General features: G+C 40.8%; 3 protein-coding genes across 9 annotated transcripts; 2 read left to right on the forward strand and 1 right to left on the reverse strand.

The window, feature by feature from the left end:
- Positions 1 to 3,393: 3,393 nt before the first annotated feature.
- Positions 3,394 to 59,163, forward strand: klhdc8a (kelch domain containing 8A). Of its 4 annotated transcripts, XM_084927473.1 has the most exons (10): positions 3,395 to 3,846; positions 8,730 to 8,780; positions 35,808 to 35,838; positions 35,934 to 36,132; positions 36,418 to 36,628; positions 40,691 to 40,855; positions 40,934 to 41,152; positions 53,822 to 53,923; positions 54,534 to 54,682; positions 57,935 to 59,163. In XM_084927473.1, the coding sequence occupies exons 1-10, from the start codon at positions 3,567 to 3,569 to the stop codon at positions 57,986 to 57,988; spliced, it is 1,461 nt and encodes a 486-aa protein (XP_084783599.1). In that variant the 5' UTR covers positions 3,395 to 3,566; the 3' UTR covers positions 57,989 to 59,163. The 4 variants fall into 4 exon arrangements, with proteins under 4 accessions (XP_084783600.1, XP_084783599.1, XP_084783604.1 ...); XM_084927474.1 differs by lacking the exon at positions 8,730 to 8,780 and having other exon boundaries at positions 3,394 to 3,846; XM_084927478.1 differs by lacking the exons at positions 3,395 to 3,846; positions 8,730 to 8,780 and adding an exon at positions 25,064 to 25,517.
- A 15,550-nt stretch (positions 59,164 to 74,713) lies between these two features.
- slc41a1 (solute carrier family 41 member 1) lies at positions 74,714 to 110,231 on the forward strand. Of its 3 annotated transcripts, XM_084927481.1 has the most exons (12): positions 74,714 to 75,056; positions 76,513 to 76,780; positions 76,871 to 77,643; positions 83,989 to 84,096; positions 95,955 to 96,026; positions 99,308 to 99,452; positions 101,339 to 101,485; positions 102,371 to 102,518; positions 103,090 to 103,169; positions 103,501 to 103,635; positions 105,195 to 105,343; positions 105,497 to 110,231. In XM_084927481.1, exons 3-12 carry the CDS (start codon positions 77,158 to 77,160, stop codon positions 105,680 to 105,682), a joined length of 1,656 nt encoding a protein of 551 aa, XP_084783607.1. In that variant the 5' UTR covers positions 74,714 to 75,056; positions 76,513 to 76,780; positions 76,871 to 77,157; the 3' UTR covers positions 105,683 to 110,231. The 3 variants fall into 3 exon arrangements, with proteins under 3 accessions (XP_084783607.1, XP_084783605.1, XP_084783606.1); XM_084927479.1 differs by lacking the exon at positions 74,714 to 75,056 and adding an exon at positions 75,250 to 75,527 and having other exon boundaries at positions 76,513 to 77,643; XM_084927480.1 differs by lacking the exon at positions 74,714 to 75,056 and adding an exon at positions 75,714 to 76,355 and having other exon boundaries at positions 76,513 to 77,643.
- A 156-nt stretch (positions 110,232 to 110,387) lies between these two features.
- On the reverse strand, positions 110,388 to 117,752 carry LOC146386432 (EF-hand and coiled-coil domain-containing protein 1). 2 transcript variants are annotated; one of them, XM_084927483.1, is made up of 9 exons: positions 116,865 to 117,752; positions 115,332 to 115,773; positions 115,094 to 115,228; positions 114,645 to 114,715; positions 114,206 to 114,347; positions 113,265 to 113,352; positions 112,702 to 112,815; positions 112,185 to 112,254; positions 110,388 to 112,071 (listed from the first exon to the last, which is right to left on the reverse strand). In XM_084927483.1, the coding sequence occupies exons 1-9, from the start codon at positions 117,469 to 117,471 to the stop codon at positions 112,055 to 112,057; spliced, it is 1,686 nt and encodes a 561-aa protein (XP_084783609.1). In that variant the 5' UTR covers positions 117,472 to 117,752; the 3' UTR covers positions 110,388 to 112,054. The 2 variants fall into 2 exon arrangements, with proteins under 2 accessions (XP_084783609.1, XP_084783608.1); XM_084927482.1 differs by having other exon boundaries at positions 110,388 to 112,254.
- Positions 117,753 to 144,179: the final 26,427 nt, after the last annotated feature.

Below are 144,179 nucleotides of genomic sequence, written 5' to 3' on the forward strand. Positions count from 1 at the left end.
ATCTCATTTTAAATTTGATTTCCTGTAACATACCTTAAAAAGGTATATTGTTGAGAATCACAAAAATTGGCTCATGTCTACAGGGAAATGAGTTTGGTCAGGGCTACTGTACATATTTGTACAACAGATAAAAACAACAACTTTAATATTTTATTTTCCTGGGAGCATCAGCAGGTATGTGTGCGCTGGCTCCAACTGTACAAACACACTCTCACAGAACAGACTGTATATAAAAGATGCATGTAGCATCCGGGTCCAGAGAGTGAAGCCACAAAACCTTAAACTTTCATTCTGTGTGATGACCAGTGTTGGTCAAGTTACTTGAAAAAAGTAATTAGTTACTAATTACTGATTAACTCTCAAAGAAAGTAATCCCATTACTTTACTGATTTCACTGACTTTAGTCTGACTGAAGGAGTCACTTGGATGAGTGACAAACGTTTCTCCCACAAAACGCTACGTCCAGATGAACAGAATCAACTTTTGGAGAATTAGTTACTTACTTTATTACGTTTTAAAACACGATACACAACCTGAATACATAATAAAGCAACAGACCTTTCAGCCCAACTCTATTTTTCTGCATAATCCATCATATGAAATTATTTTTATTAGTTTGAATCTTTTAACTTTATGCACATTGCATTAAGTAAAAATTTAATTTTATGCAACATTCTCTGACTTGAATAAATTGTTGAACATTGTTAAACTTATTTTCTGCATATTCCAGATTATAAACTAAAATTATGTTTTATGTGTACACTCACTCTTTCAAATAGATGCAAGTAAAATACAGCAAAAAATAAATAAAATCAAAGATTGAGCAGCACTAAGTCCTGTCTCTTAAATCTATTTTCACCTGTTTAGCAGGAGTGGGGCGGGTGGAGGTTTGCCCGGTGCCACAGCGGTCATGTCAGTGGGAGGATCCGGGGGCTTCTCAGTGAATGTCACATTCCCGTGGCAGCGTGCTCGGTACTTGCTCAGATTTGAAGTTAAATTTTTCGCTGTAGAAAAAAGTTTTCTTCCCACACAGAGTGAACAGCAGACGCTGATGTTTTTGTCACTTTTTACAGAGTCAAACTCAAAGTAATGTCAGTACTTCCAAGCTTTAAACGCTGCACGGTCGTACTCTGTCCTGCACTCCATATTATCCATTGTTGATCTGCACACGTCTGTTACCACGGACGTCGCACAAACAAAATTATGGTTTAGTAACACAGTAACGCAGCACGCTTACGGGAAAGTAACAGTAATCTAATTACTTGTTTTGCAATAGTAATACCTCATTTTACTCGTTACTTGAAAAAAGTAATCAGATTACACCAGCAACACATGACTTCTTCATTTTATAAAAGACCTGCGGGTGTACAGAAATTTATGAGAACATGACCCTCGACACCCTGGATAGTTAATCTGAAGAAACACTTTTCTTACGGATTTCAGTCAGTAGTTTTAAGTCTTATTAAGCACAATATGATGTTCTTTTATATAAAATCTTGTTTATAGTCAAGGAGAAGGCTAAATCAGGGTATGGTGACTGGAGAGTCACTGTTTTTAATTTAAAACAATTACAAACTCATTTTTGCACTCTCTCAGATTCCTCCATCATCTGATGAAAAGGTTTTGTCTGTAGCTCTAAGTGAAATCTGTGGATAGCTAACTGATGCTGACCAACCCCTGCACCACATCCTGGACATCCAGCTAAACACGTCACCTGTAATATCCATTTGACCAAGATGCAAGGCAACAGTGAAAACTCTCAGCTCAAGGCTTCTCAACAGGGCTTCACTAGTTCCTGTGACACTAGAGTAAAAATAGGATGGTAACCTGTTTGTGACTAGGAAAAATTGGTGGTTGCCTGGTGACTGCTTTCATTTTTTTCACTAATTACAAGCATTTACAGAGACCAGATGTTGAGCATGCAACACTGTCAACCCTCTGGTGGGAGGCAACCATAGACAGTATTAAATTCTCCGGATGTGCTGTCCCCATCTTAGTAGCAGATAACACAGACGTGACGATGAGGAGTGGGTCTAACTGTGAAACTGCATATTTATTGACTAATGACTTGTGATTGGCAAGTCATCAGCCACAGAGCATGTGGTTTCATGCCACAGACAATTCTCAGACAATTCTTGAAACATAATATGACCAAGATTTAAACATTTATTTATTTATTTTTTATTCAACTTGACCCAAAACAAATTACAGAGCCCATAAATTCATCAGGAAAGTGTTTTTATAGAGATAGAGACAGAAACCGTTTTTTCTATTCGACTACAGGGAAAAAAAAAGCTTTTGCAACCACAGTGTTTGTCACAGCATCAGGTCTTTGACTGTACTGTTTGTAAAAAGGAATTTATATTTCAGATCTCTGAGGTTCTGGCTGGACTCTGAATGTAAGCAGTTAACGTGAATGTCTGTGTAACAGATTTGTGATTTTGGTATATTTATCAGTTAATTACTGTAATATCACAAACAGATTTAATGTAACTGCCAACTTGACCCCATTCAATCACAAACTGATCGCAGACCGAAAGGCGACTGAGTCATTCGTATTGCTGTTCTTTCGCCATCTCGATGCAGCAAGGTTACTTTGAAGTTGGCAACTGATTCAAACAGTTGCAGACCTCAACCTCCCATATGCTGTGCATGCTTTGTATTCTGGGATGCAGCAAGGTACTATATACATGAAAAGATCTGTTGGGCTAGCAAAAAGCCATGAAATGAACTTAAACTCTCCATGTTCTCTGATAGTTCTGAACACAACACCTTTTTCCTGTTTTCACTTTTACTCCTCCTGCCCCAGACACATCTGTCCCAAAAACCAGACTGAATCTCTAATGTAGTTTTAAGTGATGCATTTTGGTTTGCTTGGATTGCTCGCTGTGAAAAGAAACCAAATCACAGTTAAAACCGAATCAGACCAGACTAAACGAACTATAGGTGTGAAAATGCCTCAAGTACTGACACTAACTCAGTATGAGCTAAGTACTAGTGTGATAAATGTCAATACATTTGGCGCAATAAGATATTGTGACCTAACCTACAATCTTGTGTTGCATTTCTTTTATTATAACATCAATAGCAGCACAAAAGTGTAGCGCGTTGCTTCTAAGCCTATAGTTGAGCAGAAGCCCAGCACACCTAAACAGAATGCAGCCATCATTCATTATTTTGATTCCAGCTCTGCATTTCCTGCTTTGATGTAAAATATCATAAGAAAAAAGATCAGCTAATGTTAGTCCGTCTGTGCAGGGCTATGTCTGCTCTAGAAAATAAGATCTAAGTATGCTTTAAGGAGATCAAATAGATATCAGTGAAACTGGAAACTGCATTACCTAATTCATAACAGCGCCACGTCCATAAAGTATTCAGACCATCTCCTCATCTCAGCTCAAAGACCAGTAATCTTCTGCTCCTGTCTATAAGAGACGCAATCTCTATCTCTTCCACTTCAAACACTTCAAGTGTGTCAGTGGGCTCTACTGTACCAAATATAGGTTAACACACATGCCCCCCCTTTCGGATTATACCGTCACACGGAATGAATATGAACTTGTGCGATGAAAACTGGAGATGAATGCTTCATCTCTGACCCACATAATGGCGATATATCAGGCTGGGTAAACGGATCTGAGCCGTGTTACCGCCTGCTCCTCCGCTGTGAGCTCCCGGTGCGGTGGGAGCTTTTAGCGGCGCGCCTCGTCTCTCATCTTCCTCCGCCTGGACCTGACTCTCCTCTTCCATCCTCTCTCCCTCTTTCCATCTCGGTACCAGAGGGAGGAGAGGAGGGAAAAACTGAGGCTACACACGCCGGGAAAAGGGGCGACGGAAACGGGAAAAGTAAGTAGCTCCGGAGGGGGAAATGAATGGAAGCGTTATCGCTCTCCCTGATAGACGTGACTCCCGGCTCAGTTGGGAAGTAATGCTGGTACTTTAGCTAGCGCCGTTTCAGGACTCGTTCCATTATTCAGGCGACACGATGGAAACCTCGAGAAAGTTACCTGCTCTTAACTTCAGCTAGTGGCTGTGACTTGGGTATAAGTAGGCTAGCGGCTCCATAGTGTGCGGTAGGCTAACATAAAAACTATTTTAAGAGAACCTCACACATTCATTGTCCCTTGAGAGTAACTGTTGTGTTAACTGAAGTGTTTTTATGTCTTATACCAAACTTATTACTTCTTCCAAACCCTGATTTTACACATTGAAATATAGTTTCTTGTACATCCTTAAGCTAAAAAACAGCACTTGTCTAATGGTTGTTCAGAGATTTGAAGAAAGGGGAGATATTGGTGATATAGCACTAAAGAATAGCACAGAGTAACAGTGAATTAGAGTCCAATATTATTTAAAAAGTAATGTAGTGAAGCCATGGGCAGCAGAGTGGAAACCTGTGCTGTAAGGTGCACATTCATAAAACAATATGCCCCAAGTTGCCAATTTATTGGATAAACTTGGGTAGAACTGATGCAGGCTAAAGAAGAAGCGGTGGTTCAGAGGTGGTGGTGCTTGGTTCCTTTAGCATTTATGAACAGCCTGTTTACTTGTTGTCAAATGGGGCCAGTGTAAAAAATATGTGGTACAAGCAGTCTGTGGGCTATTGTTGCTTGTGCTGCTGTTGGCCCATCAGCCAGTCGGAGAGAAGAGCAAAGTTATAACCTACAAAGGGGTGAAAAGAAACAAAGTGTTAAAAACAATGAAAAGTGTCCAGTGCAGTCACAGTGTGTTCGAACTGTATTTTTTAAATATTTGATGTGTTGTTTTGTGTGCTTCTCCCATTCCTGGTGAACTCTGCTGTTCCCTTCCCTGTTGTGGCCCACTTGTCAACCAGTCAGTGTTCGACAGCTGCACAGCATCATCCATGTTTAGCAAAGTGCAAAAATCAGAAAGTCCTTACTGTCCCTGTATTTAGGAATACAATGAAATTTGAACTTCTGCTCCTATTTGCTGCAGTAAAATAAATAAACACATGTAAACATAACAAACAGTTCTCATATGACACATAATAATATGCATAATGCATGAAGTAGCATCAAGTGCAAGATAAACATGCTAGATAAAAAACTGGGAGTTATTTGGGGATTTTGAAGAACTGTACAGGAGCAGGTTTGCATCATTTGAAAACCCCTCTCCATAGACAAATACCTACTCAGACAGAGTTGCCGTACACACACAGGCCTGCCAAGCTAAAGGTTATGAGGGTATGGACTGGGGATTCTTATAGATGGCTATAACTAGTGGATGAAATGTTACTATACTAGTAGTACACTTCTCTTGCACTTCTCTAACTAGTTTTAACCTAAAGCTGTACACTCAAACCTCCATCAAGGTATGGTTAATGTTGAGGTATTATTAGGTTCCCATAAAGTTGTGACTGACTTGGACTGTTTACCTGTTTTTTCAAAGTTCACTAGTTCTCTTTTCCAAAACTTTTTCCACAGTCTGTGAAATAATGATTGATGATGATGGATCCATTGTTACAGTCCTCATGACAGTGATGACAGTGAATATAACGACCTTCCAGGCCTTATCTCAAAAGGTCACTTACTCAATATTCACCACGCTTGTCTGTCTTCAGTCTGTCTAGGTTCAGGCTCAGCACAGATGTAAAGGAGGAAGAATGACATTTCTTTCTCTTCCCTTCTCCCCCAGGGAGATTGTCACTCTTCTGCTTTCACTCTTTGCTCCAAAGTTGGAAATTCTCAGCTCAGCTTACACTTACATAAAATATGTTGAAAAACCCCAGGAGAAACATTGGTCCCTTTGCTCAGTGTTAACTACTGTTTCAAGTCTAACAACTACCATGTCAATTGGTAGAAGACAATTTATTTAAAGAGTGATCACCCCTTGGTGGCCATTGAAGAGACTGCAAGTTTAGGCTTTGTCACGCAGGTCACATGGGCCCAGAGACTAGCTGACGAACCCTGCCAACCCAGACACTAGGGAAAAATGTGTGTTCCTCGACTGGTTGGGAAGTAGTTGCTGGAGGTTACTGGTTGCTGCCAGGTAAAATCTGTTGCAAGAAAGGTGCTGCACCAAAGACCGTCTTGTAATTGCTTTGGTTGCGAGCAGATTACAGTGGTTGCCCATAGTTTGCGTAGAAGATGCCAACTTGTCTGCAAACACTCAAAAACTAACCACAGAGGAGTAGTGAATCTTGTATTGTGTATTGTATTGCAAACCTGAAACAGAGACGGTTCCTCGTCAAAGTACAAATATGCCTTACTAAAGAAATCAGCACATTTCAACTTACAACTTTTAGTTTGAAGGGAAGCATTCTCAGTTTCCGGTTTGCGCAACCACTCCAGTCAATGACCAAAGCAATTGCAAGGTGGTTTTTGTTGCAGGACCTTATACCTTTTCGTGACCAATTTCAGCTATCAACTGCCAGCAACATCCTGCAACCACTTGCCAACCAGTTGCCCTTCACTTAGCTACAGCTTATTAAAGGTTAGGCCATTATTTTGTTACAACACCATTTTCAATCCCACAGTAAGACTTTGACCCCATCCTGTAACAAGAGAAACTATAGTAAAGAGATAATTTCTTCCAAAATTAACATAATTTTCAACTAATTTTTCCAATTATAAGTTAGATTTTAAAAAATAAGAAAGAAAATAGAACATTTCATTACACATCCTTAAGGTAAAATATATTTTAGAATCTACTAATAAACTAAGAGTATAGCAAACAACACAATACATTTAATTATTCTAGAAGAACCCCAAAAGGTTGATTCTGTTCATCTGGATGTAGCGTTTTCAGTGGGAGAAACGTTTCATCATTCATCCAAGTGACTTCTACAGTCTCAGCTGACTGCTGGTTTCATCAACCTTATAAACAGTTTGGGGAAACCTGATTTCCCCATGGACATGATCAGTGATCTTTGATCAGTGTTTGTTAGTCAGTGGTCATGACAACCCATTGTTCAATTCAATTCAATTCAATTTTATTTATATAGCGCCAAATCACAACAAAAGTCGCCTCAAGGCGCTTCATAGATACAGAAAAAAACCCAACAATCATATGACCCCCTATGAGCAAGCACTTTGGCGACAGTGGGAAGGAAAAACTCCCTTTTAACAGGAAGAAACCTCCGGCAGAACCAGGCTCAGGGAGGGGCGGCCATCTGCTGCGACCGGTTGGGGTGAGAGAAGGAAGACAGGATAAAGACATGCTGTGGAAGAGAGACAGAGGTTAATAACAGATATGATTCAATGCAGAGAGGTCTATTAATACATAGTGAGTGAGAAAGGTGACTGGAAAGGAAAAACTCAATGCATCATGGGAATCCCCCGGCAGCCTACGTCTATTGCAGCATAACTAAGGGAGGATTCAGGGTCACCTGGTCCAGCCCTAACTATATGCTTTAGCAAAAAGGAAAGTTTTAAGCCTAATCTTAAAAGTAGAGATAGTGTCTGTCTCCCGAATCCAAACTGGAAGCTGGTTCCACAGAAGAGGGGCCTGAAAACTGAAGGCTCTGCCTCCCATTCTACTTTTAAATACTCTATTGTTCATTCAGGGGGCTGGTTTTAGTCATTGTGCAAATGTACTGTTTATAAGGTTGGGGAAACCAGCAGTCAGCTGAGACTGAAGAAGTCACTTGGATGAGTGATGAAACGTTTCTCCCACTGAAAACGCTACGTCCAGATGAACAGAATCAACCTTTTGGGATTAACTCACCTGGATGATTGAGCATGCAGCAAAATACTGTCGAAGAAGAACATCATGGAAAAACTTGACTAAAATTGAGTTTTAGTTACACTAAAATAAACAAGTTTACTCCATTGTAAAACTGAAAATTTAAGGTTTATCATCTTATTAACATCTGCCTGCAGCCTCTTTCTTATCCACCTGTCATGCTTCTCCCTGAATCTGCAGCCCTTCACTTCCTCAGCTCTGCTCTTCAGGCCTGAAACCCATCTGATTTCTGCTCTGCATTTTACTCTTTATTTGCTCAGATCAATTCTCCACACTCAGCTATGTTTTCCTTGCTGCTCCACGGAGCCAGAACCACACCACACCGCAGATTAAAGACACACGTCCTTCGTGTGTCTTTAATCTGCTCTGTCACGGCTCAATGTTCCATCTGTGACCTGCAGTCCACTAGCTACTACGTTAGTGATAACTGATGGCTAATTTTGCTATCGGATAATTGCTAATAGTTAAAAAACTAACTTAAATGTGTGCATCAGCCAGGTTAACATTTCTGATTACTATTTAATACTTCAATGTTGTTGAAACCGGAGCTTTACTGACCTCTTTAAATTAATGCTACTGTGTTGTTCAGTGTTATGAATATTAACTACTCTGTGCCTGTCTGTGTGCAGCAGTGCTGTAAAGTTATGTGTCAGCTGGAGGAGGCAAAGATGGCACTGTTAGCATCAATATTGTTGCAAATGAAAATAGTAATTTGATATTAATTTTAGCATTGATTCACATTTGAGCATAGATTTTTTTTGACAACTCATCTGTAAGTGTCCATTGTAGCCAGCCAGGGGCCAGTGAACTTAGTCAATGGAAAGCCCATCACATGCCCAAATGGCCTGCAAATGGTCAGTCCACTTGCCTAACATGCTATTTTAATGGTCCCATGGTCCCGACTAAACAGACAAAAGAGTTTGAGTTGGTGCAATCTTTGAACAGGTCATGAAATCTGAGGATTCTACACATGTATAAGACAGTGAGGTGCAGAGTTTTAAAGTGCCATCTTCTTGACTTCACAGGTGAGGCTGAGAGATTACCCAGAGCTTCCTCTGTGGGATTCCAAACTGAAGGTAGTGCCATTAGTTTTCTTCTAGTTGGAAGGCCTCACCTCCAACACCTCTGCTTTTCTTTCACTGCACCTCTTCTTCCTGCTCGCATCTTTTCCTGTCTACACATGCATTGATTGGTTCCTTGTGTGCGCACACCCACATGCTCAGACACACACATAAATAGCATTTCAGCCAATTGTTGTGCATAGCTCGCAGTGGTGCATTATGTTAAATCAATGCCTGCCTCGCTGTAACACCAGCACACCCATTATTCGTAAGACAAACTAAGGACAGAGCTCCTTCCTATTGATGTTAGCAAGAAATTTACAAATGATAATACTGTGTGTGCACACATGTGTGCGTCAGTGTGTGTGTCAGTCAGTGAGTGCTGTTGGGATGAGCCATCATCCCAACAGCCTGACAAGGCAAATGGCACTTAAAAATATCAATCTGGCAGTAGGTCTCCAAAGTCACAGTTTTGTTTGACAGCTGGTAGCACATGCTTTGGGTGATATGGTTGTGTTACAAAACACACAGTAAACATGTATGTCTATGCAGAGTGAACTATTTTACATTGTTCACCAGTTGTATGAAGAAACTCACCAAATGAACAACAGATAATAACATTTTGCCTAAAATCAATGTAACAGTGAATAGTCACATTAGTTTAGTTTTTATGCACTTCAGCACAGAGTCAGTCTTTTTTGTCATTTTTGCTGTGAAGTAAACAAAAATTCATTTGCAGGTAACATTTCTTTAACTTGATAGTAACAGTAAGGACACTGTACACTGTAGAAAAAAAATCCTAAAAAAAACAGTAATATTCCGGCAGCTGGGGCGCCAAAATAATACCATAAAATAACAGAAAATAACTAAAATACGGTTATTTTCAGTAATGACAATACAGTTTGTTGCCGTAATTTTACATGGGATTTTGCCTTTTTCAAGTGCTTTTAAACATTAAATTAGGAACATTTTAATGTGATTAAACAATGAAATTACCTATAAACAAGGTCAATGAATGCGGCAATATGAATAATAATACTTAAATGTACAGAAATATACAGTTAACAGTTGGTTTAAATAATAATGGATTGCATTTATAGAGCGCTTTTCGAGACTCAAAGCGCTTTACAATTCCACTATTCATTCACGCTCACATACTGGTGGAGGCAGCTACAGTTGTAGCCACAGCTGCCCTGGGGCAGACTGACAGAGGCGAGGCTGCCATATCGCGCCATCGGCCCCTCTGGCCATCACCAGTAGGTGGTAGGTGAAGTGTCTTGCCCAAGGACACAACGACCGAGAGTGTCCGGCTCGGACACTCTCGGTCGTTGGAGCCCCGGCTCGGGGCTCCAACCGGCAACCTTCTGATTACAAGGCGAACTCCCAACTTTTGAGCCACGATCACCCTAAATAACGTTCTTTGATGTAAACAAAGTTTATAAGAATCATTTTATATATTTTTCCATAGCATTACATTTGAATTTAACAGTTCAATCTTTCAAATAACGGACAAATATTTGTGAAATTATGATACATTTGTGAATGTATTTTAACAATCTAAATATGCACATGTACAGACAAATATATTTAAAAAACAAGAAAATTATGTTTTATTACATTTACAGTGATTTTACGTTAATTTACATTTGAAATGTAAAATCACTGTCTATTTATGTAAATTTAATGATATTCTAGAAAAACACTACAAAACTGTAAAATGCACAATAAAATACTTTTATATTACAATTTTTTTACAGTATAGTCCCGTAGTGCCTTGAATGCCTCACAAACTGTGTCTGGGAGAAACATTTTCATGTCGTGTTCACTCATCTTGTGAATAATTTTCTGAAATATAAAGTGAAACTGCAGGATTCTTTCACATCTCTTTAGTAAATCAGAAAATAAGCAGGGGAAAAACTGCAGGGCTGCACATGTTTTAACAAAAGGTTCTTATCTTAACTAAACAGTCGAAGCATCGGGAGCAGGATTAGCAAACACTAGGTAATGAACTGTGTGTGTGTGTGTGTTTGCACAAAAGTCCCCAGGTTAGATCTTTCCTGCTGATGGCACAAATTGGTTGCTTTTTTGAGTTTTTGTTTTTTTTTCTTTTTGTAATATTGGCCTGTAGCCTCGTTCTGCTCTGTTATGTATGCAGTTTACTGAAACCAGAGTGTAGCCTGGCTTACATGACTCTGTTTTTCTGCTGTAGCCTCACATGCACATGCACCTGCGCTGCTTCTGTTTTTGGCTCATTGTTGCTGTCCTCATTATCTGTGCCCGAATACATTTCAAGCCGAACTGTATACCCGTCAGCCAGTATACAAGTCAGTATATCTGATTGCTGTACTCTCAGCACTGTCTTCATACTGAGTAGCATGGCAGCTGAGTTAGCTGTGATATGGAAACAAGTAGTGTCTCCACCTATGGTAGTTGTCTAGTTTGTTGAATACATGGCTGGAAACAGTATTGTATTCACTTAAAATAATGTCTTGGGGTCACAGTTGAGTCTATATTTCCCACAGTTAGGCTCTGTTGGTGGTTTTAGTTGTGGTGCACGTCCATGCGTGGAGTGTGGAGTGTGTGTGCCCAAAAAGAGGTCAAGGTTTTTTCTTTGTAGAGAAATAATTTTGCTTGCCAAAGGCATTTTAACCAGCACCAAAGAAAACTCACAAGCAGCAAAGTGATAACGTTTTAGAATGAAAAAAACAAACAAAAATCAAGCGGTGTGTGGATGTGTTTAATTACATCATTCAACAAGCAGCACATACTTGGTGTGTTGGTCTTCTTAGAGGCCAGCTCTTCTTTATCCCACAGCTGGTGGATCAGCAAGCACAGATGTAGTGATCTGGTTTTGACAGGGTCCCACTTTTACACTGATAGTGACCTGAGTGCTTCATTAGAAACACTAGAGCCCAGCTTCTCCCAGTGGGTTTAGCAGTATTATATTACAAGGTGGCCAACACTCACTCATGTCAAACTGTTTCAGCACCAGCGTAACATCGTAAATGTTGAACTGAAGACTAATGTAAACCAGACTCTAGTTTCACACCGTTTTCCATGCTTCTTTTTTTCACTGCTAAATCCTGATTTTATAACAAAAAGAGGTTCACTGACAAAATCTCCGGCCACACTTTAAAGTCTTGGTGATTCTGTGATTTCAGCAGTATTCACATGTTGAATCTTCACTCAGAGGCACAGTGTGAAGTCCTATCAGGATAAAACTTCTTGTTAGCGGCTGTACTGACGATTTGTAGTCAACAGTTCTTTAGGTTTCTACATCGGTCATGAACTGTCTGAGTAACAGTTTAAAATGGAGAGTTTCAGACAGAGGCTGAACGAAGGTCCTGCAGCAATATACAGTATAAAGACACAAGTGTGTCTAAAATGTAACTTTTCTAGTTATAAATACATTTTCACAGCTGTTTATTCGACTGACAGTGATGCTTTTTTATCGTTACCAAAGTTGTACCACAGCTTCCTGTGTTTGATGAGGTGCAGTTTGTGTATAATCTATTCAGTAATAGTCACAAATAGCAGAACGATGCAAATTTCTGTCTATTTACTCAACACAGACTCATTGCTGTTGGATTGTAATTCTGAGTGTTTCGGTGGTGACTGAGCATGGTAGTAAGCCAGAAATAACCCAGGAAGTACACAGCGTACTTTATTTAATGAATTATGAAGTAAAATAATAGATATTTAGATTACTTACAGAGCAATCAACAGTTGTGGACTGCAGCTGATGCCAGTAGTTCTGTGTAAGCTTGGTGTGCTCAGCTTGTGTTACTGCTTTCAAAAATTGATATTTATTCAACCACAGCAGTGGTAGTTACTTTACCACAGGTAACTTGTTAGAGTACTTTGTAGTGTAGTTTGTTCAGAGTCTTTTACCCTATAGCGTGAAACCCATACTCTCGCCGTGACAGCTCATTGAGAAAGGATTTAGTACTCTAAATGCAACACTTTGTACGGTGCCACACCCAACACACCTGATAAAGCGGTTACACACACACACACAGTCTCACGTTATTTTTATGTTGCTCACTTCTTTTCCGAGCATTTCAGTGGAGGGTGTTGCACTTAGTCGGTGGCTGATAAATCTTTTGCCGCTCAGCAGGTCTGTAATTACATCTGACCTGGTTCAGTCACAGCAACACGAAGTGGAAGAAATTTGAATTTCTTCAGGTCAGGTCAGAGACTTACTTTGGTGAGTAAAAATGGTCTGCTTGAACTCACAGTCCACAGCTTGCTAAATTACTGTGTGCAGCACTGGAACTAGCGATCCTCAGGGACCTGTAATGTTAGTCTAAGTCTTCTTCTGCCTAACAAGGTGAATGTTGCTGTACCACAGCAGGTGAGCAGCGTGTTACTGCGCATCTGTCTGTGGGACAGGGGGAAAAAACATGCCAGCCTGCTTGCTGGGTTAAAATTTTCAAGTACACTAACCTTACCTCCTGCTGATTTTATATCCATACGCCCAGAGGAGGGGTGTTACACAGTCCTGCACCCTTAAACGCAACTCCTACACCTAAACCGTTTCACTCTTTATAGAAGTGCAGCCTGAAAAAAAATGCCCTCAATATGCACAAATGCGCTCACTCTGAAAGTCACCCACTTAAATCTTTAAAGGCTAGAAGTGCAGCTAACACACGCGCACGGACACACACACACACACACACACACATATATTAAACCATGCTGCAGTAAAGGAACCGTTAGGGAGTTAATTCCAATTCTGCTGACAGTAGACAGGTTTTACCATTCTCTCTCACTATCACATAGTAATTACTTATAAGGCCACAGGGATTATGATGTCCCCAACTCCCCTCTGTAATAGAGCTCTTGCTCCATATAACCCTTTAGCTTTGCGTCCCAGTGTCTATCATCCCCCTAATTAAGCTGTCCCTCCCTCTCATTATCGCTGTATGTAATATCCTCCAACCATTAACTTAGCCCACTTCACCCACTCCTCACCATTACTAACCCCTCCCCCCTCTCGCTTCTCCTTCAGCTTTCCTGTCTTGTTTTTGTGCTTCTCCCTCCTGCTCTTTTCTTCACTCAAGCCTTCACACCACTGCCACACTGCATCAGCTTGGTCTAATTCTACTCCTACACAGCAGTGAAAGGAAGCAGAACCACAATGCCCTGAATATACCCGTGTTTGAGTTCGGGGAGTGGGGGTTCGGGGTGGGGGGTGCGTCTTCACTGACACAATACAGTACAGAGATAATTCAATATGCATTGGCCGTACGTAATCAGCCACGTTTTTCGGTGCAGGCACATCATGTCCAAGCATACATCGTGCTTCATTTTCTCAGCTCTGATCATGTTTGCTGTTTCCTAAGTGCCTGCGTCTATTTCCGTCTTGTCTCCATGGCTCCTGTCGCAGCCACATACAAAATGCAGTTGCATCTTCAGATGAGCTGATCCACAGCTTCAGCGTACTCCAACTCTCAGCTGAAAACACATTGAGACGTTTGTGCATCTGAGCATCAAGGCACGACTGTGTGTGATGAACGTCCCCTGGGATCTGTGTCCTGTTCTTTGTTGACTCCATAGTCCGCTGTTTCCTTATTGGTGGCTTTTGAACAGTTCCTTGTTGTATTTGAGTCTTGATAGCTCGGTTAAAAACAAACATCTTTATTAGTTGACCTATGAAGATAATGAAAAGTATTCTTTTCTAAGGACTGTGTAGCTGTATCTCTGTAACTGGAAAAAAAACACCCTAAAAATGGAAAAAGCAGGAAATGTGTACCGATTTCTAGGGTTGTGTTTGTTTTCATTTGTTTTTTTTTGTTTTCATTTGTTTTATGTACATTTTAATTATCCCTTCATTCTTTTCATTTGCTCTCTACTTTGCTTTGGCTGACATTTTCCTTGTCTGAATTTCTACTTCACTGCAACTTACTGGTATTCAGGAGTCTTTCACCCTCAATCATTTCATAAGCAGTTTCATTCTTTCACAGTTTTTAGACTGCATGACTCGGGGCATTATCATTCCCAACGCGTAACATGCCGACGATTTGTCACACCCGAGGCGTCTCATAGTAACGCAAAAGGTATCCGTCCACGTCCTTATAAAGCGCCCTGGGTTCTCACTATACTCCAATATAGCAGAGGCTCAAGCCGTCCATTCCAACACAAACACATGAAAGTATCACTGATAAATCAACAATAAAATAGCTTCATGTTGTGGCCGTTACAAAGTGTATTCCAAGCTGATTCAGGATCTGAAAGTGAACAGATTAAGGTAATAGTGCTTTGTTATTATTATTATTATTATTTCTCATGTATAGATTCATTCCCACCTAGAGCAGGGTGATATGACCAAAAATATTTATCACGATATACATTTGAAAATTTGCGATAACGATATAACTGACGATATAATTGACACTAGACAAAATACTTTACAACTCCACAACTTTATTAGTGCAAAAAAAAAAACCCCATCAATGTATTTTCACTTAAACAAGCAGCTGTTTTTTATGTGCATTAAAGTTATGTAAAAATTTAACAGTGCAAATGCAAATTCCTTGCTGACAGTTTAATCAAAAGGCATTTCCAGTGGAAATTGGCCGACATATCCTCAGCATAATCATGTATAATACCCACAAAACTTACAAAGAGGTTATACACACACAATATGGTAATATTATGTTGAAGCACAGTACGTATCACTCCGCGAGGCTCCTGCCTACGATAGTCGTAATGCTCCAACAATCCATCAAGCGGTGCGGGTTCGTAGCTTAGCAAAGTCGTACTAAAACATTTGACAGATTTTCGAGCGCCGTGTACCACATGAAATCGTTTCGAGGTCAGTAAACACAACCAGAATTCATACATAAGGCACACAGGATTATAAGCACGTGCGCATTCGCTGTCAAAATAAAAGACGCGCACCAGATAAGAAGTTGCAACGCGCGTTTGCGTACATATAAAAGGCACTGTTTTTGTCCGCTAGAGTGGGATTTTCACGGCATATTCTGCACCATATCTCTGTGCGTTCATCATTTTTTTGAAGCCAGCTCACCTCCTGCAACCACTTTTCCGAGAATACGCGCTTCTTTTGCGGTTCGGACTCCTTCTGACATTTCTGTGGAGGTGGAGGAACACCAAAGTAACTGCTTAAAGGAGCTTGCTTCTTCGACATCTTTAAGAGTTCTAAACAAATGTCTGTCCTCTACCAGAAAATCTTATTTACACAAACGCGCGTTGCAACTTCTTATCTGGTGCGCGTCTTTTATTTTGACAGCGAATGCGCACCTGCGGACCACTTATGTGCAGCCCTGATTATAAGGGGCACTGCCGATTTTCAGAAAAATCAAAGGATTGATTTTAAGTGCGCCGCATTTTCCAAAAAACACAGTAATAATGACGGCCCGCTAGCATGCTCTACCAAAAACAGTGCTTTGTTGTGTATCTGACGGACGAAAGCTAAACCAGTTCCACATCACTGAAGTTGCAACATTTTTACAAACCAATTCTGGTTCATCCGTTTCATTCAACGATCTGCTTTCGCCCTTCTCATTCTCCGTCGCCGCCATGCTTTTTCCGTCATGTGCGTATGAAAACAAAGGCACTGCTCATGTGCGTTTTACCCATATTCTATCGCGATATTTCATTTTCTTATCGTTGCGCAACATTATACCGATATTACCGTGAACGATATGATGTGGCCCAGCCCTATTCCCGCCTACTCTCATTCCCAATGTGTAAAATAGTGACGATTTGTCACAATCGTAGCTATTTTACGCGTTGGGATGAAAACCTGTTGCATCACTAGGTGCTTAATTTTATATAGCAATGAGACTGGAAACTGGAGACTATGTTCACAGTTTTGAACCAGCCACTGTCAGTCCAACAGTCCTTTTTTGTTTTAAATTGAACAAAAAGTGAGGGTAAAATATGCTAATAAGCACGGTTTCCAGTCTGTAATGTGTCAGTTTAAGTGATGGTATTGGTGTTGGTAAAGTGCTAGCAAACACAGTCAGCTAGCTAAGTTAGCTCAACCTTTTGTCCAACACAGGAATGTCCTTTTTCTGTGATACTAGATCTACATGACGCTACACTTGCTAGCCATACATGATGCTCTGTGTCAGCGCAGTGTCCAGATGGTTGTGTGCAGCTCTGACTGTTGCTCAACACAGCTTAACAGAAAATCCACCACCTTTTGGTGACCACCACCTAGCCAAATTCTTAAGGAAGCAGACCACAAAATAAGAAGAAATGACAAAACTCATGCAATCCTGTGCCTATACTGGCTATAACCAGCTGTTATACTATACTGGAAAATACTGTGAATGGCTGCATCCTGATATAAGAGCGTCTTGTCATGTTGTCGACCACACATAAGGATTTACGTCAGCTTTGACACTAAGGATTAGTTTTGTCGTTAAACAGGTTAAATTGGCAGGCAACCTGACGTTATGTGACTTCTCCCTTCATCACAATGGAGCAGCTTTTTCCTGCTTGATAGGTGGTCAGTGTGTTTGGGTTTTAATGGACCGGTGGAGTGTTGTGAAAGCCAGAGCAGGAGAAAGAAATAGGTGCTCTATTTTCTCCCCCTTAAAAGCGGCAGTGTTCTCACTTTTACTGCATCTGCCAGCTGAGCACACAGACACGCCCAAACACACTCAAATAAATGACACATAAAAACCATAAGGACAGCCAGAGGGAGGGAAACACAACGATCTGTTTGCCTTTTAAATACAGATAAGAGAGACGCCAACTGCTCCCCAACAGCCTCGGCCAACAATCAGCCACAATTGATTTAGTCTCTGCTCGCTCATTACAGGACCTGGACCCTGTGCTGGCAGATTTAGGTTGCCAGTTGACTTCATGGGTGCGAGCACAGACACAGGAACAGCTGGGCTGGAGCATTTTGTAATTTCAGTCTTGTGTAAAATATGTAAATGCTAATATAGCATAGCATGATGGCCAGCAGCAGCATAGTTTAAAGAAGCTCTGGTGACAGCAGCAAGATAATTACACCTCATTGTGATTTCCTACCACAGAGTCTCTGTCTGCTGAAAGCATTTTAATAATGATAGCTCATGGTGTGTTTGTTTGCATACAGCGGAGATAAGATTAGTGAAGAGAGCAGCCTTTGCATCTCTGGAGGCTGAGGGATGTAGTCTCTCCTCCTCCTGGCCTATTGATCTAGAGGTCAGCTCAGATTCACACAATAGAGTGCAACCCATAAGCCATCAGACATGTTCATTTTCCCTGCTTTGTGCAGAAGCACATTTGCCTGTTATTGTCTGGAGCACTAAATCAGATGGAGCTGGGCAGCCAGGAATGCCAGAGCCTCATCTAATCTTCAGGCTGATCAGTGGCAGGGTTTCGGCTGGGAACAACAAGGTGATTCAGCCGGCTGCGAGGAGCTGAGCTGTGGATCTGTCAGCCGGAGAGGCTGAATATAGTAAGACTGGAATTTGCCACATGTTCTCTTGAGAAGAGCTATTGCACCTCAAGCTATTACAGCTAAGAGGCTGTGTAAATGTCAGATAGAGTATACTGTGGCTGGCTTGAAGTAAAGCAGACAAAGGCCCTGCTGTCCGGAAACTCCTATCCAAAGGAAGTTCCTCTTTAACTTTCTTTAACTAACTCCTTCCAAAGTGCGCACCTCTCTTCATTATGGCAGTTTTGCATGGCTCTCCCCAGACATTACCTGACAGTGTGTTTCACACTTTATGTTAGCGTTTTCTTCATGTGAAGTCTGAGCTTCTTTAGCTTTCTCTGTCAGTGTCAGTTCAGCTATGGCAGCTCTTGCTGCCAGTCCTTCTAATCATCCCACAAGGAGCCACAAACATAAAACCCATTATCAGCTTCTGAAACCAGATCCTCAGAATATTACTTAAAGTGCTAAAAGAGGCTTTTAGGTAGTGTGCTGCTCAAGTTTAGCAGTTGAATATGGAACAGCACTGGTTTTATTAAAATGTCACAGTGAGAACTGTGTGTTGCTGCGCAGGGCTGTTCGATATAAGGATATATATCGGATGACGATATAAAAACGTCTATCGTTTCATTTTATACTATCGTTTGTTTCGTGGTGTCGCAAAATAAACTGTTTACGGCAATATTTTTTCACCGTTTTGATGGTCACTGTAGTGGCTATATTAATTTCTTAAAGTTTTCTCTTTCTCTTATATGTAATATAACCACACTACGGACGGACAAGCGCCTGTTTATATGCATTGTCATTAGCAACAATGACCGTAAAACCATCGCGTGTCCGCTTGTTTATTTTCCACATAAACCTTTCACAATAAAGCTCAAGATCCTGTTGAGACTTTTCAAAATAAACTGAATTACATGAAAGAGTATGCAGAGTGTTTACGGATGAGAAGCAAAAAAATGCCGCCAGGTGCCAAAAAATAAACCTTAGACTCAAATGCTAGAACAGGCTTTTCCCCGCAGCACACCGTGTAATAGATACAAAGAAAACGGCGGCCATTACAACTTATATCTAAAAATGTATAGTTTCATGCATCGGTTAAAACACTCGACTCCAGGTACACGACGCCCAGCTGGAAACACTTCACGCAAGTCGAGCTGCCCGAGATTCACAGAACTTTCAGAAAATGTAAGATTTTTGTGATTTATATCGTTATCAGGACGATAGATGTCTTATATCGGGATATGAGATTTTGGTCATATCGCACAGCCCTATTCCTGCGTTTAAATGTTCAGTTTCATCCAGTGAGCACACAGAGTGCTTTTGAGTTAGACGATAGGTGTAAGAAGACAGGAAGGATGTCACCAGCTGCATTATGAATGGATAGAAAGAGTTTGTTAACCATTATCAGGTACACTTCTTGCTTTTCAAACCCAATCACAGGTTAGTTATCCATCTTGTCACAGTTTATGCTACTTGCTTTGTAAAGGCAGCAGAGACTAACTACAATTTTAGTTGAACTCTTTATTATTCAGAATTTGTATATGAGATATTTGACTTTTACTTACTGATACAACTATTTTAGTGAAATTTTAAGGAAGGTGCTATTCATTTGTACAATGCAAGAAAAGAATGAATCTTATGTATAAACTACAGTAGCAAATGATTTATGCACAGATTATTCTTTAGGTGTGGTGAATAGTGCTTTCAACTGATACTCAAAATTCAATTGTAAAGTTGAATATTTTAAAAACTGTTCAGCTGTAATCAGCTGGATTCCCACCAGAAAAGTTGTAGTAGCCAGCACTGCTGTGAGGCTAACGTAGCACCATCCACCTGTATCCACCTGTGCAGCTCTTACTGCATGTAGAGAGGGAGAGTGGTGAATGATTAGCCTAGCATAATCAAGTAACAGTGAATGAATATTAGCTGGATATTGAAATTAAACATTGAATGTATTTATTTATTTTTAGTCTTTGTCAAGAAGTGTGTGAGAGCACAACCCTTATGTACATGAAGCCTTTTCTGATGAGTTAATGGTATCAATTGCAGGGCTTATTTAATACAGCACAATGTTTTTGATGGTCCCATTAGAGTCAAAAAGGAGGCTAAAGCAGGCTGTGCTTTGGGGTGACTCTATCTACTTGCTAGCATTTGAGTGTGCAGTGTCTGTGGGTTTATCAGACCTTGTCTGTTGATATCCAGTTTCAAAACACCAAGATGGATATGGCAAAATGCTCAGCTGTATTTACATCTTGGATACTGTGTATATCTGCAGACTCAATCAGCACTACAGGAAATAAGCACTGCCATTCTAGCCAGTGTGTGCCAACCTGGGCCATGACGACTGTCTCCCTTTTGTAGGCATTGGACTTAAAATTAAAGTATGGTTGAGGAAGTGTTTGGATCTTAATGATTCTACTCATTAGTGTGGGACTATGTCTTTGTACATACACAGCAGAATAAATAAGAAAGAACAGAAAAGTGAAGGAGAAAGATGTCCCAAAGCTCTGTGATCATTTACGCAATCATTTAGTCCGATTCACGGTGATGTTGCTCTCATAACATATTTTATCGTTTCGGTTGTCAGACGATAGACAAAAAATGGAAGTTTGATTGTTACTTATACCTGGCATGTTGATCAGCAGGCATACCAAGCTGCTGAGCTAAATGTGAAATAATAGTCATGACAACATCAGGTAAAAGAAACAGAGAGCAGCTGTGATGCTGACACTCACGGTGAGGGACGACAGTTTGAAGCTTAAAGCAATAAACTGATGGTATTTAAGTACAGTCAAAAAACATCTGTTACCAGGACATAAAGTGGAAGTTTGAAGTATTGAAGAGAACTTTTTTTTATTTGTGAAGTGCAATTTTGGCTGATGTTTGCATAAAGAATGAGGCGAGTAGAATTAATGACCTGAGCAATGGCTCAGTTGCATTAAGCGAGGTATTCCAGTGAGCCACTAAGTTCAGCAGCAGGACCTCCTAAAGCACTTTGACTGTGTTTTTTTCCCCTGCTCACAGACTTGCACCTACTCCACTACTTTCAACATGAACCTGTCATCTATAAAGAAGAAGGTGAATTACAAGAAACAGGTTGCAGCTCCTGCATGAGCCACTCAGGTTTGTGAAGGAGCTCCGACAGGTTCCGAGTGTACTCTCGACTTAGCAATGAGCAATTCAATAAACACTCTGCTGGTGAGAGTTGGACTGGGATTTGTCGGGATCGGTCAAATTTCTGAGAGGCAATTTCTCCAAAGAAACGTTCAGCAATTTGTCTGAGGTGGGTAATTTATGTAAAAATAAAATGTGAAAAGCGAACACTCCTGTTAAGTCTGTTTAGCATAAAGCAATGCATTTAGCATTAGGCGACTGAGAAGCTATTCATGAATTGAAATTGTTTACCAAGACTTTCTGGCTCTGTTTTAATAGCAGTTACACTTGTTTGTGATTTTATTTTTTTAATAGACCGAAATAAAATAGCCCATATAAAAACACTACTAAATGACTTTGGTTAGTAGGAGTCAGTTTCATTGATCCTATTAAGGTAATACTACTGGTGACTCCAGGTATAACAAAGTAACAATTTTCTAAGCTTTTAAACTTGAACTTGAATGATGTTGTTAGTCTGGTGACTCCTTCAACATGATTGGCTCCAGTTACGGGGTGGGCATCTCCACTGTGATATACATTATACCAGATGTCACCAAGGAGATATGGGAAAGCCTGGCTGTCATGGTCCCCGTGCCTCGCTGGCTGACTCTGTGATAGGCAACATGTTTTGTTTGTTTGTTTTGCTCTCTCTCTCTCTCCTCTGCCAGGGCGGTGCTCATTACGGGCTCCCGCCCCTGGCCCACGCACCTGTGCTCACCAGCACCTGCAGCCAATCCCAGCTGATTGGAGCACTATTTATGATGGCGGACCTGTGTCATTCTTCGCTGGATCGTTGAGCCATCAGCGTCAGTCTCTCTGAATCTGGTAAATCTGAATCTGTGAGTTTGAGATAGTTTCTAACCTGGACGTCTTTCTGTGTGTGTGTGTGTGTGTGTGTGTGTGTGTGTATAGATCTGCCCTGGACCCGAGAGAGCGTGTGTGTTTTTGGAATCTGCCGAGGAGAGGAGCTTGTATAAGATTAATCCCTGTTTCCCCTGGACCCTGGAGCCCCGGATCCCTTTCCCTGCCACACTGTATATATATTTGCACCTGGTGTCTCACTGTAAATAAACACACTCTCTTTTGCCAAGGATTTCTGGTCTGCGCCTGAGTCTGTTTTAAACATTGTGACACTGGCGGACGAATGTCTGCCTGTGCCAAAAGCTCCTGATTGAAAGGAGATTGCTCGGGGCTTTGAGAGAAGTGTAATCTCCCCAACTGTGATGGGGCAATAGATATGAAACATGCAGTGATCCAAGCACCACATAACCCAGGTTTCCCAGTATTTTAATTACAAGGCAATATACTCGATAGTGCTTCTGGCTGTAATGAATTCAAGCTACCTTTTCCTGGTGGTGGAATTTGGAACCACTGAATGATGCTGAATGTCTGGGGCCTTCTCGACATGTCTTTTTGCGGGATGAGACTTTTCCTCTGAGGTAAGTGTTAGAATTGGTTCTCAAACTTTTACTGTAAATAAGAATACTACTTTTTTTCCCTGTACCACATAAAAAATGCAAATATGTAATTTTTTTGTAATATTTTTCACAGCACTTTCACAAAACTTTTTCATTTCATTTACTATATTGTGTTATTGCAGTTTTAATCTGTATATGTCCTTTTTCTTATCATTTCATTACAACAAAGAACGTGCTTAGACCCGGTCGTGGCCTCACCCAGTGCCAGGAGAGATGCTGGGATGCTGTGAGCCAGCCCTGAACACGCTGATGCTGTTGTTCAGGCAGCAGTAGCTCTGCCCAACTTTCAGAGATGGAACTCTTCAGGAGAACCTCCTGAGGACAAACCACTGCTTCAGCATGCAAGTGGAGTGGGAACCAACAACTCCACTCAAGAGAACATTGCTGTGTGGGAGGCTTTGAAGAACTACTATATCTCCTTGCTGTCTTCTGCACCATGCTTCTTCTACCTTCTTTTTCCTTAATGTTGCTGCCCCTGAGATTTCCCATTGTCTTTTATGCTCATCCTCTAAATAAGTGTCTTTTGTAATAATAAAATGTTGTATGTTAAAATCATATTATTATAGCTGAAAAAAGTGTGTTCATTATAACATTGTAACATTTATATTATTTCAAATATCAACCAAAGTATTTAAGTGTCAGTTGTGTTCACAAACCTAAACTACACATACTAGCCTACGATACAACAAGCTACATCTCTGTTTAAACAAAACCCGCCCAATTTACTGGAAAATGTTTCGCCAGTACTGCTGTCCCTATAAGCATGTGAACTGGTGACATTAAGTTCACAGTATGTAGGAGTGCTCCCCAAAAGCGTGCTTGCACTGCATTGCGCTCAACGCTGCACTAAACTGTTATTGTGTGGCCCGAGTTATATAGAAGAATGGGTTTCAGAGCATAGCCACACTATTTCCCTGTTCTCAGTCTCACTGTGAGTGCAGTCCTCGTACTCAGCGGAGCTAACAAGAGAGATGAAATGAAATAATATTAATTGAGTTGACTGACAGCAAATTAAGGCACTATAAGTGTAATGAAAGTATTAGACTTAACATTAGCATGAGGGCATTCCAGAGGGCAGCGACTGAATCCACCCTTTTCAGCTGCATCATCTCACTTGAGTCCAGTTTGTGCATCCTTCAAAAAGTATTGAGCGGATAGAAGAAAAAGCTGTTTGTGCAGCGGGTGAAATACTTATAAACTACTGACTATTTGCTGTTAGCTTCCTCCATGTTAAGTTAGCTCTCCTGCTAATAGCTGGTACTCTCCTGAGAAGGTCTCTTTTTTCTTTGTCTTTTCTTTTCTTCTCTGAACTCAAACATGCATATCAATAGAGGATTTTACCAGATAAGGCTTGTTTGAGCCAAACCCTGATTGATTCAGACTGTGCTGGGAGAGCTGTTGGCCAATAAACAATGCCTTGCTTAAATGCCTACGTGCACCCACAGAGAGAGAGGGAGGGTACACACGGGGTCAGTTGTAGAGCAGAATAAACACACCATGTGTTTGATCTCACCTCTAAATAATGAAAAATAGGTTACTCCACTGAAAAACAACCTGGTGTAGGAGGTTACTGAAGCCTCTTCCCAGATTTAAGCCCAACCTCTAAGACAGACTTGAAAGGAGGATTAAAGCAGAAATCACATGATGTGTTTTTTCAGAACATTCAAAGATTGCTGCTGCATTTCACTTGTAATGTTGTTGGTGCAGTAGCCAAGATGACAGTCTCTTTCATTCTAAATGTACAACCTGTTTGTAATCTTCAGGACCATGATGGTGATGAATATAGATGTTTTAGTCTATTTGCGGGATTTCTCCCCAGCAGATTATCCTGTAAAAACAAGCTGAAGCAAACATATTGATGCAGATAAGGCACAGGAGCTGCTTGATGTTGGCATTTGTTTTGGCATCCAGTTGGCTTTTTCACATACATTTAACATGGTACTCCAGTAATTCAGCATGGCATTTATGTAACGTCAGGATCCACAAGATCCCTGACTTTTAGACACCAGATTGTTGCATCCTGTATTTCCTTCAATGCATTTCTTTAATTAGACCCTTTCTCCCTGGTAAACACAAACTCCCCAACACCAGTTTCTAATCTAATTTGCATGTCACACCCACATACATTTAGCTGTGAATGTACCATATGTGATTGCGCATGAACATAGTCTGATCAAGTGGTGGTGACGTAAAGGAGCTGCCGTGCCACATTACAGCGTGCGATCACGTCAGATTCAATTGTTCAGGCATCGTGTAACTATTTTCATTGGTTACTGTGGTAACAACCTAGATAGTATGTGTGCATGCTAACTGCTGTGATTTCCCAGCACAGCATGAAACAACATGCCGCTGTCTATAGTGATAATGTGTCCTGTCAGTCTGTCCTAGTGGCACCTTGTCACGGTGAAGGAGTGTCTCTGTGACAGACGTGTTTAGGCAGTTGTTATTCTGAGCTTATTGGATTCTGGATGCCAGCGTATCCATGGCTGTGTTTACAACCATTAGGTTCAGTTAAAATGTGTGGTTTGATTCTTGGGTGAAAGACATATGGTCGAACACGGGATTTTTTGATAACACGGATAAGCGATAAGGGAACTGCTTCTTTGGTACCAAGCTGATGACGAAGTTCTGAAAGTGTGGCAGCGCTTGTTTGTTTTTTTAACGGTACCACAGGTGCTGGAGATACGGACAATGGCAGCAACATGTGGAGAGTCAGAGGTAAGCTAACAAAGCTTCAATTAGCGGCTAACATTAATGTAGCTGTCCTTGACCATATGAAACAGGCTGATCACTCTTTTGATCAACTTGTCATTTGTTTTGATGTCAAATGACAGCTTACAGAAGCAACCCTCTCTCTTAGAGAATGTTTTGTTCATCAAGCGACCAAGCTGGAGTATTTAAATGATCTGATGTGGATTGTATCAGCTGGTGCCTGTGGTGGTGATTGAAAGGTTAAGCCTTTTACATGCAGATTTCAGGTTGTCACACCAAATCAGGTGAATGAGAAGTGAGACCGTCAAAGCTTGAAACTCATGTGGTTAGTTTAGCCTAAGAAAAAGACCAAGCACTAATATGTGTATGTGTGAAAGACTTTGTGTGTGGTCACCAGTATATGAACATAGACAGAGCTAGATCAGAAATCACCAACACCGTCCACCAAGACAGTATGTAAATATGTGGGCTGCAAACAAGCAGAGTGCGAATAATCGACAAACACAGACAGAGCTTGTTGCTTAATCTGGCAAACATCATACAGACTAAGGGTATTTTTGTTTTCCCACTCAGACGAAGAGGGCAGCCAAAAAGAACTGATATGTTCTGATACACGAGCAAAAACTTCAGTCAGAGACTGAGATGAAATTTTTATCCTACCTGTTTCCCGTCAGTGAGTGAGGGCAGCGTGGATGAATCCTGACAGCTAAGATGGAGCACAGGATTCATCCAAAGGAGGGCTGCTTTACTACGAGTAAGTCCACCATATAAATGTGAAGCCTGTGTCAAATGTGTAAAAGAACTTTGAACATTATTTTCCATCCTGACAAATACAACATTTATGTAGTTACTTCTGCTGTTCCACTGTCACTTTTCCTGCTTGCTGGATGCTGCTGCAAATATGTAGTCTAAAGAAGCTGACACACTACTCACCATAAGTAATAAGAGGAAATCAGTCCATCTAATGCAAAATCCTAAAAAAAACCTTTACTGATGCCTGAAACGTGTCATTGTAAGATTTAGACCCAGATGTTTTACATCTGCCTAAGTCATACTAATAGGTGTAATTTGACAGATAAGACAGTTTTTAAAAATGTTACGTAACAGATATGTGAGAGGAATAAAAAATTGAACTGAACCTTTAACATCTGCAGCAGTCAAATGCAGTACACATATTAATGCAGTAGTTACAGTAATCCAAAAACATAAAAGTAAAATTCCCCTAGGAAACATTTGCTGCTCAGTAGGCACTTTCATCTTTGAAACTTGACTGCTTTATTGCTACTTCTACAACTGACTACCTCCTCCATCACTAAGAGTTGTGCTTGTAACATATTTAAACCTTATTTTTTGACAGTCATTCATATACACTGTTCTTTCACTCCCTCTATCAGTTCTGCATTAACTACTGTCTTTACTGTGGAGATTCATGAGAAGTGAATATTAAAAGCTTTAAAGGAAAAATGGTTTGTGACGTGTAAGCTCTGAACAGTCTGTGTAAATGTTAAAATGAGAGCGTTACATAAGTAAGTAAGTAGGTACACTTCTATAAACTCCCAATGACTGTCCTGATGTATTGGCCCTAAAATAGCTGAAAACTGCAAGAGTTTAGAGAGAGAGAGCGATGGAGAGAGAGACAGGAAGAAACTGCTTGGTAGGGTCAGTGGTCAACTGTTACTATAGATACATATAGATACATATAGATACATACATATCTACTTGGCTAACACCCAAGGTTATTACAATTAACTGAAACCAAGTTGAAAACTAGAATTAAGAGTGATAAAACATTTTAATTAACTTCTACTAAAGTGTTTTAGGTAGAATTTAGATTTTAGTTAGTTTTTTTATTTAGTTTTGAAAATAATGAAAACAGCAAATCCTGTGTTTTCATCTCACCTTACTCCTAGAATCTTCATGGGTCGCAGCAACCCTCTACACCAGCGGTCCCCCAGCCTTTTTTGCGCCACATACCGGTTTAATGTCAGACAATATTTTCACAGACCAGCCTTTAGGGTGTTGTGGATAAATCCAACAAAATAAAATGATACGACCAAGACAAAAACTGTGCTATTTTGTAAATATAATAATAAAGGCGAATTCACTGTGTAATTGTGTAACTTTATTAGCAGTGTCCTCCGGAAATGCGCCAACAACATTGAGCATAACATCCTCCTCTCTGCCCCTTAATGCTCTCTGGTTGCTACGGTAACACGTAAATATTTATTTCAAAATAAGACACACAACTGCAACACGGGAAAAGACCGAGCTAATGATGAAAACCCTGAAAACAATACATTTCACACCCGAGCCTCAACTCTCGCGGCGCGGTGCCAAACGACTCATGGACCGGTACCGGTCTGTGGCCGGGGGGTTGGGGACCGCTGCCCTACACATCCCTTCCTTTATTACATATGTGAATCTTCTCTGTTGTCTTCCAAATCAGATTGCTATTCAGAGATGTAAAGGATCACATTAGTGTTGCACACCCCTGACAGTGGATAGCCTCCTGCTAAATCACCTTCTACATCAGACTTGGGCATTTTACAGCCCCATCTGGCCCCTTGACCCTTCCTGTCCAGCCTGCATTCAGTCACTCACGTGAGAACGTTCCTCTCTCCCACCTCACTATAACAAGAAGAATTGAGGACATTGCGGGAAACTTGAGCTGCACCAAAGTGGTCAACGTTTTTTTTCTTAGTTTTGGATGAGAGCTGTCACTGAGCTGTGACACTGCTCAGCTACTTATGTTTGTATGCATTTTGTATGTGACTTCAGAATTATGGGGGAAATCACAGGTTGTCCAAATGGGGAAAAATATTAACTTTTGAAGAAAATGTAGGATATAGTAATAAAATGGGTCCTGAACAGAAACTGGTATTCTTGCATTGTATTATACATCCGAAAGTGTGTAAGTCAGTGCAAAAAGTTAACCATGTTGTCAGACCTTAGTTTTTCTGTTGATGTGACTGGTCTAATGAATCAACTAAACTGCAGTGCAGGAGCCTTTTTGTGCTTGAAATGTACAGCTTGGTGAAGGTGAAGGAAGCCACACATTCAACCTTCTGACCACCTCCACAGGTTCTCATCCATCCTAGACACTCTGCACGGGGAATTTACAAGGCGTTTCAAGACATACTATACTGTGTTACCTTTCAGAGGAAGTTCATTTCTGCCACTTGTATTCCAGCAACTCCAAGCTGCCACTCTTGAATCAGAGGTGCTGATTCTCACTCCAGCCATTTCAAACTCAGCTGCAGTCTACCCCAGTGCAGGCTGGAGGTCAACATTTGATGAAGCTAACAGAACCACATCATCTGCAAATATCCTGAGACCACCAAAACGGACACCAGCTGTCCATAAAAGTTAAAACATCATCTGCCAAAAAGGGAAGCCCTGGATACTGAATGAATCTAACTTACTGCAATACAAACCAAGCTCTTGCTACAGTTTTACAGTGAAAAAAATAGCCTTCATGAACAGGCCTGATACCCCATATCCTGTGAATACCCCTCACAGGATAACTTTAACCCACAGGACATGAATGCTCTCTCCAAGTCTACAAAACACATGTGAACATGTTTGGGCAGGGTCCCACATAGCCTTGGATGTCCTCAGGAGAATAAAGAGCTCGCCCCAGTGTTCAATGACAGGACATAATTAAATCAATGATTTACATAATCTTTTAAAGCAAAAATGAAATAAATAAATAATGTGAAAATAAATGTGTAAGTAAAGTGAGTAGAGTCCCTGAGGAAAAGTAATGCTGGATTTCTTCCTTGCAAGTTTGATTAAGAAGGGATTAACTCACATGGCGGCACAGTTGGATCCAGTTTAGTCATCTCAAGTATTCTAATTTGTTGTATCAAATGTTATTAGCAGTTGGATCCATGCCTTGGCTTCAGGTTAGCTTTTGCAATCTCAGTATTTGCATATTCATTTTTCTGAGGTCTATGAGCAGAACGACCAGCGGAGAGACTTCAGATGTTTCTCCTTCATGACAACCTGTTTGCCACAAATTATGTTCATTGTCATTCAAACTTGGATGGATGGTTGATAAGACAATAATGACTCGTAGGACACAATTTTTCATTAAAATGCATTTCAGTATGTTTCATTTAACGAATGAAGGTTTCACTAGTTTTACATTCAGATTAGAGTCCCTGCACAGTGACAGCAGAGGGATAGTAGGAAGGCAACCTAATTAAAAGTTTCAAGTTGGAGGCATGCTGATTGTAAATTACTTCAGATGATGCTGGTAGGCTTACTGTTGATCTCAAGCTGTTCAAGCAGTTAATTAAAAAAAAAAAAAAAAAAACGATATGGCAAACCAAATTGGTTACAGATTGCAATTAATGCACTCTGTGAGCTGGGCTGGATGAAAACTACCCAGCCTTGTTAGCAAATCCCCCCGCCCCCCCGCTGGGGTCAGACTGTAGGAACACAACCGCTTTTATTTGTTTTTCATCCGTTTTCGAAAGCTATTATTAACAGCAAACCAAGCGATAAGCAATCACAGGCAAACGACGTTAAAAAAACAAACCCCAAAAAACAAAAGCAGCACCTCTTGAGAAAAGCCTAACTGTTGCTATGGCAACATATCCCTGCACAATTAAATGTGGGAGATTTTATTTTGAAGGATGGTCCTCTGTATTTTCACCCTTTGTCCTTTATCGTCTCTGTCTGTGAGGTGATCAAAGGTGTGACAGATAAAGCTTGCCAGTAAAATGGACAGAGAGGCGGAGAGTGTACCTTTCCAAGGTGAGGGGGCATGTTTTTAAAATGAGATGTAAAGCTTTAAAGGATAAACTGCTTAGAGAGTGTGTTTAATCACAGCTGGATAATTTAACAGTTGCCTTTGTGTGACCTCAAAACACCTGAGTTTGGGAGCAATAACCATCTGTGGTCTGTGAGAAAGAGTGCATTTAAGGTGATGTACTCTGTGATGTAGTCAAAATTAGCCTTGCAGTGCATCGTGGGCTTATTCTGGAAAGCTTCCTCCCACGTCTGTCACAGACTTCCTCCCTCTTTCCTCGCTGGAAACTGTGTGTAGGCAGGAGAAGTGGGTTACACGCAGGAAAGAGAAAGCTCCTGAGGGATGACATAGGAAAAAACAACAGCAGCGCCTGGCTTCACAACGACAAGGAAGGAAAGTTAAACATGAGAGATGCTGACTCACTTCAGTCCAGACTACAGCTGCTGCTCATCTGAGGATACCTGTAAGAGGTGGATATTTAAATTCACAGTTACACACGAGCAAAGTGACTTGTAGTCAGTTATCCCCGTTCTGCAAAAGTCTGTCACGGGAAGCAAGGTATTTTGTGTCATTGGCTTGTACATTATATGACAAGATGACTCAAGCAAGCAATTAATATTTTTTACTATGTAAGAAGATAAGAACAGGTGGATGGTTCTTTTTAATAAATACAACTTAAGATGAAAAGGGTGGAAAAGGGTAGTGGGCACTCTGGGTTAGGAACAAGTGGAGGAGTTTAAGTATCTTGGAGTCTTGTTCACGAGTGACAGGAGATTGATAGACGGATTGGCGCTGTGGCTGCAGTGAAGTGGATGCTGTACCGGTCCGTTGTGGTGAAGAAACAGCTGAGTGTAAAAGCGAAGCTCTCAATTTACATCCTTACCCACACCTATGGTCACAAGCTGTGTGTAGTGACCAAAAGAACGAGATCATGGATACAAGAGGCGGAAATAGGCTTCCTCCGAAGGCTGGCTTTTCCCTTAGATAGGGTGAGGAGTTCAGCTATCCGGGAGAGGCTCAGAGTATAGCTGCTGCTCCTTCAAATCAAAAGGAACCAGTTGAGGGTTTCAGGCATCTGACAAGGATTTCTCCTGGCCATAGCCAGCCCAATCCATCAAGTACTGAACCACCCGGCCCCGGCGACAAGAGTCCAGAATTCCACGGACAGTTTAACCCCAATTGATGATTCTGGATGGGTGGGGGCTGGAGACCGTAGTGCCAGCGGGGACGTAATGTGTTGTTTAAGCTGTGACAAGTGGGAAACAGGGTGGACCTTCATAAAAAATGGATCGCGGATAACGCGACCAGATGTACTGCCTTGTAGAATCAATTCACAAGGGTAAGGATAGTGTTGAGATTGTTAACAGACAGATAGAAGTGACAAAATCATTAACGTGGGACCACGGATGTCTGGGAACAGGGAGGTGCTGAAGGTCACCAGCAGAATGTTGGGTGGAGGATCTGACCCGGGTGCAGATGTCACAAGCAGAAACGAACTCACGGATGGCCCAACCCATAGAGATCCACCAGAAGGCATATCAAAGAAGTTGGAGGGTCGTGTTGGGTTCCAGATGGCCCAAAAGCAGGGAGGAGTGTGCCCAGACCATGCCCTCCTGACGACACTTGGAGGGAATGTAAAGCCAACCTGCAGAGGTGTGTGGAGGTGCTGGTTCGGCGGACAGGGCAGCACAAATGGATTCCACCAGGGGCCAGCGAAAGGGTGCTGAAAACCAATGGGGGCGCGTAGGAATAGTTCCTGGTCCAATGTGTGTCACGGTTTGCGGGGCAAGCCGTGTTGTGTTAGTGAAGGAGGACCCAAAATGCAGGCAAAGGCTGATGGTATGAGTGGCGAGGACAGAACTAAACATAGACCTAAACTGAGAAAACTAGTAACAAACAAAACCTGAAACCAAAACTCACAGAATGACACGCAGAGAAAAACACAAGGGGGCTACACAACGGATGATGAGCGAAGATGACACGGAGAATGAAGAGCAGAGAGACGTGGAGATTCACCGCTCCAGGGAGGAGCTCGATTGGCATGTTGTAGGAGCGATGTGGGGGTAGATTAGAGGGTCCCTTTTTACACCCGACCTCAGAGAGATTGTGGTAGAAAAATCAATGGACTCCGGAAGCGGGAGTTCTGTGGAATCCATTTTGCTGTAGACACTGAGTACCCCAACCCAGGATCTGACTCCTCCTGGTGGTCCATGGACATGCGAATCAGCTGGGTCTGGAACTGGATAGGGTAAGACTGGAGAAGGTGGCCGTCTACTGAAGTGGCCAGAATGAAATGGTCAACCAGACGTGAAGCGGCTGAGCTGTACCTCTCTGGAACTGGAAGAGTTCCAGAGAAGTACGAGGTCGTGATATAACTGGTTGGTCTATCTTCAAAGCTCATCAAGAGTCTTGGAAGCCTCATGTCCTGCCATCTTATCTCAGATGTCATCGGTCAAACTCTCCATAAATATTGAAAGGAGAGCAGCATTGCCCCAGTTTAACGTAGTGGCCAGAATATGGAACTCTGAGAAAAAGTGACACATGGATTGCTTACCCTGACATAAATGATATAGTTGCGACTCCACCTCCACTTCACTACAAGGGGGATCGAAGGTCTTCTTTAACTCCTCCGCAAACAGGGCATAATCATTGCAGGCTGGGGACTTGGCATTGTAAAGGGCCGCTGCCCATTCCTGGGCACAGGCAGACAAGAGGGAAGTTAGGCTAACTTCTGGTGCGCTGATCATGGCTTTGGAAGCGGTGGAACCAGGATGGAAGAATGAACAAAGCTGGATAACACTTATGGCACCTGAGGCGCGCGCTGGCTGACAGTAGCAAGGGTTCTAGAGCTCCTGACATGAGGGAACCAATGTCTGAGCAGAGAACAGGTGGGTCAGTCTCCCTTTTAAACGCAAACCCCGTGGTCACCTGACCACTACCTGACAATCTTTCAGTTTTTGACAGTTTCTCTGAGCATTCAGTGGTCTGACCTTAGGATGAATTTGTTGTGACATCGGCTCCAGGGCAGACTGGCAACTATTTGGAATGTTGTTTTCCTCAGATAATCCTTTTCACTATACAATCATGGACTTCAGATAGTTTGGTAATGGCCCTGTAACCCTTCCTAGAGTAATGAGCAGCAGCAATTGCTTCTCATTGTTAGTCCATAGCATTCAGGCCTGTGTGAGCACAGTGCCAAGAAGGAAATACATCAGCAAACTATTAAAACTTGTGCTTTTATATAGGCTCTCAGAGGTCATCATTAATTAATCAAGTTAAGTTGATTATCAACACCTTGTTATAGTGCATATGGAAGGTATTTACAGCTTGTTCCACATTGTGTCATGTTAAGCCTTGTTGCAAAATGGATTAAATTAATTTTTCAACTCAAAATTCTATTCACAATAGCCTATGATGAGCATATTATCAGCAAAGTGTGCTTTTTAGGTATTTATCATAACGTGTTTGGAAGCACTTGGAAGTGTCAGTGAAAACAGCAAAACCTTAAAAAGCATTAATAGGTTAAAAAAATAAAGTTAAATGAAGGTTCCTATTTGAATATTGACCACAACATTAAACGGAGGGATTCCCATAATTGACAAAACTATACATTATGTATCTCCAAAAAGTTGATTCTGTTCATCTGGACGTAGCGTTTTGTGGGAGAAACGTTTCGTCACTCATCCAAGTGACTTCTTCAGTCTCAGCTGACTGTAGGTTTCCCCAATCTTATAAACAGTACATTTGCATAATGACTGAAACCAGTCATATATACATATACATTATGTAGTCCAGCTGGCAGGGCAGTGGCATACCGCCTATATCCATTAGAATCCATCTAAGGTGAACCAAACTCTTCCACCTACTGCTGGGTCCATCTCAGTGGAAAGGATAATTGAAAGGCAAAAAGTACACTGAAACAAAAACAATCGGGTGCCAAACACATTAAAGTGACTCCAGGTCACAAATTCTGCTTCCCATCAACGGACTTTGTTTAGTGCAGGGGTGTTAAACTCCAGTCCTCGAGAGTCGGTGTCCTGAAACTTTTACGTGAGTCCCTGCTGCAACACAGCTGAATAAAATTATTAGGTCATTAGCAAGATTCAGCCATTTAATTCATGTTACAGCAGCTCATGAGTGAATGAACATGGTGCAATAAAAGTACATTTTTCAAACACTTACATTTATTTAAATGTACTTGAGCAGGGTTAGGGGTTGCCACCTCAGCATGCAGTCAAGTTCTGTAGAACTTTTATTCAGGTGTCTTGCAGCAGGGACACATGGAAAAGTTTCAGGACACCGGCCCTCAAGGACTTGAGTTTGACACCCCTGCTCTAAACTATGTCAGTTATTACGGCTTCAGACCTTAATGCAGGGTTTGCTATGTGTGTGCGCTTAGTCTTACAAGAGTTTCATGTGTGATGCAGGTGATGCATGGCTATTTAAATTCTTACTTTTAAGGCTGTGGCCCCATCTCCTCTCCTGCTGCAACTTTACTCTTCCCTGTGAAGGTGCTTGCACCGTCTCTACATGATAGCACGACTGTTTTGTTCTTCCTGATCTAATTATCTTAATTTGATTTTTGCACATATGTCACATGCAATACATTTGCCAATTTATCCATGGACTTCTTTGCACAAGTGATCCATTTTTCCTCACATCATATTTAAAGTTTAATAAATCTTCGTAAATCTTTATTCAGTTGGCAGTGTGACTTCGTTCTTTGTTGCAGCCTAAGTATAACACAGTACACACAAACCAAGGCGCAGAAGGAAGAATAAATCTATGAAAAATGTCAAAATTCTATTGCAAGAAATATCCCTGAATGAATTTAACTCATAACATTAGCTTAAATTGTGTGTCTTGACTTTAACTTCTTGTCACTAATCTAATGTAAACAACAATCTTTTTCTTTTTCCGTTCACTAAACTTTGTTTTATCAAATAAAAAAACTTTATGGCGTCGTTGTGACATCATATGACATCATAGGTTGTCATTTAAAAAAATATTAAGTGTGTTGTACATCTTTGTCAATACCCTTTCATATGATATATTACAAGATCAGATGCTTAGCCAACAGAGGTATTCATGTCCCCCAAGGTCTTGTGTATTGCTGTGAAGTTTGATGACGGTCCATAACGAACTGTGGGTAATATAAAGTTTTACTGATTTTCACAGTTGGTGTGACCTTGAACCTGACCCGTTTTTTAGCAAAATTAAATAAACTCAAGCTGTTATTGGCATCTATTTTCTCACAAAATTTAAAAATTTCATCTTGAAAACTGGACGACTGCACTGCTGACACTAACAGAGACAGAGAGACAAACAAACTGAATCGATTACATACTCCCCCACTGGGGTGAGAAAAATGAAAACACGATAAGTACAGTTCATCAATGACAACAGATCTGACTCTGATTGCATGAAAGCCTTAACTTATTTTAGATAAAATTAACATGTTGTTGTAAACATTCATTCTGGTAACTCAACTGAAAGCTACATGTACAAACCATTTTTGACTGATGCTGTCTCCGCTCCAGGGCCCAGTGTGAGGTGGAAGACCATCCAGAGGTGAGGAAACACACCTTTCATCTTCTCAGCGTTCCCTGCATAATCCTGCCCTTAACTCTTCTCTGGATCTGGGCCTCCGCCTACCTGTTCCCCAGCTCCCCAGAGAGTCTCCGACGGGGTGCCGATGTCATGGCGGTGCCCAGTGCCCAAGAGTTTCACTGGCAGAGCCTGGCTCGACTGCCCAGTGGCCGTGTCTATCACACTCTGTCTGAAGTGGGGGGGCAGATGTACATGCTGGGGGGCTGTGACGCTGCAGGAAGGCCATGTCCATCCCTGGAGCTCTACTCCCCAGAGGTAAACAACGTGGACAGCGGAGCTGATAGTTTACTGTTTTCTGAGCAGGAATTAATAAACATAAAAATCTTTCAGTCCGTTAGAGACACAAATACACTTTTTTAAGCTAGAAATGAAACAGATATGAATTTATAAGAAACACACAAGCATTGAATCGGTTTGATGTGTATGTACCCTGAACTAAAGGAGCCATGGGCTTTATCTGAACACAGAACTCTAATTTAAATAGTTAAATACAACCCAGTTCTTTGACAGCTGACATGTCTTCCTCCTCGCAATTTTCAGGGGGACCGGTGGATAAGCTTGCCCCCTATGCCCACTCCTCGTGCTGGGGCAGCTGTGGCAGTTATGGGAAAGCAGATCCTGGTGGTGGGAGGGGTGGGAGAGGACCAGAGCCCTCTGAAGGTGGTGGAGATGTATAACACAGAGGAGGGGAGGTGGAGGAAGAGAAGTGCTCTACGGGAGGCACTGATGGGTGTATCCATTACAGTGAAAGGTATGGATTATACATAAACTGTATGCACCACATACTGCGTCTGTTTCTGTTTCTATAGCAAGGGGACAATAATGAGACTAAAAATAGGCGACTGATCAAAACATTATTATTATTATACATTTTAAGCAAAAATACTTTGTAATGGTTACTGAAAATAATTAGAATATTCCTCCTTAATTGCCCCCTTACAAACAACTATTCATAGTTATGGTAGACTTGCAACATGCTAGCTTTTACTGCAGAGTTTGCACTTGGCCTCAGTTTCATATACTTTTAAGAGATTTTGACTTCTGTAAAGGTCTTTGGCTTTGCTTGTTTGTCATTTTGTGTTGTAGTACCCAACATGTTCTTCTGTGTATTCTGTTTAATGGTGGCTGGTAAACATCTCATAGCTACGTTGTGACTACATACTGGCAGTAGAGGTTGTATTATTGATCAGGACTGATTGTGAAATGAAATGAAATCAGCAGTTTTGAGGGAAAAACAACAAACAATTAAAAAAAATCAAGATTCATACGTCGGGATTGTACTGTTATATCTCTTTGTGAGAATATGTACAGTCCATGGAAATTGTTGATATTGTAGAACTGTAATAACACAATGATGCCATTTGAATACTAAACCATCCCACTCAGAAAATCTGTAAGTGTTGTTGATTTCAGCTGCAGAGCAGACATGTGAAGAATACCACCAAACACCATCCTGGAGTTAAACGTGTTCTGAACACAGAATTCAGAACACATTTAACACATTTAAATTTCCTCCAAGCTGCCAGGCCACACTGCGTTCTTGGAAAAATTTAGTTGTAACTTTTGCTGCACAAAGAGTCAAACCAAATACTGAAAGTAAAAACGTACATTATATTTTTGATTAGTTGCTGTTTTTCAAAGTGGCCACTGTTAGCTTTGATGACAGTTTAGCCCTAGCTGGCCTTATGTTTACCTGTTTCATCAGGTTATCACCTAATAGTTTTCAGTTAACAGGTAAGCTATCTTACGGATCTACCATTAGACAGATAAGCTAACAGTAACTCCTGGAAGTTTTGGCTTCTTAACGTTTCTGTGTTCATGTGTTGTGTTCTGCTTAGGTAGTGTTATTGTACAGCAAATAGCCCTTTACTGGTGACACATCTGGTGATTTATTCAGCATTCCAGGCAGCAATGTGGTTTAACATTACAATAACCAAAACTCATCACCAAAATACTCTCAGGGCCATTTGGACAGGTAGGATAGTGATGAACAGCAGCTTTAGCTCACCTGGCTGCCACAAACAAGTGTTCGAAACCCTAACGACACATTTCAGAATGAGTTTAATGAGTCCAGAGTGAAGGAAAAGCAACCAGTAAGTGCTCAGCATATGTAGAAAACTTGGAGACTGTTGGAAAGGCTCCACATGATGACCTCATGAGACTGAAGAGTGTGCAAAGATGTTTTCAAAGCAAAAGTCGGCTGCTTTGAAGAATCTGAAATATAATATAAAAGAGCTTTTAGGTTTGTTTACTCTTCTCTCTGCTTTCACTGTTCTGTATTCTCTTTTGATCTTCTTAGTATATCCCTTCACTGTAAAAGAAATAAAGAAAAAAACAAGTAGTGAGCATTCACAGTGAAGTAGGGAACATTAATAAGATCTGTTACAGACATAGACATACTCCTCATCCTTAGTTGGGGTATATAAGTGTGTGTGTGCCAAAGAGCCATTTAAAACTTTTTCTGACAGCTTGTATATAAACATACATTAATAGGTCAAATTGCTGATGGACCTCATTGATCAGCGGGCTGCTCATTTGTCTTGCTTTCAGCTGTGTTTGTTTAAGACATTTGTGATAGCTGGAGGGTTTCAGCCCAGCTAATCCCTGGGGACATGAGACTGTTCCTTCAGAGTGTACACAGGGGGAGACAGATAACCATTCACACTCACATTGACACCTCGAGAAACTCTGCAGACTACTCAAATCTGACTTCAGTAGCACGTGGGTACAGTTTTATTACCCACAGGCTGGACACCACAGTAATTAGAACTTTTGCTTAACAGCAAAGCCGGCTGGGGCTTCACAGTTTGCATGAGTTCTCTGCAGGTACTCTGGCTTCCTCGCACATGCATGTCCAAAGATATGCACGTTAGGTTAACTGGTAATTTTAAGTCGACTGCAGGTCTGAATGAATATCATCAGTGTTTGGATGATGGATGTCCAGAGGCTCAGCTCAGTACAAATACGCTCTCCCTGAAACATACAATGAAACACAAACCCGTGAGAAACATCACTCACATGTGGCTGTGTGATCACAGCTGTTTCACAGTCACAGAAAATATGAATGCATTAACATGTGGGCAAAAAATTAATCATGTTAAATAAAACAAAGAAAGATACAGTTATATTTTTGAAACAATGGCTAAAATAACCACTCAACGTTCCATTTAAGACAAATTTAACCCAATTTTAGCCTTTGTAATGTGCACTGGTCATCATCAGCCTCTAATCAAGGAAACATATCAAAGTTGCTAAGTGCATGAATGGGAATCAGTCACAGTTTGGTGAAGTTATCTTTTGAATAGGTTTTGGCTGGAGGTGATAGTTTTATGGCTGTATTTGGGTTATGTATGGTCTAAACTGATGTCTAATGTAGGCCGTTATTTATAGCGTTATTCAGACTAAACAACCCAGTTTTCAATGAGTAATTTGGGGTAAATAAAGGACAGAAAAACTATTTCCATCAATGTGTGGTGCTTGCTTGGTATTATTTCTGGTGTTGAGTGAGTCACACATATGCCAGGTCCATATGTATGATTGCCACCCTGAGCTCAGTTAAACGATAGCTACCTGTCACCTTGTTAATCTCCCAATTGTCACGTCATCAGTGGAGAATAACTTTAGTTAAAATTAAAACCATACATTTTTTGTGCCCATGTGTAGTTCAAACACTGAAATTTCATAGGATATAAAAGAGTTATGGCTAATTTTATGTGCCTAAAAATGAGAGCAATAACAACAAACAAGATGCATCCATCAAGAATTAACTGTGCAAAGTGTGAAGAAGATAATCAGAGTAGCTGCTCTCCACTGTGAACTTCAGATCAACACTTGGGTGCACTTTAATTTTTACCAAAAAGTCGACTCTGTTTTGCTGTCTGAAGTCATTGGAGCGATATTTGGGGGCTCTGATTTATTCCTACATTTTGCAGCTAGTATGAGCGGTCTTCTCAGGGAGCTTCTCTATGACTCGGGTGCATCTGTCAGTGTCCGAGGGAACGCAGATAGATGCTGTATACACATAGACTTATTGGCTGTGTATGGGCTCCATTGTGCTCCCTCCATCTCCCTGACCACTTTTCGATCCTCTGCCCTTTGCTTGCACTTTCATCCCCCAGCTCATCCCGAGCAGCTGAAAAAGAGACAGATCATCTGACAAAATAATCAATAATAGCAAATTAAAACAAATCTGGTATTTCTGAATGGAGCGTCAGCCACCACATTGACTAAATGATGCCATTTTTATTGACGTTTGTGGGATCGTTATTTTCTGGATATTTAATAATGAACTTGTGGTAATGAGACATTCTTTTCCCCAAATGAATATAAAGTGTTTTTGCAAACTTTCTTCCCCTCTTGTCACTAATGCAGATGCATTGAGGTTAGAATCTGAAGTCAAGTGGCTTTGTAAAGAAACACTTGACTAAAGTAAACACACAATAAAAATGCAGATTGCTTCCTTGCAGCTCTTTTCCTCTTCATTTTGACGATTAATGCTGCTTTTCTCACGCTTCGACACTCGCCTTCGCTTTCGATTCTTATGCTTGGGGTGTCATGCCAAAGTGCCAGACGTGGACTCTTGCATTTTTATTCTACTGCTGTACTTTCTGTCCTTCGTCTGTCAGATTTTCTTGCCTTGTCACAAGCTAACTTCTCATCCGTGTCTGCCTGTGGATGAGCAGATTTTTTAGCACTTCATGAAGTGCCCACAAGTTGTTTCCATCAGCTAGGATGCGGTGGAGAAGTGTAGCTCCACTTTTGTAATCATCGTGATATAATGTCTGAAATGTCCTGTCTCTGTGCATGTGTCTAGATGGCCGTGCTCTGGCTCTAGGGGGAATGTGTGCAGACCTGCTTCCCCGTAGTATCCTGCAGCAGTATGACCTTCGAAAGGACGTGTGGGCGCTACTTCCTTCCATGCCGACCCCACGCTACGATGCTAACACACATCTGCTTGGCAATAAGCTCTATGTGACAGGTACTAACAGACGAGCACAGCTATTATGTCTGCACTTTATTTGTCACTCTAGTAGACAACTTTTTTTTTACTCTTAAGGTGGCCGTCAGTGTAAACGACCGTTAAAGGCCTTTGAGGTGTACGACACAGAGACGCGATCTTGGACTACGCTACCCATGATGCCATGCAAACGTTCCTATGGGGGTGTGATATGGGACCCAGCTGGTAGGCTGTGCCTATTAGGAGGACTGCGGCAGGGCGGGGGACACCAAAGCTCCAAGTTCACCAAGAATGTCAATATTTTTGACACCAACCAAGGTACAGCGCTTAATGATTTTAACCTGTATGCTAGTTTTTAATTTGTTTTGCACATGTAGTAAAAGCAGAAAGAATTCTTGCCATATGCATATCAGGATTCATTGCATATCAGGACAGATAATCGTATTAGAACTGCACATCCAGAACACACCAGCTCAAGTTTGAATCTTTCACTAAACTTAAGCGGGGCTCAACTTCAGTTAGGAGCTGAACAGAGAGCAAAACATGAAACAGATCTGAGGCGTTCAAAGGCAAGTATGCGTCATACTCTTTTACATGCAGCTCTGTATCCAAAACTTATCAGGTTGTGAAAGAATAATTCAACATTCTGCAAATTATACATATTTGCTTTCCTTCTGAGAGCCTGATGAAAAGTTCAGTGTTGAAATAGCAATTCCAATCTGTCCTCAAGTCCCTTCATTCCCTCCATTATCATTTCCCTTATGCGTGCATAGAATGGATAAAAGAATATTCTAACCTAAAAACATTTGACAGCTTAATGTGTGAAATCTCACGTTTGATTGAACCTAATGTCAAAATGACTATGACTGGGGGAAATATTTCTTAACGAATAACATTATATGAGAAATCTGTTAACTCCAGCTTGACAGCAAGACTCCTGCATGCAGTCACTGTGTCAAGCTAATGTTTGCCAAGAAATACTTCCAGCATGCTACTTCCTATAGTCATGTTTAAACCAATATGTTGTCATCCCAGAGCATCATTTACTACTGTTCTGTCAGCTGCATCTGGCGTCTCAGACAGACACACACACACAGACACACACACACACACACAGTAGGATTGGGCGATATGCACTATAGTCAAGTCATCCTGCTATTTTGACTGACTGATAGAATTGCCACCAGGGCTCCAGAGGTTAATGTACGCCCACCAGGGTAGTGCTATCAACCCTCCATACTGCACACAATTGGGCTCAAAAGCTAAAAGACTCAGTAGTGTGCAGGTGAAGGAGCAACACACAAAAAATGAATGATTTAGCTTAACTGTAATTAGTTAGCACAAGTGGATGGATCTCAGCTGAACAGTTGAGACAGTGTTAAGTCACACATTTTCGGTCTTTACCCTTTTAGCTCACACCTACAGTTCTACTAACTTGTCCAGTCTTTTTGTGTGTGTTTAAAGTATCTCCTCTTTATCTGCTCCACTCTTTACTGTCCTCCCCACATACAGCAGAGATTTTCGCTGTCAAAGACACCCAGCAGGAAAAAAGGGAAGAAGAAATAAACAAGATCATCACATAATGCTGTAATTTAAATAACCTCCTCTTTTCTATCACTTGATGATAAAAAATGTTCACATCATTCTATTATTTAATGATACACACACTCGTTTTCATGTCTTAGTGAGGACAAAGAATTGACAAAACGCTTTCCTCAGCTCCATAGCCTAACCCTAACCATCAGAAATGAATGCCTAACCCTAACCCTAACCTATTTGTAACCTAACCCTAAAACCATATTTTAGGCCTCAAAAATGCCTTCAAATTCATGAGAACTGGCATTTGATCCCCACAAGTGACTGTTGGCCCCCCTAAGTATAGTGCCATTCCAATTTCTGGTTCTAAAAAAGACCCAAACACACACACACGCACACACAGACTTACATCAATTTCAAGTCACGTAAAAGTCCAGGCAGGAGCGTGAAATAACACATTTTTCCTTCATAAACTTTTATTGCACTCAGACTATTTGAATTTCAGCACCATGGACAGCTCTAAAACACAACTGTTTGTAATGGTGAACCTACACAAAGTCAGCTGCATGCACTTTAATAACATGCAGGATATAGATCATATGTACACACACACACACAAGACTACTCCATGAAATCTGCAAATCCATTTAGGTTTTGATTAGTTTCTTTTGTTAGCTTAACAAATTGTTGTTGTTCTATTAAAACACAAAGTATAGAAATAAAGGTCTGTCAATCAGGCATTTTTGCTTTGTTTTATCCCAATGCTATAAGTTATTCCGTCAGTTACTCTGACTGCCAAACTGTCACCACCAGACTTTTGTGTGTGATATATATATCACACACAAAAGTAACATCAGTCTGTGAATGTCAGCGACCGGAGGAGAGTATCTGCTGGACTTTTGAACAGAGCCGGAAAAGCCGGACGGTCCCTCTCCTCTTGGAAAATATGAACGTATCATAATTCATATTTTTGACCACCCTGCGTGCACTCTCATCTTCACACTGTCATTTCTTGCATTCTGTGATTATTGATGGCTTGTGTTTTTAAACATGAAGGCATAAAACAATGATTTCATTGCACTGCTAATGTACTTATATAAAATGTGAAATCGAAATTTAAACGCATGCAGTAATGCCTGCATGCTCTGGTTCAAAAATACTGCGCCGTGAAAGGGACACTTCAAATCCAACAACGAGTACATTTCCAGCAAATAGATCCAACCTGCAGTATTTATTTGTTTATTTAGTTATAGGTAGAAAAACTCCACAGCTGATCCTTTTATATACAGTTTCTATATAATTTCTTTGGATTTTTTCTTAACTCTCCTTTCGTGCTCTGCACATCTCTCATAAGTCGCTGCAGTGATTTTAATGCCCAAACCAACTTTTACAGACAGGTAAGAGAGTGCAGACCGTCATTAGCGTTACAGCGGATTCCTTTCTCACGCGTTAGGTGATCGCTCAAACATCTCTCCCCACAGAAGGACAACGACCTCCAAACCAAATAACCCTCTCTGTGCCAGCCGTGATTTTAACACATGTAAGCGGTATTCCAGGAATCACTGACAGAAAGTTACATCGTTTTCAATGTATGTTCACAAACTTTTTATACAAACTTTAAATGAGGGATTGTTGCTTTTCTTATTATACTGCTTGTTGTTCAGCTGCCGCTCTTCATTTGCACTGGAAATATTGGCACCTCTTAATGATCAAATAGCCTTCTACAGACAAGCAGCAAGACCCATCTCTGCCTGTCTGTGAAACTTTCTTAGTGAATGCCATTGATGTGTTTTGTCCATTAATAAAATTAATCACAAAAGATTTTTGATTTTTACATTATTGTTTTTAAAAGTATACAGTCCAGAGTATGTACTAAAACTGTGGCAATACATCTGCAAACTTTGTGACATCATTTTGAATTTCTAACAGAGTTTAACTTAAAAATATATAGAAGTAATTTTTACTTGGTGCAATGATCTGACAAACCAGAACATGCCTGGTTAGTTTATTTAGGTCACTCAGTCAGAGAAACCTTTTTTAGCGCACAGCTGAAAAGAATATCATTCTTTTTCTTTTATATTGTGGTAACTGTGAGAGCATGTAATCTCCTCCTTGAAAGAAATTGACGGTTTCAGCTGAAACAACAAAAACTGAATATCAGGAAAACCATAAATTTATTGAATTCACATAGTAGTATGGATGGCATTTTTTGGTAGTCTTCTAATGTCCCGTTTTCGCAAAGGCACCATGAGGTTGTTTCTATTTGCTCAATCAAACTCTGCCCAAAAAGATGTCCTACGCATATCTATCACGATAACGCTGGTTGAATACACTTTAATTTGTATGGTTGGTTAAAACAGAGCTTGAAAAAAACATTCCCCTCTAAGATACAAGGACGGGACTGAAAATCCTTTACAAAGCAGCCAGTGTCCAAAGAAACACCTTCATAAAGCCTGTCTCAGAATTAATTAACCTCTACGCCTGCACATCTATGTATTTAATTTTCTTTTAAATTGCATCTATTTATTAGATTATATTGAAATGGATGAATGAAGAACTGTTTACTGGAAATAGTTTTGATGATCTGCAAATGATGATGCCCACATTGACAAAGTTTTATCCATTTATTTTACATTTTCAAAACTTGAATCAAAGTTTTTGTATTTTAATCAGTGAAGAGATTTACAACAAAACCTAGCAAAAGAATATGAAATTCAATTCAGTTTTATTTATATCGCTCCAAATCAAAACAGTGGCCTTAATGCGCTTTATATATATATTAGGTAAAGACTCTAGAATTATACTGAGTAAATCATCTATAGCTAACTATTCTAGTCTGCAACTGAGTGAAACGACGTATTTAAAGTGGAAAGTAGATAAGAGGACAGACTCCCAGTGGCTGACTGCTAGCTGACAACTAACAGTCAGGCGGTATCTGTCTATTAAAGTAATTCATTACACTACTCACTTATTTCCACATTACTCCATAACATGCTCTGCAATGCACTCTCATATAATGAAGAGTTAATAATATAAACCCAATGCTACAGTCCCAAAAGCTAACACAAATCCCTATCCTAATGAGGACACATAGGATATTTTATAGTGTCTACAGAAAACCATTGAAAGCTGTTGAAGGCAGAACACACAGACTTTGAAGGTTCCGGCTCAATTTAGCATTTGCTCAGCTTTAACATTCTTCTGGGATCTTTGTTAGCTTTGTGTTATCATGCTGTTTGTCCTCCCTGCACACAAACTGAAATCAGCTGATTGCAGCTAATTCCTGTCTTTATTTTACTTTTCAAAAAAGAAAAGAAATGTTAATTCCTACAGAGCAGAATGAAGACTGGAGGACTGAGCACCGCTTGACTTCAGCTTGATACATGAGGGATGTTTTCATAGCACTCAGAGGTTTCATCAAGTCTTCTACCCAAAAATAAAAATCATTATCTCGTTTTTGCAATTGCGTCCCTCTTCAATTAGAGCCTGCTCTCTTACAAAGCAGTGATTAACATCAACCTCACCGTGCAGATAGCTGGTTTCTTTCCTTGCTTTATTCTGTGCACACTCCATGTCCCTAAACACAGTGACATGACTTATCCCTCTATCCAGCAAAGGCACCCCAGAGTAACAGGTGAACAAATTGAGAAGAGACCAGAAGGAGAAAAGGGAGAAGAAAAATCAATAAGTCATTTTAGACAGCTGGAAAAGTGGTCACACTTTGGGATCGGTCGAATGAAAGCCGAATAAAGCAGAACATGGGCGTGATAATGTTAATGTATGATAATGGGGAGAAAGTTTGCCTTATGTGTGACAGATAGAAGAGGAAAGATGAAAATAAAATAACTTCCAACACACACAAACGCTTGATACTGATACAGGCAGACGTGCGTGCACGCACACACACACACACACACACACACACACACACACACGCACACACACACACACACACACACAGCCATACCCCGTTTCTCCAATCTAATTTTGGTGGAGATGAGATGGGAGATGAGCTGCTGAGGGAGGGTTGGGGATGAGAAGCACTTTAAATTACAAGATCCAGAAACAGATTGCTTTATCATCCATCTGCAGCAGTATCTCTCCACACATACACACACACCATGCAATCTGCTGTCACACAGTGATATTGTATTACTGTTCCATTTCATATTGCCAGTATTAAGACACACGCCTGTTAGCAAATGTCGCAATGTGGGCAAGACGCAACAAGTACAAAGGAAATGCAAAGAACGAAGCTGTGGCAAGAAAATTGCCTGAAAATGACACATTTTGGTTTTAGAAAAAATATTTAAGGTGTCAGTTCACCCAAATTCCACCCATGCATTCTCTTCCACTTATCCTTTTCAGTCGCGGGGGTGGCTGGAGCCTATCCCAGCTGTCTTGGGATGAGAGGGAGGGTACACAATGGACAGGTCACCAGTCTGACACATAGACGACCATTCGCACTCACATTCACACCTATGGGCAATTTAGAGTTTCCAATTAACCTATCCCCACTAACTGCATGTCTTTGGACTGTGCGAGGAAGCTGGAGCACTTGGAGAGAATCCAAGCAAATATGGGGAGAACATGCAAACTCCACACAAAAAGACCCCGTCCTGATGGTGGAGTTGAACTCAGGACCCTCTTGCTGTGAGGCAACCATGCTGCCTGAGTAATGTTGCACCCAAATTACTCAGGAAATATTTTTCCCACTTTCTTCAAGTGGTAACTCCTGATATGGACAGTTTATTTTTCGAAGTTTAGGTTTTTTCATGTTTTTTGTTTAGTTTCCAAAGTAGTTGATTTCAGTGTTGTGCACCACACAAAGAAAATTCCATTCATCTCACTTTAACAGTGTTGCTAAGGGTAAAGGCCCAGGCTCATGTCTTAGAAACTGGACAAAAAGCTGTTTAAATATTTTGCAAGGGTCCTGGAGCTACTGGAGCAATTTTTAATGGAATTCAACTTGAAAAATATCCTCTAACTTAAGTTTATGTAGCATTCTTACAATCCCTGCTTGTGAGGTGATACTTGGCTGCAGAACTGCTGGTGTTTGAACTTCAGCAGAGATGTGCTGAGGTGAGGTGCAGCTGATGATGGCGAGCTATCGGAGATCGTTTAACAGCAGTTCTATGAAACAGAATTGTTCAAATAAATGATTTGTGCAAAGATACGCTAAACTAAAGGTGACAAACTCTGAGACTAACTCTTGAGGATGATTGGTTAAACATCCATTCCAAGATGCAATTAAAAATATCCAGATACCTTACAGAAACAAGACAATTTCCCAAAGAATTCCAGTCAGCTGTCATCAGCTGCTAATACGAACCTGGACCCCATTTTGCCTTTAGGGCTCTCTTGCTGTGAGGCAACAGTCTTAACCACTGTGCAATCCAGTGAGGCTAACATGTTTTTTAAAACCTATTAATAAGCAATACATTTTAACAGAATGATGAGCAGATGCCTCTCCAGTACGTTCTTTATACTATAGATGGACCCCAACATTACAGTCTAGAACTGCAGCAGGTTGTGGTAGTGCTTCTCCTGCTGTGCATTCCCACTGAGCTCCAGCGTTGGTCCCCTATTAACAGTGGCTCTCCAAAGGAAAAGAATGACTTCAGTTCAACACAAGGAACATTAACAGTACCAACCTGAATCTCATGTCTCCCTACTTTGGACAATGTAGAACTAGCTGGTTAGCAGCGACTGAGCTTTCAAAACAGTTTGTTGCCCGGTGGTAAATCAATAGTGTTGTTGTGCTGGATGACTCGAGTCATCTTTCTTGTTTTTTTGCTTAATATGACTTTGGTGAAATCCTGAGAGATTTAGCTTTAGAGAAAGAGAGTGAGTGAAAATAAAAGAGAGAGATGAGTGGCGGTGGTTAAGCAAGCTAGAAAGTGAACACAGAGAGAGAGAGTGATGTTAACAAAAACAAAGTGATGAAATCGGAGAACAGAAAAAGAGATGCAGACAGCCGAGATTTAATGTGGTTGTTATGTTTTTATAATCCTGCTAGTAAACACAGTTGTCACTACGTCAGTTGACTAACTTGTCTAATCTTTACGGATCTTCGCTGCAGCAGAAATGCAGACATACGAGAACCTGAAGGGAAAAAGTTACTTTGGGTGGAAAAACAACATCTGTGGGCTTCTCAGCCTGGATATGAACCGTCCAATCAGCTTTTCAGCTTCAGCTTTATTTATATCACATCAGTTGACAACAACTTTGTAAGGTGCCTGTTCACTTGGCAATGGTGGGGAGGAAGAACTCTCATTTAACTGAACCAAGGTCAGGGAGGCTCAGCCATCTGCCATGGGTCAGTTAGAACGGTGAGGAGAGACGGTGGAAGGAGACAGAAAAGAGGACATAAAAAGAGCACTGAAATGAGATTAATATTTCTGGTAGTAGTAGGTGTGGCCTACACCTTTTTCTATGTTTGTTTGATTCCTACTGTCACTTATAAAATGTTATTAAATAATACAGTTTATATAACAACGCTAAAACATTCTGAATGTCTTTGAATTAAAGTAGTTTGCATACTAATCGCAATTTATATTCTGACTACACTCTAGCCTTGTGTGTATAGTATTTTGTATTGAATTTTATTTTATTTTTTGTTTAGTTTAGTTATTTATTTTCATTTATTTGTGTGTGGGGAACTCATAAAGTAAAAATGTCATTGCTAAGCACCACTGCTGTGCGGCATACATGACAATAAACCTCTTGATTCTTCCTAAATTAACCAAATAATAAGTCGAGATTTGTGCTTGAGTCTTCACCAATGGTAAAAGTTTAAATCTTCAGTAAGCACAAAAGCTGTGAGCTACAGATAAACCTCAGCTGGTGTTTCAGTGTGATTGAAAATTTCAAATTCAGTTGCTTTTCTGTTACAAACCTTCAGCTGGAATAATGAATTCTGCTGCTTTTACTGCATCTAACAAAGCAGCACTTTCCTTTGTTCTGCTAAAGCTCGTACAGCTCAGGCAACATGAACAATAACCACAAATGATGCAGTCCCCCCGAGACCTACTTATAACAAACGAACTCCCATGTTGTGACTGTGATTTATGTCCCGCTTGAGATAATTTAAAAAAACAGAAGGGACTAAAAAATAACAAAGCAGATGAAATGAAGCAGAAATGAGAATAGAGCAAAAGTGGACTGCCTTCTTAGACCAGCTTGTAATTATTAGAAATGACAGAACATCATAGTGAGATACATTCTGTCCAAAAGGATCATCTCTGCGGTCAGCAGTCTGTAAGATTTCAAATGTGACATACGCAAGCTATCAAAGAGCGAGAACCAATCACCATCCCTTTCTAGTTTTAATCATGAGGGACAATTACAGAGGAGAGCCACAGACGAAATTACCACCACACAGACTACAAAGCCCAGTCTTCAGAGAATCGCTTCATCTCCTTCATTCCATTGTCTCACTCTCTCTCTATCTGAAATCCTCTCTCTGTGTTTTCTCTCGTTCTCGCCTCTTTATTCTCCTCTGCAGTCTCCCACCAGAGGAGAATAATGCATGCTGGTGTTTTCCCCGCATCCTACAAAGAAAATCTTGGCGTGAAGTCTTGTGTAATCCCTCCAAAGCAAATAGGAACGAGGCCTGCAGTTGCAGCTCAGTCTCAAAGGATTGAACCACAAGTCTGTAGAAGGATATGTTGACACAGCTGTAATTTAAAGACAAAAACCCAGCCTGCAACACTGTAAGCACTCTTTGAAAATCAGCTATTACTGTCTGAATTCTTTCTAGATTGATGCCTGTTTTTATGAATACAAATATAGAAGAAAACATCAAAGACGAGGTTATAGAACTGCCCTGTAATGAAGTCTTTAACAGACGATGTAGTGCAGTGACAAGAGATATTTTTATTCAACCGCTAAAAATAAAAAGCAGACACAGGAAATGCACTGTGCTCTGAAGTGGCTCGTTTTCTTTTCATTTGGCCATTAATTGAAATTAGCCCAAGTTTTGTAAAGAAGATTTACATATCACTACATGAGGTTGTTTTGCTGTCATACAGCACTTTTGTTATATAATATTTCAAAATACATCCTACAAAAATGACCCAGTATTACTGGACTAAATTACCATCAATTACCAAAATAACTAATCTTCTTAAGGTTTAGTTTAATCAAAAGTCTCTGTTGCTGCAGCTTAAATGTCGATGATTCAGAGCATACATCCAGAATCTTTCACAATGCAAAAATCAAGCAGTTTTCAGATATTGCTTTGGACAATTTCTGGTGAATCAGGTCAGGATATTTTCCACAACTGTCCTTTCTCACATGCAGCAAACAGCAGGAAATAATCTGCTTCAGATGTCTTTGCACTGGTAGGGTTGGTACAATACTAGAATATCAAACCCAGTACCAACACTTAGACCACCTGATGCCATTTTGACACCACAGGGGAAGAATGTTTTTTTCTTAATACAAAGATAAAAATAGTAACTGGTCTGGATGTTATATGGCATTTTTCTACTTTCGTGGAGGACTCAAAGCACTTTTTACACCATGCCTCGTTCACCCATTCATACAAGCACTTTTTTTATGCCTAAGTGTTGTCGATCTAACGTTCACACTTCAATGATCGAAGAGCAACTTTGGGTTAGTTTCTTGCCTGAGGATTCTCTGGCATGCTGCCACAGAGCAGCCAGGAATCAAACCACCAACTTTAAAATCACTGGATGACCTGCTCGACCTCCTGAATACAGCCAAACCACCAATAACAAGAATGTCAGTCACAGGACTGTACTTAAGTTGTCTGACATAGTGCCAAAAAATACAATAACATAAGTACAGCCCAAAAGAATAAAATAAAATAACAACAAATTGAAAAAACAATATTGTGAGGTTGTCAGAGGTTGTCCCGCGCTCGTCATGTCTCATTGCTGATCAAATAGAGTTGGTGAGGCTGTCGTTAGTGGCTGGGAGAGTTTTTCCTGCCTCAATCTGGTACTTAAAGAGAAACATAACGCTGTAGACACATATAACTGTATTATCCTGTTTAATGAACACTGTCTATTAATCGTACTACTTTAATAATAATAGATTGCTAGTGTGACTGTCAGTAATTGCTGGCTACTGTTTATGTGTTTGTATGTCAGCTGGAGGAGGCAGAGGCGCCACTCTTGATATCAATACTGTTGCAAATAAGTATTTAATCCAGTAGCTGTTTTTAGTCGTGATTAGTACCTGAGTATCAATGGTTTCAGCAAGAAAGCTCAGTCAGGCTATTGAAATTTGCACTGACTTTGTACTGTAGAGCTGGAACACTAAAGCTCCATTAACATCTGATCCAAGTCTGTTGGACATTAGTGTTATGAAATGACTCACATACAGCCTTAAAGCTGTGATTGTGTGTGAACATTTTTTAACAAGCAATTTTGATAATAAGCGACATAAAGAAGCTAAAGTAACATTGCTTGTCTGCTTATTATGCATCACATTATTCAACATTACAACCATGTTTTGGTGGTCTAACCTGATTCCTGACTATAAATAACTTCTGGGATTTTTTGAATTGCACAGATGATGTTCAACACCAAGACAGGATTTTTTTGCTATGGAGAAAACAGAACAGAGTGGACGGCCAGCTGTGATCTCTGCTCTGTTCCCTTTAGTTTAACTTAACCAGGCTGGAAAGAGAAGCACGGCTCTTCATTACACACTGCTGCAACACACAGCAAGACTCACCATCTGGCTTCTTATCTCGTTTTCATTCTCTACCTCTGTTTGTCGCTCTCGACCTTGTCTCTACCTCTTAAAAAGATTGAGTAGGAAGAAAGGGAGAGAGAGAGAAAGGAGAAAGAAAAATGGTAGGAACAAGGCAATGCGGAAGAGAAGGTAAAGAAGGAGAATGGGGGAAAAAACAAGTGCAAAGAAAAAGCAGAGAGTGAAGAAAGGTGAGATAGACAAAGATAAAGTGTAAGACATTCCTTTTCTCTCCTGTTCTGTCTCTATCTTTTTAATTCTCCCTCGCTTTCCTTCACTCCCTAATGAAGTTATCTGTCTTCCTCTGTCACGGTTTTCTCCTGTCTGGGTTTTCTTCAGATAAACAAAGCTTGGCAGCAACAAAGCCTGAAAGTAAAATGAGAAGTTTTTGCAGAATCTGTTGGGGAAAGAGAAACATTGTTTTCATGGCTGAATTTCCATTTCCTGTTACTATCAACTACACATTTTATCATCGTGAGTGCCGCAGATGTCACTTCCACGAGCCAACCACATCAGACAGCACTGAAGAAAACACTGTACGTCTTAAGTTTTGGTGATTAAGGAGATTAAATTATAAAGTCTTTCCCACCTGTGACCTGTCTGATGATTTTAATGTTGTTACCAATATTTTAGGATTAAAGCTGCCAATAGCTGTTTGATGGTGGATAAGAATTAGCGCTCAATTAACCCTGCACCTGCGTTCAATTCCCAGCAGTCAGGCTTCAGTTTTGAATGCAGTGGTGTTACTGACACAATCAAACAAATGTGTCCAAAATGCTGACTTTAAGTCATTTGATTACATGTAATTTTGTTACATAAGTAATAAGTGTTAAATTTAAAAGGGATCTGGTTAAATGGTCTGAATGGTTAGTATACATTCAGACCATACCAACCACAATTATAAATATATGTGTAGATGGTAAATGGACTGATTCTTATATAGTGCTTTTCTACTCACTGCATGCCATATCACTGTTTTCAGTGTTTTCCGACTAACATTCATACTCCGATGGAAGCATTGGAGAGCAACTTGGGGTTAGTTTCTTGCCCAAGGATATTTGGCATACAGGCAGGGAGCTAGGGATGGACCCACCAATGTTCCAATCAGCAGATGACCTGCTCCACCAACCTCCTGAGCTACAGCCCAATAAGGCCTCCTAGATGCACTGAGGACTGAAGCAGAACAAAGTCTCCCAGCAACTTGAAAGCTTGGCAACATACCTTACCAGCTCTGCAGTGAAATATGATGATATGACGGCTATCTGCTGGTTTGCCAGGTTGCTGTCGAGTGGATGTTGGAGCTTTGAATTACTGCATGTGGTTCCCTAAAGGAGTATTCTCAAAATTTGAGCCAATGTTTCCGGCAGCGTCAGCCCAAATGATAAATGTTTTTTCTTTTTGACTTTTTCAGTGTCCTAACACACATTCAACTAGACTCCCTCCCAACATTATTTTGACCCTCCTTTTCTCCGTTCCTGTACTTTGAATTCGTTATAACCTTTTTCTGTCCTTGTTGCCTGTGTGTGTGTGATCCTTGTCCTGGCTGCAGCTGCCTTGTGGGTGACCTGTTTGGGTAGGTCATCCTCTGAAAACTCAGCAGCATCCTATCTCGCTGAAGGTGGACTACGGTGCCACCAGACTTCACCTCATCTACTTTATGAGCTTGTGCACACACACAAACATGCTCACCCCAGCTGTCGCTTGTTATCCTTTCCCTTTTTTCAGGCACCTGGCTGAAGTCAGAGGAGACAGTGGCGATGAAAACAAAGAGAGCTGACTTTGCTGCTGCCTTCCTGCGTGGACGGATGGTGGTCGCAGGAGGACTTGGTAAGAGAGATGAACTGCAAACTAATTTCTGCTGATCAGCTTGATTGAAAAACCTACACACAAGGACTTGATGATTTGTGATCACTTTTTACTGCCTGAACACTTTGGATTGCTGGGCTTTAGATAGTCTGAATAAATTATCAGTGGCAGTTTTGTTAACTAAGCAAAATCCTGAAACTTCTCTGTAAACATGAGTTTCCCCCTGAGAAATCTCCTGCACACCAGCAAGTATAACAAGGCCTCACAAGCAAGTTCAAACATTTGATACATTTTACTGTAACAATCAAGGGAAGATTATTATCTCCATTTGCAGTAATGTATACTGTATTTTATACTGGCATGGCTCTCTTGTGGGACCTCCATGCCCTTCCACATGCATACATGAAAAGCCAAATACCAGGACAGCAGTAAGAAGATCCCAACACAGTACAGAGCAGCCATCAGTGACACAGATAAGACATTCAGTCAGAAACAGAAGGAAAGGACATGTTGGGATGGACGTGGGTTGCAGACTAAATACATTTTAGTCTTAGGTTTGTAAACTGGATGTATAGAGGACTAGAATAAAGCATAGAGATTATTAGCTGAGCTGTTCTTCTCCATTCTTTAGGTCATGAGCCTTCAGCACTAGACACTGTGGAGGCCTTTCATGCTCAGAAGAAGAAGTGGGAAAGGTTGGCTCCAATGAACTTCCCCAGATGTTCCGCTTCTTCTATCGTCATCAGAGACCGCCTCCTGGTAGTGGGAGGAGTCAACCAGGTACACATGGACTTAGTATAAGTGGAAGGGTTATGTATAGTCTGTAGAGTAAACCAGAGAATAATTGCATTACCTCACCGCTGAACAATCAGGACAGCTGTTGGTATCCATAGTGACAGATGCTGTCTCTCATAAGCAACCCACAGTTCACCTGTTTATTTGTTTCTAAACCTCAGCAAGCAGCTGTGATTTCATGCCGAGCGGCACTCTGTGGTGAAGGACTAGTGAGGAGTAATACGTTCTGAAAAGGGCCTTAACAGTCTGACTACCTGCTCACTGCACATCTGTCCCATTGAGATAGAGCCTCTGCTGATCTGAGCCTGCTTTACACAAAATAGCTGTAAGTGGGCTGAAAATAACATCCCCGCTCACACTGGTATTATTAGCAGATTCCCTATCCAGTTAAAAAGATCTTTATTTGCATTTCCATGCATTCTTCTTCTTGTCAAAACTTGGTGACTACATTACCCACAATGCAGCCATATTTCTTTTGCTTTTCCTTCTCCAGTGGCATCACCTGAGGACATTTGTCAGACTTCACGCAGCTCCCTCTGGGACCTCAAATGACTTTTTACAAAGTTTTTCCACACATGCAGTAGTACTCCTGTACATAGTGAGCTGTAAACAGACTTTGATGTGTAAAAGCTCTGGAGTTTCCCTTCAAGCGCACTTTTTAAAAAGCCTTTTTTGAAGTAATGTGAACAGAAAAACAAGCAGATCTCTGTTGTGTGTCAGGTTCTGAATTCAAATCCACAAACAGCAGCAAAAGCTCCCCTGGCAGGAACTCCACTGCTTAAATAGTGAAAGCAGAATTATACTATTTAATATCAGGTTCATAGTGAACGAGCTCACTGCCTTAGAGGCCTAGAGACCAGCCAAATAAAATCCCTCATCTGATTGCTTTGGTTGTTATAAGACTGCAGTGTTAACTTGTAGTTTGCATGAAAGATGCAGACCGGACTCACCTTTTACTCTGTAAAGCTGTATTGGAACTTGAAGATGTTTGACACACGACGGAAACAGAGCATGTAGAACTTCACTGTAAAAGTAACAAAGAAAAACCAACATTTTTCACTGCAGATCATTTATCTGAATTTCAGGAGCTCGGCTGCACTCCAAATACTCTACTTCGAATGATGCATCTATTAATTAACGTCCATTTATTTTTGTTTCACTGCTCCATCCTCCCTCCCCCTCTTCTCTGATGTCACCATCTCAGAGGTATTGGAGGATTTGTCATCCACATTTGGAGTTGGGATCCTCGGTAGTGAAAAGACTGACCCACCTCTAGGCCTGTGTGACCGGGTTTCGTTTTCAAACACCACAAATCTATTAAGCGCAGCATGCATTTAAATGTAGTTTTAGTTTAGCGGTGTTATATTACATCACGTACTCCACTAGTATTTATTTGACTTTTAAATGATCTGTCTGAGAATATATGTAGACTCCAAATCATTCAACCTCTGTTAATATGAGTAAGAAAACTGTATTAGCTGATAATAAGCAAATGTACACTGCACATTAATGGGAACCATTTGTCAGTGGAGCAGATTGTGAGATTCAGTATTCAGCATTTTTCCAATTATTTCCAATTAAACAGCAGTGCAGTGTTTTTCCTGCGTAGAGAAAGACCTAAAAGATATTTTAGCAGAACAAAAACCACCAACAGTTTTTTTAATCGCACTCTTGATGTATTCAAGTATAAAAGACAGCGAGACACATAGATAACTGTTAAATAAAGTAATACACTCACTGATCGACGCAAAATGACTGACTTGCATGTGCAGTCACGCTCCCGCCAGCCCCATCGGAAGGCTGAGTCCGATCTGGAAAAAGGCCAGAGTATTACTTCTAACTATTTACCTTTAAAATAAGTCCATCTCTTGCTTTGTCACCAGACTGTGGTCCTGAGCAGTAACCTGCTCTGTAAAAGCAGCTCCAATTCACGAGTGATAGCCTGTCAACACTGAAGTGGACCGTGCTACCAGCAGGCTAGGAGGAGCGGACATGTCCGCTGAAGGTAGTAAGTTTATTTCAGGTGAGGGAGGAGGAGGGTCGGGTAGCAGTCAATAACAAATTTATAGTCAACACAGTCGTATCTATTTCTATGCCCAGTTTCCAGGTTATGCTTGGAAAAGGGTAAACTCAGAATGGCATGGTAGTTAAAGACATTGATCAGTTTTTACCATTTGATTAAATCCTGGATGGAGGAGATAGGATCTGGAAAGAGTACATTTAATAAACATAGCATCACTAAATGGAAAAAGGGGCACATTATGTCAGTGAAGGCAGGCCGACAACAGCAGAGCCACATCATCAGCAGTTTCATACCTGCAGTCCAAGCTGCACCATCTGCTGGCAAGAACGAGCGATGCTTCAGTAGCAGCACATACACAAAGTTCAAGCCAGCATCATATATGCTTTCAACTGTTTCAACAGTCCATGTATCACCAAATCTGATGAGGAGCTTCAGTCAAAGTCAAAAAGACTTTATTTATCCCCAAGGGGCAATGTAAAGTCCTGTCCTCTTCTACGTACTGAAGGTTTAGATTTAAATGTATGCTTCCAATTCAGTTAATAGATGAAGAGATTGACAATGAAACAACACAACAGCACAAGTGCTTCATACACAGTCACAGAAATAAGCAATAAATACTCCTTAGACTGGCTGACTCAGCTCACTAAAGCAGCAGCACATATCTTAGCTAGTTTTTGTTTATTTTTCTTCATTTTTAGTGTTTTGTTTTGTTTTTAGCTACTAGCACTTAAAACTGAGGGTTTTATTGCTGTGTTGAAATTTTGGACCAGTCTAGAGATTAATTCATTCACACATTTCCAGACGCTGTCAGTCGAGTGGATTTGAGTGGTTTAAGAAAGTCAGCCTGTACATAGAAAAATGGAGCACTGTGTAAAACTGTTGGAGAGGTTTTGTGTATAAAATGTCTCTTTCCCAGTTTTGTAAGTGCAAGCTGAGCCTTAGCTAAACATTGTTTCTGTTTAGCTACCAATTACCTGAAAGTGCAAATGGTTCATCCACGTGACAGACAATATTGGACATTTTAGAAATTGTGACACATCCAAAAAGATCATATTACATTAAAATGCTGTACATATTTACTAAGAATGGGAAGAAAAGTAAATTATTGCATTGAAGTCAGGGACCAAATGTGTATTTTAATTTATTTCATATATCTGGATTTAGTTTCTATGGAGACATCTCTTCAGCCTTTGACGGCCAGTCTTTTCTTTCAGGTTCCCAGCTCGGCACACGAGATCCTCTACATTAAAGAAGAAGAGTATCTGTAGCCTGTAGTGACTGACGTCCAGATGATCGCAGATGATCGCAGATGAGCCGTGATTCCACTTCCTCCTTCCCGAACACCCGTTGTGACTGTAGTGCAATATTTAAGAACCATCACAAACACTGAGAAATGAGTGCAAGTCTGGCTGCCTGATGTAATGTATCGGATGAGACTGCCCCCTGCTGGGCGTAACTGGCACTGAGCCCCACATGTCAGCACACAGATGCACAATGGAGGAGCTGGCTCTTTCTTTTTACCGAGCTGATCCTTGATACCTTTATGTATGCAACACTTCTACATTGTACACTGTAGTGCATACTTGAGGAAGGAACTATTTTGTAGCTATCGTGTCTATTCCTGTGGACAGAAGATACGTGGAAGATGTATTTATATTGCATATATAGCGGTTTCATATCTGCATTCATTTTATTTACGTGCAGCTTGCCGACTATTGAGCAAGGGTAGATTTTAATTTAGCTAAATGACACAACTGCAATCCTTATCTCTAATTTAATATGATCTAGAAACAGTTGAGTGTTTGGTTAATAAAATATTCAGTAACAACATTTGCACTGAATCAGTCAACACTGAGTGGGAGCTTTGCCTTCAATTATTTCTAGTGTAATGTGTTGTAGTAATTACACTTAGAATGCTGTAATAAAACTCCTCTGTGCTGTAATAGTGCACATTTGTGGCCAAATGTAACACTTTGCATCCATGAAATGAGACTTGTGTTAAATAACCGTGTTTTTTGTGGTTAAACTAGTTACTGAATTGCTGTTATAAGCAAAGGAAGGAATCCTGTGGGACTTACAGGATGATTGTAGACGTTTTATTCCTGCAGCAATACACTTTCTCTGCGTTTTATAATGTTGTGTAGTGCAGTAATATTGTAGTCGTCTCACTCAGGTTATGTTCTAGGTTGACTTTTGTTTGTCTGTTCTTGTAGCTAACAACAAAATCATCTCTTTGGTTTATGTTCTGTGACAGATGATTAATCTGTGGAGTTTTTATATTAATTGTGATGACAGTTCAGCCTTTGCAAAATGTTATCTCAGTCTGCACCGTGATCATGATCAGTCATCGTTCCTACACCCGATCATGCCACACCATAGTGTAAACATGTCATATTGTTATATTCAGTGAAATAAAAGTTTGTATTACACTTTTTCCCCACAAGATGGCAGTGGTGACACATCATTCTGAGCCTACACAACACATTACAGCTGCATCACAGGCGGTCGAGGTCCATTTGTTCATAGAGACACGTTAATAGCCTCTTGACATTTAAAAAAATATTTAATTGCTGTTAAGAAATCTATTTCACTTTTGTTCAGTTAAAATGACCAGAAACACTGTTGATAACGTGGACATGCATATGTTTGCTGCACAGCCACAGTGCAGGTATCCTTAACCCCTATTGAAATGCCTTGAAATTCATTGTGTTTTGGTGGAGCTGCGTTTTTTTTATTATTATTATTGTATGATGATTCCAATTACTGTTGAGCCTCTTTGAATATTTCCATGTGTTTGTGTGAAAAGTAATAAAATAGGTAATTGTGATTATGTAACTAAAATAATGAAATACAGTTATATATTATATTGTTTACTATATTTAATAAGACTCAGGTCAAGTTTTTTGCACCACTGGACTAACAATGACAGCAGCAGTCAAGAAGTAGACAGTCTGATACGGTGATTCATGGTGAAGAAGATCTTTAGCATATGAAGTGTAAGGTGTCGACCCTAGCTTTATCCCCGACCAATCAGAGGATGTCATTTTGGTTGATTGCCAATATTTCTCCCGAGTCTTGGCAATCAGGGAACAAAGGAAATAATCAGTCTAATTAAAAACTCACAGACAAACAAGATTAAGTCTGGTTGAGTCTGTTTTGCCTGTCTTCAAATACAGTTAGGCTTTAGATTTAGAACTCAGGTTAAAGTAAAAGGTAAACCTTATATCTCGACTGTTTTCACAAGAAACAAAAAAAACAACAAAAAACCCTTATCTTAGTGTGGGGACAATGTGACTAAATAAACATTGTATGATGCCTGACATAAGCCTAGCACCGAGCTGTCCCCTGGTGAAGGGAGCCGAGCAAAGCTCACTGACTGGGACAGGTGGGAGGGGACAGCAGGGAGACCAGGTGCCTGGAAACCACCTGCAGCGATCCTAATCCATCTGGTAGACAGTATGGCCAGCAGAAGGTTGTTACCAGGGACAGCGACTTCAGGTCAGTGCCCCCCAGCAGCTCAAAGGAGGGTGCTGAAGGGCGTCAAGGACCTAGCCTAGGTCCCATGGGGAAACCGAGGCCACGGCCCGCCTCTGGCTGGGACTGCAGGAACTGCAGGATGGCATCCGCTGTAGTCTCTTGGGGGTCCACTTGTGGACCACGCACCTGAATATAACAATCCTGAGCAAGGGAGTAGGCAGCCCTGGTGGATCTGCACGGGGCTCCTGCAGCTTTAGCACATGGGCTGGCAGCCCTGAGTATGGAATTTCACCCTCTCAGGGGGTAGGCAGCTGCCAGAGCCCTGTGGGGAAGTGATAGGACAGATATCCGCTCGCCTGGGACAAATATGTCCCTCCGAACTGGGAGCTCCCACAATGTCCCGGCCAAAAGCAGCAGAATGCCGAAACAGAGAATATGTGGAGCCAGAGGGGGGGCCACTGGATAGATAGGGTCCTACAGCCATCCTGCTGATCCACCATTGCCTGTGAGGCACCCACTTTTCCCATCTTTGCCCTAGGCATGTCAGGGAAGTGGAGACCAGAGTCAGCATCCTCCTCCTGATATCCACCCTACTGTCTCCTGCCCAAGGACAGGGGCAAGGTAGGGGCTGCTGGAGGATAGGCCTGGCCTCCCAGCAGAGGGAAACTGCAGGTGGATGCCCTGGGTCATGAGCACGACGCGAGATACACCCCCAGAGCAGACCAAGCCACCCTGTGCTGCCCAGCAGAGAGGGAACGGACAGAGGAAAGCTGAGCCTCAGCTGCACATACCTCCCCGTTTCTGGTGTATGCAGGTGCTATGTCTGTAAAAGGTCTCCACCTTTGAGGTCCCCAGGGCCCTATTCTGGAACCTTAGAAGCCACCTGGTGTGTGGAAGACCTGGGATCCCTTCTAATTGCAGTGCGCCTGAGCAGGCCACTTGTTATCTCTTGTGCAACACCGTGGCTGTCTCGAGCCTGTTGCAGGAGTTGGGCTGTCCCTGGGCCAAACATGACTGCAGAGTCGACAGACAGTCTCATCAGAAAGTCCTGGTCGTCCAGCTGGAGCTGGGACTGAGAGCCAAAGATGGCACCGCAACACCCACAAAGAGGCCAAGGCGCTACCTGTAGCGATAGCAGGCTCCTTCGTGAGGGAAGCCAGGTGAGTGGAGGCGGCTGCAGATTGCCTATATCGCTGGGGTCTCCAGAACCTGCCAGGGCTAAAAGAAATCCTGCGAGACTGTTGAAACAGGCTCCCCACCACACACACTGTCACCACACACTAAACCACATACTGTACCAAACCCTGTACCGCACAAAGTACACAAACACTCACTGGAACAAGTGCAGATCAAGTGTCTTAGCCTCCTAAGACCCAAACTCTTTCATGGCATGCATTTTTAATTTCTCTTTGCTATTTCGGTTGAGTAATCATGTGGAAAACTTTTTATTTGGTGTCTGAACACAGCAGCATTTTTCCTGAGTACAAAAACAAAATGAGAAACAACAATTGTGTCCCTTTGAGCAATATGGCTCAATTGAAAGATATTTGAAAGAGCAAAACTGAGTATTGTTATCTTGACAACCCAAAATGTGATGTCCCCATATGTGGACGCCATGTCCTAGGAGGAGAAATATCCACGCGACATGACCTTGGGGGGGTCATTCCCCATACATATGAAAATGTAACAGACTGCAGAGATAGTCTCAATATGATAGAGACCAGAGAGATCATCCAGCTTGTTATCAGCGCTCAGGTCTAAATCTTCTATCTCTGATAGTATAAGAATCCATTAATGTCTATAGAATTGACAGGATCACTGCTGACAGGTTTTTAGAGCAACATATGATCCATCCAGATGATGCTTTTTCAGGTAAGGCCTTGTATATTCCAGCAAGACAATCCTAAACTGCATACTGCATCTGTTACAACAGTATGGCTTTGTAGGTAAAAGAGTCAAGCTTCTGAACTGGCCTGCCTGTAGTTCACGCCTTTCACCAACTGAAAACATTTGGAGCCTCATGAAAAGAAAAATATGACAAACAAGACGCAGAAGTGTTAAACTGTAGCCTGGATCAAAACATAAATGGGACAATTTCCTTCTACCAAAAGTCCAGAACTCAGATCTGATTTCATTTTTCAGATGTTAAAAAATCTGAAAAATGAAATCACAACCCTGTGTTTGTCCCTCTGTCAGCAATGACGCATACATTTAATTTCCATTTTCATGAAGCAGCTGTTGGTTTATAGCATTTATCCCATGAAGGACACATTTTTTTTTATTGTGGCCATTACCTTCAAATGCTCACACATCATTTGGTTGAGTTGAATTTGTGTTAAAAACAATCTGATTTCATAATAGAAGCTTGAGTGAGGGTGAGTAACTATTAAGGATGCAGACTAATAGTTCCAAAGAGTCATTGTACTGATTTACACTGTTAAACATGCTGTAGACAGCTCTTTAACAAATGATATATTACTTATAGTATAGGTATGCAGTATAAAGACACACTGTTTAGCCACACTATTAAATCACACCTTTGCTTTATATACATGTCAGCAGCTCAGACCCAAAGGAGCATGGAAAAAGATTTGATAGGTATCCGGTGTTATTCGACACCATGACTTTGTGGAACCTTTTGTTTGTTTAGGTTTGGGGCCGTGCCTCTGTGAATCAGACATGTTCCTATTCATCCAGCAGATGCAAAGTCACAGCAGAATATTACAAGTCTGAATGTCAGCATAGTGCCTTAGCTTCTTTGTTGTGCGTCCAAGATGTTCTTGAGCAGTTGCCTTCGTACACTGTCATGAGCAGTATTGTCCTGCTTGGGGAGACCACTCCTGCTGGGGGGTGTCCTTACCATGTTTTTGTTCTGTAACATATGATTTGGGTATTACATGTGGTTTTCCAATAGTATATCATAAAATAACTGTAAATAGGACTTTTATATTCTTTTCGAGAACTCAAAGGATATTTTTTCTATACTTTTTGTACATGAGTATTTTTTATGTAACATTCACATTGCAACAGATGCATCTGAGACCAATATGGGGTTAGTATCTTGAATGGAGACGGGAGCACCCAGGAATTGGATCACCAACCTTCCAATCAGTAGATGACTTGCTCCACCTCCTAAGCTACAGCTACTCAGCAGTTTACACCATGAAGCCTAAGCTACTTCCTACTATCGGTTCACCTGGTCTCCTTGGGATTTACTGGAACTATGTCATGAATTTAATATCTAATACTTTAATAATAAAAGGTAGTTTGAACACCCTAACATGAACCTTTTAACTAATGCTGCTTTAATGTTCCCATCCTTTTAGCCAATAAAATGGAGCAAACAGCTGAAATCCATACTTCTACCAGTCCTCCACCATGGCCTACCACCACACTGGTGCTCGTTTCACAGGACTTTGCAGTGGGTGGAATCAGGCTCAGGCCTGGGAATGCACTTACACTTTTAATGAATGTACATGTTACTCTGTACAACTGTGTAACTCACTAGTGTGCTTTTAATAGTCAGACAACAGCAGCGCTCTATAGAATAATCTGTATCTGATTCTGGCCACTACGTTATTTATAGTGAAAACAATACAAATCACCAGATTTACCATTTCAAGACTGGACACACGCACACACACACACACGCACACACACACACACACACACACACACACACACACACACACACACGTTCTCTCTGTCAAGCCAAGTTTTTGCTGAGCATCTATCTATTCATTGATCAAACAGGATGTTGTGGTGGCAGGCTACCAATGAAAATTTGTTGTTTTACAAAAAAGTGATTTAAAGTTTAACTACATTTGTGTGTGAATGTGTGTGTGAATGGGTGGATGATTGTGTATAGTGTAAAGCGCTTTGGGGTCCTTAGGACCAAGTAAAGCGCTATACAAATACAGACCATTTACCATTTACATTTCCGTTTTCTTTAACAAACTGTTAAATTAATGTAACACTAAAACAGACAGGCTGTGTCTAACTACTGTCTGACACATTTCTTGCATATTTTTTTTTAAATTTAACAATAATCAGACCTCACAGAATGATCACTCAGCACTGCAGTTGCACTTAGAGGTTAATAAAGTCAGTCAGCTTTTTGCACTCACGAGTATTGCATTTTAAAAAGTGGCACATTAGAGTGCTTAAAAAATGTATCAGACTGCTGCTTAATATAAGGTTTAGTGCACAGCACTGATAATTACTAAAATAGTTTGCTATGTTTCTGTAATGGCTAATCCACCAGTAAGCACAAGCTTCCTTACACAAGGAAACAAAATTATATTTTTAATGGTAAAATTTAATTATTGTTGTTAACCAAGAATCTTACAATTACAGTTATTTTATTTCAAATTACAGAAATTTTACCTTTAGTGGTTCAATGTCATGCTTCATTGCTGTGTTTATATTCCATCACTCCATCAGTCAGGGTCACAGGCTGACTGATGGAGCCCATCAGGCTGATGGAGCCCATCAGTTTTTACATTTTGAAACTCTACTGATGCAGCAAAGGAAAGTGACACTTTTTTTTATTTTAGAGAGGCGTATTAAAATATTCCAGTTCGTGATTAAAGAAAGTGATATTTTTTCTTTTCTGACACAATAAGTTGTTGAACGAATGTGTCTCATTGAAGTGACACTAGTGAAATACATGTAACCTTTGTGTTTGGTGCCCAACAAAAAGTAGAAAATCAGCTATTTTCTATTAGAATTCAGTTTTGATTCAGCATGTGAGAGTTGAAAATCAGAGCTTAGGCTTCGTTTGTTTCCTTTTACAAAATGCTCTGATGACTTATAGACATTTCTTCCGGTTTAAATCCCTTCACTTCACCAAGAGCTTGCTCACAGGGCATCATTTGAATGTTAAGGTTTTCTCTGTATTATTACCTTACAATGTAAAACACCTTGAGGCAACTGCTCTTGTGATTTGGCACTATATAAATAAAACAGAATTGAACTATAGGAGACTTCAGAAGGCATTATCACAGGCATTTTAACACAGCAACAATCTGAAAAATAATTTCATACTAGAAACAAACCAATTCAAGTTGGATCCATACAGAAGGCAGTTATTCTTGTAGGACTGACAGTTCAGACTGTGTTACTGGGAAATGTTTCTTAATGGTAAATTTGGTTTTCTGTTAAATTGATTCCTTAATTCCTTTCCTATTAACCTCCCGAAGGTTCCTGAAATTGATACTGAACTCTTATCGCTTATAGTGGAGTTGACACTGCAATGGTCTGGTGCTGCTCAGGCAGGCAGAGAGAATGGAAACTTCTTAAGAGGATTCTGGAGCTAAGAGGATTCATTCTTATATTTAGTTCACATGATGCAGTAGATTCATACAGTGAATCTAAAGATGTTTTCTAAAGAATGGCAGACTGTATATTTATGTGATTACAGTGATATGATTACAGTGAAGATGTGTAGGCCAACACATTGAGTCATGTTCGATGACTCTGCCTTGGTATTTGAAGAGAAACTGACAAAGAATCATGTGACAACAGTTATTCAACACCTGAAATTGCTCAGACAGAGATTTGTCAGAACAAATGTCTACAAATCTGAAAAACAAAAACAATCATAAATGTATCCTAATAGAACGTGCTATGCAGCCTATTATCTGTTAAACTGTAGTAACTGTGTACTTTATATTATCAGTGTTGCCATAGTGCAGTCTAAGAACAAAATGATGAAAGGCATTAAAGTTCATTTGTGTTGGTGCAGCAGCTTCAGATGCTTCTGTGAGGGAAAAGCAGATTTCAGAAACTTGTGTTGACCGTCACTGATTATCTCCACCTAAAATATGCATAGATTTACACAGAGCAACTGTCATGGTCCCTGAGTCTGGGGCCCTTGGTTTTCTGGTTTTCTCTTAGCTCATCAATTCTTTTTAGGTTTTGAGAAGTGATTAACATTCATGTTCTGTGTTATTTTATCGTTTTCTTTGGGGTGTTATTTTGTATCTTTGTGCTTGTGAGTTTTGTTATTTTCTGACGCTTGTTACTGCCTTCTTTTCATTTTTCCTGTAGTTCTTAGTTTAGCTGTAGATGACTTTATTGATCTATCTCTCAGTCAATCAAAGACACGTACTGAGATATGGTTAATGTTGTAGAATGGAGGATAAACTTTTCTTAAACTGTAGTTTTGGTACCAAACCTTACTACACTGTGACGGGAACCTGAAGAGAGGACCCAAAGGCACCTCTGCCTAAGCCCCAATACAGGAAACCACAGCACGTGTTTAGATGTGCTATATCCATGTTCTCAGGAAAGCAACTGAAACTGTAAGGCAGACCTACACAATATCTGGCAAGTGTTTAAATGCTGTGTAAGAACCGTGTAAATATATAACTTATACTATGAATAAGATGCCTTTGTGTAATGTGTAAGTGTAAAATGAATGGTGCATGGTGGTCAACTGTGAAAACTTTGTATGAATGAATAAGATCTAGGCTCACATTTTAAACAGCCACGCAGACACTATCTTTATAATCTCAGTATCAGACTCAATTAGCAACACATTTGAGCCAATCGTCTTTGACAAACTGATCCCAGTGGTATGTTAGACAGTTGGCTGTGATAGTGTCTGATTCTTTTCTTCCAGCTCTGTTGATCCTTCATACCCTGTACTTTAAAAAGTTTCAGATATCAGTATAATTAAATAATTTATTCTGCAAATGCCTACTCATGGTATAGACAGTTGACGATAACTAAAAAAGTCAAAAAGTCTTAAAAGGTGTTAGTTTACTTGATCTTGGAAGCATGATGCAGAGATAGACCGAGGATTTCGGTAAAACTTTGATTCTACGGTAATAAATTTTTTGATCTTTACACAGGTCTCCCAATAACTGTATATAAAATCTGATGGGTGACACTTTTTGCACTTTGCACCTTTCATACATAAAAACACACCACTGATTCAGTGACTAGTTAGAATGTAACAATTTTAATCGCAAAGGTATTCTGTAAACTGTAGCGATGGAGCGCACACATGGAACAGTGTGACCCTGTTTATTAACTGACGGGTGTGTGTAACTACGTCAGCTATGAACATTCTTTGCTTCAGGTTACAACCTGAGAACAAACCTGAATAGATTTTGTCTCTAGTGAAATAAGAAAAGCCACACCGCTGTTTGCCAGTGAAGAATAAAGAGCTAACAGAATGAAGTTGTGTTGGTCTGGACATACAGTATAGTATGTGGTGCCTCTGGCGGTTAATGATCCTCCAGCCTACTTCCAAACCAGGAAGTGAGGTGAGAAGGGAAGACAAAACAGCACTGGGCCCCAGCAACGTCTCGGCAAAGTGGCTGCCCTTGGCAACACCAAGGCGGTCTGTGCCAGTTTTAGCCCACTTCTGTCCCTGGGCTTCTTTGAGCCCAGAAGAATGTCAGGGGGGAGATTTGGAAAGCTTCCCTCAGTTCAGGATGAATGGCTGTCCCCCGCACTCTCTCCCATCCCCTTCAACCTTCCTCCTCTACTCTGAGGGGAGAAGCAGAAAACTGTGGCAGGCTTCAGTTGGAGTGCTGCCTTCTTCTCCTCACTACATCCAATGGTGAGGGCTCTATCACTACCATCATCCAATCATTTCATTCCATCAAAGTATTTCTCCTGAAGGACACAGTCACTACTTGTGACTCATTTTTAGGTTTTCATCATTATCCCTCTTTGTAATAGTAACACTGCACTCAGAAAGTTCATTTCTGGCATCTGGAGTAAAACTAGATGCCCTAAAAGATGACAGAACGTGTGAGAAATGCACATATTTAGGTTATCATCACACAAATCTGGATTAGTTATAAAACTGATCTCTTATATTTGTAAAATAAATATTGCCAATACAAATTACTTCACAGGATTAGTGGGCTTGGGTACTTTCTATCCAGTGGATGCATCAGAGCAACTTGGAGTTAATATTTTGCCCAAGGAATCTTGGTACGCAGACTGGAACAACCAGGAATTTAAACACCAACCTTCCACCTAATAGATGAGCTATGCTACCTCCTGAGTTATAGCCAACCCAAGTAAGACCCATCCTTCCATTGATTTTCTTTTGCTTATCTGGGTCTAGGTCTCAGCAGCAGCAGCCTAAGAACAGACTCCCAGACGTCCTATAGTCGCTTAGTTGTTCTGTCCCTTTTTGGTCACTACCCCGAGTCTGTGACCATAGGTGAGGGTAGGGACGTAGATCGACCAGAAAATCAAGAGCTTCGCTTTTGTGATCAGCTCTCTTTTCACCGTGACAGACCAATATAGTCCCCGAATCACTGCAGATGCCACCCCAAACTGTCTGTCAATCTTCCCACCCTTCTCCCCTTACTCATGGACAAGAACCTGAGATATTTAAACTCCTCCTGTAGGGGCAGCAACTCATCCCTGATCCAGCCTTTTCTGGATGAGGACCATGGCCTCAGATTTTGAGGTGCTAATTCTCATTCCCACAGCTTCACAGTCAGCTGCAAACCTCTCCAGTGCGTGCTGGAAGCCACCACCTGATGAAGCGAACAAAATCAAATCATCTGCAAAAGGGAGAGATGTGATTCTGAAGATACCACTTTGTGGTTTTTAATAAATGTGGGCAGGTTTTGGAAATGTGAGATGTTCTAAGATCTTCTGCTTAAGGGGAGATGGATGCCATCTGTCCTTATAACATCTGGTTTTTCCCATAAAATATTCCAGTTATCTGTCAAGCCCATTATTGGACACTCGGAAAGACAGCAGTTTAAGGAGAACATGTAGCTAAGTGTGTCACTATTGGTCCAGCTGGGGAGGAGACCAGCTTTAAATCTATAAAGTCACAACTCTCACTTTGGATATAAACAGAAGGATGGAGAGTGTGCTGAGCAGTAAAATAAATATGTGATTTTTTTTTACTGCTCTGTGTGCTTGTGGTGATGAAGTTACCAAATTAGCGATCATTTGGAGAAATATTGACTTATATTTGCAGCAAGAGTTCTGCAATTTATGGTTATATTTTTTGTATTCTTTATGGATCTCTGTCACCTGTTCTACTAATAAAGTCTCTGACTGGAGTTGGCAGTACTCAGTTAATCCATTTTGTGTAGAAGAAGAGTCAAAAGGCATGTCAAATAACCCCTTTCATGCATATGCACACAGAGCCTGGAGCAGAAATAATGAGTTAGGAAAGTCTATAACGACTGTTATAATAAGTAATAAATCAGTAATAAATCAGTAATAAATCAGTATCTCCAACTGGGGTTTTAGGGTTTGTCAGGGAAATTAATGCAAAGAAAGCCTGGCTATGCTGAACTTGCTTCATGGTATATCGTACCAGGTTCATCTTTGAACCTTCCTCTGGACAAGGACTGATGTTTAGCTATGTGATCCTGTTCATCACATGAGAGAAAACTTATCAACACAATGATAAAACTGAAAAAGGTATGGCCCACTGAAACATCACACACACATTTAATGGGATCAACAAAGCTGTTGTCATTCAGCTGAATGTAAAGGCTTGATTTGACTTTTCTTGGACTAATTTGGGATCAAAGTGTAAAGGGAAAGCGTGTGTCTTGATGTATGATCACCAACTCTTGTAGTAAATGAGTTCCGAACATTCAAATGATTGATCCAACAGAGAAGTGCAGGATGAAACCAGTGTTAAAAGAAGCAGTGCAATGATTAAAAAGTTAGACAGACAAAATCTGAACAACAACAAGACTTGCTATAAGTAGAAGAACAGACAGTAACAAACAGCCATACCCATTAACTGTCTTGTCCTGTGAACATGTGTGGACTTATGGGTGTGTAAAGAGTAACCTCCTGCAGGCAGCACTTGGTTCACACATTAAAGAAAACAGAAATGACATCATGGAGAGACAGAAAACTGGAAATCGCTGACGAAAATAGTTCATGTCAGGTCAGAAGATCTGTGGAACGCAAGTCCTTCCTCTTCTTAAGCGACCGTGCCAGTTTTTTCATCGCATTGCAGAGATTTAAAGCTTCTGCTTTTTTTTTTTTTTACATGAGACTGATTTGTTTGGCAGTTTTTATGTTTAGCATTTATTAATTCAACAAAATGACATTGTAAATATCTACAAAAAACGTAACAGCAGTTGATGAAAGGCTGGAGGACAGCATTAGTCATTGTCATGTTTGTACCTGCTCCGGATGATTATTCCTGCTTTAAAAGTTTGTTTTGAGGGGAGGTTTTACATTCCTAATAACATTACACTGACTGACACATGCGCTTGCTAACCAAGAAGCTTGCTAACCTAGCTACACAAAACATGTGTAGCTAAGGTCTGTATTCTAATAGCAGTAGATGTATAAAGTTATGCGAGGGTAATGACAATTAACATAACCTCATTCAGCTTTGACTTCACTGCTCTCATGCCCACTACCATCTTCTGAGAAACACACACACACACACACACACACACACACACACCCACAACAGGGACTTTTCTGTACTGCGCAAATAAAGTTGTTTCCATAAATTATGCAACAGGTCTGGAAACATTGTGCTCACATCAAATACGAGCCACAGACTAGAGGGTCCCCCCACAGAGCTGCTGCAATTTATTGCTGCAGTATAGAAATGTTTACATGGTCGTGGTGACTGAAGAGGATCTGCAGAAACAGAAAATACAAAAAATAGACACAAAGCCATCAACTGGTGGCCGGACTTGTCCAAACATAACAAGGATTAATACTTACTAGCTAATGATGGTGGTTTTTATTAAATAGCATGAAATGTTTTCATTCAGCTCAAATAACAGTGCTAATGACAGAAACTGACTGTAAGCACAGATTTATTAAAATAGTCTATGTTCACCTTTCTCTGCTGCCACTGCTTCAAATTGGAGTGATTCTTCTTTGAATCTATGTCGTGCATGTCATGTACTGTTATTCCTCCCTGTACCTGAGGCACTATTTCAGCCTAATAACTACCAATCGATGTGTCTCTGCTGCTTTGCCAGAGCAATCACTTTGACTGAGCTAATGTTGAAAAAGCACAGAGAGGAATGACTGTTCCAAACAAGCAGAAAGTCTCATTTTAGTACAATGTGCCAATTTTAGACTGGATCATGTCTAAATTGTGTGTATCTATGTTTGTGTGTGAGCAGAATTTGATCTTCGAAATCTAATCACGATGCGTGTGTGTGCATGTGGAGTAAGCAGTGAATAAGCATTTTCTGCAGAGCCATCCTTAGCATCTCCGTATCATTATGGGTGCAGCTGTTTCTGCTGTATCCCATTAACTGTGTATGAATCACTACTGATGGTCAAGGACTCTTTAGTACCTATTATCATTCAGCTTTTAAGCAGGGACAGATACATTTCACTGCAACAGAGATGGTGATGATATAGCAGTATGAAGACATGGACTTATCTATCTATCTGGTGATGATGCAGCAGTATGAAGACGTGGACTTATCTATCTATCTATCTATCTATCTATCTGTATACTTATATATATATATATATATATATATATATATATATATATATATATATATGTATAATTTTTTTTGCTATGACAAACACTGAGCATCGGCCTCAGTAAAACTGCACTAGGTTAATATAACAGAACAAGAACTGGGACATTTGTTGTCTTATCTGTTTTCTGATGATTCTGAGGAGAAAAAAAGGAGCATTTTTGTGAAACCGTGACCAGAAGCATACGAAAGGTCCTGTATGTCAAAAGAATTCTTTGACATATTAATTTTCATCATTCCGTCATCCTGTTTTCATCACCAGATTGTGGACAATGGCGATGGTGTATAATATTGGTAATCGAGGGAAATGATCGTGAAGGACCTTCCAGTTTTATGAAATCTACTGAGTAACTGCAGTATTTTCATGGACTGGCCTTCCCTTAAAAAAAACCCAACCTCCTCAGGATGGCAGTGTACATCGCTCCGAAACCAGTCAGCATTAATGGTGCCTACACAGAAGTGCAGGTTACCCGTGGAATCTGCATTAATGTGCTTCTCTAAAATAAACTGTATTCTCCATGGAATTCATGTAAACTGAAACTAACGCCTTTAAGTTTAAGTTAATTTCAGATAAAAACATAAATGCTGGAAAAACTCAGTAACAACAACAGAGGAGTGGGTCCACCTACAACGCAGATTGCAACACATGCACCAGTCATAGCAGAGACATCAAAAAATGTCAGTGTGTATGTTGCATGTACACATTAAAGCACTAGCAATGAATAGATGAAAAATGCAGAAAATATTAATGTGAATTGTGCTTAGATGCAATTTCTTTTCTGCAGAAATTGCAGAATCTCTTTTTCTGCAGCTGCCTTATTTACACTGGCACAATATTGTGGTGCAAACTGTAAAAAGTGATCTGTTCCAGGAAGCCGCTCTGCCAAGTTATCTGAAAACCCCTCATATCTAGATCACAGAGCTGTTCCTGGTTGCACTGATTTGCTTCCTGGAAACCCCCACCCCCACCCCGCCTTTAGACATCTTAAGATAATGCTCAGTAATTTCAGTCAGTTTTTTATCTTTCATATCCAGAACAAAAGCAAATACTCATTCATGTAAACAAGGTTAAATTCAGCTTTGAGCCATGAAAGGTGACAACATCTGGCCTTTTACAGACAAAAGTAAAACAAAGCAACAACAAATGACTTAATAAAATCTTAATAACATCTTTAAGTTTAAGAAAGAATTCCTGCAAGAGCTGTAAGACTAATGTCGCTCATGTATTTGTGCACTAAGTCCAAAACTAATCACACATCCTGACGCTCATGGAAAACAATATGCATTCAGTATGCATGAATGAATAAAATTGTAATTGCCAAATTGTAGCATGAGTAATCTGCCCGCGAGTGAAAGTGCGGCTTCCTGTTCACCTGCAAGCCTGCGTAAGTACACATCCACTCTGTGCGACTGTGACTCCCCTGCCTTCACTGGATGTTTCTGCTGTGTGCAAACAGACTCAGCTCAGAGGGGCAGGGTGTGGATGGATTGCAGCTTTTGCCTGCTGGGTGATCCTGGTGCTGCTGAGCTGAACTCCTGCTGTAAAGCAACAGGCAAACAGCACAACAAAGCTGCTGCTTCTCCGGGGACATTATTAGAGATGTTGTTCTACAGGAACATCAGGAGGAGGCAGATAACATAAACACACATCCACACATACTGTACAAGCACTTGTTTTGTTTTTTGTTTTTTCTTAAAGAGTATTGGTATTTCTGTAGTACATAGCATTCCAAAAACTAATAACAGTAGCAAAACAGTGCAATTAACCCTTATAAGTAGAAAAAATGCCTCCAAAGTGAGTGTAGTTTAAACTGGCAAACTAGTGTAATCCTGTTAGTACAATAGCAGCTTTCAATTTATTGTTTTGGTGTTGAGGAGCTACAGCTTTATGTTTCCTTTCTGTGTTGCAACACTTGTAAACAGCAGCTGCTGCCTTCAACAACAAGCCTGCTGTACACTACCTTCTGAATGACAGGAGGAAAGCAGAACCATTAAACATTATTTCTTAACATTTTAACTTTGTTGAACTGGCAGGTCTGTGTACTGACAAGAGACCAAAAAGGTTATCTGATATAAATTTACATTTCAGGTCACTTATAATAGCCTATTAGAGCAGTTTGGCTTCTACTAATGGGGATTAGTGTTACATAAAAGAGGCCCAAAGATGGAGCCTTGCGGAACTCCACAGGTGAGCTTAGAAACTTTGTTCAACATATCTCTGTTTCAGGGCTGTGGACCAAAGTCACAAATCTTGAAAGGACACTTGTTTTTCTTGAGACCTAACATCTTTTTTTCCCCTTTTTATTAGGCTATCAGTCATGTATGTAGATAGTTCATTACATGTGAATCTTTTCAGAATGTACATTCGTCCTCCCCACCATCACCAAGTGCTTGCTGATAACAGTGAAATTGTTGGGGTTCTCTCTCTAATGTTACACTGTTGTTGTGAAGTGATACATTAATATAACTGAACCGAAGCCCACTTGAAATGAAATTGGCCCACAAATAAAATGAGTTGTCTACCTTTTTTTTTTTTACTCATTACAGGTTTTAAAATAAATATTGTAGTAGTATCATAATAATGATGCAGTACTCTATATATTTTTAAATAATGTGGGGTTTTGTGTCATCTTTACACATTTTACAACCATATCAGTTCTAACCGTTCCTGCTTTAGGTCACATTGGTGACATTTCAAAACTTTCACTTATGCAAGCTGTCCTTTCCATGGTGGTGGATCAGTGACTAAATTTGCCCCAGATTGGTCAGACTCATACAGACCGTACTCATACCCCTGCCAGCCCATTCATTGAGAAATCAAGCTCTACTGTTAAACTAAAACTGCAGTCTCCGCGCGGTGGTAGTAAATTAGTGGCTTGTGGAAGAGACTGGCACGGCATGGGCACACACTGGGTAGAGCTTGTGGGGGGGCTTGTGCGCAATGGAAACCAGAGGGGTGGAAGGTCGGTAATGGAGGGGAGGGAGGTAAAGGTGGGGCGGGGGTCTATATCGACTATCCAGATTGTGGAAGGAGGGCCCGCCTAGTGGCTTCCTGGCCCCCTGCACCGTGCGGGTGTATTATAGATGCGCATCCAGGCAGCCGGGCGGCGTGGGGCACTGCATGTGTACAATGTAACGGGCAGACTGGAGCCGCACAGAGGGCAGGGCTTAACCATTAACTAACATTAACCATTAAATCAGCTGTGCAGAGCCGGTACCGCACATAAGGCGTGCGTACCGGCTTCCACGCCTCACAAGCCTGAGCGCGTTAACAAGAGGTGGAGGATAAATTCAGCCGGGCACACGGAGTCCCTGTACTCATACAGATCATCACTCCGGTCTGTCCGCCCCTCACACCGAGGACCGCTGGCACTCAGAGGTAAGCACCCGTGAGCTTTTTATGTATGTATTTATTTTTACATTACTTATTTTAATGTGCACATTTCTACCGGGATGTGTCATTCGAGACTCAAACTGCAAAGCCGCAACTTGTACCTCAGCTATGGTGATGGTGAAGAATGATTACTTTTTTTCTCTTTTTTAGGGGGGGACACAATTTTTCACGAGTTTAACACTCGTGGTTACAGTGGCAGTGACATGGGCTCCAGCCCGGCGATGGAACAGAGAGCCCTCTGCCCTCGTTTAAATGAGAAGCAGAACAGAATAGCAGGGCTCGTCTATTCAGCCCTGACCAGGGGAGCACTAATTTACGCCTTTGCCATGTTGGGTTCGGGTGGTGTTGGTCCTGACTACTAAGCAGAGGATTGTTTGAGCCGGGAAAGTCCGTGCGGATGTCGCAACTTGCAGTCAGAGGAAAGCTGCTTCAAGTCAGCAGCAGCAACACTGGAAGGTAAAAGAAAGGCCTTCAGAGTAAAAGCTGCTTTATTGTGTGAAGTAAAAACGGGTGGACCGTGACCTGATCTCACCAAGGATCGCGTCATAGATTGGTGATGGTATTTTTTCAACAGGCTTCATCACCACACTGAGTTGAATAATACAGCAGTTTATGTCAGTAGCTGACATTATTGTTTTAATTAAAGCAGCACTGAATGCTTTGCTTTACCTGCTGCTTATTTCTGTTGATACAAGTAGTTCATGTCGGTGTGAATGACTTACCATGTGTGTCCACGCTCGGTACTTGACTGCAGTGAGGTTGTTTCTGATGTGTGAAGGGGATCTCTGTTGTGTTACTGTTTGTTACACTCCTGTCTGCTGCAGTGAGTTTAAGAGTTGGGGGGTTTAAGCTGACGGCACTCTGGGCTCACGGGTAAAGTGAGGGGTGTTTTTTACTTTGAAAATCGTGACAGTGGTTGTTGTTGCGCTGCTGTGGTTGGAAGCTGTGCTTGCAGAGGATGTGCGCAGCGCCTCTGTTAATGGTGGAATATTTTTAGCCACCGGGAGGAAATTTGGCGCTGGATGAAACTGTTTTTAAACTCACTGTTGGGCTCTGCTCAGCACTGCTGTAATGGAGGGGAGAGCAAACAATTGTTTGGGGCTATACTAATCTATTAGTAGGGCTGACGGGGCATTTGTGGTACCCACGGTGAAGTTAGTGCCTAACAGTGATTTTCTGTCCTCTTTATTTATTTTAACATCTGAATATGACGAGCTGTAAAATCCAAGCCTAAACACCACCGCACAATGTCTCTGTCCTCCCACTAGTTAGATCTGAATGTTGGTTTGTAACTTTTTGAATTTTTTGATTTATGAATATTTTGATCAGAGCAGTAAAAGCTGCCCTGCTACTTAGAGATTTTTGGAAATAGACGTGGAGTACTGCTGGAAAATGATTTTATTTAAGACTGAATAATTAATGATATTCATTCTTTCCCCAGGTGACGGTCCACTCTGGTTGGAGAGATACTTTTCCACTGTTGGTAATTCAATCCTCATACTGAGACCTTTAAATATCACATTTGAAAACTGTCCAGCGGCCACGTGGTGTAAAGTGAGACGTTTGGAGCCCTGTGCAGCGACCAGTCTCACATGGACAGCAGACTGACAGCATGACCGGTGCCACTGCAGGTCTCTGATTTACATATTTTTCCAGCTTGTACTGAACTGCAAAGGACTGTTTGCAGCTGACTGCAGGGGATTTCTGTGGTGAGTCCCCTCCCTGTTGTTTTCTATCCTTTTCTATGTTGAACCAGTATGTCTTCTGTTTTTTGCCGGCCTAACCTGAGCACCTTGCAGTGAATGGAGAACATACTGGTTCTGCTCCCGAAGCACCGACAGGAACACAGGCTTTGCAGACGCACGGCTGCATGTGCCTCGCTGCAGGTTTTTTCTGGCAGAGTGTTTTTCTCCCAGTCTTTATGACCGACCTCCACACCTTGTCGGCCTCTTTAATGGGATAAATCAGTTGGACTGATCAGGTTCAAAACCAGATCCGGTGGTCAGTTCTGACTTTCCCACAAAACCGTTAGGCTGAGGCACGCTGACCTTTTCTTATCAAGCCCACTGTCTTCAAAGGCTTCCGCATGGTACTTTGGTCGAAAGAACAAGAAAAGCTCCCCGACATCGACATGTCCTCTGGGGCCATTGAGATGAAGAAGGAGGGAGGCCCCCTCACTTCGGCCTTCCTCAACTCCAACTGCACCGTCCACCCGGTGATCCTGACCAAGGGTCCCGAAGAAGTGAGCCCGGTGACCGGGGATGAGTTTGAGCTCACCGAGGTCACATCTTTCCCCGAGCGAGTGAATGAGACTGGGGAGAACGACGAGAGGTCGGAGATTGTGGTGGCCATGGACTGTCGGGCCAATGCCAAAGGTCAGCGAGAGGAGGATGCTTTGCTGGAGAATGCAAGCCAGAGCAACGAGAGTGATGACACCAGCACCGATCAGAGCCCCGAACCAACAGCACCCCTCAAGGAGACCTCCTTTTCCATCGGACTGCAGGTGGTCTTCCCCTTCTTGCTGGCCGGGTTCGGGACGGTGGCAGCAGGGATGGTGCTAGACATTGTCCAGGTGAGTGAGATTTCTTACACAACGTAATTGGCAACTCAGAATAAAGAACCCAGGCTGGTTAATCCTGTGTTGTCTACTCTTTAAAAAGTTTTTGTTTTGTTTTTTGCATTGACAGGGGTTTGGCTGTTGGAACTTGCAAAAAGTCTGGTGTCAATGCACAACCCCAACTTTTCCTCGCAGGCATTTACATTTCATTTCACAGCTGTTCTAAGCAGATCCACTGCACCAAGCAGGCCATGTGTAGTCACACTTACGGGATAGGCTCGCCCGTGAAACATTTGAATGACTAGTGCACCAAGGCCGGTTTGCCTTGGCGTGTGTCAGTCATCGTGCTGGTGGCCTATCTGGTTGCCTGCCTTTGAGGATGTGTGTATGGGGCGGTTATCAGACACCATGGGGGTATTTACATAAGATTTTCTCCTCAGCGGCTGGGCTGACTGTCCCTGTGGCTGGCGCATACTGGTACACACTGGTGTGTCTTCTAACGAGTCAACACACACACCTCTTTTCAAAATCTCACATAAAGTACAAGAAACAATAGACGGTATTTGCATAGCAGTGCATAGCAATGGAGCTATATGATCCACTTGGCCTTTAAAGGAGAATAGGACTTGATTTCCTGATGAGTCACTGCCTTTGCTCTGAGAGGATCCAAGTGTGCTCTGTAGAAATGTCATTTTGACAGGTCATATATTTATTTGAAGTCTGCTTGGAATGCAGATAAAGCCGGCCGTGTCAGTCCGCCAGGTCTGGGCAAACTGTGTGCACACACGCTGATGCCAACATGGTGGACCCCAGAAACTCAGAACAGACAGGAGGGGGGAGGCGGGGGAATAAGTTTACTTTCTTTGAGCACCTGAAATGGCAGCGTACTACAACTGAGCTAGAGTCGGAGTAAAAACAAAATACAATTCAGCACCAAGGCCTCTATTACCATGTGGTTAGGTATCCTCGCTAAACCAGGAATGCAGAGGTTTGAGGTCAAAAAAGTTTTCATGCTGCCTCAACTTAGGCACCATGCTGCTGCGTTCTCTTTAATTTCCAAAACACTCAGTGCACCATTCTTTCAGAGGTGTGACTGGAAACAAGCTCACACAGAAGGTAGAGGGCCGTATCCCTCCCTGCTGGTCTAGCACTCTTGTACCTGAGAGTAAATAGCTGAAAGAAATGGCTGCAGTAAGATGCGAGGCTTCTTACTGCAGTTCCATTGAGGTCGGCTGAGCATCCAGCAGGTCGTCTGGCTGCCTAATTCCCCCCGTGACACCATGAAACGCTAACTCAGCTAATCCCCCCTGTCCTTGCAGGAAGGTAGTTGTCTAACTCTATCTCACTCTCTCTCTCTCTCTCTCGTTGGGACTGCAGTTGATCCTCGGCTATAAGTGAGCATAACTTTCTGAGGTCACGTGCTTAGGGTTAGGTCGAGCCCCAAGACCTAATGTATATGAAGCTGATGAAAAAGTAGATGTAGTTTCTCGTGTTGGAAAACTCTTTTTTTTTTTTTTTTTTGTCTCCTGATTGCCAAAACGTGAATAGAACAAGTTTTAACTTGATGCTAAAACACGAGGCAGGTCTGTTTTCTTGCTGCACTGATCTTTATTTGTCTCGCTAAATAAGGAGCTAATTTATGCAGACAAGTAAAGCACAGATCTTTATTTGATTATCAGATAAGATAAAGTGATCCAGGAGAACTTAACTAGCTCGCCTGAGTTCAGAAGTTTCTCTCTATGGATAAAATTCAAAGTCATTTGGGTCTTGCTGTTCTTGTGTTTCTTGGATTGTTCTCAAATTAGACAGAATTATTTGTTTGTTCTTTTGGTTCATTTGTTTACCCCTTATTTCTCCTGGAGGTTAGAATAAAAAGGTCAGGACTCAGTAATCTCCAGTTCCAAAGATGATATATTGGTTATGAGACAAAGAAAACACTATAGCCAGTAGCAAGCTTTTCTTCTGGGATGCCTGAACCTTTAGTTAATGTGTCTGCCTGGCCTGAGTTTAAAAGCTGTGGTTTGGACACTTGTATACTCGACTTTCTGTGTCACTTTCTATATTGGCTCTTTGACCTCTTAAATCCTGGTCACTTTGACCATCTACCACACACGCACAGAGTTTTCTGGCCTTTTTCCCTCACAAGGTTGGCCCAGAAAGGATTGTCCAACTGGTATAGAGGAGTGAGACGTCTGCATAGTTGTGCTTAGTGACTTGGCAGGCAAATGACCTAAAACTGTCAGTCTCTCATAGGCAGGGCTGGGAACCCAGGACTGACCTGCTCAGTTGGACTGAAGGTTACGTGTGGTTTGGAAAGGTCACGCAGTGCTAGTTTTCTTGGGGATGTCGGAGTCCAAGGCCAAATTGGTGATTTTTGTTATTTTGAAACACACGCACACTTACTCACAGTCACATAAGATTTCATCATTTGAGCAATCAATCTACAAACAAAAAGCTGAAAAAAGACAAAAGCAAATATGCGTGTCCAGTGTTGTATGTTATGATAATCATCCGCGTGTGTTTGTCTGCCTCAGAGTTAGCTGTCTGGCCTGGTGTGCGGTGTCTGTAGACTGAAACACCAAAAAAGAGGAAAAAGAATAGAACACAGCTTCAGCCTCAAAGACACACGGTCTAAAAATACAGCAACCAGTAAACAGGAAATCATAGTCCACACAAAGGTTTAACTCTGGCCAAGCCTTCACTACCCACCAGATACCATTTTGGTCCAACCACATCCACTTGCTTGGTTTTCACACAGGAGTCACTTTCAAACCAGAACGTGGGCTTAATTCCCTCAAACTGCATCGTCTCTTCAGCTTCTAGCTTCATACCCAGACTTTGGTTTCCATAGCTTAATTAGACACTACTTAAATTCACACCACACTACGCTATTTTTCTATTTTTTCCAGAATTTGTCTGAACAAAATCACCAAAATCTTAAAAATCACAATTTAATAACCCCATGTAAGCATATGTGTCTAAACTTCTGCCCTCCCTATTGCAGTGACTGACTGCTTGTTATGAGTAGTTGTTTTATTTTGGTGACTTCTGCTTGTAATGTTGATGACGTGACGGTCATTAACAATGTTATCAGCTCGCAGCTCTTAAAACGTGACCATATCCCAGATAGCTGCTTGGTTAGGATGTGAGTGATAGGGATGGACAGGATTAGTGGGTTAGAGTGCTTTTGTGTTGCCCCATGCTCTGATTGATCTTTCACAGTGTGAAAGATCCTGAGGAACCTTTGATCCTAGGCTGCTTATTTGCTCCCCCCCTCATCACAGAGTTCAGGCTTTCCACCCCAGCCCTTCTTATCTGGTCCCAAACAATTCAGTTCAGTTCAGTTTTATTGATATGGCACCATATCCCAACATTACCAGCCTCAAGTCACTTTGTATCGTAAGGCAAAGTCTCCACAATAATAGACAGGAAACCCCAGCAATCATACAAGCCTGTATGAGCAGCAAACTCCCTTCATAACAGGAAGAAACCTCCAGCAGAACCAGGCTCAGGCCTGCGAAAGCATTATCTAGGTTGCCGACTTGAACTGTGGGGACTGTGTTTGATTTTCCTTTCAAAATTCATAGAAATCTAAAAAGAGGTAAATTGCCATGTGATGATAGCTGATGGTTTTGAGATGGAGTTTTGACTTTCTTTTGCTCCCCACTTGGACTCTTTCCATTCATGCAGCCAAAACCTGCTCGGTAAAACTACATATAGACTACAGATTCTTCTGGTAGCTTGCCCTACATATTCTTCTTATCTAAATGCAGATATTAGTTTATACAGATAAACTAGACCCTGACTGTACCATCCATGCTGCAGCAACAGAAAAACGAAACAGACACCACCTGCTGTAGTGTCTGTGACGCTGCTGGAGTTGCGTTGACATTGCATGCCATCGGGGTTCGGCGTCCCGCTCAACACAGCAAGTACAATTATCACAAATAAAATAAAAGGTCACGTTTCTCAACTGGGCATCCCGACCCTTGCGGGGCTTGCATACCAGAGCTCCTATAGGTCTGTACACAGAGGTACTGCAGTTCTCCAGTCGAGTTCTTAGAAGCGAGGAGGGAGGGTTTGTTTGGCTCCGAGCCAGCGTTCCATGGAGACAACAACATATATCACCACAGGGGAGGCAAAGAGGAAGATAGGCCAGTGAGACAGAAGGAAAGCTTGAAAACATACAGCTATGAAAGAAGAGAGAAGTGCTCACAAGGCTGTCGGGTTGGCAGAGGGCAGTGAGCCAAGCTGAGAGGCTGGTTGTTGGAAATGAGCTCTGCTTGGCTTAACGACAGCTAAAGGGATAGGCAGAAGGAGTTCAACCACCACCTCTAAAGACAACACGAGCGTACGAGTGTAGGCGACACTCCTTATCAGTGCTGTACATCTGGTGGAAGCAACCTAGCGAGCACACACATTAGACCTCTGTGTGAGAAATGCAGGCCAGCAGTGTTGTCTTGTAGCTTCAGCATCTGTTTTCCCCTCTTTCTTTTCTGCTCGGTGTCAGCCTCAGTGAATATTGATTCCACTCGGGTTAGACTGGACTGTAAGTGCTGGGGGCCAGTGGGACCGGCACCTATGATAAGCACTTTGACTGGAGATAAATCGATGGCCTTAGCTTCAGCAATAGCTTTGTTTCTGGCCACAGTAGACTGCAAATCTGCTATCGCTGCATGAAGTCTAATGGAGGGAGAAGTTCGCAGAGGGAGTTACAGGGAACCCACCTCTCGAGGACTGGCCAGCAGCCAGGGACCAGGTTATCGAAGGTCAGGCCTAATAATACTAGCTGTAAATGTAATTTCAGACCATCTACTGGATACACAGCTGAGCAGTCTTGTTCCCTTACTCGTTCCCTTATTTGTGGCTCTGTCCAGCTTGTCCACTACCTTCAAAGCTGATTTAGATAGATGAGCTGCTGGCTGACTTTCTCGGAGTAGTGTGTACAGCAAAATGTAGCTTTTTTTATGCTGCGGTAAGAGCTGAGCAAGCAAGCGCACCCCTGGCAATGAATGACCAGATGCTGAAGCACTAAAGTAGGCACAAGTAATATCAAACTATTTTTTTCTATGGTACATGATGCACTGGGCTTTGGCTTTACTCTATTAATTCAGTCGGATGTTTTGTACACTCATGTTGTGTTATGTGTCACAGAGGGTCCCCATGAGGAGGGCAGAGCACTGAGAAATATTTTGCTTTTCCTTATTTTCTATCTTATGCATACTATATAATAGATTACAGTGGTGCTCATATTAAACATGGGCAAAGTTTCAGATAATCAGAGTACCATATGTACAAGTAATCCTATAAGCCATAACAGTGTTCAGGTTTAGCATTTGCTTGATGATATCAATGAGATTGGGTATCTTTAACCAATGAGAGGAGAGTTGGCTTAGGTGTGAGGGAGCTAAAACGACTTGTTTCAGACATTGATTGAACTGGAAATTAACATAATGCTTTGCCTTTAAGAGTTGCTAATCATCTAGTTCACTTGGCTTCTAAATATTCAGTCCCATCTATCTTACTGATGCTGTTTAGCTGCGCCGTGTTTCCATTTGTGTGGCACTGGATGGTAAAACGGCCGTGTGGAGAACAAGATCTGGTTCCGCCCATCAAAAAATATTCAGTTCAATTCGGTTTTATTTATATAGCGCCAAATCACAACAACAGTCGCCTCAAGGCGCTTTATATTGCACAGTAGATTGTACAATAATAGATACAGAGAAAAACCCAACAATTATATGACCCCCTATGAGTAAGCACTTTGGCGACAGTGGGAAGGAAAAACTCTCTTTTAACAGGAAGAAACCTCCGGCAGAACCAGGCTCAGGGAGGGGCGGGGCCATCTGCTGCGACCGGTTGGGGTGAAAGAATACCGAGATTGCAGTCTGCTTTTATTCTGGAATATCTTGTACAGTACAGATTTTGATATAAATATAAATGTGTATAGTATTATGATTACACAGAGACATGAGACAGTCCCTGTGTTTACGCTACAGGAGATGGTGGGTAAAGGTGATAGAGAAGGAAAACAGAATGCAAGCTAAAGTAGGAGAGTGATCAATCATTTCAGCTTTATGTTTTACTGCCCTTGTTCTTGTTAAGAGGGAGCTGGCATGATACATAGTGTGAAAGGTCTATAGAGGCAGACTTTCTGCTCTTTAATGCAGGAGTTGTTTCACCTCTAAATCAATATTAAAGGTTGCACAGACTCAGAGACAGTCTGCTCCGAACTGCAGCTAACCTCTATCTATGCGGGTGACAGCATTCTGTGTGTCTGTGAACCTGTTTCAGTATGGCAGAGTGTGCGCTCTGTTAATGTTGTGGTGCTGATAATAATGTTTTGCTATGTCATTGCAGCACTGGACGGTGTTCACCGATGTGTCTGAGGTGTTCATCCTAGTTCCTGCACTGCTGGGGCTTAAAGGCAACTTGGAGATGACGCTGGCCTCCAGACTTTCTACAGCGGTAAGAAACTTGTTTGTTTGTTTCCACCTCAGACTACTAGCCTGTTACAGGTTGCACGTCTTCCATGACCTTTTATCTTATATTGAAAGGCTGTCATAGCAGTGATGAGTAACTGAGGTATAAATTTTGGATTTGTTTACTTTAAGTTGCATTGAATTTTCTTTAATAGTTGTTCAATCTATTGCCAGACCTATGGTCACTGTCAGACCCCTCAAAGCTGATTGTGCGTAGTTCAGAGGTCATATTGCCTATGTGACATAGGTTTCAGACAAACTGATTCCTCACATTCCTCACTAAATATTTCCACTGACCCCATCTAGCTTGTTCACCTGGGTTAGCAGGTTGTTTAAAGGTGAATGGAAGTTTTTTACCTCTGCCTGAAGACGTGAACTCCAAATATCAAGTAATTTGAACTAAAAGTGTTTTCCTTTGATCTAGTAGCTAAAAATTGATTGAATTCTCAGAATATGCTGGTATAGCTCAATCCAGTGTCACATCACTGTTGGAGCTGTGAGATAATTTATTGGACTTCATAAAACTACCAGTTGTGAGGGAAAAATTAGTATTTCCAATTGTCTGAGGAGTTATTGCTGGAGGTTGCTGCCTTTCGCTAGGTGAAATTAAGCTGAAGGCAAATGGTCTTCATTTCCTGTTTGTGTCGCAATTTTCACAGAGTCAGTACCACGGAAATCGATAGCAACTGCAAGGAAGTTTTCACCAACCGGTCAGGAATACACACTGATTGTTCTGCAACCACTTTCCAACTGGTTGCAGAACACTTATTTGCTCCTTGTAACCAGCAGTTGTCGGAGGGTGATGGGCTGCTCTCTAGGCCTGTGTGACTGCTACTTTATTTGCTCGACCCTACGTTGTCACACACCCACAATAAAAATAAGTTAACGTCACATGGTTAGGAGTCACATAACGTGAAACCTTAATAACATATTGTCATATAACATTTGGTTAACTATTAGCTGCTTATAGTGTTTCACAGATACCAAAGTTCTTAGTAGCTCTAATTTCAGCTAGTTACCCATCTAGCCATTCATAGCCAAATGTATACAGTCACATGCTTTTGTTTGTGAAGGTGCAGTGATTCTATGACTGCAGTTTGATACTAAAGGCAATTCTTACTGCTTTGCTATCTGTGAGCTGACAATACCATTTCACATTGTACATAGCTAGCAGGGTCGATGACCTGACAGCACAGGTAACCAGGGGTTAGCAACAAAACTTACATTTTTTTAATAAGTCCAGTAGTGCTCTTAATTGCACCAATCCTCACATTCTTTCCACTAGCCTGTGTGAAACCAGTGACTCCTCATCCACGCTGCAAAAAAAAGTCATATGTTTGCAAATTTGTTCTGGAAAATTGCTCCAGTGTACTAACTCATTCTGCTCCAAGCTAAAGCTAAATCTTTAAATCTTGTTTATGTCATCACCTCCTAAATACACCAGTTGGTTTAACCTGTGAATTGGTGGCTACAGCAAAGGTTTCAGATGCAGAATTGAATGCTGAATATGATTTGCAGGTGCACTACTTAAAACTGCACTTTGCAGAGGTTTTATATATGTATAATTTCCATATTTTCTCAGTAAGAGCCCAACGATAGAGGAAAACAAACGGGAAAAGTTGAATATTTGAGGAAACACCGTTGATGGTGATTTAAGGTTCAAACTTCAACAGATTTTTGTAATGATTTGCTTTACTTTCTATTTTATTTCTGTTTTAATTCAGAGCCCAGTGTATAATGGTTAATAACTGTCAGATTGGGCAGTGGAAGTAGTAATGATTTGTCAGAGCTTCAGCACTGATTGAACCAACGTTGTGTAGTTCGATTGGCTGTATTCAAAGTAATGAAAACACAAAATGCATTAGTCATAATAACGTTACATGCATCTACGTGGAAATATGGAAATAAATAAAACAGACTTTTGCATCGATTCTTTCTTTAGTCTGCAAAGTTTTCACTTTTCTCACATCCATCTTCACAAAGTAGGCCCGACCCTGGTGCTTGTCCTGAAACATTACTGTTAGCTCTCTGCTGGCTGGCCTCAGCAGGACCACGTTTCTTTCCACGCCGCCGCTAATTATGAGCAGATTAAGACCACTGTAAGTTTCCTAATGCGCTTATAACTGAAAAAAATCATGTAATCCCCAGTACTGGCTGGCTGTCGGAGTTTTCAGTTCACATGACTGTGGTTCCTTTTTGATTTTTTTCCCTTTGGACTTTTTTAACCTATTTACTGAGGCGATTAAGGAATGAGGAAATAAGCAGCTGTTTTCTCAGTTCTGTTGAATATAATTGGGCCTAATTGATTATGTATGATCGTTGATGGATTGCCAGCACCACCTGCATTGCAAAGAAAGTTGGGAAAAACTGCAAAGTGTTATCAGAGATTACAATGGCAACAACAGTCGCTGTTTCCCTGTATACTCAACTCGTGTATGTTCAGGATTCAGAGCTGGAAACTGCAGACTTGCTCTGTATTTATTAAATAAGAGTGAATGCCAGCAGCTGAAAAACATGGTGCTGCTTTTGAATTTTAGGATATCCATGTTATGTCATCTATGAATCACTTTAACAACATCTCTCTGATGATCCCAACACCATTAATCCAGCCTCCTACACACACACACACACACACACACACACACACACACACACACACACACACACACACACAGCTAAGGATTTGGCATCATTATCACACATCATCACATAACGCCAGGCTATGTTTCTGAGAATTTCTGTGTGTCGTCTGTGTACTCTGTCAGTTTACATGTTGTTCTAAAGGGAAATGTGGTTAGGAAATTCAAAAGCCTCGCAGCTTTTATTGCATCAAGATATATTCTTTGAAACTGAGGCTCTTATATTACGCTCCAAGGTTTTAAGGAAAGTCATATGTGGAGTTGCACAGCTGTTTGGCTCAGTTTTATCTGTTTGCCTTAAACCTTCTTATCAGCATTCGTGGCCATCTTCCCACTCTGAGTGACAGCACAACTGTCGTAGCAGCAGGCGTGCACGCACATACTTACTGATGGGCGTGGTGCATGTGTTTGTGACTCTAATGCTTTGTATCTGGCAGATGCATGAGTTATATTGACGTACATGGCTGCACACTTGATTGTCATGTAAGACCAGTTGTTTTAGTGCCAGATTAACTGGATGCTGCTAGACTACGTGAAATGTAAGAGGATGAGTAATGCTTCACACGTACGCACTGAGGCATAGAGACCATCCTGCTGTTTCTCAATGCTGTTTTGTTTTTTCATTTAAATACTTTGGTATGGGGGGGACTTCTGGTTGAGCTTTGATGGAGTAGGACGCGAGTCTGGGAGCTCCCGCCGATTTCAATTAAATTGTTATTTATTCGCGCGTTTTGGCCATATTTCCAGTCCTGTTTTGGTTTGTGGATTGTCTTGTTGAGAAGTTTTACTCGGACCGGCGTAAAATGGCAGCAAAAAATGTTAAAACCCGCAGTACTATTCAAACACAACTGAGGCCTAGTTTGCAAACCGCGACCACACCCTCGAGTGAGCCGTCGTCTCCTGCAAAGCCCCCCACATGTCAAGCTAATCCTGATATTGAGGCTCTCAAGGTCGAGTTGCTGGCTTCGCTGAGGAAAGATATCGCCGACATCTTTAAAAAGGAACTTCAGGATACTCTGGGTGATGCTTTGTCTACCATTAAGTTCGACCTGCAGGCGGTGAAGACGCAGCTGGCGATCGATAAAGCTGCCAATGACGCTACCATGTCTGAGCTAAAAGGTACGGTCAAGGAGATGGAGCACGCACTTACTGTCTGCTCTGATGATATAGCTGAGATGAAAAACACTATCAAGGGCCCCACAGCTCATGTAGCCAAGCTGGAAAGTAAGTGTGAAGATTTGGAGTCCAAGTCGCGGCGCAACAATGTTAGGATAGTGGGAGTACCGGAGGGCCCTGACACGTGCACCACTGCTGCCGTAGCTTCCTTGCTAAAAGAAGCATTTGATCTGGGGAAGGAGCCGCTTTTGGATCGTTCGCACAGGACCCTCCAACCCGCACCTAAGCCCGGCGACCGTCCACGAGCCATTGTATGCAGGTTTCATTACCACACTGACTGTGTTGACATTTTACAACGTGCTAGAGAACGCCGACAGATTAAAGTTGGAGATCGGACCATCTCAGTCTTCCCCGACTACACCGCCAGGGTGGCACGGGCTCGTGCTGCATTCAACACGGTCAGGCAGCAACTCCGTGGCATTGAAGGTGTTCGGTATGGCCTGCTTCATCCAGCGCGACTCCGCATCACATATAAGGGTGTCGAGAAGGACTTTGTTTCAGCAGAGGAGGCCAGTGATTATGTCAAAACTTTGATCTCTGGGTGAGCCTCAATAGCCCCTCAGTTTGATGCTGTAATGCTGCTAAGGGTTCATGCTCTCCTTAGGTTTAACGCCACCTGTGCATTGTTTTCTTAGGCCATTGTGCTAGTTATTGTACTGTTGGTGTGCTGGTTCCTTTTACTTTCATTGTTATTTATTGAAACTGAATCATATATTATACTCTTGAACTTCGGACCAGTCCGGCACAATCTTCTCCAAGCTTGCTGCATTGATTTACATAGGACTAGGTTGTTTTTTGTTTCTGTTAAATTTTTATTTATTTATTTTTTTGTTTGGTTGTTTTTGTTTTAATTGTTTATCTATTTATGTATGTATTTATTTTATTTTTTTTTAATTTTATGCACTTTCGGTGATTTGTTGGAAAGTTCTCCTTCTGAGGAAGTCATATTTTGTACTGTGAGATCTTTTTTGGTTGGTTGGTTTCCTTTTTCTTTTTTCCCTTTTTAAAAAAACATGTTTACTGTTACACGCACACTGTTATACTGTAGAGAAGTTGGCGAGAGGTTATTTTTCCCTCTCTCGCTTTTATTTTTATTTAGACTCCAATTAGTCCAGTCACTTCGGTGAATCATTTTTGCTACTTTGGGGGTACACTGCTGTCTCCTTTGTTCTGTTCTGTGGAGACTTGGGGTGTATTTGTGTTCAGGGTTGGGTTGGGGGGGCTGTCCCATTTCGGCTCTTCATGGCCACTGGCATTTTGGTTTGGTCTTTTTCTTCTTCCTTTTTATGAATGGTTAATGGCAATATAGACCCCAGCATTGCTGGGTCAGGTATGCCTCTTAGATTCATTAGTTGGAATATCAGAGGTATGGGTAACCCTGTTAAGAGATCTAAGGTTTTTACTCACTTGAAACGTCTAAATTCTGACATAGCATTTTTACAGGAGACTCATCTTCGCATTAAGGATCATTATAGGTTATATTGCCCTTGGGTAGGTCAGGTCTTTCACTCAAATTTTAATTCGAAAGCTAGAGGAGTGGCCATTCTCATTAATAAAAAAGTTCAATTCTCTTCGACCAATGTTATCGCTGATAGGAATGGTAGATACATCATTGTTGCTGGTACCCTAATGCAGAAAAAGGTTTTGTTGGTAAATGTATATGCCCCGAATTTTGATGATGCTGAATTCGCTAATAAATTGCTGAGTAACATCCCCTTTCTGAATACACATTTGCTTATCCTTGGTGGTGATCTGAATTGTGTTTTTGATCCAATTTTGGATCGATCTAGTCCTCGTAATTTGACTCCATCATCTATGTCTAAAATATTCTCAGATTTTATGAAACAGAATGATCTTGTTGATCCATGGAGATTTCGCAACCCTTCAATCAAAAAAATTTCGTTTTTCTCTCAGGTCCACCAGTCTTATTCCAGGATTGATTATTTTTTCATCGACAGAACTCTTAATTCATGTGTTAATTCTTCCGACTATTCTGGTATTGTAATATCTGATCATTCTCCTCTGCTATTGGATGTTCAGCTTTCTACCCATAAACGTAGTCCTCCACTTTGGAGATTTAACTCTCTCCTTCTGGCGGATAAAGAATTTTGTGAATTTATTTCAAGCTCTATTGAGGAGTTCTTGTCCTTCAATCAGGATGATTCTGTTTCATATTCTCTGCTATGGGAGACTCTTAAATGCTACCTGAGAGGTCAAATTATTTCTTACTCTGTCCGTGCTAATAAAAAGATTAATGCCAGGCTTAAAGAACTTATAGCTGCAATTAGTAACGTTGATCAAAGTTATACACTGAACCCTTCTCCAGAATTACTGAAGCAGCGCCTTGATTTGCAAGCAGAATTTGATCTTATGTCAACCAAAGAGGCTGAGCACTTATTACTACGCAGTCGTGGCTCATATTACGAATATGGTGACAAGGCTAGTCGCTTGTTGGCACATCAGTTACGACGTCAGGCCTCCTCGCATGTGATACCCAGTATTAAACACTCTTATGACAATATTACTACAGATCCCTTGGAAATTAATTCTACCTTTAAAACATTTTACTCTTTGTTGTACAAGTCCGAATTTCCCACGGATAAAGCTAAAATGAATGCATTTCTTCATAATCTTTCAAACCCTGTTATTGGTGCTAATGATGCGGGGCAATTGGACTCCCCATTATCTGTTGAAGAAGTATTAAAAGCTATTACAGTTATGCAGTCTAATAAAGCCCCGGGCCCGGATGGGTTTCCAATTGAATTTTATAAAACATTTATTGGTAAATTGGCACCATTGCTTTTGTCTGTGTTTAACGAATCCTTGGAAACGGGTTCATTACCACCTACTTTCACACAAGCAACCATAGCGCTCCTTCTCAAAAATGACAAGGACCCAACCTCCTGTGGTTCCTACAGGCCATTATCTCTGCTTAATGCCGATGCAAAGGTATTGGCTAAAGTAATTGCATCTCGCCTTGAGGATGTGCTTCCTCGAATTATATCTGAAGAGCAGAATGGCTTTATAAAGGGACGGCAATTGTTTTTTAATACCCGTACACTCTTTAATGTTATTTACTCAAAGCGTCTATCTGAACTTCCTGAACTTGTGATTTCTTTAGATGCTGAAAAGGCTTTCGATAGGATGGAGTGGGAGTACTTGTTTGCAGTTTTAGAGAAATTTGGTTTTGGCGATAAATTTATTTCCTGGATTCGGCTTCTTTATTCGTCCCCTAAAGCCAGTGTTCATACTAATGATGTTTACTCTGATTATTTTGCGCTGGGTCGTGGTTGTCGTCAAGGTTGCCCTTTGTCTCCCTTACTCTTTGCCATTGCCATCGAGCCTCTGTCTATTGCATTGAGATCTTCTTCTGTATTCAGGGGAATCATCCGTAATGGAATTACACATAAAGTATCATTGTATGCGGATGACTTGTTATTATATATGACTGACCCTGCATGCTCCATCCCTGCTGTTTTAAGTATTCTGGAGAACTTCAGTTCGTTTTCAGGTTATAAATTAAATTTGGGGAAAAGTGAGTGTTTTCCTGTTAATACGGCAGCACGTCAACTTCAACAGTCCGATCTACCCTTTCGTCTCAGTCCATCTGGGTTTAAGTACTTAGGGATTAACGTGACTCGCTCTCTAGCTGGCCTTAAATCAGCAAATTTGTCTCCTCTTATATCAAGGATCACATCTGATATTCAAAGATGGGGTAATCTCCCCCTTTCTTTAATCGGTAAGATTAATGTTGTTAAAATGAACATCTTACCAAAATTTTTATTTTTATTTCAGTCAATTCCCTTATTTTTGCCGAAACATTTTTTTGTTTCACTGGACAGGATTATTGGTTCTTTTATTTGGGGAAGGAAGCCACCTAGGGTCTCTAAAACTTTGCTGCAGCGATGCAGATTTAGTGGAGGACTTGCATTACCTAATTTTTTAGCCTACTACTGGGCCGCTCACATCCATAAACTTTGCTACTGGCTAAAATCTTCTGGTTCCTCGTGGTGTAAATTGGAGCTATCGTCATGTAAGGGCTCTTCTCTACCGGCTTTGCTCTATTCCTCTTTACCCGTAAAACCCTCTCTGTACACTGATAATCAGGTGGTTCTTAACACACTCAAAATCTGGTTTCAGTTTAGACGTCACTTTAATTTTGTAATGCCGTCTTCCTCGGGTCCTCTAAGCGACAACCATTTGTTTCCCCCTTCACTTTTGGACTCGACATTCTCAGTGTGGTGTGACAAGAGTATAAAACAGTTCAAACATTTATATGTGGATGGTGTTTTCGATAGTTTTCCCAACTTGTCTTCTCGTTATAATCTCCCTATTACCCATTTGTTTCGCTATTTTCAAATTCGAAATTTTGTTGCCAAGTGTTTCCCAAATTTCCCCTCTTTACCTCCAGAACAGCAGTGGGAAACTACGTTATCATTTATTCCTCATCACAGAGGAACCATTTCGAAACTCTATGATGCTATTCTGCCTTTTAGTAACCACTCTAATGTTAAGCTTAAGTGTACATGGGAAGGAGAACTAGGAATTCGAATACATGAGGAGTCTTGGGAACAGGCTATAGCGAGGGTACGATCTTCCACCTCTTGTGCTCGTCTTGGACTTATTCAAATTTTTTTTTTTTTTTTTTTTTTTTGTGTCCCGTTTGGATCTTTAGCCATCAGAATTGTTGTCTTAAGGCCAAGAAAGATGCCAAGCGGATTTATTTTACCAAGTGGATCATCATGGCCTTGCCATATTGGTCCATTTGATTGACCTTTATTATAATTATGAATTTATTTTATTTTCGGTTGCTACAAACGGGACAGACATGACTGGGGGATAGGACAGGGAGAAAGAATGAAAGAAAGAGAGGGAGAGAAAGAAAACCAGAGGGGAGAAGAGACGGTGAGAAGGGGGGGAAGAAAGAAAAAAACAAAACAAAAAAAAAAAAAAACGCCTGGATCACCTGTATGGAGAAAAAAAACAGAAGAGAAAGCAAACAACAAAGAGCAACATAATAAAAAAAAACAGCACCATCACAATAAACTAGCTAGCAGTAGATAACAGTAGATACTAAATAATAAACGATATTGTGCAGCACGCAAGATAGACAGCGCACAATGTGCTTTGAGGCAGCAGCCAAGAAAGGTGTAGTCCGCGTCTGTGAACACCCGTGTGTACACCTGTGTGCATACCTGTGTGGATCAGCATGCTTGTATTCCAAAGGTTTCTCCATGTAACGATCTGCTAGGGAGTGTGGGGAGCCATAGCCCCGTCCACCAGGGTATGAAGCAGGTATGGAGGAGATCCAGGCCCCAGAGTACAAGGACCCGAGGAGGACCACCAAAGGGGGGGGAACCGTGCCACCCTCCTGGGAAGAGCTGGGTAGAGCCCCAAACGAGAGGTCACCCCGCAGCTACGGAACAGAGGCCAGAGGGGGTTGCAGTGGCGTGCCCGCGGGCTCTGCCGGCAGCCAGCTGTGCCAGAGAGGACCGAGCTTCAGGCCCAGAGGCCAGAGGCCTGAGGGCATCCCATCCCCCGGAAGGAGCCCAGCCGGGCCACAGGCGCCAGGCCCCGCCAATCGGCCACCAGGAGTGAGCCGGTACATGCATGAGCGTCCAGCCCCAGACGACAAGGACCACCAACACACCAACGTCTGAGGGCATCAGCCACCGGCAGGGAGTGTGGTGAGGGGAGATAGGCCTCCGTACTTTAGAGGGCCTGAGATGTACCCAGAGAGGTTGAGTCTAAGACCCAACCTGACATATAGACACAGACGAACAGGCACACGCGGACACAGACGTGCATTCCCACCCCCATATGCACAACCAAATACTCGGCACTCACCCAACGTGTAGACAGACACAAATAGACACTGCACAGACAGTCACACTCCCCAAACATACTCTATATCCCAGGTCCAGGTACCCCCGCCCTCAGAGGGGCAAGCCGCACCTAGACCCAGGAGATGTAACCCTTCTCTCTGGGGTGGAGGCAAGCGGACCACCTCCTTATCTGCAGTAGCAGGGGGGCCCCGCATCCCAGACCCCAGTCTGACGGCCAGCACCTCCTCCCAGCCCCCCAGCCCTGACGGCTAACAGAACCGGGGTGAGTGAAGACCTCAAATCTCCCTACGCCCGCTCATATGTAGTGTTGCTGTGTGCTGTTCTAAAGTGCATTTAAAACTCAGGAGAGCATGGTACTAGCTTCCTCTCAGAGAGCAGCACGGCTCCTCCCGAAAACCCTCAGTGTCTAAATGCATTTAAAATTGAGGGTAGGGCACCAGCGCCAGAGGTGGGTTGGAGTACACCGACCATCCTCTGGATGCTGTAAAACGTGCCCACCCCCACGGCCCTATATGTATGTGTTATGTGAGAGTGTGAGTAATGTGGATGTCTAGGTTGCAGAATAAAATTGAGGCACAGGCGGCCAGAAGGGGACAGAGGGGGAGTGCCTCCCCTGCACCCTGGTGACATACCTGCACCCCAAGCCCTGCGTGTGTGGGTGGGTGTGGTAGAGCGGGAATAGGACTTATTCAATTTAAGGTCATACACAGGGTGCATTTCTCTAGGTCTAGACTTTCTGAATTGTATCCAGAAGTGGAAAATATGAAAATATGAAAAAAAAATTCATATATATATATATATATATATAAGTTTATTTACTTAGGAAAATGAAGAAAGGTTGATTGTATTTCGGTAACTGCAAGTACTGTTGTTTTCTTTTTTCAATAAAAATATTTTCAAAAAAATAAAAAATACTTTGGTATGTGGGTTTGCCTTTGATAGGCAGAGCGGGTGAATTCCAGTCTGTGTTTTGTTAGGTCAAATAATCTTGCAGCCACAAACACGTGAGTTGTTCCAGTGTTTGGAACTTTTAGTTGTCTGATCTCAACCAAAACTTGTGAGGTGTTTTGTGGATCATTAGCCAAAGACAGACACCAATTGCGCAAATGCTTTTGATAAAACAGTGCTTTGTTGTCTGCAACACCAGAATAACACCACCAGCCACTGGACAATGCTATTTTCTGTTAAACCATTTTGAGTAGCTCTTCGCAAATGTTCTTGTTTTAGATTTATTACAGCTAGCGTCTATTTAAATCTCTGAGCTCTGATTTGTTCTCACAAGTTCGCACTCGGGACACAAAGAAAGTCGAACAGATTGCACTTATAAAGGAAATACCTGACAACTAACAACCCTAAAAGTTAATCAGTCAGTTAGAAGAGTATACACAGGCGCTTTGTGAAGCCATGTTGTCTGAATCAAACCACAACAATATCAACCACACACACACGCCTACTGGTGAAAGCATCTCTGTGGGTTCGGCTGTGGATCTTCACCAATCATTTAAACTATATTCAAGTAGAAACGTTAGTACAAGTTCAGGGGAAATCACTTTAACGAGTGACTGACAAACACTCTGGCAGAGGATAAATGTTAGAGACAAAATTAAAGGTGAAAGCTATATCTCACGTGGCATTACACTAAATTCACAGATTAGGTAACACAAAATATTTAAAGCTCTGGAAGCTATCTTGAGTCATGCAGTGGGATCATGCAGTTCATACACTTTTCAATGAAGAACCAAGGATGAAGTGATATCCTCACGAGCGATTTTCATGTATCCAGCTGTCTCCCTTCCTTCTGCATATGCAAACGAGCGAGGACAAAGAGGAAGAGGAGATTGTCTGTTTGTGTCCTCTCACTGTGGATGGGCATTAGGATCATTGATCTGGGTTCACAGTAGCCCACTGTAGCCACTGTAGCCACTTGATGCACAAGACCATCAGTGTGTGTGTGTGTTTTTAAGGGTGTGTATGTGAAAGAGCAGAGATGAGATAAGTGGAGTCGGCCGCAGGGTGGGGGATCAGATCAGAGTGTCTTTGTCCAGAGAACTGACACCCTATTGTTCTGATGGGACCAAGAGGCAACAGACTGTGAACACTCTGTATCCCCCCACGCACCCACAAACACACACAGCTACTTACACACGGTCATGATAACGTTTTCGTTCTTATGTGTTTTTCAGGCTAATATTGGGCACATGGACACAGCCAAGGACATGTGGAAGATGATCATGGGGAACTTGGCCCTCATCCAGGTACAGGAAACACAATGAAGACTGCTGTCACGGAGCATCTTCAACCATGTTTACATCCATTAAACAGACCAGTCACATAATGAGACCACTGAAATGCATTATAGTACTAGTGGAATCATGTAGTAATACTCAAAGCAGCAGCAAAGTTTTAAAAAATCTCAAACTGAAATCAAAATATTTTGAAACTGAATATATAAGATGGGTTTGAAATTAGGTCAGTGCAATGCCTTAACAGCTTAACATTCATCAGGTCACTGCTGAACCACTTCGCGGTAGGACTAGGATTAGCTTGCATTTTAGCTACATGCTAAACAAGCACCAAAACTAGCTGTAACTTTTAAAATCAACCCTTTTGCATGCACCTAAACTAGGTTGTAGGATTACCACTGACTAATGCCATGCAAAATCTATATAAGCATCTAGATGAGAACAGGTCACAGGTGACTGGTAGATGTTAACAGGTTAAGCTTGCAGTGTTTCTGATGGCCACCAGGGGGTAGATTTCTCTGCTTGAAAGTCAAAAAAAAATTTTAGTTATTTTTTTATTATTATTATTTATTTATTTTTAAGAACATTATTTACAAACAACAGGATAACATACAAGGCACCATCATTAATCTGAATATGTAATATCCTCGGTTGAGCATTATAGCAAGAAAAAAAACAAACAAACAAAAAACAATAAACACAAAGCCAAAAGAGTTAGCACAAAAAGAAAGAACAGTCATTGAAGGATTTGAACCAAAGGCAAAAAATAACATGAACAAAAAAGGGCAGTCTTGATTATAAAATAGGGAGGTTTCTTTTTTAACATATATTAAACTCGTTAAATAAAACAACAAGTTTATGAGCTTTCTTGTTATTCACAAGTTTCAGCGATTTAGCCCAGAGTTTAAAGTCATTCAGCCATCTGTTTATACATGGTTTAGCGTTAAAGTATCTGCATTTGTGAATAAAATTTTTTCCCATTAACAAAAACGTCCTAATCAACAAGTCAAAATCTGCATTCTCAGCAAGTATTCCAAATTTTATTACTGTCACCGTCAAGCTTGAAAGTCAAATTATTTGGGAGTTCAGAGGAAAAAGGCTCCTTGGTACTTTGCTCTGCTACCTCAGTAAACCCTTTTCTGATGTGTTTATGGTTCCTATCACTGATTTAAAGCTTTACTGTATAAAGCAAGATGATAGTTTTGTAAATTGTGGTCCCCATAATACAGTCTGTCCTTTAACCCTCTCAGGCTCAAATTAAGTTTTTGTTGCTAATGCACAAAAGAATACCTGCAGTGGTACTTCTGAGTAAAAAAACTCATAAAATATGTATGTGGGGTAATCAGGTTGTTAGCTTTTACTTGTTGCAAATCTGCATCGCCTGCCTTTAGAGGGTTAGCCCAAATGTACGGTGTTTCACATTTATGTCACATTTCAGGAAGCCAGTTACCACCCTGTCTGGAAAAGCTTGTTGCACAAGTTATTGCACACAGTAAACACACTGACCAGTCACTACAGAGCACAGTAACATTTGTAAAAGAGTTAGGGGTTGACCTCACGTTCAAAAGGATCGAGACAGAACAGACATGTCAGTCGAATATGGTCTATTTTGTGCTTGATTTACTTGCTCTCACTGCAGCCAAGCTGCATGTACTCGGCTCTTTATATTAGTTTGCAGTGTGTTTTATTTATTGTACACAAACAAAGGCATGAAAATCTCTTTATTGCTTAAAGTCTTTGTTTGGTCTCTCGTGACACGGACCCCGACCCTAGTAGTTTGCAGTGATGTGAGCTTATAGTTATATAATACCTGGTGAGTCCATAGTTCCTGGAACACTAAGCCAGTGTTGGCCGATGCTGTCACAACTTTCTATCTAGGGTTATCTTGCACTCACATTGGGTCACAGTGGTGCTCTCCGAAGGCGGTTACACTGGAAACTGCTTCATATGATTCTGAGAACTCACACTGAAACAGATAGCGAGTGTGACATTACTCATTGATTTGTGAACTCCACACTCAAGCCTCCACTTTACCTTTATGGCAGTCACTATCTTTTTTTTTTCTTTTTTTTTGGAGCTAGAAGTGACCATATTTAGACAAGAGGGAGGCATGCTACACTAACATTAATACTAGCATTGTGAAGATACCACCTTTAGCAGCAATAACTTCAGGTAACTGTTTTCTGTGTAAATTTAACAGTCTGTCACATTGTTGTGGAGGAATTTTAAACCATTCTTCCTTACAGTCTTTGTCACCTTTCTCTTAAGGTCCCACCACAGCATCCAGTCAGGTTGAGCTCTGACTGGGTTCTTTTCAGCCGTTCTCTTGAAGATATGTTGGCTTGCTGGGATGATTTTCCTGTTGCAAGACCCGGTTTTTGACCAAGTTTTATCTGGTGGACGGACAGATAGATTTCCCAGATATAGCAATGTGTATTGTTGCTAAACATGTCCACTTTTGTCTGCTCTGTCCAAAGCACATTGCTCCAGAAGTTGTGTGGTTTGTTTGGATGCAACTTTGCAACTCTAAGCCACGCTGCCATTTTCTTTTTAGAGAGAAGATGCTTTGTCCTGGCAACTTTCCCAGACAAGCCATGCTTATTTAGTCTTTTTTTCAATTGTACCGTCATGAGCTGTAACATTTAACATGCAAACTGAGGCCTTCTAGAGCTTCTTGCTGTTTCTTCGAGCCCTGCACGGTCTGACCTTGGGATGAATTTGCAGGAACGTCCACTGCTGGGAAGGTTGTAACATTGTGAATGCCCCAAACCAGCAAACAGCCAGAGATTCTGTTTATATGGAGGTACATTTCACATTTGCTGATGGTCAGTTAATCAAGTCCATTCTGTTGGCAGTATTTGGCTGCTAGTTATTCTCTTAATTCCTATGGAAGAGTGATCTTAGATTTTCACAGACTACATAGTCCTGTGTAGTCTGTGAAAACTTTCTTTTTTTGATAACTGTACTTATTGTTCTGTAAGAATAGTAATAATACACACCTTCCTTCCCACTCAGTCCTTGGTTGAATTAGAAAGATGGTAGATAATGGACCAGCCCTTCAACAGTATTTGATGATGATGATGATGCTAAGAATCCCTCCTTGACTTTGAGAAGGAGCCTGTAATGTCACTGTATGTATCAAGAAGATGAGGTCAAAAATTGTATATAGACTGACTGAAATATGCTTATATGGGCCATAATAATATCATTCATCAGGAGTTTACATGTTAGCTGTGAGTCATAATAACAAGAACTATCTTATGGTAAATCTGTATATGTGTGTTTTCACCCAGGTCCAAGCCACAGTAGTGGGGTTCCTGGCCTCCATAGCTGCTGTGATCTTTGGCTGGATCCCAGAGGGACACTTCAAGCTGGGCCATGCAGTGCTGTTGTGTGCCTCTAGTGTGGCCACCGCCTTCATCGCTTCTCTGCTGCTAGGTATGGTCACCAGTTGGGAAGTGAGGGGTGTTCACAGGGCTACTCATCAGTCACGTCAGGATTTTATGTAACTCTCAGTGCTAATTTGCCATCATTAGCAGGTCTTTTTCACTCAAGTGCTGTTTAAGCTCTTGATAGTTACAACTAGAAGAAGAAGAAGCTACATTTAGCGGCCTCTTTGTTCACAAGTGGTCACCACAGCAGGTAGCTCCACGAGTTTGATTTGACAGATTTCTTTAGTATCAGATGCCCTTCGTGGCACCACCGTAAGGCACATGTGCCTCCTTCTTGAACCTCAGCTCTTTATTTGATAGGCAAACGTGTGAACCACTCTATAGGGTGGCTATAGCTCAGCTTGTCATCTACTGATCAGAAGGTTGGCGGTTCGATCTGTGGCTCCTCCAGTCTGCATGCCAAGTATCTTTGGGCAAGATGCTAACCCCAAATTGCTCTCCGATGCGTTCATCGGAGTATGAATGGTAGTTAGGAAACACTAAGAAACTTAGAAGACAATGCTGGTGTGATTGGGTGAATGTGGCATGTTGTATACAGCGCTTTGAGTACTCCGGGAGAGTAGAAAAGCACTATATGAGAATCAGTCCATATACCATAGTTATCTACACGAAAAAGAGTTGATAAATAAGTTAACCTCATTTTGCTATCAGTTAGATAAGTTAGCCCCTTTAGTAGTAGTTTATGGTACTTTTTATGTTATTTTCTTTAATATGATGTGCCAAAAGTTCACAAAAAAATATTGCCTTTGGCTAAGGTGTATAATATGGTACATGCATTAGTAAAGTGCAATGAAAACATGCTTTGCAAATAAATTGTGTGTAAATAAGCATGGCAGCATCCACAGAAGAAATAAGAATCTCTTATCTCTAATCAATGAAATGCCTTAAACTAAAATAAAACTGAAGTATTAGTTATCTGGATAATTCTAATAGATTGAACTGGTCGATGTTTTGCTGGCCTTTGTAGTGTGTAGGATTAAATGTGTAATATTTGGATGTAGCTGCTATAATAGTCCCAACATGCTATCATAGCTCAGTGTGTTAACATGTTATATGCAGATTAGTACTAAACACAAAGTGTGAAATGGCAAACATTTGAACATTTTGGTGAGATCAACATTTAAGTGACAGACATGACAGTTCATCCTGAGGTATCTATACCCAGGTACATGGAAGTCATATCCAGGTGTTTATTTGTTATATCTGAACAAAAACCTTTAATATGTCCAACCTCATAAGTCACCAGGGTTCATTCTGTGTGCACCACAAATCTCCATCTAGCAAATATAAGAGCATTTCAGTAAAACCCACAAACTTTAAAGTAGCACCAGCTGAAAAGTTGGGTGATGAGCGGAGTCGGTAGGTTTCTTACTCTGGGGACAGCGGATGTCAGTTGTTGTTGAGAACTTTCAGTCTGAACCACAGTGGTGGACTGATCACACATTCCTGGAACCACGCTGACAACATCAGATTGCTTTATAGGTGCAGTCATCATGTTTTTACTGGCTTTCATCAGCTCAACAACTACGTTTGAGTGAAGCTGTTTTCGAAACTGTTTTTCAGACAAAACCATTTTTTTGTTGCTGTTTTGTTTTTGCTATAAACCAACATGAGCTGTCTGTTGTTGCTGTAGGAAAGAACCTTAAACATTTTAGATATGCGGAAACATTATGCTGCCTCTGACTCCCACATGTTGTTTGTAACCAGGCTTTGTATTTGCCAAAGTCAGTTCCTTTAAGGGAAATAAAAGAATCCCAATTGAGCAATCAAGCATCAAAATAACTCTTTTTGTTTTTTTAAGTGAGTACTGTTGGACAGTTAAGAGCATTGTTGCCTTCTGTGTTGTGATGCCTCTGATCTAAAATCTCACAGGTCTCATCATGATCGGCGTGATTGTTGCATCCAGAAAAGTCGGCATCAACCCTGACAATGTGGCCACGCCCATCGCTGCTAGCCTAGGAGATCTGATCACCCTGTCCCTGCTGGCAGGCATCTCAACAGGACTCTACAAAGAGCTAGGTAACGGAAATGACGAGCATCCCCACAGATCTTATTGCTTTTTCCATTTGAAAACAGGTGTGCGATCCATTATTTTACCTGAATGTGCTCAATTAGGTGGTTTGAATAGTGGATACTTGCCGTCTCAAATTCTCGCATGTGCGTCAGTCTTAAACTGAGCCTCTGATTCGCAACTGAAGGTAACTCCCAAATTCCAACAGAATCATTTCAACATTATTTTGATAGTTGGTAGATCCATCAAACAGCTTCCAGAGTCGTCTTTACCTTTGAAGTTATTAAAGAAAAGGGAGCGGCATGAGTAGAATGTATGAAATGTTGCTCTGCTTTTGGTAAATAAGGATGAAAGCCGCCCACACCTACTCTCGCTGTGTTCCGGGGCAAGAAACTCCACAGCTGTGTGGCTGTATTGTTAGCGCTGTGATAGCATCTTCACCGGCAGCACACCCAGCTCCATCGAGCTCCCTGCTGTTCCATCATTTGCACACCACAGACAGTGACAAACACTGACACGCAGAGTGTGGAGTAATCCTGTAGCTCTTTAGTCTGTCAGAGAATCTACAGACTTTATAGTCTTACTCACTGCTGCTTGTTGAGCTTATTTGGGATATTTTGGCTTAGACACTCACAAACACGGTTGGTGTTTGGGTGTTGTAACCAGCCTGTAATCTCCTGCATTGTTAGTCAAGCTGCAGTACTGCCTTCTGCAGGAAAGGCCATGATTTAACGGCAATCCAAATGAAAACAGTCAAAATGTTGCATTTCAGTCACGTCCAAGGTGGTTTTTTATATAATTCTCAGAAAATTAAAAAATGAAAAATTTATTATGTCAAAATATGACAAAGATGTTCCTACTAAAGCATCAATATCTTTTTTCCCCCCATTCAGAGTACAATGATTATGCCAACCCTCTAGTGTGTGCAGTTTTTGTGGCGATGTGCCCACTATGGGTGCTGATAGCCAGGAAGATCCCATCCACCAGAGAGGTCCTTTACTCCGGCTGGGAGCCAGTCATCATCGCCATGGCCATCAGCAGGTAGGATGTGCTTGCTTATGTGGATTTTTAACTCAGAGTACTGCCTTTGTTTTTCTCAGTTACTATTGCTGTATTCACTGATGATGTCACAGAGCCTACCAACAACCTAGGCTCCACACCATCCCAGACCCCGATCCTCAGAACAGGAGAAAACCCCATGAGGCATCTTTTTGCACATGCAGGAGTCTCCCCCTGCTGGCCATGAGGAAGACTCTACAGTTAGGGTGCTTAGGTTTTCTTTTCAGGCTCAGGGCTGAATCCATCCTCGGGCAGAATATATAAAATTAATAAATAAAACTTTAAATATGTTTTTGAGTACATTTACAGTCTATATACTTCAATTCAGTTTTATTTATACAGTGCTAAATCACAACAAGGGTTTCCTCAAGATTCCTCCAATGTGTTCCACGGGATAACGGATTATAATGTATACGAGTTTACAGATGGTCCTTAAGTGTTTTAAATGCATGTCTGATTGTAGTTCTCTCTTCTCAGTTTACCCATGTTTTTGTATGGTAAATAGCAGTATGTTCACTTTTTGTTCACTTTTTTGCTTGTGTGTGTCTTTCAGTGTCGGTGGTCTGATCCTCGACAAAACTGTCACCAACCCAAACTTTGCTGGCATGGCTGTCTTCACTCCAGTCATCAACGGTGAGCAGTCAGAGAACAAAAGTGTACAAAAGAGGTGGAAATAACAACCCTCAATATGCCAACTAGTAAAACAACAAATGCAGAGAAATCTGTTGGAACCAATTAAATTGTGTATTTAGAACTGTTGCTGTGCTCACCCATCTGTGTCATGTAACAGTGACACACTGACTAATGCCTGCCAGAGGAAGCATATGTGCACTGCGATAATACTAACCGATGGAGCTGGCATGGCGCCGTGCTCTTGCACGGCTAAAGGCCAGCTCCACAATACTCGATTGGAGAAATGTTTTTGTTAGTACTGAGGTTGATTTGTCATGTTTTCATGTGCCAGGTGTGGGAGGTAACCTGGTAGCAGTTCAGGCAAGTCGAATCTCCACCTATCTACACATGAACGGTATACCCATGGGGGATCCCAACCCAGCCCCCAGGAAGTGTCCCACACCCTGCACTTCCTTCTTTGGTTCCAGTAAGTTATCAGGCAGCAGTGGAATAAATGTTCCACTGTCCCCGCCCACTCTTTATCTCATACAAACAGTTTTTTTCCATACGGAGGGTGTATTACAAGTGAGACTATTGGCTATATTGAGCTTAAAGTGTTTTCTGTGTGATAAGAGTCACTCTTTTTTACATTATGCTGACAATGTAACCTGGGCGGGAGCAGGCTATACGCAGAGTTTAGTTTAAAGTCAGCTGGAAGTGCTGCGATTTCACTGATTCTTTTATTTGCAGCGTATTTTAAGAGCAATACTGATTCTTTGTTGGGGAAGTGTAGAAGTTGTTAAGCCCTACATTAGTAAAAATCACTGAATGAAGTGCAAACCGTGTGTTGCATTGTCACAGGAATGTGCATGTATTCATTTGGTTATAGAGAAAATATATAAAATGATTTTAGATTTTATTCTAATGTGCGGTTAAGTCTTATTTACACCGCTGGAATTGCAGCTACTAAAATGGAAAACACACACCAGGAATACCTGCTCAATCAATAACGTTATTTCACTTTCATCTGCTCACACACTAAAGCTATTTCTTTTGTTCGGCTGTGGGACAGTAATCTTTAATCTTTAAATGGGTCCAGTTTAAAGTTTCGAAGGTCTGTCCGCTCAGAAATAAACAGCAGCACAGACAGTGCAGTCAGCCATAAAACAATTAACTTGCACTAAATCAGCAGTTTAACATTTATCTGCAGCAATGACTTCATAGATTTTACTAGATCTTACTCATGTAGGTGGCACTCATGGGGAGTAAAACCTGTAAAATGCATGTTTTCATATGGACACACAGAGCTTGAAGCAGAAACCCCGGCTTAACAGAGACAGCTGATTACCACTGTTGTGATACCCGTCATCTACAACTTGGGCTTGAGGTTTTATCAAGCCAGCAAATACAAAGAAATCCTAACTGTGTTGGACTTCTTCATAGTTTATCCTTCAAGCCAGCTCGTGCAGGGCCCAGTTTGATGTTACTATTTGACATCAGGAAATCCATTAGATAATTATAATGAGGTGCATCATGACTGCAATTAAACAACAATGAATTTAAAAATACCGCAGACATAAAATGACCACCAAAAATTGTAAGTAACTTAAAGTCAAAATAATGACAACAAAGAGGCAAAACAGTGGAAAGGTCAAAAAACCCACAAAACAACAACAGACAAAGTGAGAAAGCACGGACAGCGAGACAAAATAACTACAAACATTTAACAAACAAAGAAAACGGCAAAGCCTCAACAAAGGAAACCAACCATGAAGTCACAAATTGACAACAGAGACAGAAAACAACAACAGAGACAGAACAACCACAACAGTGTGTCAAGGAACCATTAAAAAACAAACCAACTATGAAAAACAAAACTATTTTAAAGAATTTCAAAGAAAACAAGTACAAAAATAACCTTAATGACACAGCCTTGTTGGCATGTCCTGTTCCTGCTTCACAGGAGAGTCTTTTCCAGTGTTGTCCAGCGTTTTCCATCATGCTATCTCCTCGTATGTAACTCATGTTCGTCTCTCTCCATTCCAGCTGTGAACTCCCGTTCAGCCCGTGTACTTTTCCTGCTGGTTGCCCCAGGGCACCTCGTCTTCCTCTACACCATCAACTCCCTGAGGGGGGGACACACCACCCTCACACCCATCTTCATTACCTTCTACCTGTTTGCTGCACTACTCCAGGTACAGATATGTTTGTACATCATTTTTACAACATTGTAAGGGTGTCGTTGAGAAGTTGAGGAATTCCGAAATATTGATACTTGCGTCTTGATTATGACATACAAATATTATGTAAAAATCATTGTTCGCTAAATTTGGCTATGCTTTCTTCAGGTCATGATCCTCCTCTACCTGGCAGACTGGATGGTCCACTGGATGTGGGGTCGGGGCATGGACCCTGACAACTTTTCTATCCCGTACCTGACCGCGCTGGGTGACCTGCTGGGGACTGGCTTCCTAGCCCTGTGCTTCCACTTGCGCTGGTTCATCGGGGACAGAGACACTAACGTGGGCAACTGAATGCATGCACAGATACACGCGCTCACACACACACACACACACACACACACACACACACACACACACACACACACACACACACACACATAAAAACAACTTAAATCCTTACTGTATCCTTGCACGCTCGAGCAGTGACGAACATCACTCGCATTGCCTGAACACTGAAACAGGACATCTACAACGAAAGGGCTAAACTCCTGTCAGGCTCTGACTGACGGTGCACATAGTGCACGTAGCATTTCATCTTCAGGATATCAGGACACTGTTGCTCAGCAGCAGCCCAGAAATCCACCTTAGAGAAAATGGAATGTCTTCACCTCAACCACGCAACAAAACCCCACCTGTGATGGATTCATTACTCCACCGTTATTTTACTTAATAAATGAGTCCTGCCACTTTTGTTATGATACCATTGACAATGATTGTTATTGTTCAAAAAGATGCATTTGATAGCTGATATATGAATGGATATTTGTTCTATGTGCACGGCCAGTCCTCATTATTTTCAATGGGAACATTTGCCGTCTTGTTTTTAAAAACATTTAACACTTGAAACCTTGATAGAAAAAAGACAGCAAAAAGAAAAAACATCCAAACAAGCCTAGAATGCATAATCACCAAGTGCTACTTCACGTATATAGAATGATAATTATATGAGATCTAATGGAAAATCTGATTTACTAGAACCTATAGGACTGTCCTCCTAGTAGGGAGCTGTTTTAGGGGGTTTCACTATAGGAGACTGGACCACCAACTAGCTAAATCCCCTTTTAACATTGTTTCCATGGGTGGACGGCTTCATTTGAGTCAGGGTGTGAAAATGAAGATGTGAGGCTTTGTTTTCCGTAGCTGTTCACACCCATTTCTGGCATTTAAAATAAGGACTACCAGACCTGAGGGAAGTCCAGCACTTCAGACAGTCACTATAACAATGGACTCGTCTCTTAGTTTTAACATGATGTGTTGGAAATCACATAATTAGTTTATTTAGCCGTGTTGTCCTCACAGGTTAGACTGCTTCCATTGTTGGCCAACTGTGCTCATAAAACATCCTTATTCACAGAAAAAACAAGCAAATACACTTTAGAAAAAATAAATATGTGTGTGACTGTCAGTCAGGAGTGTATCAAAACTCAACTCCCTCTGAGCTTGAGCTCCACTTGTGGTGCCAAGAAGTCAGCAAAGGTTGAACTGTACCCTGAGTGGTTCCACGTGAGAACAGCACCAGTGCCCCTGTATGTAAGCATCTGCCAACTTTCTACTGAACAAACAAAACGTGTGTTGCTGTGTTTCCCAAGCCAGGCTTTCAGTAAGTGACAAGAGGCTCAACACGCTGTAGTGCACTGGAACAAGCCTGCAGAGTTGGGACAGAGTCTGAAAGTGTGTTAAGTTGTCTTAGCCAGGCCGCCAGGTTATGCTGACTCGTATTCAGTCTGGCACCAGATGAAAGGTAATGATGGCAGATATTTTGTGTGGATATTTGGCCGTACTAAATGTTTGGTTTCCACAGAGCAATTAGGCCACGTTAGAGTAGTGAATTAAGGGACAGCTCAAGGAACTGCGTCAGGTCATAGGAGGATATGGGGAAGAATTTTAGTCAATTCAGATTCATGCAAATGTCAACATAATTTTCCAAATTCTTTGTAATTCTAAATTCTTCTGCTTGAAAACCCGGTGAGACTACACAATGAAGTCCCACATGTAGCAGTTAAATCTCCTGCAGAATTGCAATAATCAGGTGCAGCAAATTTGAGTTCTAACCCTTGACCCAGATAGAGTCATAGCTCACTAACCAGCAATAACCCTCTGCTACTATAAATTGCTGAATAAAAATGTGGTTTGGAGATTTCTGTAGTATAGAATAGTAACAGTAGAACTGGTTTTGTACACGGATACGGCCATTGTGGAGTTTCCTGTGCTCCTTGTTCTTGGGCAAATTTCACCAGGAGACCTGGTTTTGTCCTTCCATTGAAATACATGCTAAGTTAGGTTAATACCCCCCGAGAAAAAAAAAAGAGTAATTCAAGACAAAAAAAGAGTTTAACACTACAAAAAGTTAATTAATTAAGTTAATTAATTAACTTATTGTCATGATGCTAACAGTTCACTAAGCTATCTAAGCTGTCAGTTAGCAATTGTTAGCTTAGTTTAAAAGAAAGAAAGTTCAGATTCTTTCAGACTCTCAAAAGCTTCCTATGTCAGTAATAAGTGACAGGAAATGATGGAAAGAGGCCGTGGGATGGCATGTGAGGTCATATGGCTGCATGTATGTACACTAACCTTAACCCCATCTCTGAGAACTTTTACCGCTTTCCAAGAACCTGTTTACTTACTGTCGGAAATTGTGTTTATTACTCAGTGCAAGGCACAGTATATAGGACAGAGTCACAAAGCAGATAGCTGTTTTATGAAAGTGAATATAGCTTGTAGCTTTCCTACAAATATAGGATTTGGGTGTAAAATCACATTGCCAGTAGGAAACTGCTTTTTAACAAATCCCAGAACGTTGATTCTGTTGATCTGGACGTAGTGTTTTCAGATCAACGGCGACTTCTTCAGCCTCAGCTGACTGCAGGTTTCTCCAGCCTTGTAAACAGTATATTTGCACTGACTAACTCCTTTGTAACATAGTAGCTCTGTTTCTTTTGATTTGACTGCATTGGTTTGCAAAATGCCAAACTCTTCCATCTTTTTTTTCTCGAGTACAGACTAATGTTACCATTCTACTGCTTGGTGTGATTGAGCATTGAGGCAGAATTCATTATTAGTTGTTACTTTTCCCCAGTTATGCCAAAGTGTGTATTTTCCCTTTTGTTTTTGAAATGATGTCTGATAATAAGGGAGGAAAGTGTTTCATAGGAGTAACTGAATACGATTTAACCAAATTTTAATCATCATTGACATAATGAGATAACTTTAGCGTGTGCCCCACATCTACACAACTGATCTGCCATCAGCTAACTCTGTATTCAAGGGCTCGCAGGTGAGGCGGAGAATGAAACGGGAAGTGGTGAGCCATGTTGACAGACTGTATCGAGTGCCGGTGTCAGTCCAGGAGAAACCTGCATGTGATGCTTGACTTAACTGTTTCCAAAGGGGGCCAGCAGAATGCATGTGCAGGGAACATGGTGTGAATGTGCAAAACTTGATTATTGTATCTGTTTAAAATCTTTGATCTCATGATGTTTTTTAAAGTGTCAATTATGTTAAAATTGTGATTTTTTTTTTCTTTGTTTTCCTTTAATTCTTTGCCTCCTTTCTTCTTAACGCTTCATTATTATTGTTTTTTGTCATGAATTTGATCAAACAACCACTGTAAACACTGTCTCCAAGCTGGTCAAATGCAACATTGTACTGTAATCTGCAAAACCGCCTCCAGAGGGCACTGCAGGGATTCTCCTAACTGTACATCTCCTGTGTGTGTCCTCTGGATTCACATCCACAGCTAGAGTGACATCATTGGTTTTGTCTGCTTTTCTACAGTGTTTAACTTGTAAGAGTTGCACCCCTCCACTCTCAGTCTGTACCCTCCACTCTCTTACTGACCAGGTGCCAGCATTCTGCCTCGACGTCAATGGAAAGTTGTGAATACTTCAAAAATGGGGCATGTAATGCTTTATTTATTTTTAGAAGCACACAAAGCAAATTGTACATACTATATTTATTCTATATATAAGGTTGTTTATTTTTAATTTTGGCTCAGTATCATGGTCACCATGTCTTCGTTCTATTCTTTGCTGAAGGCCAGTAGAGCTTTTTTGCACTCTCTGCGATAGAATTGCAGTGAGGCTAATGACTAGCACAGTGCCTAATACCTGTCCTTACACACCTCACACACACGCTCACGCGCCCTATCTCGCACAGGGAAAGCATACTTATGAGACATAGAATGGCCTTAACCTATCAGAGCCAAGCTCTATTCAGAATAACTAATCAGGAACTAGGTTCGCCACAGAGTAGTGTCTGTTTATTTAGCTCTGATTTTAAAAAACAAAAACAAAAAAGCAACTGTACAATATGTTGATTATGTGTAATGTAATAATGATTTTATATGACGCTGCAGTGGAGATCAGTTCTTGTTCAGTTCGGAAGCTGGTAGACCCCCCAGCAAGTTGCTTTACACGGCATCTGGGAAGTCTGGGATTAGAAATAAAGAGTCCAACACACCTAAAGAAAACACAGAGTTCTCTGGTTCTTTGTCTTCTTATGAATCCAGATGTATCCTTCCCTCTATCTTACATATCCAGCCTTTAAAACCCCCCACCCACCTGCTGCCTTGTTAACCTCAGTGCTTCGAATCGTTGAACCCCTGAACTCACAGGGAACCACGCTGACCCCCAGACTGCCATCACTGACTTTAAATATCAGCTTTTGACTCTTAATGTCAAAATTATTTTAAACACATGTACAGTCTTACTGGGTCTGAGGTCTTTGTGTTCTCTGTGTGTTCCTTTTGTAAAAGCCTCCCTCTGTGAGGCAGGAGGAAGGCTTTCTTCCTGCAGGACTTTGTAAATTGCTGGAAATAAATAAACTATATTATTTCATACCATCCCTGTGTGTGTGTGTGTGTGTGTGTGTGTGTGTGTGTGTGTGTGTGTGTGTGTGTGTGTGTGTGTGTGTGCGTGTGCGTGTGCGCGTGCGTGCATGTGTTTTTGCCCAATTCATTGTCAATATAATGGTTGCTAAACTTGGCCAAAGATCTATTTAAATTGCATAATTTTATTTTACACACTGATGTGTATCTTTACATTTTTAGCAGTTATTAATATTGCAGCATATCATTTAGTACAGTTAATTAGCCATCAAGGAACATGCATTTATTTTATACTTGCTTCAGGAGGTATTCAGACCTCCTACATCTCTCCAATTTTTGCAGACATTTGATTTGAAACGGCTAAAACTGACATTTTTCCACATTAATCCAAACTACACTGCCTACAATGATAATGTTACACAGTTCTCCTTAACAAAAACATTTAGACTCTTTGCTGCAGTGTTCTAAATTGTGGTGCTATAATTACTCTTGATCTGTTATTTGAACTGGACTGATTGGACAGTGTAGAAAGAAGCTCTTTTATATAGAAGAATTTACAAAACCTAAGCCATAAAGGCCAATGTTGTCTGCAGGTGCTATCCATAAAACTGACAAATCACACATCAGACCAGGCTCTCAAATGTTTCTAAAGCTTTCAGCGTTCCAGGAAGCACAGTTCATCAATAATTGTGAACAGTAATTGTGTTTAAACCAACAGTACTCGCGCTTTGCCTGAAACGTAACTAAGCAAGTAGAGAAGTGACCACAGAGAGTTAAGATGACTCTAACAGACATTTAGAAGTTCTCTGCAGTGTCCGGAGAACATGCCATCTCAGCTACACTACATTGCTTTGAGCTTTAACGTGAAGTAAGAGGCTGCCTGACAGCTCTCTGGTAGTTTGGCAAGCAGCATTTAAAACATCTGGAAGTCTGTTAGGTGCATAAACTCTTTAGCCATAACTTCAAGCATTATTTCTGTCCAGCCGCTACCTAAAACATCTGAACAATGACGCATGGCATCACGTGATGATGGTACTTCCTAGCAGCACATATGAGGAGGCTGATCAGACGTAAACGGTGAATGAATGCTGCCAAATAGAGGGATGTTCTTTAAATAACACCTCGTGTGTGCTGACACAACCTGAGATATGACCTGATATTCTCCGATTATCCTCAAATCATCCAAATAAAGCTTAGACTCAAAGCGGATACATTAGAAGAGACACAAGGATAGCAGTGCAGTGTAATGGGGATTTTCAGTGTTATCTGATTAGAATGAAACCTGGAAAACATTAGCTTTTCAAAAAATAAAGGTATTTGGATATATTTTAACACAACTTAATACAATAATTACACAAGAATCACTGAAGTACAGTATATTCCACCAAACGTGTCTAGTAGAAGTTTGCTATACTAGTAAATGAAAGCTGGATGAACTGATCTCTTTGAAGAGTCTCTTGGATGTGCTTTTCTTTTCAGCTTGAGTGTGTTTCAGATTAGATGGCCTTGGAATTTCTATCTTCACAGAAATGGAAGAAAAGTCCAGTAAAAACAAATAATCATTCAACCTAAACAGATGCAAAATAAAACACTAGCAGACTAAATTACATAAATTATTTCATTATTAAATACTTTAAAAATTACATGGTGCAAACAAGCTAATCATGCAATACAGCACATGTGTTACAGCTGACTCAGCAGGAGATGAGCAGTGGGTTGACACTGCTAGTTTGATATCCTGAGGGTAGAAGCAGGAGTTTCTCTCTGTCTCTCCTCCTCCTCCGTTATCCTTTCTCCTCCATCTTTGAGCAGTTGTGAATCAGTGGACGGAGAGAGAATCAGCGACCTGCAGGATCTGGGACGGTCCCGGAGAAAGGGGAATAAAAGCTATTGAAAAAGTAAAGAAATGAACAAAAATGAAAAAATAAGAGCATTTGGATAAAACTGGATAGCTCAGAGCAGACGCACCAGCTCCACCCCTGCTGCACACATCCAAAGTATCCATCACCATCTTCCTCAGACCCCTGCTGGACATGTTCTAGAAGAAAAAACAAACGTTTTCACTCATTGTAAGACTACTGCTAAGCCAAAACAGCATGATGTCATACCAGTGCTTAGCACAGTATACTGGCACATTGATTACACCCTGGTCTGAATCACTTAAATGTTAAGTAATCATAGATTCCTGATTTTTTTGTGTGTAATTTTAAACAGAATAATACACGAGTTAATGACAGGCTCATTTTGTTGGGGTGGAAGTGTAGTAATGTTATATATGAGGTCCAAAATCCTACTTCAAATGAACATAATTACACAGTGAATATAATATTTATATATAAACTATTATATACATTTTTATGAGCAGCACCTCTGTCAGCAGAGGCTTTTTAACGCAACACAAATACACATATAAATGGTAAGCAACAGAAAATGAAATGGAGGAACCACTAGATGGCGCTGATGAGGTGTAACAATGCACGAATACCTTGTTACGTAGCTGCAGCAGCAACGCGAGTGAATCAGTGAGTTTGCCCTCCAACAAAGACAGACGTGTTCTCGCATTTTCCTCCTGTGTCCTCGCTTCCTCTTCCTCAGGACTCTAGTGAACACGAAACACAAGCGCCCATTATAATCCTGTTCAAACTGGGTGGGTTTAAAAACAAAAAAAGCTCAGTGCTTCCAGGTGCATTTTTTTTATAAGCTAAAGACCTCAAAGTCAGAGGATCCTCTATGAGCAGAACTTGGCGACAGTGGGAATTAAAAACTCCCTTTCAAGAGGAAGAGACATCCAGGCTCGAGGAGCTAGATGAGTATGAGCCAGCTGAAAAGGATGTGTCTGGACATTCAAGACTTATATTGATAGGAAGATATTCTCCAACATTAAAGTGTATTTATGGCAAAAAAAAAAAAAAAAAAAAATCTAGAAACGCAAATGTCAAAAATTATGATTTATAAGAAAAAAAATGGTGGAAAAGACAATCTTTTGTTAATACATTTCTGACACTTTATATGTCAAACTGACAAAAAGCAAGAGCATCTTTTCCTCACCGCTTGTTTAAAGCCTCCCTGCGGCCGCTCTTGGTTTGGTCCTTTCCGACAGAAGTGCCCCTTGTTGTCTTTAGAAGTGCTGCTGAAACTGAAAATTTCAAATTTTCAATTTTGATTCATCATTTAATAAAACTTGTTTACAATAATTTTCAGTCCAGTTCTTGTGTAACCTGGCATACTTCAGCCTTTTCTCCCTCTTTCTCTTCCTTAAGAAAGGCTTCTTGAAACCCACCCTACCACTTAGACCACTGGAGATGCTTCAGCAAAAAGCAGATGGATGAGCTGAAGGACCAGATGCATACATGGATGGATTTTTTCCTATTCCTCAAGAATATGTTCAGAGACTGTTCATCTGCTGTAGGTTTCTAGGCTTCCCACCTCTTCGTTTGCCCTCTACTTCTCCAGTTTTCTCAGTTTTTTAAGGACCCAATGCACACCACACTGAGATATCCAAAGTTTAATCCAGCCAAAGAAACAGGCTGTGGAGGAGCAGCTCACCTACTTATGGGAATGTTTGTGGTTCAATCCCTATCTGCTCCAGTCTGCATGTTAACTATCTTTTGGCAAGTTACTACCCCAAGCTGCTCTCCGATGCATCCATCAGAGCATGAATGTGTGTGAATGTTCGATAAAAAGCACTTGCATAGAAAAAAGTGCTTGTGTGAACCAGTCCATTTACCATTAGTGTTGTCTGTGTAGAGAGTGAATGTTAAGATATGTGTTTGAGCTTATTGGTGCAAAGTAAAAAGTAAACATCTTTGGTGACTTCGGTTGCCTAACCCTAAACATAAACCAATCATTTTTGTGTCGTGAAAACTGTTTTTTGAATTCTTCAACGGTAGAACAGATGTGAGAAAGCCAGCTGTATTTTGTTTTTGCTATCAAATTGTCAGATTAACATTAGAGAAAATGCCAAGTATGAACACAAGATGTTAGCTAACCCTTTGCTACAGCCGTGCATTCGTCCAATGTGCCTCTTCACCTCCATCAGGCAGCGCTGTTCTTCCTCTCTCATCCTACTGTCCTCCTCCTCTTCATCAGATGCAGCTCTTCCCTCCACTGCCCTCTGTAGACACTCAGCATCTGCAGACAGAGCAACTGCATATTTCAGTCATCAAAGACAGCTTAGGGCCCAAGACTGCAGAATACTGACGATTTCTCTTCTGTGGCAACTGTTAAAGGAATAAGGTTTTGGTTTCTTTGTGACCAGTTTCACCTAGCGACAGCAAACAACCTCCCACAATTACAGAATACATACTTTTCCATAGCGACCAGTGATTTCCATAGAGTTACTGAGCAGTCTCTAGGCCTGTGTAACTGGAGCCTCAATAAGACCACACTAACACTCTCATACTGATCTGTGTTTTTTCAGTTACTCACCTGTTTTGCTGCAAGTGTCTTCAGGGTGGTTCTGTTGACTCCCAGGGCTGAGGACACACGTGCAGCTGGTTCTGAGGGTGGTAAAAGGCAGAGGCCATACCTTAAATGCATTTTTAAGGTAAATGTTTTTTTGTTTTGTTTTTTACCAATTACCTTTCAAATTTAATAGCATAGCAATAACTAAGTGATGCATGTACCATAATAATCAGAACTGTACATTTTATTGCTATGCTCAGGTTTTGCATAACTAAGTTAAGTTGCTTATTAAATGTTATTTTCTAGGGGTTGCGTAAGGTCTCCTAGACACAAACTTGTGTGCAGCTTAACCTGGGCACCCTGTGGCATCAAGTTTCAAATCAGCTGAGTACACAAGCAAATGATGTGTAAATAGATGCACAAACACACCCATGTACTGAATTCCTTCACCTGCTCATGACCACACATGGTACCTGTATCTGTGCAGCTCAGTCTCAAGCTGGGTGATCCTGGACTGGAGTTGGGGCACAGACCGGGCCTGCTCCTGGATCAACCGAACCTGCTGCAGCCCCGAGCTCAGAGCCTCCCTGGCCTCCTCTGCCCGCTTCCTGATGGAGATCACCAAAGATCATCTCACTAGTCTCCTACATCCACTCAAATATCATCCAGCAAGCTTTTAAAAACCTTCCACTGATGAATAGTAACTCCAACCTGATCTGAGTGTTCTCCTTCCTCAGTGCAGCCTCCACCCCCTGCAACTTGCGCACCTCCTGGTACGCCCACTGCAGCTCCTCCTCCAGATGCTTATTGAATCTGATGGCCTCCTCCAGCTGCCCATCACGTGAGGAGCGGATCAGCTTCAGCTCCCTTAGAAGTGGGTCTCTGATATCTCGTTTCCTTGCCACTCTCCTTGCTGAGTCTAGTGCAGCACTGCTTAACTGTCCTTTAATTCTTTGAGTTGGAACTAGTTTTCCCTGGATAAATGTGATGGAAGTCTTAGGCTTTGAAACCGTAGGGTTGTAGCAGGATGCAGAAGGGAGGGTGCTGCTCCTCTCCTGTCGGAGCGCCACCTCCAGGGCCAGGCAGCGGGCATCGCTCCCCTGCAGCGCTGAGCGGAGGTCCTCCACCAGCTCCCTTAGAGCTGCCACCTCATCTGGAGAAGAAGAAAGAGGAACATGTGAAGTGAAACCAGATCATGTGCATAATAATATATCCATAGTTTTACTTTAATAACCTTTATAGGTGAATTTTAAAAGTGAAATGTGTGTATTTTCATTTTATTTCTTTTCATTAGATTTTTGAGTGATTTTACTTTTTACTCCACTATACCTGTCTGGCAAAAAGGCTAAATATGTAGAAGATTTTAAATAAAGATAAACATGATAACTATTAAGACAGATTCTCTTCATCCTTTTTGATACTCAGCATCTAGTTTGAGCTGCTTGTCATGTTTTATATGCCGATAAGTGGATGACAGTTCTACTAAACTACTACTGACTTTCCCGGAGAAACCCACCCGAGGGATTAATAAAGTTTCATCTAATCTAATCTAAACTTCTCTCATAATTTCATTTTTATAACAGTTTGAGACACAAAGAAGCTGAATGTTCCAAAACTTTATCAAAAACATAAAGAGAAGAATGAAAAAAACATCCCAATGGATAAATGCTTTCATCTTATCTACAACAGTGATGACATTCTTCTGTCTTGTGGAGCCAGTACCTCAGGTTAAGAACAGATTACAGAACATAAACCATGTCTCCTACGCTAACTAAAGCCTGATTTATAATATGAACATTGTAATAATGTTACAGAGTTTTTGTGTGCAAGGTGACAATTAAGATCAGTGGAGGAAACCCTGAATGAAGCTGCAAATTAAACTTTCTTTAGGAAAACATATAAAAAGATAACAATTTTAAAACGCTTGTGTCCAAAAGCCCAGTTTGCCCGCCGCCATGACAGCTGTTACCGGGCTCTTCTAGATGTCAATTCTAAATAAGAGTCTTTGATAGTGTAATAATACATTTTGTATTAGCCTGGGATTATGCTGCACTAACAATTGGTATATGAAGTAGTGATATTATAGTGTTTGGTTGTATATAATTATAAGCTCATCCTGCACAATTTAATAAAGGTGAGACAGCAGAGCACATTCTAAACAGGGATTTGAAATGTTCTGGCTTCCATCATCGATCTACGGGGGTATTAAAATGCACATATAAGACAGACCTCCTTCTCCAGTACCTGGTTCACGGTGCTCTGAGGTCCGATCTTTCACAGATGTATTGACTGATCCATTCTGGTCCTTTGTCAGATCAAAACTGACACACTTTCTCCGCCTAACTCGCGGCCACCGAAGCCGGATCTGTTTCTCTACCAGCTCTGTATCCTCGCTAACGGGCAGACGCAAGGCACACTCCCCGGTACCTCTACGCGCACTGCGCACACGGAAATACCCACAGAGCCGTGAGTGAAATTCTTTGAAAGAGAGCTGGCTGGGAAGCCCAGAGCATATATCTCTAAACTCTTCATCTTCCTCTTCTCGTTCTCCAGCTCCCGCTGTTTCCTTTACGGTCGCAGTTTTCTTTCCTACCTCAGCTCTGTTCAGTCCCAGAACGGCACAGAGCGCAGTGAAATCTTTCGCCGACACAGTATCGTCCCGGCTGGGGAAGGCCAGGTGGTGGAAGACTTCTTGCAGATATTGGTCTATTCCAGTGGCCAAGACAACGATTTCGTTCTCCACTCCAGGATCGGAGCAGTGGTGGTGTGCCAGGGCGCTCCGGAGCCACTCGCTTTTACGCGCTGCACGCGGTGAGGGCTGTACGCGCTGCATGGCCGGTGAAGTGCACATAAATTAAAAGATATTATCAAACGGAAGCAGACTGGAGAAATTAGCACTGGATCAGATCTAAAAACGAGTGAGGCTAAGACGATTTACGGGTTGGTGTGCCCCTGCGCATTTCCCTGAAAACCCTCACTTTACATTCCTCACAGCGACGCATCAAGTCAAGATCTGATCCCCGCCGGTAAGGGGAAAAAAGTACTAAGGGAGGGCTCCACCCTTCTGTGTGCATACAGTGACCGCATGAGTGTGCGTGTGAGTGCATTAATACGTGTTTTTAACCGCTTACGGCGAAGCATTCCGGGTGTTTGATGCCTGTCATGAAAGTGGATCAAATGTCAGGTAGAAGAAATCTCAACAAAGAGCAAAAGATTTCCATATATGAATCTGTTGCACGTTTTTCAGCTAAATTGTGATCTGCAGGGTATTTTGTGACAACAACGCGTCCAGAATGAGTCATGGCGGGTTTCTCTTCTGCATCGGTCTCACTGGGCTGCCTGTATGGAAACAGTTAAAGACGAGTAACCTGACTCCTTTTGGATCTTCTGTCCACTGATCTCACAAACATACCTTCCTTTAGAAGTCAAATGTGAATTTGTTTCTGGGAAGCTGAGCAACGGCAACCGGAAATACCTTCCCACACCCTGACCTCACCACTTATCACCCACCTGACAGCCAAAACAAAGAGGGCTTCTTGAGTTTACTTACCTGGGCATGACTGCACCACAAAGCGCAGATTCCACATTAATCACACTCCACTGCTGCACTTACATGGCACACAGAAGAAATCAGTTCTTCAGAACTAGTGCCAAAACAATTTGTAAACCAACATTAATGCGTTTGACATTTAGGAAGTTTATCAGTCAGAAAAGCAAAAAAGCTTCTCAGCTGTGGTCACTGAGTTCTGTGTTTGGTTAGTTACTCACAAAGACTCATCTAAAGATGTCCTGTTTGGCTCTGAAGGCTTTTCCCGATAAATGTTGCCCTTTGTTTACATAAACGCAGCAATTAAAGCAAAGACAAAAGCAGTGCGTTTCCATGCAAGCACAGTCAGGCAGACATTATTTCAACATACGTTGTACTCAGTACTCTTTGCTGCTCGACACAGACACAGATAAAGCTGTGTTAAAAGACTTCTGATGGAGCCGACTTTGTGTTTGTGAACATTTTATTGACTCAACAGAAGCCCTTCCCCTTTTACCTCTTCAAACTACAATATGATCCATTCAGGATGGAAGCCGTTGTCATGTTCTCAGTACATTTAATCCTTACATAGATATTCAGGAGTCACTGGTGTAGAGACACATTTGCCATTATGCAATCTAACATAACAGGCCTGCCATAGCATCTGTCATTAGGAAACTCATAATGCCAAGTTGTGGTACTTTTATAACAGATATTTTTGCTTATGGTTTACCACTAAAGGTTGGGCTGTACTAGAGTGCATTTCATGTTTCACACACAATCTGGCAATGTGACCAAACGAGAACATTATGAGCCGCTTTTAACTGAAACTTTTTTCAGCCGCTTAGCAAAGCAATGCACATGCGTCCTGCATTTTGGCTATCACCTCATCTCTACCTTTGGCTTTCAGACATAACAGTGATTTTAATCTATTCTCTAACTCTCAACAAGACAGTAAATAAGTATATTGTTAAAGTGAAAGTCAACAGAAATGAGTTTTGTTGACTTTGCAGGAGAGGATTGAGACTCGTGAATGCAAATACCTTTTATGCATAACAGGAACGAAGAATACTCGGATACTTAAAGAAGGATATTTCTAAATGAATCATCATGCCCAGACCATTTAAGATAAAGGCCAGTACTTTTTCTCATTTGCAGATCACACACTAACGTACGGGCTAGTTGGTGTGTTAATAGAACTTATAAAAGCTCACACAAGAAAATCCCAGATATTGTTTAGTCTGTTTTGGTAATTCTGAAAATGCTTGACTGACAGCGCTCGGCAGTGACTCATCAGAGGCTTTTACCCTGGAAAGGTGTTCTGTTTCAGTCAGTGCTACTTAAAGGCAAAAATAAAAAGTGTCCAGAAAATATAAAAGACAATTATCCCCTGAGGCCACAGGCACAAACATGTGGAGGCATGCAGGATAATAGAAGCCAATTTAAGTCCTTTGATTGTGTCTCAAAAAAAAATTGTTTTTCCTTCCAAGGCAGTCAAGGTTGGGGCATGCACTACTGATATGGAAACAGGCACATATTACTTTTATTTGGGAGACAATGTTGGAGAAACAAGGCTGAGATGGTTTGGGCACGTACAGATGACGGATAGTGATATTAGACAAAGGATGCTGAACATGGAACTGCCAGGCAGAAACTGAAGGGTAAGACGACTGAAGGACAACATGAAGAGGGTTAATCTGCTGTGGTGACCCCTAAAGCAGCTGAAAGAAGAATGTCAAGTTTAATGCACATTACTTTTACACACCACACACGTACTTTTACAGTGGAAAAAGCAAAGTCAGTAAAGGTACTATATACCATATCTCGTTAGGTAAACCCCAAATTCTAACTCCAAGCCTGAACTATAGATGCAAAGCTTTGCTGTAGATACTAACTAACAGCACAGCTTCAGATAAAGAGAAACTAGTCACTAAAGTTAGCACTAGAGCAAGATACCTATTGAGCCAAAGACTAAATAATTTAAAAAAAACAAAAAAAAAACAAACTTCATCTTCTTATTTTTCACTAGTTTTATATCTATAAACCTAAAATGTGAAGTTTATGAAATCTTCACAACAAGCTAAAGGCCCTTAGCTGGTTTAGCAGACCGGCAGCTATAATCTCTTTGTTGGCTGGCAGACCTCCATCACAGAGTTAAATGTATTAAACTGTAAATAATGTATTTTATTGCTGTTGCTAAATAGTAACAGTTTGTCATACATTTAATCAAAAGCTAGAAACAATAAATAATAATACAACTAAAGTTGTTGTTTTCTGATAACCTAACTGTCTACGGTTATAATAACTCTAAATAAGCAGATTTTCAAAAACTAGACAATGTTGCATTCAAATCAGGTGTCACAGATTTAGAGGATACTTTATTAGGAACATGTCTTCAAGTGCTCATTAAAACAAATGTCAGCTAATCACATGGCAGCTCACTGCATTTAGTGATGTAGATATAGTCAAGATAACTTGCTGGAATTAAGTTAAGGATGGGTAAGAAAGGGACTTTAAACATGAAGTGGTTGTTGATGCCAGGCTGGCATTTTATCCACACATGCTTTTCTAGGGTTTACTGCGAATTGTATAAAAAAGAAAAGAATATCCGCCAAGTGCCAGATCTGTGGGCCAAAAAACCTCGTTGATGGAAGTTTTTAAAGTTTTCAGTGACTTAAACAAACTTTGTGGATCTTGAAACTTGAAACACATTATAATTCATTTTACACAGTGATGCACGTGTGATGCATAATGGTAACAAACTGAGGCAAATGTTAAACAGCACCGATTTTATTTACGGAATAGAAATAAATGAATTGGTTATTAGTAACCTGGTTGCTAATAACCCATTCTGGGTATTAGCTACACTAGTTACACTAGTTACACTAGTTACACTACTTAGTTCAACTGAAAGGAAAAAAGAACACTATATGCAGAAATGACTTTTTATGTGTGTTTAATAATCAGCTTAAAGGGGACCATAAAAGGGGGGGTTTAAGGGTGGGCCTTAACCCTGAGTAAACACTATTTAAATGTAAATGCATGAATGCTCTTCTCTCATGAAAAGTATATGTTAAAGTGAGCTCATATTGCACTATGCTACAAACAAAAAGCCCACACACAGAGTGTGAAAGTGTCCTTTGGTGCTAGTATTACATTTAATTGTTAGCTGTCAGCTCAAACCTGTGGCCACGCATCCAACGAGAAAAAAACAGACAACTTGTCATGAGGATTTTCACAGAGACAACTCAAGTTGTGTTGTGTGAGAAACTCACGCATTTTTTTTGTTTAATTAAATCTCGTATTTCTCCATCAAAGATGCTTCAAAAAAAAATATGAGAAGGAGCTTAAATAAATTGCATAATAGGTGTTTTGATAGAGCTAAATGCCGCATGTGTGTGTTTGTGTGGGGTAATTAGTAGTTAATATGAGACAGCAGGACTCCCCCTTGAGTCCTGCTGTCATCCTGCCCCCCTCTGACAGACAGTCCTCCAGCTGCTGCCTGCTCGGGGTGAAAGGACCTGATCTGAAAATGAAAGGATGGGAAGAAACAACAAGAGGCTATAAATAAAGGGGAGGTGGAGATCTAAAATCGTGTGTGTGTGTGTGTGTGTGTGTACGCATGTGCAAGCATCTGTGTGTGTGTGTACGCATGTGCAAGCATCTGTGTGTGTGTGTACGCATGTGCAAGCATCCGTGTGTGTGTGTGTGTGTGTGTGTACACGTGAGTGTGTGTGTGTTTGGGGGTGCATTTGTGTGACCTCCTGCTCACCAAAAAGGTCATAAAGGCAGGAAGTTTACTAAACAAGAAAACAGAACCCTCACATAGGATGTGCCTGTAATAAAACACTACAACACGGGGTTAGTATCTTGCCCAAGGACATTTGGAATGCTCCAGACTGGAGCAGATCGAACCACCAACCTTCCAACTAGTAGCTGACCTGCTCTACCACCTGAGCTACAGCCACATATGACACATGTAACTTTCAAGAGCTTCTTTTTTTTCAATTACAGTTTCCTGATTTGATGATAAATATGGTACCAAACTACAAAATACTGATGAAATAAAGCCCACATTGTAATATATTTCAGGTATGGAGAGTCACACAGCTGAACAATTGATGCACATATTTAAAGAAACAGGGATAAAATAAAGACCGTTGTTGTGGAATAAATTACATTGAAAAATAATCACTGCCCTGTTTTAGAGTGACTTATGATGAGGTATTAATTGGGTTAATTTTACCTCTAACAGCTTTTCACATAGTGCTGTGAACAGGGTGAAATCCATCATGAAGTAGCTGTAAACTGTAGACTCCTTAACATGAATGTTGTAGTTCTAAAATGATAAACAGAAACACATATCTCTGGATGTGACTTTCGTGAACTTTTCAAACAGACTTTATATGTCTGACCTATTATCTATATATTAGAGCAGTCTACGCACAGATGTTGAAAACCACTGTTACACCTCTTCTATACCTATGTACTTACTGACACCCCATACTAAGGCAGGATTCATACAAACACACTTTCATTATTTATCTTCTTAAACACTTTCTTTTTTCACATTTTGATTTTGTGTAATTTCTATAAAGAATATGTGTAATGGTTCAATAGATTGTTATTTAAATGTCCATAATAATCACATGATCATTATTGTGCATCCTACAAATCAAGATTTTGAGCTGTGTGTTTGTATGAATTCAGCTTGCTATACTTACAGACTAAAATTAGGAGGAGGCTTTAATCCACTATTTACCCAAACAAGTTAAATTGTTTGGGTAAATAGACTGGGTTTGTTCTACAAAATAATTATTCAACATTAAAAAATACAAAAAACAATATATTTGCACATTAATACAAAGTTCAGTTTCATATGTCTGATATTGTATGTATGTAGTTATCTGTGCAGTCCAGAACTGATGGATCAGGTTTGGATCAGAAGTTCATGAAGATGGTATTAAGATGGTGTTGTTTCAGCTGAGGATGGTGAAGTTTGAAGGTTTTCCCACAAAGGAGTGTGTGCCCTGTCTGAAGAAAATACATCTACAAAACATGCTACAAAGTGCTTTTAACACCACCCACCCACCTAAGTGTCAATGTAATGCTGGTATGGGGTGTCAGTTAGTAAATCTAATTAGTGCATCAGAAAGTATGGGCTACACCTAAAGCCCATGCTTTCTGATGTCTTTGTTTATTAGCAGCTATTTCCAGCTGCTCAGAAAATTCTGACTTGGCCTTTATCCACCCGAACCCAAACCCACCCGGATAAAGGCCAAGTCAGAAAATGGATACAGAAACTTTCCATTTACATCTAAATCAGTTTTTATACATATTCTTTTAGCTGTAAAATATTTTTTTCTCCACTAAATGTATTATTACAGAAATCTCTGGTAGCTTAAAGATAGTTTAAAACTTTTTTTACCTGTAAAAAATGATCAACAAAAACTCATTCACCAAAAAAACCTTTGATTCTACAAAATCTATTATAATAAAGAAAATATAATTGTCTGTATTTATGCATGTGACCCATAATAAATACCTGCATTTATCAGGGATTTATTTATTTACTATTTAATGTTTTGAAAGCCCTTTGAGGGGAAGATCTTGTTTGTTGAGATACATACATCACAGTAAAATAAAGTATCAACAAAAAGAGATGACAATTAACGTCCATGAAAAAATGCATTTTAGAAGAGTAGATTTAGTAATTTAAAACACGAGTATAAAAAATAAATGATGTTGGTTTAATAAATGTTGCAGCACATTTCAGATCAGAGGTGCATGATAACAGAAGGCAGATGTTCCCTGCTCTGCATGAAGTTCAGCCATGATTTGGTGAAATGATTAATAACATTGCAATAAGAAAGGGTCTTCTTACAGACAGAGTAGGGAAGCCAATTTTTGGGAAGCCATTCATTATCAATGAAAAATCTTTTTCATACTCTACAAACAGTAAACTCTGTAACAAACACGATCTGTAATTGTTTCAAAACTCACCGGACGACTTCATGATTGGCTCGAGGACAGGACACAAAACACAGGGTTGTGGTAACTGTAATATGTTCTCAAGACACCTGAATGGAGACTTTGCTGTGGCTGAGAAATAAAAATGAGGTCAAGCAGGGTGTTCTTGTCTGTAGTGGCAGAAGTGATCAGCTGTGAATACCCTCTCGACTGAAACTGCTCCAGAATCTGTTTTCTTCCCCTCTGTAACTGGTTTTCATTAAAAGCTCCACACACAATTATTGGGTGACAGTCCATTATTTCAAGTGAATCTAAAAGACTTACCAGGTTTTGCATAAACGGTGTCAAACTGTAGTCTGGAGGTCTGTACACAACCGCAATGAGCGCAGGGAATGGAGCCTGAACCTTCAACACTAAGAACTCAAGATCAGTGACATTATGCAGATACTGTTTTACCTGAACCTGAAAATGATTCCTCAAATACACAACAACTGTTATCAGTGTTTGCATTGATAGCATGGCTGTGGTGTCATATCAGTGTATGCTCTCGGTGTTTGCTGATATCAAACTGTGGTATGAGGACCACTGTGGGTTAATCTTTGTAGTGATACTCACTCCTTTTTTTTTTTAGACCTGGTTTAATTCTGGTATAGTTGAATATTTGTATATAATCCCCACAGCTGTCAGACTCTATAACAGGGGTCACCAGCCTTTCTTTAAACTGAGAGTTAGATAAAACTGTGAACAGTTTGGTTCATCTTTAGTTATATGGTTCTATCCAGCATATTCTATCTTGATATGCTGTCTTATCACAGGTTAATTTTTCAAAAATATTAGCAATGATTTATGCAAGGAAAGGGCTACGTACAACTCTTTATTTCTATTAATGTCTTACTTCATTCCTACCTGATGATAAAAGTATCATTATGCCGTGTTTTTTCTTCGTCTTCCTGCCACTTTTGTGCGCCTTTTTCCCTCCAGGAGTGATGATGTCATCATCACTCCATAAGCCAATGAGATTATCACATGACATTTATGAACGGGGATATTTCTTTTTAACTGTTTTCAATTTAACGTAATATTTAAGTGTTTCTTAGTTTTAGACTAGTTGGTTAGTCTATTTCAATGTTTTAAACCATATCCCAGGGTTTTTACTTCACCATTTATGGAGTTTTAACAAGCAAATAAAAGACAGAGCTTAATTCTGTAAAGATTAGATGAAAAATACTCAAACGATAAATTCAATTGGTTTATTATTTTGTTACATAAGTTGAAAAAAGTAAAGCAAGTAACTACAGAAACAACATAAAAGAAAAGTTAAACAATCAAATAAGTAAATGAAGGGGGGGGGGAGGGAGGAGGAGAGAAAACCCCAACAATCCCCTCTGAGCAAGCACTAGGCGACAGTGGGGAGGAAAAACTGCCTTTTAACGGGCAGAAGCCTCCAGCAGAACCAGGCTCAGGAGGGGGCAGTCAACTGCTGGGACTGGTTGGGGGGTGAGGGTGAAAAAAAGAAAAAAGATTAAGAAGGTAGGGAATATGTGTTAGGAGAGAAAGGGGGACAGGAGAGGTGAAAATTAAGATGGATCACAGGTGGAGGAGGACGAGGCTAAATCATCTGAATAACCAGCAGAAGCCTCTTTTCTTCGTTTCCAGGTATTTTTCCATGAGCGCTTTTTTCTCCAGGATAAGGGTTCTCAACTGATCGTTTGTTTCTGCATTTTGCTTCTCGAGTTGCTTGCATCTTTGCTCCATTTCTTTTAATCCTGCTTGTTCTTTTCTAGGCTTTTCTTTCGGGTCTTTGTATGTTGCCTGCTCCATTCGGTTTGCCTTGCACATGTCTGTATTTCTCTCTTGTTTTTTGTTGTACATCTCTTCTATCAGGTCAGTTTTTCTCTTGAATTCTTCATGCATACGCAGCAGGTATTCACATTTTTTCTCCTGTTGTTGCTTTTGTGCCTGCATTTCGGTTATTTGGCTCTTCAAGTCACTGACCCTCAACAACATCACATTCATGAGCTCTGAGAAGCTCTTTATTTTTGCACTCTGTTTCATTAAACCTGACTATCAGATCTCCGTAAGTTTCCTTCATGCCTTTCAGTTTGTGCTCCATTTGTATTTCCTGTTCAGTCTTCTGTTGGCGGATTTTTTCAATTGTTTTCTCAATTGATAATTAAATAATTAAAATATGAATTATTAAAGATATATGACTTGTAATGTACCATAAGTAGTAGAGGAGAAGCAAAAACTGCCCGTTGTAAAACCTCCCTATCGTCACAAAAGGTTAAAACACTGTGTGTGTGTGTGTGTGTGTGTGTGTGTGTGTACGCATGTGCGAGCATCCGTGTGTGTTTGTGCGTGTATGCATGTGCACGTGTGTGTGTGTGTGTGTGTGTGTGTGCGTGCGTGTGTGTGTTCGTGCGCTCATGCATGCAAACCCAAGTGTCCTGTTGTCCTTGGAGAGGAGGAGTGAGGCACTATCAGTATTGATTGCAGTTGGGTTAAGGCTTAGCGTTGCACTCCCATATGTTCCTCCAAGGGTCAACTAAAAGCCAAATAGAACCACAGACTCCTAACACCCACACACACACACACACACACACACACACACACACACACTTACATGATGCACAGCTTCTGTGTTTCAGGACTGTGACACATGTCAGGGACTAAAATGTGGGTCGCACAATGTTACCACAGTGTCACCTGTGGCTGTAAAAAGTGCAGGTTCAGATGCTGGATAAAGGAAATAGATAATGTGGCAAAGCAAGTAAAGACTTCAGCCGTAAAACTGACTAAACCCTAACCTCCTGTAGCAAAACCTCTACACTAAAGGGAAAATCCCTTTCTCAGTTTGTAAGTGAAAAATGCAAAAAAAAAAAAACTTTGAAAAGAATCTGTGATTTAGCTTTCCTTTTGTTTGAACTTCCTGATTCCATTGTCAGGCATTTTTATAATAAAAGAATAGCAACCTGACAGATGCATGAAAAAGATATCAGCAACATAAAAATGATGTGCCTAATATTGTGTGTTGGCATTCCCGCCCCTCTGTTCTGACATCATGAAGCTGAGTTTCGATCCTGAATCAGGGTTGTCACGCGGATGCTCAAATGGATTATGTAACCATTTTGAGTTCATTAGAATTTAACCATTCTGCAACATTTTCCATGGAAGGTGGGTGTTTGGTCTCCGGCAATGTTAAGGTGTAAAACCAAGGACCTGAAGTTACCCAACAAAACACCGCACTCTTGTTCACTTCATGTCCACGACTTAACTTCGCAGGCGTATAACATCTGCCTCTTTTCCACTAGTACCTTCTCAGCTCAGCTTTTCACAGTTTTCACTAGGTGGTATTACCTGGAGTACTTTTTAGTACATACTCATCCAGGGTTCCAAAGGAGCTGAGTCGATCCAAAAATGTGATGTCAGCTGACTACATGACACAAGTTGACCAAATAAAGATGTCAGTCGATGAGTTGTGAGAATGACTCCTTCACAAAATTCAAAACTGCCACCCAAATCTGCCAAACCAAGACCGAGCAGCAGGTGTACCGTCGCCTCGTCGTCCTCCATTGTTGTGTTGTGTTGTGTTTGTGTCACATGCATACGATGTCACAGACTTTGAGACGCTTTGCTATCAAGCCCCCGCACACTGAGGTGATACTCAACTGTAATGGAAAACGACCAAATGTTGAGTCAAGCTGAAGGATCAGAACTCACTCAGCTCACTTTGACAAATGAGCTGCTTGATTTGTCAGCACAGTTTTTACGTTTCTATGCAGCATGCAAAGTCACACGATGTCTCTGTGGGTGTTAATTTGATAGCCACATGCTATTAAAAAAATACGGCCTATGCAGTCTGACTGCTTGTATATGATCAAGGATCTTCTATCACTGATGACTACACTGGATTTGAATCTAAGTACATGTGCACTTGAACAGCCATATTGTGTGAGACATAACAGGTAACTTTAATTTATGACAGAACAAATAAGCTTTTGTCTGCTCAGAACGCTTTGATGATCTCGACTGTGTGTGCTCAGGTGTGGCCATCTAAAGGATGCAGAGTGGGACAATTGTTGACCTAAATCTGACAAAATAATCAACTCTAGAGAGTCAAGGAGACTTTACATGAGGCAGCTGACATGACTTTTAGAGAACAGAGAGATAAAAAGGGAGGAATGAGCAAAATGGGTAAAAGTATAGACAGAAAAGGACAAAATGGCTAAAGAAAGAATGGGCGAAAAGTTTACAGTGTATCAATACAAGAGACGCACAAAGAACTGATTCAAACAGCTGTACAGCTCTGACAACAAAAGTTGTTTTTTTTAACTAAGTTTTAAAATAGTTTCAGATTTTTACTAAAATAAATAGGTGGGACTAATGCAAGAAGTGTCTTTCACAGAGACAAACATGTCAGCTTCCTATCTTATTTAAGCTAGCTGGTTTTGTATTAAAGCACATGGAACATACTCTATACTATCTATACAGCAACAAATACAAGAAAGAGAAAATTACTAAGAAAAGTAATTTGTTACACTATTCATTACTTTTGCATTACTCCATATAAGGCCTGAAACACATTTTCATATAATTACCAGTTAACATTAAAAACCTGAGGCTGCCACACACACTAACACAAACCCCCATCCTAATGAGGACACACATGATCTTTCTTAGTGTTTGCACGTGAAAACAAAGTTAAAAAGCAGCCCAAAGAGACCAAAGAGATCACTACAGTGACTCTGCTGTGGAAACATCAACAGGTAGGAGTGGAGGCTGCAATCCTGACTACTCATCACTGACTCTGCTGAAGATCAGGCTGGGGTTGGTGTCCATTTGATTTTAACGTCACTCTGGGTTCTTTGCTAGCTTTGTGTTAGCATACTGTCTGTGCAGATGCTTGCAAAGAGCTAAAGTTGTGTTAGCAGGATAGTGCAGTTCTTTCTGTCCTGGCAGCAGTCTGCAGTTTATCATCGTGCACTTGTGCTTTTGTGTAATTACAATAAATTTAGTGTCCTCAAAAGCTGCAGACCACACCACCTTTTCTCCAACATCACACAAAGTGAAATCAGCTGGTTGCAGCACAAGTGGAACAGGAAGGAAAAAAGCACGTGTTTGATGTTTTTGTCCCTCTTTCTTCTCCACCCAGCATAAAATTAACTGAAGACCATTTGTAATGCAAGTAATGACATTATTGTAACTGTAATGTAATTACTGAATTTAGTCAAGTATGCTGTTACATTACTGCATCACTAAAAACGGAATATGATTACAGTAACATGTTATGCTGGAATGTGTTACACCTAACACGTAGCAACTTTAAATGTTGTAACGTGTCCTGGAATTGTTGTCATTTTTCTGCCTTTGAGCTAGCAAGCATCATTTGTAGAATATAGTAAACAGTTATTAATAGTTATTAATAAAATTCATGCTTTAAATGCAGTCGGTTGTGTTTATATGTGTACAGTGTTTTTAAACCTTAAGCAAACAAGCTATTTTAACAGGTTAAATGGGCACAATACTCACCAAAGTGTCACTGTTCATATAAACATTTATAGTGAACATCGAGAGATACAAAAAAAAATCCTTTTTTTTCAGTCCAGTAACTGTCAAACTGTCCAGATGGTCAGACATCCTTGAACGACTTTGCACATAATTTGTTACAGATCATAAAGTGCTGGCATTTTTCCTCCATTCAAAGACGGTCAGTTTTGAAGCCAATCCACTTCCTTTGTGGGTGTGAACAAAGGTTATGAAGTTGATTGTAGAAGGATGTGGATTAGCTTTAAAACACCCCTCATGTGGACTAGCCCCTCTTCCCAAACAGCCCCCTTTCATTGTGACCATGCAGTCCGTGATAGATGAGGACAATGTCAACAAGAGCCTCGACATGAGAAATTGGGTTCGACAAGAAGCAGGCCTGGAGATTACTCTCTCAGCGGTGATGGGATTTATCTTGTGTCTCTGTGTTACTTTGTAAACAGCAGTGTGCAAACATTTCCCCATTCTTGAGATATCAAAGGAGTGGCAGTCTCTACCTTTAAGCTGTGCCACCTGTGTGCAAGGTCATGGCAGATATAGAACACACACATACACACTCAGGCACACAATTTACCAACCACATTCCTAAGTGCCCGTGATGAGAAGTTTAGAGGGAGCAGATAAGGCATGTGGCTACAGGTAGAGCTGCTACTCTGAGCTTCTACATTCCCACTGAAAGGACAGTGTCTGGGTGTGACTGCAAATCATCCCACTGTCTTGTACAACTCCAAGGCTTAGTCATTTGTAAACATAAAGTTTGCTCATAATTGTGGGTGTTAACACATTTTTACATGCGTTCCTTTTCGATTGCACATTCTTGCTTGATCTGACGTTCCCAATTAAGTCAGGTTTACTCACCATTATTTCGGTATATGAAATTTAAGAAAGTGCTTTTGACAGAGATGTCAGCTAGGTCAGTCCTTAACTTGAGAATTTAATCTTGTCAAAATCAAAATTACCACTGTGAGCAAATCAAATAATAGAAGTGTTGTTTCCTGTGTGGCTGTTAGCTGTCACTTCAGTGTTACCCTCGTCCACCCCATTCACTTCACAGTTTTCATCAGAACCAGCCATCAAACTGATCACCATAATCCTTCTTCAAACTAGTGTTCGACTGTGCAAAAAAGGCTGTACTCCACAAAATAAAAGATTTATAGTATACTACGGTCAGATGTGTTCCTTTTTAATCACCAGTCACCCCAATATCTCACCCCAGCTGAGAAACAGCTTCGTTCCAGAAGCTGTGAGACTTCTCAATGCATAATGGGCATGAACTGTTATTGTAGCACCTTAATCACTACTGACACTTACTGACACGTCACTTTATCAGTGCTGGTCATCATGCCCTTTTGCTGCTAAAGTATTTATACTTGCATTTCTATATCTACACTCCATACTGGTACTCAGGTTTATTTGTATTATTTTATTACTTGTTATTCTGTTTTTCTGGTTATTTTTGTTTGGTGTTTTTGTTTTTTATTCTGGTTCTTTTCGCTCGCGGACCGTGTGTACATATTTTGTTCCAACTCATGTAAACGTGATGCGAATGACAATAAGGCTTCCTTGAATGCTTGAATAGAATCATCCAGTTTACTGTTTCTTACTGTAAAATGTTTAAAGTACTGAAAGCTTTATGAGACTGGTTGAAATGATAAAAGTTTCCACAATGATTTATAAAATTCAGTTTTGTTATGACCAGCACATAGACCACAGCAAAAAAAAAAAAAAGTCAGTTATTGGGGAGTTTGAATGGTGTTTCTATCAGGCAGAAACACAAGGAGCAAAAAGGATTAAAAGTTTCATACACGTTGGATTCGGTCCATTTGATGGGATTGCGGCAAAGAGGAAGTGCACTGCATTGGCACTTCAGTATTAGCTTCATTTAGCAGCCTCGGAGGTTGCTGCTGGATTACAAATAGAGGGAGACTCTCTGTTAAGGTTCCCATCGCTGCACTATATCTGTTAATACCTAATAGTCCTGTGATGTAACGTTAACTTTAAACATCTCAAACAACCCATAACAGCATCTTTATTAAGGAACCTTTGACACTAAAGAGCTAGATAAAAACAATAGCAGAAGATAGTAGATCGTGGCTCAAGAGTTGGCAGTTCATCTTGTAATCGGAAGGTTGCCCGTTCGAGCCCCGGCTCGGACAATCTCTGTCATTGTGTCCTTGGGCAAGACACTTCACCTACTGCCGGTGGTCAGAGGCGCTGATGGCGCGATATGGCAGCCTTGCTTCTGTCAGTCTGACCCAGGGCAGCTGTGGCTACAACAGTGAATGAATAGTGGAATTGTAAAGCACTTTGAGGGTCTCGAAAAGTGCTATATAAATGCAATGTATTATTATTATAAGAGGAAAACACACATTAAATAGTTCTGTAGGCAGGACAATTTTACATAGCAAATATCAACATAAAATAAACAGAACTTACATTTGCATCTTTGTCTCAGACACACAAAAAAACTCGAATCCCTTTAAGGTTAGTCAAGTAAATAAAAGCTTTAAAAAATGTTTTGTCTTGGTCCATATTCTGCCTCAAAACAGCAAATAATACAAATGAGAATCCCCAAACTTCCTGTGCACTTGTTTATACTTTGTGGTTAAAAAATCTTCAGCTATACATGTAACAAGTCTGGGCAAATTTAATCTTGGCTGTTTATCTCACTGTGCTGTGGCTTTTGTTGGCACTTTATGAAACTGGATGCATATGGATGTTAATGAGATCTGCACACAGTAAGTCTGGGGTATACTGAATACTAAAGACTTGACATACTAACTACATACTAGAAAAAGAATGATGAAATTCTGTAATTCCAAAATTACAAGTGGCGGTCTTCACTGGGGAAGCTTTTTTTAGTTCTTTTTATTTTGCTCTAAGCACACAGGAATGGCTAAGACAGCTGTTTAGATTAGAAGTCTCACCATACGATCAATGTTACCTGACAGCGAGGCTTGTAACAGAAGGAGACCGAGACCTATGATGCATCAAGTAAGAGGATCTTTGGTCTGAAGTGGATCTGCACTCCTTATGAAGGGCTTTGGAAACTCTTCTGACGCAGCGGTGTACCCAGGAGATCAAAGTTTTCGTTCTTTGGATACGGTTTCCCCTGCTTATATTTATCACTATACTGCCACCATGTGGCTGAGAAATGGCAGTGACAGAGTGGAGGCTTTGTGCTCTCTTCATTTTGGTGGGACGCCGTTTGTGCATTTATTCAGTCAAACTGTACAGTACAACTCAGACACAAGTAAATTCACAGTGTTTTACAGAGAGATAGAAGGAGCGATTTAAAACAGATAATAGAAATATAAACACAGACATAAGAAGTGACGAGCTGTTTCAAAGTGACAAAGTGGGTGAGAACACTACTTGTCCATATTCTTAGTTAACATTCTTGATTTGATTTATTTTGACATTATTTGATTTATTTTGACATTATTATTATTTGATATTTCATATGTAGTCTGCAATAGGCAAACATCTACTATCCCGGGTTTGTTTATGTTTTGCACTTTTACAGATTATATAATATAACATCTTGGTTTAAATCAATTCCTACAAGTTTGTTAAGTTAACATGTTCTTTATTTCAACTGTTAATTTGTTTAAACTTACCTTACCTACCTGTCTTCCAGAAACAACAGGAGGAAATGTAGTTTTACTTCCTGCTTTATAGTTTCTTGGTTAATTTGAGGTCACAGGAAGAGACCAAGTGCAGAAGGGGAAGAATTCTTGTAATTTAATAAAGTTGATTTTAGAGTGTTTATGGAGAAATTGATTTATTGTTGTAATATGTATTGATTACACCAGTAACCAGTTATGTTGCCAGTAAAGAGTAGCAGTAGAGGTTCGAGTATGATAATGTTCATCTTACCTACTGAATGGAATAGGCCAGAGGAGAAATTGTTTGGTTAAGTGGACTATTTAAGCAGAAGAACTCAGGTGTTTGGGGAGAAAGGACCAGGTCAGTGTAGCTGTGCGCAGTTGAGTTGAGTTGAGTTGAGTTGAGTTGAGTTGAGTTGAGTTGAGTTTACTTGAACTGATTTAATTATGGAGCTGAGTTTCTTATTTATTTTTTGTAAATATTGTTTGGTCACAAACACTGGACAGCATCAGTCTCCTGCACTTCTTTGGCCTCTTAAGTCAAGTCTTACCACACTCACAGATGTCCATGTTTATATGGTAAAATAAAAGTACCTTCACTTTGCTTTGTTCTAATTCTGGGCACACAGAGAACACCTGTCACTGCTGATCTGAGAGTTCTGCATGTTTTGTAAGGCACAAGTAGATTTGAAAACGTAACTGACTGATAATGATTTGTCACTTAAAAATTATTATGCATACATTTTAAACAACTTTGTTGGACTTATCTGGACATTTAACAAGAATATCGTATTTTTACACCAACAAGATTAAATTTTTGTGTGATTTTCATACATGGCTGCTTTTATATTTCACATTTATGTAGATACACTTTATAGAACTTATTTAATGTATTTTTTACTGTGTTGTTCACCCTGTTCTGTTTTTGATATGTCAGTCTAACATGCATTCTTTAGTCTTACATTGAGTACAAATTATTATTCCTAATATAATGATAATAAAAATAATGCTCTCGGTGTGGTTGTGGTATTTTGAATTTAGCTGCAGAATAATCACATCAAAACCAAAGTATCATAAACCTGTATTTTATTCACAGTATAATACAGAAAATATATTAAATGTTTAAAGAGAGTCATTTTATTATTTCATTAAAAACTGTGAGTTCATTTTGAATGTGAATGCAGAAAGATATCTTTAAAAACAGACAGATGCTGCAATGGTATGAATTTCAAAATCCTACATCACCTTGTTCTTCAACTTATTGCATTCACAAGATTTTTAAAAACACTTCACCTCTGACCTTGACCTTAAGGCCGAGGTCACTGAGATGTGATGTCATCCAAGATTTTAGTAGATAGAGTTTGAAACTCAGGTGTCGCTGGCCTACCCGTCCGGCAGGGTCCTGACAATACCCCATCTGCCTTTTATGGCTGACGGTAAAAAGTGTTAGTTTTGAGAGCAAATTTTAATTTCGTTTTAGCCGTATCTTTTGACTGAAATGTGATTTAGTTGTCAGAATTTAGACATCTTAATTCATGTGATTACTAAATATCATAAGATTATTTTTGACTAAATCTAAAATGATACAGTTTCCTGGGCGTGTCTTACTGCCATGGTCCTTGGTGTTGGACCCAGCATTCAGAATTTTTTAAATTTCAAATTCTGTTTATTGGAATTATTGATTTGGTTTCTGGTTTATAGGGTTCACATTTTAGCATACTTGGTTTTATTCCTTGTTCCTCTCTGCTTTAGAGTTAATTCCTCACTCAGTGTTTATCATCATGTTTAGTCACCTGCATTAGCTTCATTTGTGTGTCTGTGTATCACGTTAAACTCTCAGCTTGCGTGTGTTCCTTGTCCAATCCTCTTTTATGCACTGTAAAATCGAATTAGCTGAGAGAACTTTAAAAAATTATACAGACTCATTGGCTCAAAAAGCAAAGTAAAGCTTGCTTACAATAATTAAGTTAGGACATCTTACTCATTCTGATGCTGTGTGTCTCCGGGAGTCAAGGTTTCAGTCTGTTTACTCCTCCCGTACGCCGTGACTGCAGATAAAGCTTTTTTTTTCATTTATTTCTGCCTCCTGACTTCTGCATTTGGGTCGACTCTCTGCGTACCACACAGTGGTCCATCACACATGCTAACTGGAGCTCATTTTCAAGCCATTTTTATATTTTGATGAAAGTGTTGGTCCATTTCTTCATCATTTGTTTTCATGCTGTGACCCAGTATTTGTGTTTCAACATCTGGAATTATATTCTTTGATTACTGGTGTTCATGTTTTTGAGTTTTTTATTTAGTTCTCTCTCCCTTACCGTTTATCTCAGCCTGCAGTTAGTCTCTGTTCCCGTGTTTTCCCTGTTCTTTATATCCCTGTGTGCCACATCTAGTGCTTTTGTATTTCTTCTGTTCCAAAGTCTGTCGTGTTTCCATGTCAAGTCGTGATGTCATTCTTCCTGTTTTATTTTGATAGTCCTTGTCTTATGTCAGTGTATTATGATTTTCTTTCTTTGTCTTGTTACGTCTGATTTGTCCCAGCTGTCCTCCCACCTGTTCCCCTTCCTCATGTTGTCTTGCCTGTGCATTTAAACCCTGTGTTTTCCTTTACTATGTCGTACCCTCACCGTGCTGTGTTTCTCCCTTTGTGTTTGTGGCTGGTTCTCATTCTCAGTTCCTGTTTTGTTTTTTTTGTTTTTTCATTTCTAGTTTCCAGTTTAGTTCTAGTTCATGTTTGAGGTTCGGGATATTTTTGTGGAAAGTCTTCCCAGCAATAAAGCTGCTGCTTTAAGTTTTCATTCTGTGTACGAATCCTGCATTTGGGTCTTTCATCCTGCCTGTCACAGCACATATCCTGACACATGCCTTTGTTTTTATTTAGTTATTATCTTGTTTTTGTCAGGAAGGGGGAAAAAAAGATCATTGGCAAAAAAGGCTAAAAAGTAAGTGGTACTAAAAAGAAACAGGTCGAGAAACATTTGGCAACTAATTAGATTAGTTGGCAAAAACTTGATTTAAACTTGCTTTAATTTGCTAATGCAAACAGGCCAAAACTGACATAATCCCTACATCAAATAACTGAATGTAAATGAGGTGTTTTTGAATTAAAGTTCTCTTTAAAGTTATGTAGTAACTGTAGAAATGGGTTGGCATCACTTTCCTTTCCAGACTATATGACCCAAAGGTGCATTGTTTTATTATTTTCATTACTAAGATTATATTACAAGTGTTTGGATAATTAATTGTGCATTTTTAATTCAGGTGTGGTTGCATGTTTCAGTATTCTCATTCTAATTCTGATGGCAAAGAAAATAGCCTACAGTGTAAGATATGTAAAATAATGACAAAATAATGATATTTTCATGTCATTATTTTGTCCTAAGGTAAATGGCCTGTATTTGTATAGCGCTTTACACATTACTATGAAGTAGTCCTGTAGTAGTGCAGTAGTACATTATTTATTAATACTTCATACACACCTGTAATGAAAAGGTCAGTCCCTTTAACACAAAATAAAAATAAAGATCACCACATTTTAATTGCTAATTAATAATTCACTAATTTTAATTAAGGGACTGATACAAAGGATCAGCCAGAAAGTGTAAATGGGGAAAAATGCATTTTCTTGCCAACAGAAGTGATGTGGAGAGAAGGATCAGTTGCTACAAGTGTTGGATTGTCAAAGTTAATGGTGATGGCTAGTCATTGAAATCAATTTTTATCCACTGCTGCACTAAACTAAACTAATACCATCATTATGCTGAAATTCATACTAAATTTAATCTGCAAATGTCACACCTCCACGTGTAGCCAACACTTGCAGCGCAGACATGTCGGGGGATCTGTGGGCACATACACTTTATGCCTGGATTTCTCTATGTTATTGAAGTTATTGTGTGTGTGTGTGTGTGTGTGTGTGTGTGTGTGTGTGTGTGTGTGTGTGTGTGTGTGTGTGTGTGTGTGTATGGTGGCTGAGCTAATCTACCTGAATCATCGTCATATGTGAATATTTCTGTCTGACAAAAATTGCTCGAGTAGAAGGGCAGGACATACTCAACAGGTTACTGGGATATCCACCAATTACAGTTTGTAATTGCAGAGAAATAGTAAGTTGATTTTCAATTTAATTCAATTCAATCTTATTTATACAGCGCCAAATCACAACAACAGTCGCATCAAGGCGCTTTATATTGTAAGGTAGACCCTACAATAATACATACAGAGAAAAACCCAACAATCATATGACCTCCTATGAGTAAGCACTTTGGCGACAGTGGGAAGGAAAAACTCCCTTTTAACAGGAAGAAACCTCCGGCAGAACCAGGCTCAGGGAGGGGCGGGGCCATCTGCTGCGACCGGTTGGGGTGAGAGAAGGAAGACAGGATAAAAGACATGCTGTGGAAGAGAGACAGAGGTTAATAACAGATATGATTCAATGCAGAGAGGTCTATTAATACATAGTGAGTGAGAAAGGTGACTGAAAAGGAAAAATTCAATGCATCATGGGAATCCCCCGGCAGCCTACGTCTATTGCAGCATAACTAAGGGAGGATTCAGGGTCACCTGGTCCAGCCCTAACTATATGCTTTAGCAAAAAGGAAAGTTTTAAGCCTAATCTTAAAAGTAGAGATAGTGTCTGTCTCCCGAATCCAAACTGGAAGCTGGTTCCACAGAAGAGGGGCCTGAAAACTGAAGGCTCTGCCTCCCATTCTACTTTTAAATACTCCAGGAACAACAAGTAGGCCTGCAGAGCGAGAGCGAAGTGCTCTAATAGGCTGATTTGGTACTACAAGGTCATTAAGATAAGATGGGGCCTGATTATTTAAGACCTTGTATGTGAGGAGCAGGATTTTGAATTCAATTCTGGATTTAACAGGAAGCCAATGAAGGGAAGCCAAAACAGGAGAAATCTGCTCTCTCTTTCTAGTCCCTGTCAGGACTCTTGCTGCAGCATTTTGGATTAGCTGAAGGCTTTTCAGTGAGTTTTTTGGACATCCTGATAATAATGAATTACAGTCGTCCAGCCTGGAAGTAATAAATGCATAAGCTAGTTTTTCAGCATCACTCTGAGACAGGATATTTCTAACTTTAGAGATGTTGTGCAAATGGAAGAAAGCAGTCTTACATATTTGTTTAATATGTGCGTTGAAGGACATGTCCTGGTCAAAAATGACTCCAAGGTTCCTCACAGCGTTACTGGAGGCCAAGGTAATGCCATCCAGAGTAAGAATCTGGTTAGATACCATATTTCTAAGATTTTCAGGGCCGAGTACAATAACCTCAGTTTTATCTGAATTAAGAAGCAGAAAGTTAGCGGCCATCCAGGTCTTTATGTCTTTAAGACATTCCTGCAGTTTAACTAATTGGTGTGTGTTATCTGGCTTCATGGACAGATAGAGCTGGGTGTCATCAGCAGTGTAAATGTATGCTATGTCTTCTAATGATGCTGCCTAAGGGAAGCATGTATAATGTAAACAGAATTGGTCCTAGCACTGAACCCTGTGGAACTCCATAATTGACCTTAGTGGGTGAAGAGGACTCTCCATTTACATGTACAAATTGGAGTCTATTAGATAGATATGATACAAACCACTGCAGTGCAGTACCTGTAATACCTACAGCATGTTCTAATCGCTCTAATAGGATATTATGGTCAACAGTATCGAACGCTGCACTGAGGTCTAACAGGACAAGCACAGAGATGAGTCCACTGTCAGAGGCCATAAGAAGATCATTTGTAACCTTCACTAAAGCTGTTTCTGTGCTGTGATGAGCTCTGAAACCTGACTGAAACTCTTCAAATAAACCATTCCTCTGCAGATGATCTGTTAGCTGTTTGACAACTACTCTTTCAAGGATGTTTGATATGAAAGGAAGGTTGGAGATTGGCCTATAATTAGCTAAGACTGCTGGGTCTAGAGATGGCTTTTTGAGTAAAGGTTTAACTACAGCCAGCTTGAAGGCCTGTGGTACATAGCCGATTATTAGAGATAGGTTGATCATATTTAAGATCGAAGAATTAATTAATGGCAGGACTTCTTTGTGCAGTTTTGTAGGAATGGGGTCTAAAAGACACGTTGATGGTTTGGAGGAAGTAATTATTGAAGTTAACTCAGAAAGATCGATTGGAGAAAAAGAGTCTAAATGAATATCAATGGTACTGAAAGTAGCTGTAGATAATATTACATCTGTGAGATTATTTTGAGTCATTTTTACTCTAATGGTTAAAATTTTATTTGTAAAGAAATTCATGAAGTTATTACTAGTTAACGTTAAAGGGATGGTTGGCTCAACAGAGCTCAGACTTTTTGTCAGCCTGGCTACAGAGCTGAAGAGAAACCTGGGGTTGTTCTTATTTTCTTCAATGCATTTCGTCACATCATTTGCAAGCAGGAATATCAGAAGGACCCCTGATGCTAACGAGGTAATAAACTTTTTTTTAAATTGCTTTAAACATTTTTGGAACGCAGTTTTTCTTTTTCTGTTTCTTCCTTTTAGTTTCACCATTAGGAACTGTGGACTTGCTACCCATGAATTATATCAAATCACTTTTATTGTCAAATCACATGTGCAAGTACACTGGTACAGTACATGCAAGTGAAATTCTTGTGTGCGAGCTTCACAAGCAACAGAGGTGTGCAAAATACAATAAAAGAAGAACAAGCAAAATATAAGAATGAGTAAATCTGAGAATTATAACAATAAATATATGTACAAATATTAGAGTGTATGCGCATTACTGAATATGTATGTGTGTGTGTGTGTGTGTGTGTGTGTGTGTGTGTGTGTGTGTGTGTGTGTGTCACGCGGCGACACTAAAGCGGTCGCGCCAGAATGTCACGCTAAAAAGAAAGATTCTTTAAAATACAAGGGGGAGCAAGCGAGCCAGATACCACGGGCACAGAGAGGAAGCAGGTCTGATCAGAAACAGTTTATTACTAGGCCAGGGAGCACAAATAAAAACACCCTTAAAATGTACGTAATAAAATGTTGTCAATCTACTAAAACTAAATAAAACAATTCTAAAACCCGGAAAACTACCATTTTCTACATTCACTAAACCACCCCCCCTGCTATAATTATGCCACATGTTCATTATGGGTCCATCAGCAGGCCAGGAATTCCTTCTTTAGAGCAGAGTCCACGCCAGCCTCGTCTTCGGCAGACAAGAAAGAGCCTCCCATCTTCTTGTCCTTCTGCTGGCCCATCACTTCCCAGCCCGGCTTGCGTTCTGCACCCAAATCCATCATGCGACCAGAGCCACAGCTCCCCTTGCGTCGGTGTCCTGTAAAATAACAAATAGGGGCCAGAACAATGGTCCCAGAAGCGGCCCTGGCTCATGGCCATGGCGACCCTCTCCCAATCCAGCTGCACCCAGTAAACAACAGTAGAGACCCTACTCACAAATGCAGGCAGAGGTAAACCTCTGCCCTGCTGCCAATCACACGCGTTGTCTCTTACTGTTGCCGTTCCATGAGGTCAGGACTGGGTCGCTGCGTCACGCTGGCCATCGCGCATTAACCTTCCAGTCTGGGGCCTCTCTCCTTCAGTGCTCAGCTAGCCTGTTTTTAAAAGGTCTTTACACAGCTGATAGGCCACCTCTGGACACACCCCTGCCTCAGCAGGTGGTCCCTATCAGCTAATTTGTCCCATGTGCAGCCAGTCCACAGTGGATAAAAACCATGTCACATAAAACACTAAAAACCATGCAATAGAAACAGAATAAAACCATGCAAATAAAACGACACTCATAAATAAACACTAAAAAAATCAGAATAAAACAATATACAAGATAAATACAAATTTCCACTGTGTGACATATACATATGTATAAAATTAAATAAAAACAAAATATACAGAGGTCGGCAGTTGGAAATGTGCAAAACAAGTGGCATTTATCTACTGTCTGGAGTGCATAATGTTGAAGTTCTGGTAAGTGAAGGTGAGGTGTCTATGAAGTGTTCAGCAGTCTGATGGCCTGATGGAAAAAGCTGTCTCTCAGTCTGCTGGTTCGGGACCGGATACTGCAGAACCTCCTGCCGGATGGAAGTAGTCTGAACAGTCTTTGATGAACAGTTTCATCAAAGACTGGAGTCTTTGATGATCCTCCCCACTTTCCTCAGGCACCGCTTCCTGTAGATGTCCTGGAGGAAGGGAAGCTCACCTCCAATTATCCACACTGCACCACTCTCTGGAGAGCTTTGCGGTTGTAAGCGGTGCTGTTGCCATACCAGGTAGTGATGCATCCAGTGAGGATGCTCTCAATGGCACAGCGGTAGAAGGTCCTGAGGATGCGGGGGCTCATGCAGAATCTTTTCAGTCTCCTGAGAAAGAAGAGGAGCTGCTGCGCCTTCTTCACTGTTTTATTTATGTGTACTGACCATGTGAGATCCTCTGCCAGGTGAACACCAAGGAAATGGAAGCTGCTCACTCTCTCCACAGCAGCTCTGTTGATGGTGATGGGGGTGTGTACTTCTCTGCACCTCCGGAAGTCCACTATCAGCTCCTTTGTCTTTGCGACGTTGAGGATGAGATGGTTGTCTCAGCACCAGTGGGTCAGGGCGCTGACCTCCCCCCTGTGAGCCGTCTCATCACCTTTGGTGATAAGAGCCACCACTGTAGTGTCGTCCGTATATTTCACAATGATGTTGGAGTTGCTAGTGGCCGTGCAGTTGTAGGTGTAGAGTGAGTACAGGAGAGGGCTCAATACACACCCCTGTGGAGCACCAGTGTTCATTATGTTGTCATCTGCTTCTTCCTCTGAGATATTCAAAGGGCTCTTAGGATCCTCTGTAATGGCAAAATCCCACAGAATGTCATCTCTTCTGTGTTCCTCCTGTCCAGAGTGCTGAAGAAGCAGGTGAGATACTTTACAGGAAAAAACAAAACTGGCTGTTAGGTAAAAGACCAATCACATTATTATCAGAGACTGTCAACATCCAGGTCACAGAGAGACGCAGCAGAGCAGACAGACTGATGGCAAAAACAACATAAGGACTAACTACAAAACACAGAGCATCCAATTTATTCATTGCAATATACATTTGAATTTGAAATTTTTTTCTAAAACACACCTGAAATTACTTTACATTTTCTTAAATTTGTTTTCAAAATTATTTGTTTTTAATTGACCCAGAAACTATCATTAGCTCTATATAATGCCTCTCTGCCTGCCATAGAAGTTTTTGTTCCCACTGTTATCATGGCTCTAATGAGCATTAGCAGCTATGCTAATACTTATTCTTAAGTGACCTTACAGGTTGTAAAGGGAAAAAGTTTACTCTCCTTCTTTTATTGACTACTGTCTTAATGTGGGCGACTTCTTCACAGTTTATTTTTCTTTCATTAGAAAATGCAGGTAGTGTTGGCCAGATGAAGCCTCACCACCCCCTGGTGGTCAAAACCTTTATTGCCATGTCATCTATTTATTATTCATCTTGGCTGTCTTACAACAGTGTCAGCGTGGGAGTAATAGCTAGCAAGAAATTAAAACACCTTAACCTGAATTTTTGTGGTTTATTCTTTTGTTTATCTAATTTGTTTTTTAATAATGTTGAGGCAATAGTAATAGAAGGATATCAATGTCAAATAATTGCCAGTATGCTTTCAGTCAGCGTGTAAACAGGTGAGATGGTTATTTTAAAACCTTTGAAGTGTGAATATGAATACTGCAGTGAGGGTGACTTTATTTATTTGTATTAAAAAAATCATTGGTTTTCCACTATGCTTGACTCAGCCAGTTTCTCTTTTTGGTAATAACCTCTCCAACTTTAGAAAAAAAAAAAACCCTCTTATGTAGTGCAGGAGGAAGCAGGGGTGTACAAGCATCCCACAGCAAGCCTGGTTTGTATATTTGCATCTCAGCCTAGATGATACTATAGAACAGGTGTTGTTGTTGTACCCCGGTTGCTTGGCATACAACAAATGCTTCACCTTGGAATGGAAAAAAAAACACCCCAAAACAACAAAAACTAAAAAGAACGACTTGCGACTTATGTGTATTCAACAACAACAACAACAATCTTTATTTATAGAGCACATTTAAAAACCAGCGGAATACCAAAGTGCTTAACATAAGAGACAGAGAAGTAACACGAGTATTATAAGGCCTTAGCAAAGTATCAAATATACTCACAGGTCAATGCCACTAGTACACAGGGGTAATATAAAATGCATATCAAAATAAAAACATAATAAAAGCACAAGCCATAAAAAATATGTATAAGAAAAAAACAGAGTAAGTCTAAGAGTCAGGTGCACTGCAAGCATTAACAAGCAGGAAAGGCGAGATTAAACAAATAGGTTTTTAACCGTGATTTAAAAGATTGGATAGAATCGGACGCCCGGATCACAATCGGAAGGTTATTCCACAACTCTGGTGCAGCCAGGGCGAACGCCCGGTCACCTCTAGACTTCAGCCGAGATCTAGGCTGCACCAAGAGTAACTGAGTAGATGATCTTAATGCTCTGGCAGGAACATACGATTTAAGGAGTTCCTTAAGGTAGCTCGGTGGTGTGTGTTGGTAATTTTAAACGTAAGCAGCAGTATTTTAAATTGGATGCGGTATTTTATGGGTAGCCGATGCAGGTCAGCTAGAACAGGAGTGATACAGGCAAACTTCCCAGTTCTGGTCAGAATGCGCGCCGCAGCATTTTGGACTGTCTGCAGTCTATGAAGGAGGGTAGAATGAAGACCAAAATAAAGTGAGTTGCAGTAATCCAGCCTTGAGGTCACAAAGGCGTGGATGAGCTTTTCCAGGCCCTTATGCAGAACATATGTCTAGCCTTAGAGATGAGACGGAGTTGGTAGAAACTAGATCTAACTACAGCAGACACTTGTTTATCGAGTTTGAACGAGCTGTCAAGCAACACGCCCAGATTGCTAACAGTGTCAGAAAGGGAGCTGGTAAG

Source organism: Perissodus microlepis, chromosome 5 (genome assembly GCF_051167445.1).
Source record: "Perissodus microlepis isolate ML-2025 ecotype Zambia chromosome 5, ASM5116744v1, whole genome shotgun sequence".
Classification (NCBI taxonomy): Eukaryota; Metazoa; Chordata; class Actinopteri; order Cichliformes; family Cichlidae; genus Perissodus; species Perissodus microlepis.

Bases quoted from the DNA above. Each gene is read 5' to 3' on its own strand.
- klhdc8a (XM_084927473.1), top strand. From the start codon at position 3,567: ATGAAAACTGGAGATGAATGCTTCATCTCTGACCCACATAATGGCGAT. The intron at 36,133-36,417 runs GTAAACAACGTG...CGCAATTTTCAG, and splicing joins TGGAGCTCTACTCCCCAGAG to GGGGACCGGTGGATAAGCTT. The intron at 36,629-40,690 runs GTATGGATTATA...GCATGTGTCTAG, and splicing joins TGTATCCATTACAGTGAAAG to ATGGCCGTGCTCTGGCTCTA.
- slc41a1 (XM_084927481.1), top strand. From the start codon at position 77,158: ATGGTACTTTGGTCGAAAGAACAAGAAAAGCTCCCCGACATCGACATG. The intron at 96,027-99,307 runs GTACAGGAAACA...GTTTTCACCCAG, and splicing joins GGAACTTGGCCCTCATCCAG to GTCCAAGCCACAGTAGTGGG. The intron at 105,344-105,496 runs GTACAGATATGT...TGCTTTCTTCAG, and splicing joins TGTTTGCTGCACTACTCCAG to GTCATGATCCTCCTCTACCT.
- LOC146386432 (XM_084927482.1), bottom strand. From the start codon at position 117,471: ATGTGCACTTCACCGGCCATGCAGCGCGTACAGCCCTCACCGCGTGCA. The intron at 113,353-114,205 runs GTTAGCTAACAT...TGAAATTTTCAG, and splicing joins ATGCACGGCTGTAGCAAAGG to TTTCAGCAGCACTTCTAAAG. The intron at 112,255-112,701 runs GTATTCGTGCAT...TTTTTCTTCTAG, and splicing joins TGCTGCAGCTACGTAACAAG to AACATGTCCAGCAGGGGTCT.